General features: G+C 39.1%; 3 protein-coding genes and 1 pseudogene across 14 annotated transcripts; 3 read left to right on the top strand and 1 right to left on the bottom strand.

Moving 5' to 3' along the window:
• Positions 1–18,951: 18,951 nt before the first annotated feature.
• Positions 18,952–39,904, top strand: MOSPD1 (motile sperm domain containing 1). The gene is made up of 6 exons (XM_010968468.3): positions 18,952–19,109; positions 29,595–29,848; positions 29,965–30,040; positions 31,469–31,686; positions 36,110–36,271; positions 38,337–39,904. Exons 2-6 carry the CDS (start codon positions 29,695–29,697, stop codon positions 38,366–38,368), a joined length of 642 nt encoding a protein of 213 aa, XP_010966770.1. The 5' UTR covers positions 18,952–19,109; positions 29,595–29,694; the 3' UTR covers positions 38,369–39,904.
• LOC105079696 (P2R1A-PPP2R2A-interacting phosphatase regulator 1) lies at positions 39,728–100,564 on the bottom strand. Of its 5 annotated transcripts, XM_045505492.2 has the most exons (10): positions 100,424–100,564; positions 100,012–100,189; positions 94,872–94,950; positions 77,899–77,942; positions 77,747–77,801; positions 76,201–76,293; positions 75,724–75,812; positions 75,071–75,129; positions 72,094–72,190; positions 39,728–52,030 (listed from the first exon to the last, which is right to left on the bottom strand). In XM_045505492.2, the coding sequence occupies exons 2-10, from the start codon at positions 100,119–100,121 to the stop codon at positions 51,949–51,951; spliced, it is 708 nt and encodes a 235-aa protein (XP_045361448.1). In that variant the 5' UTR covers positions 100,122–100,189; positions 100,424–100,564; the 3' UTR covers positions 39,728–51,948. The 5 variants fall into 5 exon arrangements, with proteins under 5 accessions (XP_045361448.1, XP_074214887.1, XP_045361450.1 ...); XM_074358786.1 differs by having other exon boundaries at positions 100,012–100,558; XM_045505494.2 differs by having other exon boundaries at positions 39,728–46,360; positions 100,012–100,558.
• On the top strand, positions 84,858–86,497 carry LOC123612319 (annexin A2-like; annotated as a pseudogene).
• Positions 100,565–104,403: 3,839 nt separating the features above from the next.
• On the top strand, positions 104,404–124,777 carry PABIR2 (PABIR family member 2). Of its 8 annotated transcripts, none has more exons than XM_010968467.3 (10): positions 104,404–105,460; positions 107,605–107,683; positions 111,750–111,806; positions 112,109–112,152; positions 112,237–112,291; positions 112,559–112,660; positions 112,948–113,030; positions 113,606–113,667; positions 115,764–115,860; positions 122,858–124,777. In XM_010968467.3, exons 1-10 carry the CDS (start codon positions 105,363–105,365, stop codon positions 122,925–122,927), a joined length of 747 nt encoding a protein of 248 aa, XP_010966769.1. In that variant the 5' UTR covers positions 104,404–105,362; the 3' UTR covers positions 122,928–124,777. The 8 variants fall into 8 exon arrangements, with proteins under 8 accessions (XP_010966769.1, XP_010966768.1, XP_010966766.2 ...); XM_010968466.3 differs by having other exon boundaries at positions 112,945–113,030; XM_010968464.3 differs by having other exon boundaries at positions 104,405–105,460; positions 121,918–124,777.
• Positions 124,778–134,090: the final 9,313 nt, after the last annotated feature.

Below are 134,090 nucleotides of genomic sequence, written 5' to 3'. Positions count from 1 at the left end.
TGTGGGTTCCTCTCTTGCCACACGGTAGTCTGTGACACTGGCTGGGTGGCCTACACTTTAATTCAATTCTGACACTATCTACCTAGAGAGAGCGTCAGATCCCACAGGTTAAGGGCTCACTCCTACAAGACTGCCCCCACCCAAGCCCACTTTGGCAATAAATCTGAGTCTGCCATGACCTCCTCCTCCAGTTTGATTAATTTACTAGAGCAGCTCACTGAACTCAGAGAAACACTCACTTCTGCTTACCAGTTTATAAAAGGTATGACAGAGGCTACAGATGAACAATCAGATGAAGAAATCCACAGGGCCAGGTCTGCGAGAGTCCTGAGCGCAGGAGCTTCTGTCCCTGGGGAGTTGGAATGTGTCACCTTCCCAGAAAAAGCAATCAGAACAGTGGGAGACTGGGGCGGGGGGATGTAGCTCCGTGGTAGAGCACATGCTCAGCATGCATGTGGTCCTGGGTTCCATCTCCAGTACTTTCATCAAAAATAAATAAATAAATAAGCAAACCTAATTACCTCCCCCTCCAAAAAAAGACAAAACAATAAACAAACAGAAAGAAAAGTGGGAAACTCAGATTTATAGATTTAGAGCCGTTTGGTCAGAAGCACAAGTGACAACCCGGACTTGGGGCTGGCATCTGAAGTGGGGTGGGAACAGTCTTGTGGGACTGAGTCCTTCACCTGTGGGATCTGACACTACCTCCAGGTAAATAGTGTCAGAATTGAGTTAAATTGTAGGACACCCAGCTGGTGTCAGAAAATTGCTTGGTGAGGAGGACCCCGCCCCAATCTGGTATCAGAGTGATTAGAGTATTGTAAGTGTTCTAGCGTGAGAGTAAAGACCTCTCTCTCTCTCTCTCTCTCTCTCATTGTGATTTATAATACAAAATATCTATTTGGTCTTTGTCCCCAGGCTCTGACACAGGGTTCCTAAAACCTTTATAAATCCCTAAGTGATAGGAGCACTCTGAGCATCTTTTTTTTTGTAATGGGGGACTCTGGGTGGGCTCCTGGATGGAGGGGGCTGGTCACTGGAAAGACCAAGCCATGATTAGAAGCTTGGAATTTTCAGCCCTAACCTCCACTCTCCGGAGAGGGGAGAGGGGCTAGAAGTCAAGTTAATAATTGATGGTGCCTACTCGACAAAGCCTCCACAAAACCCCAGTAGTAGGGGGTTCAGGGAGCTTCAAGGTTGGTAAACGCATCAGAAAGTTCTTGGATAAATAAAGATATGATTAGAAAGTACAAGGACTATGAAGTACACAGCCCAAGAGCTGACTTAGATTCTCAGAAAGACAAAGTCCAAACTAGATCTCATCTTTAACATCAAGCTTGTAAAAGAGAAAAATCTTTTCAAAATGGTTTCCACAATTGTTCAGAATATCCCTGCTTCTGCCCTCGGTGTTGATGGGATCTCGCAGGTAGTCTTTAGGTCAAGAACTTGTTTCCATATTTGATGGCACAAATGTCACTATGAAAGACAGCATCCCTCAAATGTGGAAGATCTTTTTGAACGTTTTGCTCTTCATATTATAGGCAATACTTAGACTTAGTAACTGATAAAGATTAGCCATTTATGAGGACTAGAATTATCCAGATATTTAAGAGAATCCAGGGCTGTTTCAATTCATACAATGAAAGCTGGACAGACTCTGAAGAGAGCATCTCAATTTTAGGAAAAGAAAGCTGCGTAGGTGGTCTTTCAAGGTCACCCAGAACCTTAGCGTGGAAACTGGCTCCCAAATTTCTAACCCATTGCAAAATGGAAACCAGTTTAAATAAAGCTCATAAACAAACTCTTCTCAGAGTTTCTAGAGATACATGATTTTTGAAACTTTAGGCATTGCTTTCACTAATAGCAAAAACAATAGCTGCCTTACAAGATAACTTTTAAAAATAACCCATTCAAAAAGTTGTATAGAAACATAAATAATTCGGTTCAGCTGCTCTCAGGGTGACAGAGAAGCCATTCTGGTCTTGACCAGGGTTTGAATTCCTGTTTTCAAATAAATAAATGTGCCCATTCCAAATGACATTCTAGGGCTTTTATACACAAGTTTCCGTAGAGAGGATTGTTCTGTGAGTGATGTCTGCAACCTCACCAAAGTGGGTTCAGCCTCTGGATCTGATACTTGAGAGCTATTAAGACTTTGGACAAGTGACCTCTTTGAATTGTTAGACATTCAAGAAGTTGTAGCTATTATTATTATTATTATTATTATTACTATTATTATAAATTCCCACTTCAATGGGGATAATTAAGTACCTACTTCATAGGATTGATACAGTAATTAAGTGAAATAATACCCTTCGCACTCTGGCATAGAGTAATTGCTCAGCAAATGATAGTAGCTATTAGTAGCAGTAGCAGTGTGACATCTAATATGACAGGTACGTTACAAAGTCAGCATGTCACGTCAAAGTCACATTAAAATTATTCTTGAAAAATGCTACGAATATCCTGAAGTGCAATCTGCACCTTTGCGTATATCCTGTCCGGCTGATTTCCTTCTGTCTCATGCTCGTCCCGTGGCATGTCCTCACTGAATGCAGTGGCAAATGACTCACGCTTTGTCTTTCTTTTAATTTTCCTGTATTGGGTCGGGGGCAGGCAGCATGAGCACACAGCTGAATTTGCGTAAGTTAAATGCAGTGGATGGGGCAACTGGTTTATTAGCCTTAGGAAGCTGGCTCCCTTCAGTGTCATCATCTCCTGTGAGCCCTCCCCTTTGCTACTTTCTTGTTCTCTGAGACAAAAGAGATTAAAAATCTTTTGAAGGCTGACTATGAGATCTTTTTCTATAGAAACTACAGAATTTTAGATTTGGAAAGGATCTTGAAAGTGTTGACCAACGCATTGGGCAGCAGGATGGGCCACCAGATGTGGTCGTGCTATTTACAAGTCAGATGTATTTATGCCCATAAAGATATTCATAACATCTAACACTTACTCCAGGCTAACTTATCTCATTAATTCTTACAATGCCCTTGAATGAGGAGTGCCCAAGATTATGCTCCACTTACCCATGTAGCGCCTGAGACACCAGAAGGTGTGTCAGGACACTGAAAACTGCAGGGCTGTGCAAGTGTAGGGGCTGACTAGGAAGAAGAGGAGGATGTTGAGGGATAGAAGTATAAATGTGACCTTGGCAAGTCCCATCCCCAAACCGGGCCAAGTTTTCTTATCTCTAAAATGAGAAGGCTGAACTCTTCCAAGGTACGTCCAAAACTTTGAGCCTAAGTACAAAAGCTCGGAGCAGGGTCCATTGTCTAGACACTAAAAGCAAAGTCAATTATTTCAAGAACAAATTCTAATAAATTCACTTGTCACGTTCTCCATAGCAGCTCCATTCAGTTCACATGTTGAAGCATGCATGACATTTCGCCCACTGCCAAATCGCCCCTTTCTTTTATGTTTATTTGACAAGCATGAATGCTTCGAAATGTTCTAAATATTTCCTCCTTAGAGCACAATTAAAGGACCAAAGAACATTCCCAGTAAAGCCTGCTTAGTGCTGGATTATAATTTAATAATACATTCGTGGTTCCTTTGGTGTGCCTTACCGAAATAGCAACTGTGGCATTTTTCTGTAAGGTCGACAGAAAGCATTTATTTTACCATGTTTTTGTTGGAAATATAACATTAAAAATTTTCAGAGACACACAGAGAGAGCCTCTGCTCTAACCCAATCCCAATATTTTTTTATTCCCAGATGCTTCCTTCAGTCCTTGCTCACCTTTTCCCATGGTTTATCTGTTCATTGCACAGGTATTTACTGGGCTGTCCTGTGTATCAGGCACTCACTGTTCTGGGGACTGAGTATGCAGCAAAGACAAAGTCCCAGCCCTGTTTGCAAGCCTTGTGTACACGCACTTTGTCCTTTTATTCCCCCTCACCTTTTTTTTTTTTTTTTTTGGCTTACCATTATATCTTAAGCATTTTTCCATGTGTCTGTTCTGAAAGAATGAGGGCAGAGAGGATAAAATAGGCTCTGGAGGACAGAGGGAATTTAAGTTAGTGAAACATTTGTGCAGTGATGCTAGGAAAGAGACTCGAAGATGTTTTGGAGGCACTCTCTAGATGATCCTCACACACGATCTCATTTGCTTTCATCTTTACTACAGCTCCGAGGGGTGAGAAATACCATTATCGTATTCCCATTTTACATAAGCAGAAACTGAGGCTCAGCGAGGTTACTGCTGGCTCCAGATCACATAGCTGACCCGTCGCCAAGCTAGAAGTGGATTCCCCGTCTGCGTCACCCCAAACATCTCCCCTTACTCTTGGGATGGGATGGGGCCTGCCAGTTCTTCCTTAAGGACCTTTGATTTGCTTCCATTTCTTTCTTTTTGAGGGAGGTAGGGAGTGGCAAATCATTCTGTACCACCTGTTGCTTCCAGGTTTGAGAGGAGATAGAAGTAGAGCGACAGGAAGCAACGTGCAATTCAGAGGAAGTGAAAGAAAACAGGAACCCTTCCTTTCTTTTTCTCTTTTCTTCCCTCAAGCCCTGGCACTGCATCATTTTTGTTTAGAGAAACAACTGAGAGAATAGCACAAATAATCGACTGGCAATGGCCTAAAACACAAATGACTAAGATACAGTAGCTGGACCGAAAAGTCAAGGAATGTCAAAGACCCACAGCTTTATTGCATCCATGCACAAGCGGTTAAAGGGAGGCCAGGGTCACCCTGAACCCTTGAGATATCTCCAAGGTAATAACAGCAACAAAAACAAAATTCCAATAACAGGAATCCCTGGACAGCCACGCAGCTCTTCACAGTCTTCAACTCCCTGTGCAGCGCTTTCCCCAGTATGAGCAACGTGCGGACACTTTCTACGGGAAAAAAAAATTCCTTCAGACCCTCAGTGTTGGTCTTTTATTATAATATTACTTAAATATAGGGTAACACAAAAGGAGACATAAGCTCCTTATGCTTATAGTAGTTAAAAACTATAAAACCAGAATGATTTTACATATAAAGTGCGAACAAAACTACAAAATCAAATTCAAATCACGAACATGACTTTGATATGATGGATGATGTTGTTTTGCTGAAACTAAATCACTTTCCCCAAAATAAATACTGGTATGTGCATTATTACAACACTCCCTCTGAATGAACTATGATATTATCTGCCTTTGTTTGGAACAAATACATCATTTATTCATTAGGTCCACCTCTGTTCTTTCCTTTTGGATCCAAAATAATTAAAGCAGTTCTCTTTGTACTATTACGGTTGTAAATAGAAATGCAAATTCTGAAGCTGAAATGGCATGACAGTACTTGGTTAGAAGGTGGTCACCAACTTAATACAACGCTGGGAGACATCTTAGGCCCACACTTTTGGAAACACTAGCAATTAAGAGTATAAGCTTTGGAATCCAATGGATCTGGGTTTGTATCCTGGCTCTGGCTTTGCCAGTTTCTATTGGGTAAGTTATTTAACCTCTCTGTTCCTCAGGTTTCCTCGTCTATAAAACGAGGATAATAATAATAGTACTTGAATGTTGCCAGCAGGAACAGGCACCATGCGTGACCCACTTTCTAGACATGCATGTTTAAGCCTTAAACCATTGAGAAACTTCAGAGCGCCTCTGTAACTTATTTCAGAGCTCCTCTGTAACTCGAGAACAACATGGACTTGGACAAGTTGGGAAAAAAACATTTCTCTGGCCTCCCACCCTCCCCTCCCCATATCTGCGTGTGCTGTCCCAGGTTCATGTTTTAGAGTGCAAATGGAAAATATGATTGAGCCTAAAAACGGAAACAGCTGGCAATGCCAGACAATTGAGAATCAGTTGAACTCATGCCACAAGACAGCTGTTTTTATCTGAAGCCCACCAATAAGGACTTGCTTTTTTGCTTCCTGGCCTGGCATGAATCCTTTGATTCCTGAGGCCCCCAAGGTTGAAAATAGCCTAGCCACCTGCCAATGGTTGGTATATTTTTAGGACCAGCAGGATTGGAAACAGGGCTCTGTATGCCTGGAACTTGAGCCAGGCTGCTGGGTGGGTCTCTCACCTCCACTGGGTTGCTAGGTCCTGAGCTGCTGGATCAAATCCAGAGCCAGTCGTGGAAGAGGAGAGAGAGCTCTGAGAGGCACAGATTGGAACAGGGGAAGGGGTGAGGGTTGTTTGTCTTAGGGAGAGAAGACAGGGAGAATGAGGTGAGTAGAAGGGCTTAGCTAGTGGATATTTGGATAAAGAATATAGGAAAGTTGTATAAATGCTGGGACACTATAATAAGCAGAAATCACAGCACTAGACCCTTTCTTTGTTAAAAAAATGGAAATCAATTTTAAATTGATCAGATTGTCTCTTACTAATCTCTCAAGCAAAAAGTGTAATACACTTGAAATTGTCCAAAAAGCACATGTTTGTCAAATGGGAACAGACAAAACCAAAGACTTTTTTTCTCTCTCCCCTCCTTATCCCCATCCCACTCAAGAGAAAAGTTAGTTCTTCTTGTCTCACTGTGGGTCTCACTCTCTCTCCTGAGCGATTTATCAACATCATTCTTCCAAACCAACAAGACATTTCTCCTAAGCAAATACACACTTACATAGAAAGAGGAGATGAATAGACGGAGAGCAGAACAGGAAGGCCTAACTTAATCTGGGAGGTGGAAAACATTTCCCCGAGTGAATAATAGGAATACTGCTGATTGTATATAAGTACTCATAGCAGCTTTATTTGTAATACCTGCTAACTATATAAACAGCACAAATGTCTGTCGACTGCTAAATGGAGAAACAAACTGTGGTATATACAGACTATGGACTACTGCTCAGTAATAAAAGGGAATGAACTATTGATACACATAACAATGTAGATGACTCTCAAAATAATTATGCCAAGTCAAAAAAGCCAGATCAGAATAAAAAGGACATACTCTATGATTCCATTTATATAGAACTCTAAACGTGCCAACTCTTGACGTTAAATGTGCACAGCTTTTTGTCTGTCAATCATGCCTCCGTAAAATGGTTTAAAAATGCAAATGAATCTGTAGTGACAAAAAGCAGATCAGTGGTTGGTGGGAGAAGAGGATAAGGCGAGGAGGCAGGAATTAAACAGGGCCATGAGAAAACTTTAGGGGGCGGTATACATGTTCGCTATCTTGATTGTGGTGATGGTTTCATGGGTATATATATACATATGTAAAAACTCATCAAATTGTACATTTTCACTTTTTTTCATCTTTTGGTGGGGATAATTAGGTTTATTTATTTATTTATTTTTTAGTGGAGGTGCTGGGGATTGGAGCCAGGACCTCGTGCATGACAAGCATGTGCTCTATCCCTAAGCTATTATCCTGCTCCAAACTGTACATTTTAAATATGTGCATTTTGTTGTATAACCATTAGATTTTAGTAAATCTATTTGAAAAATATTTTTAAAATTGGATTTCAGACCTGAAGCATGAAGAGTGTAAAATTGTGGTGCTGACCTGGAGGGAGGGGTGGTGGGCTGGGGAAGAGAGAACCCCAGGCGGAGAAGACAGTGTGCAGAGTTCCTGAGCGGGGACGATAGGGCATGTTTCAGGCAGTCAGAAAAGTCCCACTTGGAAGGAGTGGAGAGATCCTAGGGAAACATGGCAGGAGACGAGGGCAAAGAGGGCAGCAGAGGCCAGATCACACGGGGCCTCATGTTCATCTGTTCTTTCAGCAAATATTAGCTGAGGGCTTGCTACGTGCTCGCTGCTGTTCTAGGTCTTTGGGGTTATTTTAGTTCGCTAGGGTGGCCATGACAAAGTACCGCAGACGGGGTGGTGGGGAGGCTTAAACAGCAGAAATTTAATTTCTCACATTTCTGGAGGCTAGAAATTGGGAGGCAAGGCATCAGCAGGGTTGGTTTCTTCTGAGGCCTCTCTCCTCGGCTTGGAGATGGCTGTCTTCTCCCTGTGTCTTCACATCCTCTGACCTCTGTGCGTGTCTGTGTCCTAATTTCCTCTTCTTCCGAGGGCACCAGTCATATTGGATTAGGGTCCACCCACATAACCTCATTTTACCTTAATTACCTCTTTAAGGGTTCTCCCTCCAAATACAGCCACAGTCGGTGGTACTGGGGGTTAGGACTTCAACACGTGAATTTTGGGGATGACACAGTTAGCCCATAAGATACAGCTGTGCACAAAACAAAGATGCATGGTCTCATGAGGGGGTCTCATTCTAGAGGAGGAGACAGAGAAATAAACAATAGTCATAATAAAGTATATCAACAGTTAGAAGGTGATACGTGCTATGGGGAAAAAAGGGGGCAGGATGAGGGGACTGCGAACATGAACTGTATGGAGAAGGTGGAGGTGGGGGTGGAAGAAGGAGAGTCACAAGTTTTGTTCTTTACCCTGGGGGCACTGAAAAGCAACTGAAGGGTCTTAAACAGAGGGTGACATGATATTTGCTTTTGATAAAGATCACTCTGCTTATGGAAAATAGAATAAAGGGTGGGGGAAGCAGGTAGGAGGATTTGGCAATAGTGCAGATACAAGATCATCCTGGCCTGAACTAGAGAGCTGGTAGGGGGCTGGGATGCTGTGGATAGATTTAAGGTATGTAAGGAAATTGAATCAATAGCATTTGGTGATTGAATGTAGAGCATGAGGCAAACGAACAAAACAAGGATGACTCCTAGGATCCTGTCTTGCATAACAAGATGGATGATGGCTAAGAAAGACTAAAAGAGGGCCTGGTATGGGAGAGAAGATCATGAATTTGATTTTGGATGCAGTGAGTGAAATGCCTGTGTGATACCCTAGTGAAGTTATCCAATGGTCAGATATGTGGGCCTGGAGGTCAGAGGAAATGCATGGGCTGGAGGTACAGATTTGGGAACCAGCAACGCATAAATGGTAGAAGAAATGGGGGTAGATGAGATCAACAATGCCTGCAAGTGGGGCAGGGTAGAGCTCAAGTGGCAGAGTGCATGCTTCGTATACACAAGGTCCTGGGTTCAATCCCCAGTACCTCCCCTAAAAACAAATAAATAAATAAGTTAACTTAATTACCTCCCTCCCCCCAAATTAAAAAAAAAAAGCAACAAACAATGCCTGCAAGACTACTTTCTTTCAGTGGTCTCCCACTGTTTGCAATGATGGTTTCACACTTTCTACACCCTCTTCAAAACTTCTGTCTCTCCGCCTCAAACAACACACAGACATACACCACCATCATCTTCATCTGAGCCTCAGATCCCAATCTCTTCTCCTGAATCTTGCTCACTACTCCCTCTCCTGTTTCTTCAGTTACTTCCTCTTTATTTTCTCCATCCCATCATCTCTCAGACATGCTCAAGCCTTTCACAGCTTTCGAACAGTTTTCCTTGACCCCACCCCTCCCTCCAGCTATCATTCTCTTTCCTCTTCACTGCTAAACTTCTCCCAAGGGTTGTCTATTCTCACTGCCTCCATTTCTTTTCTTACTTCTCACTCACAGATAATACCTTAATCTGTATTCCACCCTCACCATCCACTGAAATCTTTTGAGAAGGTTGGCAGGACTTTCCTTTTCTTAAACCTAATGGGCAGTTTTTGATTCGCATCTTCCCTGATATCGCAGGAGCATTTGTTACAGTTGACCACAGTTGAAAACAAAGGTTATTCTCTTAAAGTGCCAGGCTCACTTCATTCATCTATAAAAAAAAAATCTGCCAAATACTGAGTTTAAATAACCATAGTGTGTCTGTCATTCTTTCAAATCAAAACGGACTTCCATGAAAAAAGCAGCTAGTTCAGTTTGTAACTCAACTGAGCACGTTAATTTTTTTGGGACGACCCTCATACTTTTTTTCTGCAGAAGTACTTTCTGCATACTTCCTATTTTGTCACGCAGAATATTAAAAAGACCTGTATTCGAGGGTGGAGATTTAATAAAATTAATACCGCTTTCTGATTCCTCAAGTAAAATTGAATTTTGCTTTGCTTTCTTCAAGTGTGTGTTGATGAAAAGTACGACGACTCTGAGAACGGTCTGATACCGCTGGCTTGATGGTACCAGCGCACCAGTAGTTTTACCCACCATTGCTTTTGCGCGATCAGTGAAAACGTCCACACAGGTTTTTAAAAGGGAAATAATGATTATCATTATTTTTATGCAAACAGTTTTGACCTTGGGGGAACTTGTTGGAAAGGGAACTCCAGGGATCCCAATTTGAGAACCATCCTTTTAGGTTAATCAGGATTTACCCCTAAACTGGTGAGTAGAATCACATTCCCTGAGGGGTGGATAGTGGAACAAAGTGGGGTTCTGCTAATATGGAAAGGGAACAGAAGCAGTGCTGATAGCCAATCATATGTCTCTTCACTGAACAAAGATACATAGGTACAATAAAATAATTAAGGGGAAATGGCATAATGAGTGGTTTGATCAGAAAGTAGAATTTTGGATTAGGTTAAGTTTCTGCTGATTACAAGGGTAATCTGGAGTGTAACTGTTGGAGTTGGTGGCTGAGTGGAAGAGAGGGTCATTGGAAACGAGGAGGTCAAGGGATAAAACAGCCAGGGTAATGGGTGGGTTGGCCATGTGGACACTGAAATCCCCCAGGATGATGGCAGCAGGGCTTGGGGTGGAAAGGAAGAGCCAGTTGCTAAAGTCTCCAGTGGCTACAGAAGAGTGGCCAGAAGTTCAGGTGATAACAGGGACCAAGATGGGGACATGGTGGCACAGCCGAACAGTATGGGCCTCAAAGGAGGCAATGAGGACTGGAAAGTGGCATTCCATAATGTGGAGGCCACCAACCCTGCGTCCTAGACTGCAGAGTGGTGGGGTGTTGAGAGATGAAGTAGCACCATTTAAGGGGGCTGCAAAGGAAATGGTGTCCTGAGAGGAAAATCAGATTTCCATTAAGGTAAGGAGGTGGGGAAAAAATGCTCAGAAAAGGTGTTGAGGCTATAAAGGAGTATGATAGTAATGTAACAGCTATTCCAGAAAAGGCATGATAGAAGTGTTTGGTTGTTGACAGAAGAGTGGAACTTGGGGTAAGAAGAGAAGAAACAGAGTGTTCTGGTGAGAAGTACACTTAGGAGATGGGGGGTGGGGGGAGATCTGACCAGAGGGACTTAGAGCTGGTAAAACACCTCTGAACACAAACCTGGAAGCGACCCTAGATTTTGTCCTGCTGGCCTCTGGGAGCACCAGACTTAGACTTCCAGAATTCACTTAAGGTTTGTGAGGGGAAAAAAGGCCATGGAGGTTATCAAGTCCTGAGGATGGGATGGGTAGGACCTGATGGTCTTGGATTTTGTTAGATTAAAGTCACTTTAGGGAGTTTTTTCAGAACAAATTGACATCTGCCTCAAAGAAGTCTGCAAATGCATTCCTCTTAAGGGATAGAAAATGCTTGTAACTTTGAAATAAACTTTTCCCATTTCTATTTAAAATTGGAGGGGCTTCTACCAGAGCACCTATTCAGTTACAGTCAGTATCAAGCGCTATAAACAGAACACAAATTTCATTTAAAAAAAGACTATAGGGGGTGGGAAGGGACAGACTGGGATTTCAAAATGCATAGTAGATAAACAAGATTATACTGTATAGCACAGGGAAATATATACAAGATCTTGTGGTAGCTCATAGCGAAAAAAATGTGACAATGAATATATATATGACATGTATAACTGAAAAATTTTGCTTTACACTAGAATTTGACACAACATTGTAAAATGACTATTACTCAATAAAAAAATGGAGCAGTAAAAAAAATAAAGTAATTTAGTAAAAAAAAAAAAAAAAAAAAGACTATGGGATTACTATTATCAGTGGGACCAGAGAGAGCGAGCATTGTTCTTGGTGTAAATATTTACAGATACTGCTCCAAACAAAATAAAGGGACTTGCTACCTATAGCTAAATAATCTCTACAGTTTTAATCTGAATAAAGTCTCTTGGTTTGTCGTGGTGTATTAAGGCAATGTGACTGTAACTAGTCACTTCCACTGTGGTCAATTTTACCTAAAAGTCTGCAGCACTGGTAGATGGCTAAAGGCAAGGAAGTGGTTTGACTTGCTGATGGGAAAATTGCCAGAGCAGGTTTTTCTTGCCTATTTTCAGAGGCTGGCTAATGTGGCCACAGAAGAGTACCACTGGACACAAAACTCCTTGGTTCTTAGCAATAATGGGCTCTCCATCCCTGCTGAGAATTTACAGTTATGCAAGCTCTAGTATACCAGCTTAAAAGTACCACTGGCCAATCACAGTGTATTTTGATGACATAATCATTTGTAACTTAGTTTTTATTGGTTAAATATGGTTTTATTTGGGGGAGATGTTGCTTCAAAGACTGGTTGCTTGTTTGGGTGTATGTAACTAAACTAGAATTGGCTTCTTAAACATGGAGCCTGGGTGTTTTAAGTGTTGAATTGCACTTACTGAGTCAAGTTACTGATTCTAAATGTATATCTGGACTCTGATTTTACTCCAAATGTCAAAATTAAAAATGCATTTTGTATAGTTCTGTCGAGAATCTCAACGTTTATATAATCACTCCCATTTTACAGAATAGAAAACTGAAACTACAAGAGACAAACTTGCCTGAGGTCACACACAGCTGGTAAGGGTCAAAGATTAGGTTTTAACTTGATCTGAATGCTTCTTCTCCATGTTCTTAAACCACAGCCCTGCAGTACAGTATACCTGTCTTCTGCCGTGAACTTTTAGAAAATACTTAAAACTGGATTATAGAGCTGGTCACTTTTGAAGTACAAAATCACATGGGCTGAAGTGAAGTATAATTATATACAAGCGGCATCTTAAGTATGTGTTATTGCAGGCTCTCCCTGCCATGGCTGACTCATCCAGTCATTGAAACCATCTGTGCTTCCATGATGACGCGTTCTCAGATGCGCTGTGGCGTGCGTGCTCACCTTAAAATTGTTTTCAGGTCTAATAGCTCAGTCTGCCTTCTAAGTTTGCCCATGAAGTGAGTAAATAAGTAGGTGAGTGTGACAAATTATACATGTTGGATGCTTAATAAAATTTTAGTGCTGCACTTTGGCATGTTCCCTCAACAGGGTGTCCCAAAAGTCTTAGTGCAATCTTAAGCTTTCAATATCAATAACATTTGTATTGAGCACCTACCAGATTACCAGAAAGAAAATCCAAGATTGCTCTGCTATTTATAAGAGAAGCCCAGGAGCTAAGCATGAATGGTTGGGTCACGGGGAGTACAGGCTTTGGAAAGGACGGGAATGAAAGGTTGGAGACCAGACAGCAGACACCTGCTCAGGGCACGATGTAGGACCTCCTCGTCAACCTTGAACATTTTCAGTCAAGTTACCAAAGTTAGAAAATGCTAAGTATCTGGATTTCTTGTGGGAAATGGCAAAACTTCTCTGGGTTGGATGGAAGATGAGCAAAATGGCGTGCACAAGTGTCTGAGAGCATGGAGGCATTGAAGTATGAGGACTGAAAAAGCAAGGAAATCTTCTGGAGAGTGCAGAGACATGGGCTGGAATTGGGGGGGAGGGACCCAAACCACTCTCTGGGCTATGCCATCATTAGATGGCATGGACTCTCATTGAATTTTATAACAAAGTTGACTAGTCTCAGTGTCTCATGGCCTTTCTTTCTTTTTCGGGTCTCAGATCCTTTGTAATACCAACTAACATGTACTGAGTGCCTCCCTCCTATGTTCTAGTCGCTTTACAAACATGCATTATTTCCTCTATTCAGGCCATGATCTGAAAGAAAGTTTTATAGCTGCAGGATCTGAGCTCAGAGAAGTTAAGTAACTTACCCCAGTTTCCACAGCTCATGACTCCACGCTTCTTCTAGTAAAGCACTCTGCCTCCCACATCTCACTCCACAGTTGTCTTCTCTTTTCAAAAGGAATTCCTGACTTTTGTTTCTTTGCCCTTAATACCATGCCTAAGACTATCTCCTTATCTTGGTCAATTTATTTTCTAGCATTGTGAATAGGGAGTCTTGTGTAACAGTCTTGTAACCTGACGGTGCAAAGAGAACAGGTCCCCTGGTTGCCACAACAGAAGGTCAAAACCATCGTTAGCTCTGCCCACAGGCTCACTAAGTCATAGGTTCCTCGTGGTGTCACTGAAGCCACCTCAAGCTCCTGAAGCATGGAAAATGCTCCTACTATTTAAAGACTGAAACAAAATCATTCATACATAGTGTTGATGTCTAGCAGGTAATTCAGTAAATGCTCTTGACTAATTGGTCTTTTAGTAATTTTTATTTTTATAATGTGGGTCGTGGGGTGGAGGAAGAGAAATACAGGACAGTTTTTCTGTGGTTGATTCTATAAGTTTGGCTGAGGAATTAGGGCTGGAGAAGGTCAATTTCCTGGACCTTGAGCAGAAATTTCTGGCCAGGCCTGCCACAGACTCGTTGTAGTCCAGCAACCTCAATGTACCAATGGGCAAGTTTTGAGGCCCAGGCTGGAGAAAGGATTTGCCTGAGGTCATTTAGCTAGTTAGTGGGACAATGGAAGTCAGTTCCTACTTTTGCAAGGAGCACTCTAGGCAATTAAAACTCTGTGCTCTGCTACCAAATGCCTGCAATTATGATCCTTATTACTTCATTTTTTCCAAAATGAGCTGTGGCAAGAATGAACAGGGGAGGAGCTTTGGGCAAAGGCTTCCAAAATGGAACAGCAGTGCGATCTATCTGAATATGTCTGCACAATCTAGGATTATCAGTGTGGCCTTTAAAATCTTTGGATCTGCCAGGTGTCTGGACTGTCAGCAGATGAGAATGCAGCTGAAACCCCGTTTTAGCCACACCTTTCAGTCCCAGTGCTTGCCTCCAGGGATTGGGAGAACGAGGCAATATTCCCACTCCTCTCAAAAGGCCCTTCTCAAACTCGGCTCAGGTCAAAAGGAGCACATGTATATAAGGGCTGTGACAACAGACTCCCTGAATCCTAACCCCAAGAGCACCAGTGCCAGTGCCTAGCAGGCGGCACCTCTCCCACAGTAGCTAACGTGGGCTCTGCCAAAAGGAAGATCAGTCACTCTTCAACAGACATTTGCTGACTGATGACTGTGCGTGGCACCAAGCGAGGCCATGAGGATAGAGAGTTGAACTGAGGCTGCCCTCAGTGCGCTCTCAGTCAAGCAGGTGAAGCAGACGGTAAACAGACAACTTCATAGGTCAGCTCACCAGAGTCACCTACAATACGTCACGCACCGTGCCACACCCTGGGGGTGCGAAGATGGGTAAGACCCGGTTCAACTCTCACCACCTCAGAAACAGACAGGAAAACATGGCCAATACAGTGTTTAACTGCTACAAAGGAGGTCTGTTTGGGAAGTTGGGGGAGCTCTGAAGAGAGGGGTCTAGAGGGAGTGTGGGTCACAAAGCATCAAGAAGTATCTGGGAAACCACCAATTGAATGGAGGCCATAAAGGCCCCTGTTTTTGGCTTCCACTGGGAAATCGGGCTAGCTGTCAGCCACATAACCTGGCCAGTTTCTGAGCATTTGGTGGAAGGATGAGGAAACCCAGGGGAAGATTTTGCAGGCACACATGTGACACAAACCGAAGTTTGTCTGCCCGTCTGGAGCCTCCTCCCAGGTTCTGTTCCACTTTGATTTCTCCTTATCTGAAAGGCCTTTCCCAGAAAGAATTCTTTCCCAGAAAGAATTCTAAGCTAATTCATCCTGATAGGTGCATGACTAGTAAAAGCAGTGTTTCCCAGGCTTGTCTGAGGATAAGGATCCCCTGGTGGCATTCCTAATTGTACTGTCGACCTTGTTTCTCCCCTGATGTGATAGTGTGATTTTATAATAAGAAATATATTTTGTCTTCCTCCCCATTTCTGGCACAGAGCTCCTAAAACTCTTGAAATATTCTAAATGATGAGAGTGATAAAAGTGTCTAGATGTCCATAACAGACCCCTTTCAACCATACCTGAGTTTGTGTTAATGTGGTGACTTTTGGAAAGCCCCTAAGGATGCAGAGATCCAGAGGGGAGAGAGGCTGGAGGTTGAATCAATCACCAGTGGCCAATAATTTAGTCAATCAGGTCTATGTCATGAAGCCTCCAAAAAGACCCCAAAGGACGGGGTTCAGAGGGCTTTCGGGTTGGTGAACCAGACTGCTCCCACGTGCCACCATGCTGGGTCCCAAACTCCAGGAGGACAGAAGCTCCTTTGTTCAGGACTTTGCCCTATGTATCTCTTCCTCTGGCTATTGATTCAGATTCTTTAATATCCTTTGTAATAAATCACTAAGCTAGTGAGTAAACTCATTTCCAGTGTTCTGTGAACCACTCTCACAAATTAATTGAACCCAGAGGAGGAGATCGTGGGAATCTCTGATTCATAGCCAGTTGATCAGAAGTAGAGATGATAACCTGGACTTGTGCTTGATATCTGAAATGGAGAGCAGTCTTGTGGGACTGAGCCCTTAACCTGTGGGATCTGACGCTGTCTCTGGTGGATAGCATCAGAGTGGAGTTGAATTATAGGACACCCAGCTGGTGTCAGAGAATTGGTCAGTGGTGTGGAAAAGCCCACACTTTAGAACTGTTTTAGTAGAACCTTACTTGTAAATTTTTATTCAATAAGTCTGGGTAGCTTCTGGAAATCTGTTTTTAACAAGGGGTCTATGAACAAAGAAGAACAAAACATTGCTCACCACCCAGCTCTACAAGGGTTAAGCCATAACCCACTATCGTTATCCACTGACAGTGCACCCTGAGAGGAATTCAGGATGAAAAACAGGATGAGGCAATCTGTGCTTTGGATAAACAGGCCCCTTAGATAGGTACATACCTAAAGAGGAATTTCAATGACCACATACATAGGAAAGCACTAAAATCATTAACTTGAGAGATCTGGTCTTTGTGATTAGCAGTAATCTTTTACCAAGATGTATGCTCAACTACAGATATTTCCTGGCCAAAAGTCATAGATAACCTGATTTCTCCTCTGCCTCTTTGGAGCAGTGTCCTCAGAGCTAACTGAGTGGCCATCTCCTGGGCTCTAGTCCTCAGCAAGACCCTGAAGAAAACTGAAACCCACAACTCTTATGTTGTGTATCTTTCTTTAAGTCAACGGCTTCAGGTGATTCTTCAGGCAAATTTGGGAAACCATGAATTAAAGCATTATCCCCAGGAATTCTCAATAAAGGCTTTGATTCCTAATGTGGAATCTCAAACACACATACCTAAGTAGTAGAGCGTAAAGGTTTTCAAACAGGTAATAATAAGACAGACCTTACACTTGAAGAGCATCCTATAGCTACATTATCACATGTGACTATAAATATTACCACATGGGAACCACCTAACAACCTCGTAAACTTGTCCCCATTTTAGGGATGAGGAAACTGTGCCAGAGTGTAAATGATGCAAGAGCAACACAAAGAAAGATGCCTACTTTTGTAAAAGAATACCTTATAACACAATTTACAAGGTCTGAAGGGATGTGAAGCCCAAGGGGAGCCTGAAGCAAATAGGAGTCTGCAGCCTCCCAGAGGTAGGAGATACGGCTACATTTGGAAACTTAGTTATTTTCCATGGCACCATGAAGCCTTTCTATACTTGACTGTCATGTCGACTATACCAGTTGCATTTTCCACAACCACATATTGTACCACAAACCAGTCTGACCTGCAAGGGAAGTACAAGCTTTGGTCCTTTTGCAATGTTCTGCTGCCTAACCAGTTTGTGTCTGCAAAATGACATATGGCTGGATCAAGATGGAGAAGTCCTCGTGAAGGGAGGGTGGTGGTTATATGAGGCCTGGCCTAGGATCCTTTCCTGGCCTCCTGAGGGCTTCAGGAGGTGAAGCTGAAGGATTTCATTCCTTTCATCCAATCGTGTGATGTTTCTTTTAGATCAGGCATTCTGCTGCCAGCCACGGATGCGCTTTGAGGAATTCTTAGTCTAGGCAAGAGAGAAAGGAAGACATACACAGGACTAGCGATTACCTAAGTCAGGAAGAATTGCAAAGCAGAATAAGTAGCATTCTATGGTGATGGAGCAGGAGTTAATAGTTCTCATGAAAGATCCTGGAGGTTTACTGAAGGAAGTAACATTTCCCCTGGGCCTTGAAAGATAGGTAGGTATTCCAAAGACAGAAGGGCATTATAAACTGAAGGAATCTATGAGCCAAGGCATCTGAACCCCAAGACCAGGGGAGATCTACTGGAAGCCCACTGCTTGTCTGGGGCAACTGGGGGAGATTCTTTGGGTCTTACACTTGTGGGGAAGGGACCTGGGGTGGCTGTACCCTACTCTTCCTTTATGGACAACATTAAAATTTAATTTTGAAAGTCCTATCTTTAATGATACTCCATGGGACCTATGAGCATTACTGACAGTGTAGTAGCCTTCTTTCAAGGGGGAGTATTTAGGGCAGCCAGCACTGGTTGAGTTGTCCCAGGCCCCACTGTCTTCCACCGATCGTCATTTCATGGGCTCGAATATTGGGTTATCAGAAACGGATGGCAGAAGACCTTATATAAATGCTAAGGAGTTGTCGATACTGCTGAGACATTGAAAGGTTTTAAGCAGAAAAGTAATTTGTCACATATACATCTTCAGTCTCTCATTGCTGTCTGGTTGCTGACTGGGAGATACTTTAGACAAAGACAAGAATGGAAGGAGAGAGTTCAATCAGGAGGCTACCGCAGTCGTCTAAGCAAAAAGTCATGGGGCCTAAAGAGAATGTGTAGTGATGAGGTTGGCATGGAGAAAGAGGTGATTGATGGGTTGAATCAACTAGCCTCTGTACTCACTGGGGGGTGTGTGTGTGTGTGTGTGTGTGTGTGTGTAGGGGAATAAGACGGGAGGAGTCAAGGGTGACTGCCTAACAAGTGCAATGAGAGATGGACCTCTGTAAGAATCTCTAGTCTTCTCAAAGGACGGCAGGAAGGGAGGGGAGGCGCAGGTCAGGGACTGAGAAGGGAGAAACCGAGAGGCCAGGTGGCAGAAAGGAAGCCCCGCCCCCAGCTTCTGCCCCGCCCCCGACTCCACCTCTTCTCTCTCTTCCCACCCACCCCCCAACCGCGGCTCATCCTGGAGGGCGGAGACAGGTGGCATTTGAGTCCTCCGGTATCCCAGCAGGCAGTGCAGCCTAGAGATGCTGACAAAGGACCGGAGGAGCAGTCGCAGCTGCTTTCCAGGAGCTGGTGTTGCCGAGGTGAGAGTCCCCCACCTTCCCGTCACCCACTTCCTCCGACTTCGGGAAGACGTGGAAGTTACGTTGCCGAGAGATCCCGCGGAAAGAATGAGCCATACCTAAACCCCGAGCTTGGCTCTGTGACTGACAGCAGGGCTCCGTGGCGCCAGGATGCGGGTGGGAGGTGGGGGGAAGGCAGGTGGAGTCCTTTCTGCCCCTTCTCTGACTGTCAGTTGCCCCGCCGCCCGCGGATCCCCGCCCCGGGGTCTGGCCGGCCCGGGTGTGTTTCGCTTTTGCCCTGGCGGAGGCAGCCGGCTGGAGATCCTCCCGGTGCCTGCCCAGCAGAGTTCGGTTGCCGGGGGATGCGACTCCAGGGACAACTCTTTGGCGGATGTTTCGAGGAGGGCTGGGGGAGGGAGCTCGACTCCCTGTTCGGGGTGACACCGTCCTCGCCCTTCCTCCTCCTTCCTCCAGCCCAGCCGGTCCCCGCGGCGCAACTGGAAGGAAATCGGTGGGGCTGGAGCGAGGCGTCCCGGGATGGCTGGAGGGCCAGGAAAGTGGGGTGGAGAGGCAGGGAGTGAGAGCAAATGCCTTCTTGAAATAATTGGGCGAGGGGTAAGGGGTACGTGGCCTGTATCCTTCCCTTTCCTGGACCTCCTCACGGATCCTGACGGTTGCACCAGCTGCTCGGCTGTAAACAGGCTCACATGACCGGTTTCACATGGAGCCGGCCGGTGTGGAGACGGGGGCTGGAAAGGCTCCAGTCAGGTGGAGCTGAAGTCCTAGTGTGGACCGTCTGATACTCCCTCCTCAGCCCTCCAGCCCTTCATCAGTGGTCTGTGGTTTCCCCTCTGGGTCCAGTAACTGACATCTGTCCTCTCCGGACTGAAGTAGCATTTCTGCCCCAGTAGAATCGAAGAGAGCTCACTTCGGGGAGCGAGAGGGCAAGTGTTAAGTGACAAAGGTCCTGGATTTATTTTTTTAACCTTTGAGGGAGATAAGAAGAGGACAGAAATCTGAAAAATTAAGTCCTTCGGATCTTGCCTAAAAAGCAGTGCTGTACTTTCGGAATGCATTGCGTTCCTAATGTGAATTCCAAGACAGAAGGGGAAAAGTCTACTTTTCCAGGCACCCATGGGATTTAATATATTCTTGACGATGAAAATCTTGTCCACTTGTTTTCTCTAAGTGCCGGGAAATCTCTGCCTGCAAAATATCATATACAGGATATTGTATAGGGACTGGACACCAACTTTCACATTACACATATATTTGGTATAAAGTAGTGGGACGTTTGGAAAACAGGAAACCAGGCCAAATATCCCTTTCAGATTGTTCACCTCTACATATCCAAACTGGATTCAAGATTAAATGCGTTTCTGAAGCATTTCTAGAACCCTCAAGATAAGATGTTTACTCAAATACCGGGATATTTGAAAATCGAAAATTTTCAAACCTGTTATGATAGATTCCCTTTACATATAAAATATAATTAAATGGGGGGAGGGTATAGCTCAAGTGGTAGAGCACATGGCTTGGCATGCACAAGGTCCTGGGTTCAATCCCCAGTACCTCCTCCAAAAAAATGAATAATAAAACTAATTACCCTCATATATATATATATATATATATATATATATATATATATATATATAAAATTAAACGGAATGGACAGTGTTCAGTACAAAGTCATGTTATAGGCAATGATAGAAAATAGAACAAATAGCTTATAAAATAATGCCTGTTTCTCCTCTTAAATTGTCCATGCACATTTTCTTCCCCAATTTTTTATTAAATTTTTTTCTCATGGACCTTTTACATTTAACTAAAATTTCTGAAAAACAGGAAACAATCAAACTGCAAGAAAATCTTCCCAAGCCTCTAATAGCCCAATAAAAAAATTTGCCACTCTTCTTTTATTGTTTTTAAAAAGTTGAAGATGGAAAATAGGAATTTTAAATCTTGTCTAAAACTTAGATTATTAGTGATCTGAATCTTGTTTTACCACCTTGTAGCATTCTGGAGAATCCTGCCCTACGATAAATAGATTAAGTGATTGACTCTCTGAGGCCCTCCATTTCCTCATCTGTATAAGAAAATTTTGTTTTAATCTCTAGAGTCCCTTAAAGCTCTCAGATTCCATAAAATAGTGCAGTTTTTGATTGGGAACAATTCTTGAACAAAATAAGTTGGTCAAATAAGCCAAGATATTGATAGCAACTAAAAGAACATGCAGCAAGTAACAAGAAGTACCCAGAGTCCTAACAGAAATGAGAAGTGCACTCTGCAAAATCCTCATTAGGTAAATTAACCGTATAGAGTGACCTGTTCCTCTCTCTCTGTCCTCTGTATCAGGAAATTGAAGACTGCCTCCACTCAATCCTGCCTCCAAAATTAGAAATAACAATTCCACCTGACTTTCTTGACCTTCAGGGCAAAGTACGAAGTCTGATTCTTTCACTCATTCCAGCTTCTTCCTGAATTAAATGGGCTTTGTGACCAGTGATGAAGTTAGAATAAAAAGAAGGCCCTAGCAGGCTCTCTCCCTGGCAGTCCCTTGGCTAGATGACCAGAACCAATGTCTGGTTTTCAGCTTTTCAGGGTTCAAAATTACATTTTGCCAGCACATCCAGAAATGATCAGTCAGTCTCAGGGATTGAGTCATCCTAACCAAACTCACAAAAGATTTCTGTTAGAATGAAAGCCGGTTCACTCACTGGAAGTGAGAGGTAGATGTGCCAGGCAGACCAGAAGATTCAGGTGCACGCCAGGGCACTCTTTGGTCTTGACACTGGGAACACACAGAGACTGCTCTCGACCTCCCCATTTTCTAGGGTCTGTGTGGACCACTTCTCCTTAAAACACTTAGTGGTTGATACATTTGACAGAATTACAGCTTGCTTTTATAGAAGAACCATTTGGGTCATACCTTTGTGTGGCTGTATCTTAGTCACCTGATTGAACTTGGGCCACCTGCAAAACATCTCTGCAATCTGTTTCCTTCTCCATTCCCACTTCCTTAGTGTTGGCCCTCATCTCTCCATGCCATGTTCATCCAATATTTAATTACTTTTTACTGCAAGTGCTTTGGAGTTGGGTGCTGTGCTTGAATGGTCAGTGGCAACCGGTTTCCTCCTTCAGGTCATATCCCGTCAGAACCCTGCTTCCAGCCGTGTGGATGTTTCCTGCTGCCTGCGGCAGCGGCAAAGCAGCATGTGCATCAGAATCACCTGGAGGGCTTATTACAACACGGATGGCTGGGCCCCAACCCCAGAATTTCTGATTCAGTAGGTCCAGGGTGGGACCCAAGAATTTGCATTTCTAGCAAGTTTCCAGGTGAAGCTGCTGCTGGTGGTCTGGTACCACATCTTGAGAAACAGTGGCATCCAGAATCAAGTCTAAACCCCGCAAACTTGCCTTACAGGACTTTTCACCATCTGCCTCTAGCTTACCTTTCCAGCCTTATCTCTTGCCACCGCCTCCCATACTGCTGTTTTTAAACCATATGCAGTGCCAAAGCTCATTTTAAGAGTCTTTCGTGTCTCCACTCATCCTCTTCCTTGGAATTCGGCCCCTCTCCCTCCACTCCTACTGCAAACCCCCATTTAAGGCAGATTGTCACTTTCTTTATGCTCCCAGAGCTGTTTTGCAGCTACCAGCATTTTAACACATGTCACGTCACATCCTAATTACTGTCTATATCCGTTTTTCCTGCCAGACTGAGTTTTTGGAGGGCTGAAGCCATGGTGTTATCTTTTCTCCATATTCCTTAGCACAGTGGCTGGTATATAATAAGTGCCCAGTAAATGTTGAAGTAATTTGTGATTCTAACACTTCTGAGAGTGCTGTATATAGCAAATTAATATAACGAATTAATATGGACTTGGCTTTGAGAATTGCACATACATCTTGAAATAACTGGAGACAGATTGGGATATTGTAAAACAAAGGTTAGAAATAACTAGTTTGAAAGAGATTTTTAAAAAGACATGACTGGAGGGCACCCTTATTTCTTTTAAATCTTAAAACGTACACTGCTCAACTTTTACATCTTAAATATGTAATAGCCTGTCACTACATATCATGGAAAGCAGCCAGTCCCATTATTAAGATATCAAATTATACAAAAAAATCTTAGAAACCGTATAAAAACAAAATTGCCTAATACTGAGCAGTGAACTACTTAAAAATATAAAGTGAAGATTACAACATCACTTGTGAAAGAGTTGACTTTAGGAACATACCAGCCGTTAAAAATCCTAATAGATGAAACTGGAAACTCAGAGATGAAGAGAGCTGAGTTTATGAAATGGGAAGGAAAGAGAAGTTTTAATACTAGTGAGAGTAAAGCAAAAGAACATAATTGCTCTTAACTGTTTAGTATTCAACTGTTAGGCCATTGGCAAGGGCTGCACCAAGTATGGAGGAAAGAGATAGCCCCTGTGCCCAGATAAAAGGGAGCTGGCCTGCTAGTGGAGCTGGGAACCCTAATCAGTGAATGCAAGAGCCAGGAACAGAGGGTTAGTAGCTGGTGCGCTGTGGCCAAGCAGATGGGTCACTGGTTTCCTGGGAAGTCTGTACTTTGAATCATCCTTAACTATTTCAAACTTTGAGCCACTTCGGTACAGGAGTCCACAAGGATCACTTATTTCATTTGATTTTTCTTGCAGCCTCCTCTTCCCCAAAAAAGGCAGTGGGGAGGGCGAGTGACTGTAGGCTTTGAAAGTGGTTTCTGTGCTCTTTGTCTCCAAGGTTTGAATTTATGAGGGTAAAAGGTATTGAAACTCCCCCGTTTATCTCAGACTCTTCTCTTCCCCTTCCCTTGGTCCATCCAAAGTGAGGGAGACAGAGAAAATGATCCCACTTTGGGGTACTGGTCTCCCTAGACTGAGGGTGGAAAGTGTGGGTGAGGGTTTCAGTGTGTTGAGGTTTTTTTTCTGGTGGGAGAGAAGTTTGCAAACTGGTCACAAGGTGGTGTGCACACATAAGGTTTTCTTTCAGATTGCACTCGTTGCATTGCTGGGCTCGGGGGACGGAGGAAAAGGATGAGGCGGTTTCCTTTTCCTCTGTCCACCGGCTCCCAGCTCTACTGTCAGATTTCTAAACACCGCTGGCCCAGTTGGGCACTGAGGGGGCAGGAAGATGATGAGAGGGGAGTGGGGGGGGGGGCGAGAGGAGGGGAGAAGCAGCTGGGGGTGCTGATTCCCTCTGTTCTCCTCTTACCCCACCCACGGCAAGCAGCCACCATAGATTTACTGTTCCCTAAGTGATAAAACCATTGCTTGCCTGTCTTGTGGATGAAGGGTGTTCAGCTCTGGGGAAGGGGCTGTCCCTCAGTGGAGGAGACAGTTAGTAGTGGACACCTGTAGGGTAACTGCTTAAGTTCAGCATCTTCTCTAAGTGCCTAACACCGAGCTTGAGTCTATTCAGATGCAAAAAAAAAAAAACAAAAAACCCCACAGAAAAACAATATGGCATTATGCCTGAAATCTGGGGAGTCCCTATGAAATCCCTATGAAACGAACATCAGAATATTCACTCTATCCGGCAAGCACATTAAAAAATAATGTAATAAAATTTGTAAAATCTACGTAGATCAGAGTAATAGAAGGCCACAAAGAGGGGACATTTGAACTAGGCTTTGAAGGATGAGTAAAATTTGGGCATGCAGCGAGGAAGAATACAATAAAGCTTGGTTATTGTTGCCCTAATGAATAGTTACTGGCAGCCATTGCTGTTCTTTCATAATCAGGAATAGAAAGTGTGTGCAACTCAGCCAGTGAAATCATCTCTCATTTTTTTCCTTGATGAAACTGAAAAGGAAACACAGGCTTCAAGACTTGAATTTTGGATAACCCTTTGAGAACTCTTCTCTTCTGGAAAAGCGGGGGACTTTTCTAGAGACGAGGCCACGTGTGGCCATCACCATCAGGGAGGCAGGACTTCTGAACTAGACACAGGGGAGATGATTACTATCTAGGGAAATGAATCTGGAGACCAGCGTGCTGCCTCCAGTACCCTGTGCAGCCTTGGGTAAGACCCTTACCCACCCTGGGCCTGCTTTCCTCGTTGGTAAAAGGATGAGGGTTAGGAGCTGACTTCCTCTGTGTGTGCTTTGACTTTTGGAAAGTGACCTCATTAACTGATTTGCAGTAAGGTTTTACCAGCTTAGTACACAATCTCTCCCCAGAATTTTTGCACTTTATCATTTTGCAATATTGACCAGAGCAAAGAGAAAGTGTTAGTCTCTGAAAACTATCAATTAAAGGCAGGTGTCGCGCTTCATTATGTTTGCTGGCAGAGTCTCTAATATTGCACTGGTGTCCTGGTGGTAATTCCTCCCCAGTTTCCACTGGTTGGAGTTTAGGAGGCCATTTATATCTCAGTCAAGGTAAGTGAGAAATGGGAACAGAGATCTGAAAAGAAATAATAAACTGCTCAAAAATGATTAAATATTTTTTTAACTGTGACCAGGGATAGATAGCCTATTCACAAATCATGGGAAAATATTCAGCTCGTAAAGAGAAAGCTTCAAAATTAAAAGAATTTCTACTAAGCCATTATTTAAAGCTAGTAAAAATTCTACTCTGACCTGTGCCAACTAACTTCTTGAGGTTAGAACCAAGAGTTTAGCATTTGTTCTGTATGTTTGATTTTGACTCCCCAGCCAGATTTACAAACCATTTCATATTCCTTTATAACAAAATTTTACATTTTCCCAAGTCTGCAAGTCATCTTAAGTAAATCTTGGTTTTTCTCCTTGTAATGAGTTTATGTGGCGTGTAAAGTTATTTTAAATAATTAAAATCATTTTATTTAACACATAGTTTAAAGTTTTCAATGTTATTAAAAGATTATAAATTGGAAAATGCAATTAACATTTTTTCCACACGTTGTTTCTAAATTCCTTCTTATGTTTCAAAATAGGGACCTTTTTCAAATTAGGCTCTAGTAGAGATGTTGTTTGATTCAACTTTTTTTGTTTTTTACTTTTGAATTAGGTATTCATGGGGTTCAGAATTCAAAAGAGATAAAAGGGTATCCAGAGGAAACTTCCCTCCCACCCCTGTCCCCAACCATTCAGTTTGTCTCTTCAGGGGCAGCCCAGGCTGTCCTTCCAAAGATATTTTAGCCATACTCAGGAAAATAGGTTTACATATTCTTTGATCTCCCTTTTCCATGCAAATGGGAGCATTCACTACACTCTGAATTGCACCTCGCTTTTCTCACCTATCACTTCATTTGAAGGTCAGTCCATATCCACCCCATACAGAGAGCGTCCTCTTTCTTCGTGATAGACAGCAGGTATCCCAATGAATGGCTGTCTCATACTTTATGTACTGAATCCCCTATTAATGGCCAGTTGGGCTGTTTCCAATCTTTTGCAATTGACAACGACAACAACTAGCTCGCACTGCGTGCCAAGCTTCATTCTGTGTGCTTCACATAAATTATTTTATTTAATCCCCAGTGCTGCAAAAAAAAAAAAAAAAAAAACCAACCCTTTCACATACATGATTTCACACAAGGGAATATTTATGCCTGAAAAATTCTTAGAAGTAGAATCTCTTGATCTGAGGGTTACGTGCATTTAATTTTGGCAGGTAGAGCGGATTTACATTTACATGCCCGCCAGCAATATAAGAACATGCCTGATGGCTCCCACCGTGTGCTATCAAACTTTTTGATTTTTGCCAACCTGACAGGTAGAAACATGTATTTCAGTATAGCTTTAGTTTGTATCTCTTGAGTGAGTTACACATCCTTTTGTAAGTTTGAAAACAGGTTGTATGTCCTTTTCTGTAAAATATTATAGTGTTTGCTCATTTGTATATTGAGCTGTCTTTTTTAAATGATTTGCAGGTCCTCTCTATATATAGTAGGATGATTAGACATTGCCTATGATATGAATTGAAAATGTTCTTTTGGCTTTACTTTAAACTTTAAAGTTTTTTTTTTTGCCATGCAGAATTTTAAACGTTTTTACATAGCTGAATTTATTAATATTTTTTAGTTTCTAGTTGTTAGGAAGCCTAAGATTATTTTTTAAAAAATTTCCTGTGGTTTCTAATGTTTTTATGGTTTTTTTTTTTACATTTAAACTTTGATCCATTTGGAATTTAATATAATAAAATTTTGGAATTTTATACAGAGTGAGGGATAAATTCAACTTTTTTTTCTAGATGGATATCTAGTTTTACCAATATTTATTGACTAAACTATCTTCCACAAATGAGAGATGCCACCTTTTATCATAAGCTAAGTTCTCACCCTAACAGAGTTCCAGAGGAAGATGTGTTGAGTGTTATTTAATCAGATGCTTTTCAGGATAATCTTAGTTTTATTTTATTGAAATAGACAGGTAGGTAGGGTAGAAAGAATACTGGATTAGGAGAGGCTGCTGGCAATTCCTCTCCGTCTGTTCTCTTCCTAATTTAATGATAACAACAAACATGTAGAACATTGCCTAGCCTATAATAAGTGCTAAAGGCTTTCCATATGGCAATTCATTCAGTACATGTAATCAAAAAGTTCATAGTCGGTTATGAATTTAAAAATGTAAAATATTATTACTAATAAAAATGTTGGTCGGCTCTTTCAGCTTAGTCAAAAACAAAACAAAACAAAACAAAACCCAACCAACCAACTTGCTCTAAGGTATATGAATAGAAAGTGCCATCTGGGACAGCCCGGGGACCACGACCTTAACCTTCATATTTCTGTGTCCTCACTAATGCTGATCCCTAGGGCTGAACGCCCCCCCTTCTCCCCCCAACACAGAAGCGTGTGCCCTTCTTTTCTTTAGGGACCACCCAAGTGTTCTCTCCGGGCCTCTCTTCCGGGTGGAATTATTCATGCAGTCATCTAATTCCCTGGCACTTCATACACAATGGTATGCATTATAATAAATATTTATTTTGTCTCCTCAATTAGACTTGAATTTCTTGAGGGCAGAGTTTCTTGAGAACAGGGCCTGTGCATTATTCATTTTTGTATATTGGTACAGCTCCTGGCCTAGTTCCTGGCCTGTGAAGAGGTGTTCAGCTGAGGGAAAAGAATAAAAATTTGCACACATGATTATACATTATCCTATTTGATAAAAGTTGGAAAGGCCTCCATCAGAATCCGAGCCCCAACAGCTGGTAAACCCAAACAATTTAATCATTTGTTCCATTTTTCTTTGCTGATATGAGAACCTGAGTGCAAGTGGTGTATGGCTGATTTGAAAGGTGTGATCTACACGGTGAAAATTAAACATTTTCTGTGACTGTATATTTTAGCTTTCACATTTTATTTTAAAAAGCCACAGTTGGGGTGCTAGTTAAATAAGAATGTTGTTGATCAAAATTAGATTAGGAAATAAATCCAGAAACATTACTTATCAGACAGTCAGACTTCTGCCAGCTACAACTTTCTGGAACATATTCAAGAACCTAGAAGGAATCCAAAAAGGCCTCTGAAACTGGAAGAAAATAGCTCTCACAAAGCCTGTGTACTTGACGTAGGAGGGGAGTCACGGTGGCACTCACATGCCAAGGCCTGCTTACTGGCTTTGAATTTTCACAGAAAACTCTAAGGACTGCTTAGAAAGTTTGGATGTTCAGCTTCTTTTCAAGACATTTTTGCTTGTCTTTAGGTTTCAGTACAAAGAAGATTAAAAGAATTCTCCCACCCGTGCTGCCAAAAGGCACTAACTAAAGCATTGTTGAAATGAGTGTAAAAGTGAATCTCAGGTTTTTCCTTGGAAATCACAGAAGCTTACTTTGTTTTATATTTTTTCATCTTTAAGAATTCTGATTGACTCATATCAAATCCATTGTGGCCATACTTAATTTATTTTTTAATTTTTTTATAAATACATACGTTCACATTCTATTTGCCTGCTACCAATCAACCTTGATATTTTAATGGTCTGGAATGGGTTTCCTGGAGCAGAATGTTCAGATGCAGCACGGGGCCTGTAGAGAAATCATCGCTCAGACAACCACCGATCTTCACTTTTGTCCTGGAGCCCCTGTGCTGTGAGTTGCGGGGCGGGTGGGCTCCCATCTCTGGGACTATCCTGCCTCCCCCGCTAGCTGTCCACTCCTGAAGGGCAAAGGCCCCTTTGGCACCCACTGTGTCCCCCCACAATGCCTGGCCAGGCCATGCTACACAAGTCTATTTTTTTTTTTAACCTGAGGTTTTAAAAGAATGATAATCCCTTTGATCTCAGCTCTTTGAAGGTGATTACTTTTGAGTAGAAAAACTTTATTCCTGTATTCAGGTATTTATGTAATTTATCATAGGTTGATATCCTGAATGTGAAAGGAACAGGTGCAGATTTCTTTGCAGAGTTTGGTAAAAGCTGTGTAAGGAAGCCAAGAGGAAGAGTCAAAAGGCATGTTTAAATGATTTGGGGACTATTTTGATGCATGCTGATCATGCCTTTCGTGGCGGGATGATAGCTCGCTCATGTCATAAAAACAGGTATCACTCAGCTTTCTTTCTCTCTTCTCTTTCTAGTTGCCAAAATGCTTTGGAGTTTTTAACTGACTTTAAGAAAAGTCCGAAATAGATTTGAAACTGTCAAAACAGAAGCTGCAGCAAGGGGGATTCAGTGCCAATGCATCAACAAAAAAGACAGCCAGAGTTAGTGGAAGGAAATCTTCCGGTGTTTGTATTTCCCACGGAGCTAATATTTTATGCAGATGACCAGTCAACACATAAGCAAGTGTTGACTCTGTATAATCCCTATGAGTTTGCCTTAAAGTTCAAAGGTGAGTCTCCTAGGTCTCTTTTATGGATTTTAAGCACTCCCTACTAATTTTTTACTTGTAGAAACTAATTTAAAAAAAAAAAACCCACTAATGGCCATTGTGACTTTTTCTTTCAGTTTTGTGTACTACTCCAAATAAGTATGTTGTCGTTGATGCTGCAGGTGCAGTAAAGCCTCAGTGTTGTGTGGATATGTAAGTCAAAATCAATTCCTGGTAACATGTTTTAAGTGTGTTAATATTTATGTGTTTAACTTGAAAAAACATCTTTTCTGGAACCTGCTCCCACGTAGGCATTAATTATATTGTGCATTTTGGCTGGAAGTTTAAGTCTATCAACATTCTTTTTAAGAAGTTTCTAAGAAATTCTAAACAGGTTGGCCAAATAATAATTTGGAGCTGATGTGTATGATATAATTTCCACGAACATTTCCTCATTGTTGTGCTTTTAGTCATAGCAGGGACATTTATGGAGGTAAAGTTCTAACACTCCTTTAAATTTCTCTAGCTATATATAATAGGGAATTAGCCTTCTTTGGAACATCCTGGTGTTAGAGTGACATTTGGGAAGCTAATACTATGCTCTCAGAACATTGGTAATATAAATTCATCTAAAATGATTCAGCTAATAAGCCCGGAAGTTAACCTGTACAAACAGGAAGCAAGTGTGTAACTACTCATCTGTGAAAGGTTATCTGAGCTCTTCCAGATAATTTTGTCTTAGAGTGTCAGATAAATGTTTGTTCAAGCTGTTCATATTTAATTTTCACTTTAGAACTAGTGGTGACCAGATGGATCCACTGACTAGCCCTTAATTTAAGCTACCAAGTAAACTGTGTTTGTTTAAATCTTCCATGAGGATGAGAGCAGAAGTCTTTTCTTTTGCGTACGTTTTCATCATCTCAAAGCTATAAAACAATGTATCTTTGAGGACGTGGTTTTGCACATTTCTTTTGACTTTCATTCAGTACACAATAAGCGAGGACTATGCCAAAGAAATACAGTCTCTTGCCAAATAAGTGTGCTACCTTTGACCTGTTTTGTGTTCTCTGTTAAGAACGAAGTAAAATAAATGGCATTGCAGATAACTTTCATAAAAATTAAAGTGCTTTATACTCTTCAGAGAAATACAGAAATGTATTGTTAGCTTTCTGTTGCATTACTCTTACTGGGTCAACTACTTACTCAATTGTTTATTTTTACCTGTGTGCATAGATTTCAATTTTAAGTCTAGGGTGAGGTTTGTTACTTAAACAATAAAGAAGTGGCAATAGAAATGTATAACACTTTTGTGGGGAAGAAACAATGTCATATATCCTATTTAGTGACTATTACTGCACACAGATATCCAGGAAAAAATGTCATTGCTAAAAGGAATTTTCCTTACCTGTCAGTCTTTTAATTAAGACTTTTATTCATCAAATATTTCAGAATTACCCCATTTCTTTTCGGGTTATACTGTGAGTTTTTAAAAAGCATCATCAGCAAATTTCTGTATTTGAGTATTTGCTTATAGTCAGTTCATACATACGAAATCTCTTACTGTTTAAAATCTCTTGCTGAATTCTGTTTGACAGGCCTCCAGAAACCTAAACAGCATTTGTTATTTTTTAATGTTTTCAGTGTGATTCGCCATAGAGATGTTCGATCCTGTCACTATGGTGTAATAGACAAATTCCGCCTCCAAGTTTCCGAGCAAAGCCAAAGGAAGGCTTTAGGAAGGAAAGAGGTTGTGGCTACTCTTCTCCCATCGGCAAAAGAACAACAAAAGGAAGAAGAGGAAAAAAGAATAAAGGAACACTTAACTGAAAGTTTATTTTTTGAGCAGTCATTTCAACCAGGTAGTTTGGATTGTTTTTAAAGCTCTTTTGAGGTCTTACACATTTCTTAACTTTAAAGTAAACAGGGAGCAAAGAATTACTTGAACAATCATCTGCCACTTTAAACCTAGTCAACTACTTCAAAAGTGGACCTAGAGATCGGGCACCTAAACTCGAACAAGAAGCCTAGAACTGGCCTTTCAGAGAAAAGAATGCCTCTCCCCAGATGAGGCTGTAAGGAGAGGGCAACTGTTACCATCGCCTTTTAAGTCTATAAAACCTGAGAAAGCAAGCACTGTACTTTATAATGCTAGCGCAACCTGGCAATTCTACACTTTTGTTTCTGTGACTTTCCTATATCCTTTCTCATTTAATTAATTCAAAGAAGGAGAGAGATTGTGTTTGGCAATAGGCCAAGCTTGGTGCACTGTTCATATTATTTTGAAAAAAAAATCTCATTAAAGTTGAAGTTAATTAAACTAAGTAGATTATAATATCCCCTGTGGGCTATTAATTGAATCCCTCTCCATTCCTCATTTCCTTCCAGCTTAGATATTCAGGAGTGTTATGATATATTCTTTCAACATTGACACTATCCTCATATTCAACTCTTTGGACGTCATTCCCCTCCCTCTTCACTTCTCATTATCTCCCTCCAACCCTATTATAAGGGGAGGAAGATAAAATTTTCCAGAGAAAAGCATGGAAACTTTTTGATAGTGATATATGAATGCGATAGCAGCTGTCCTTGAAATTGCAACATTATATGTGAGGGATTAAAAACCACCTACTTGTCATTACATTAACTCAATAGATCCGTATCAGTTTGTTCAACTTAGAATGTTTATTTCGACAAGACAGGGAGTGATGCCTCTTTGATTTACTATAGCCGAGTGGCTCCTCAGTTCATGTAGGGGAGGGAGTGCCCAGATTTTCTGGCGATACCAAGACTAGGAACTAGGTAGTAGCTAGTAGATTGTTTTCTTCTCGGCAACTATTATTAACTGACAGGACCAGTTTTTCATGTTTTCAAGCTGAAAGAGAATCTCTGTCAAATGTCACTTTGATGTCCAATCAATATTGTGAAGTTGACTTATAAATAGCTGTGAAATGCCAGATTCCTGTTTTAAAATGACTCCTGTCAAACAAGAAAGGCCATTTGAGTATTTGGTTTTTGGTGTTAACTTTGTAATTTAAAGTAAAGTGGTCATTGGAGACCGTGTTTGTATTTAACGGACTGGTTTAATGGCCAAGAATAATAAGGGTTAAAAGTTTAGTGTTTTATATTATATATTTTCTTTTATTTTTAAATTGTTTAGCATTCAAGTGAAAATCATCCTAAAAGGCTAAATAATTACAAATGTATATTAATTGAGCATTTTATTCTTATTTTCTTTTTATAATGAACCCTTGTATCTGAAGTACATTAGGGAATTCTTCTAATTGTAAAATTGGAGTAGGTAGACGAATAAGGATAGGTGATTTGGGGATAGCCCATGGTGGTCTCTGTTTTGAAAAGAAAACCCACCTCTCTAAGCCATCCTCGTCAGGAAGTTCAGTGGAGGCAGGCACCTGATTTGTCTTGTTCATCATTACATCCTCGGCACCCAGCAGTGTGCCTGGCATGGAGCAGTTACCCAGGAAACGTGTGCCCCAGCCTCCCTAGGAAGGCTGGGCTTCTCACCTGGTAGGGGCTGTTGGATTGGTTGTGCCTTACAGGGTTTCCACGGCTACTTCTGCTCTCTAGAGCGAGGGCGATACCACAGTCTCTGCCAGTAAGTCCCATTTGTGGGTAGTTACCCCACTGCTTCTGACAATATGGCAGGAAATTGAGTAAAGGAATAAGGTCTAACAGTCTATGCTGACAAAGTGATATGTTTAGTGAATTAGCAGTAACTCATGTGTAGTCCCCAGTATGTAGGAGTCTAAGGCTTTTCATTAAGTTTCTCTGAAATAAAACGTTGAAGCAAATCGAGAGTGTTCTCAGGGAGGTTTTGAAATGTCATTATTAAAAAAAAAGAAAAGAAATGTCATTATTTTTGCACGTCTTCAGCTTTAGAAAATGTTTTTTAGATATGTTACAGACACAGCGTTGTGAGGCTCCCTCTGTGAGTTTAGCTGGAAAATGGTTGGAGCTGTATCGTGAGAGATTCGGATTTTAAAATGTGGTGAAAGGCAGTAAAAATGAGAAATTTCTTCTCAAGTTTATGTATTGTATAAAAGACATGTAGCAGTAACTGCACCTATATTCCCCCACACTTAACAAATCTGCTTCTATGTGTTCGATGTTACTTTCTAGACCTTGTCTATGCACATAAATGCAATTTTATATATACATTTTAAGAGACAGCCACAAAGCATCCTTGCACAAAATACCAAAGCCCAGGTTATGAAAAAGGTGTTTTAAAAAGATGCAGCTGAATCTTAGTGGGTTTGTGTTAATTACATTACTAATGAATGGCTCTGTCTGTGCCAGGTTTGAGCCACTGCCCTCTGGCTGAAGAAAATTATGCTCTTTATTATTGTTTATAATAATAAAGAATTGAAAATGATCTGAAAGCCCATCAATGGGGATTGATTAAATTATGAATATTCATCAGATGGAATGTCAGGCAGACATTTACAAGGATTTGATAGAATGGTAATTATAAATTGACATAGAAAGAGGTTCAAATATATTTCCAAGTGAGAAGAAAAAGGTTACAGAACAGTATGTATAATATGGTCTCATTTATGTAAAAAATTATTTTACATGTTTATGTGGGTATTTATAAAATATAGACCAAGGATCTATGCCAAAGGTTTATACCAAGCTGTAAACAGTGTTATCTCTAGAAGGATGAGATTACGTAGGAACCTTTATGTTTTCTACATCTCTAAAATTTTTACAACCCTGTAGTATCAGAAAAACTTTCCACTTTGAAAAATGTCAAGCATTTATGTGAATGTTTTGGGGATTTCTGTAAATAGTAAAAAAAAAATAGTAAAAATTCCTTAAAATTATCTTTACTGTGGGTTTGCATCGAAGAGTGTAGTTGTCCTAAATATTTGCCTTCAAAACTTACCTTTGCACCAAATATAAAAGTACTACATTCATTAACAAAAGTAAGACTTCTTTTTAGGTGTTTATGCCATTGTTTCATCTCAAGCAATAATCACTATAGAATTTGGATTTGTTTTCACCTATCTGGCTTTGGTGAGGCTCAATTAAATTTCACACAACAGCTAAGTTATTAATAGTTGAGAAAAGCTGCATTTAATAATAAAATGAACAGCGTTATTTCATCAATAAAACACCAAGATTGTGTTGCTGTTGGCTGTTCCTTTTAATGAAAGGAAGGGTAGTGGGAAAAGCCCACCAGATGACAGAAAATGCTGTTGGGTTTCTTAAAAATATGGGTATGAGTATTGTACACTTACAGCCAGAACTGTAGAAGAGCAGGCCTGGTAATAAATGTTTCGTAAATTGTATTTTATTGTGGTAAGAACACAACATGAGATCTACTCTTTTAACAAATTTTTTTAATGTAAAATAGAGTATCATTGAGTTGCACACTGTTGGACAGCTGAGCTCTAGAATGTATGCATCTTGCATAATAGAGATTTTATGCCCATCAGTTAGCAACGCAGCCTCTGGCAACCACGATTCTGCTTTCTGATTCTATGAGTTTGACGATTTTAGGTTCCCCATAGAAGCGGCATCATGTAGTGTTTGTCCTTCTGCAGCTGATTTATTTCATTTAGCATAATATTTGCCAGATATTGTTTCTGCTGCTTTTTTACTTTTATGCTGGAACTAGGGGTAGAGCAGAGGGCAAGAATTTTCTGAGGCACCTCTAGTAATATTAAAGTAGTCCCTTTTTGGTGCCTTAGTTTCAAAAATGGTAGCATCATGGTGCACCTATTAGGACCAAACCTGTCTCAACACCTACATAGGATACTCCCAGAAGGTAGTGGGGCTTTACTGCAAGTGGGCTCCAAAATGGACCACACACGAGCAGTGAACTGAGGTATGGGCAGAAAATGCCAGAAGTTCCATTTCTAGCTATTTTTAGCTCATTCTCTTAAAATTCTATTTGTCTGTTTTATACTAAACCTAATCGTACCATTCTTAGGCTTGTAACTGATAAACATACCCAGATGAGTCAAGCTGGAACATCCCACGGGTTCCAGTGGGGAAGGGGGGAAAGGATGATGGCCGCTTTCTCCTCTGTGGGGACTCACGACCTCACAGTGCCGCTTCAACACTCCATCTTGTAACGACTCAGAAGTGATGGGCTTCCAGATAAGTCCAGCAGATAAGGCCCCATGGAATGGAAATGAGGGGGAAAGGGGCAGAGAAATTAGACAAAACCAAGACCCTGGCGAGTGGTGGCCAGACTGAAGGAACTTTTGTTTGAAGTTGTTTTTAGGAACAGGCTCAGGGATTTTTGTCTTTTGACAGAAAACAGAACTGCCTCCTCAGGACCTAGTTTACTGACTGTCTTCCTGGGAGTGGTGTGCATTGCGGCTCTGATGCTTCCCACGCTGGGGGATGTGGAATCGCTGGTGCCTCTCTACCTCCACTTAAGTGTGAATCAAAAATTAGTAGCTGCTTATATCTTAGGTAAGTGTTTAAAAGGTGCATCTGGGGCATACGTGTAGGCAGGTTCTTTTTCTTGAAAAGAACAATACATTGTTCCTTTATTTCATGATTTCTTCAAAAAATCTCTTCTGGACAAAATTGTGTCCTAAATACTTGCAATATACATCTGTAAAAACATGGAAGTTGTGGAAACAGCAACATTAAACTCAGTAAGCCAAGGATTCCTAACATGAATCAAGGCCCAGAATCTTTAAATGGCTTGCCCAAAGACTATTGATTACAATTAACTTTCTTTTTAAAATTTAAAAAAAAATTTAATACAATCTTTAAAGGTTACTTTCCACCTAGAGTTATTACAAAATACTGGCTCTATTCCCCGTGTTGTACAATACATCCTTGTAGCCTGCCTTATACCCAATAGTTTGTACCTCCCCTCCCCTGCCCCTACGCTGCCTCTCCCTGTGTGGGCAGTTTTTATGGTCTGGAGATGGTAGTGGTGGTCTTATGTGGGTATGAGGTGATGGTGGTGGCTTGATTTTTTTTTATCTAAAAGATTGCTTCAAAAGCATGTTGATGTAAAGTGCATTTTAAGATTTAATTTTTGGCTCACATTTAGTTCTTTTCAGCTTATTTATCTAGTACCTAATACTATATTTATTCAATTATTTTCCTTTTGCTGATTTACAATGGCGTAAAACATGTATAACATGTAAAATCCATATATTCCATGGTACAGCACTTCTCCTTCTAGGAACTGATCCTAGAGAAACAGACAAAGTGCATACAGTGATAAACATGGACAGTGCAGCCTTGTTTAATATTGTGACCCTTTCTCTTTAAATCAGTTCCCTCGTTTTCCTGTTAAATCATTCTTTCAGTCATCCTGGCTTGGCATCTTACAGTTAATTAGTTCAACTGAGCAAACATGTATTCAGTACCTATCACATGTCAAGTAGGAGGGTTCTTTCCTCATCGTCTCCTCTCACCTCTTCTGAGATGCCAGCTCTTTTTTATATTCTCTCAGAATTCCTTGGTATGCTCTCTTTTTTAAATTATAAAATTGTCTTCTAAATTGTCTCCCTGACTTCTGTTTGTGTCCCTTCTCTTCCTATTCTCCCCCTTTACCACCCCCCATTATTCCTCCCCCAAACCATCCATCACAGTGCCGACAGGTTGATTTCCATCCTGTGTCAGTTTCACCACCAGTACTCCCTACTTAAAAACCTTCAGTAATTCCCCATAATCCACAGAATGAAGTATAACTCCATAGTTCGGCATTTAAGACTCTGAGTCCTCCTTGAGCTCATCTTGTCTAGCTGCTTCCCTGGAGAAATCCCTGATTAGAGCCCATTATTTATTGAGCCCCAAAAAGCTCATCTGGAGCCCTGGTCCTAACTTTATGCCCTGGCTCTTGCCATTCCCTCACCTGAAATGCCTGCCCATCTCATCGTTCTATATCTCTCCTGTCTATCTTTTAGGCTTATTCTAGCTTTACCATTTGGGGCATCTTCTCTGACTGCCCCAGTCCTATGTGATTATTTTCCTTCTCTACTTTATTTCACTCACTTTTTTTTTTACCACTCATTTAGGACTGAGTACGTTCTTATATTATAAATTTTTTATGGTATGTGTGGAGTCTCTTCAGAAGACACCAGCCAAGCAAGAATACTATGCTTCTGTCTCTTTGTGGCCCTAGGACCCTGCGATACGAGTAGGCTCACATTGTTTTTGTTGATGAAGTTTCCTGACACTGGCTGGCTTTCCTGACACTTTAAAATGACATGTCTGTTGTTATTATTACAGCTGATGCAACTGGATAAAGTGGGAGGTATATTTAATGGTTAAAAAATTAGCTATGGCCAGACATTAGTGATTTCATTAAATCTATCCAGTGACTGCCTATTGCTGTAAATTGGATTTCTTCTGTATCGTATCAACTAAATTCAAATTGACTCTGAGTTCTTGGTTGAGTGCCTGCCTATGTGCTGTATTTTATTTGCTCATTGAGGTCTAAACAATTATTTATTGAATGGAGGATTTTGTAAAATGCATGTTTTTAACCGTTCTCCCTTTTTTTTACTTTCAGGTCTTATCACAATGGCTATACTTAGAACATGAGCAAGGAATTCAGTTGGCTTCTGAAGTAAATTTATCTTGAAAATATGAATGTAGACTGCCTTTTATCTCTATTTCACTCCATTAACGTGGTACAAACTATTGAATGATTTACAATAATTGTAAATGTATAATATATATTTAAAATTACTCTATAATTTTATTCCAAGGACTCCAACACATTATGGTACAGACAGCAAGGATGCTTCTGAGTGACACTTAGGAAATTATTTGAAGAAATTCTTTTTATATCTAAGTCCACTGTGCAAAGGACTTTAATTAAGACATTTGTTATTTTCTCATCTTTTTTCTAATTCACTTTGATTGTTGAGGTCATGTGTCCCTCAAAGTTAAAGGCCTAAAAGAGCAAACTGACCAGCCTAAAAATAAAATTACATTTCCTAGCTGTGAACATCAATGTTACGATGTAAATTATATCTTGTCCTCTATCATTATAAACAGTTGCCATGGTGTTTCTAAAATAAGAGTTTTACAGTTAACATGTAGAAGGCAAAAAAAAAAAAAAGCCTAAAGTACTGACAGCTCATGCTTATCTGAGGGTCTCACAGAAGACAAGACATGTTTAATTTATCTGGTGAATTACAGAATAGGTTGTAGTCCAACCACCAAGAAGTAGGGTGACCATTCAGTTTGGTCTAAGAATTCTAAAGGAAGGTAGGCGTTTGTTTAGTTGGTTGGCACACCCTGGCTTTATCTCTGGATAACGCTTTATGTTAATAGGAGGAAAGAATCACTTTACCTTTTCTCATCAGTCCTTTACCTGACTGTGACGAGACCAGATTGGGACTACCAGTGCCAGGTGGTTTATGTGAAGATGATTTTTCACCTTTAAACTCTAAGCCAAGTATAAAAACTCCTCAATATCTATGTCGATTTTATATCAGCCACTAAGACATTTTTTAAGTTTGTATTTATTACTAAAATAACTTTACCAAAAAAAGTCCCTGAAGCACAACTATTTACATTTCTTTATAGCCTCTTCTGATCTCTAACGTATATATGCAGTTTTAACTATTATTGTTATAGTAACTGATCTTTTGACTTAGGATTTTTATCTGAGAGCACAATGCATTAAGAGTCTCTTGAAAATCATCTTTCAGATCTTTTTACAGAATGAACTTATGCACTGCTACTGTAGTATTCTCCAGGAATATACGTAAACACAAGATGTATGTCTGAGGTTGGTTTTTGTAGGAAATAGTACTTTGCTTCTAAAGTGAAAGCTTTTACGTATACTCTTTCATAGAAAATCCTTATTGTTTAACCATTTGGGGAGCATAAATCATTAAATGGATCATTGTGTAATGACTGAAAAGCACATAAATGTAATCTATTTTGAACTTTGTAAAAAAAAAAAAACCTTGTGTTTGGAGGCTATCCTTTTTGTTTCTCTGTCCTTCTCAAGTCCTCTGTGTGTGTGTGTGTGTGTGCGTGCGTGCGTGCGTGTGTGTGTGTGTGAAATAACACATTGTAAAGAACAGAAATTACTTTAAAAAATAAAAAGAAAATGGAGACCTACGTTTCACATTGATTTACATATTTCCTTTGGGTATACCTCTGAGGAACTCCAAGTTTTAGTCCCCTGTTTCCTACAGCTGTCTCCTATTCCTGTGAGTTAAAGAGCAAAACTAAGATGTGAAATATGTGAGCTAAAATGTCCTACGTTTCTTAATTTACCAAGGGAGTTCATTTGGTTTTTAAATTTTTGAATAGATAAGTTACATGCTTCAAAAATCAAAAACTGTTAAAAGGTATACAGTAAAAAAAAATCACTCCTCACCATCCCTGTCCCCCCATTCCCTGTCCACTCAGCCCCTTACCAGTGACCCCTTATTAGTTTAAATATACTTCGTTTCTTTATCCAAACATACGTACTTATTTTTATGCTTTTATATATAAATGGTAACATGTTCTCTATACTATAATGCACCTAGCTTTTTTTCTCCTTAACGCTATATCCAGGAAGAACTTTCCATATCAGTAATTTAAAGAGTATCCTTATTTTCCTTATTACAGCTGCACACTGTTTTGTATGGCTTATAGCATACTTCATTTTACCAGTTCCTTCCTGACTAGTTCTACCGATAACGCATGAGAGTGCATTTCACAATCTCATTGCCATGTGTTTTGCCAACCTGATAGATGAGAAATGGTGTGTCAGTGTAGTTCTGATTTTTGTTAACCTAAAAATGAAGTTGACCATCTTTCATAGCGCTATTTATTCACATCTTTTGTCCCCCATCCCCTGCTTTCTGGTGAGTGGGTGGTTTCTTCTTTATTGGCTTATAGGAGCTCTTGGTGATGTGAGTTGCAAATATTTCCTTTCGGTTTATCATTTTTCTTTGACTTTGCTTATGGTGTCTTTACCATGGAAAACTTATTCTGGAGTAGTTGAATTTATGAATCTTTTCTGGCTTCTGGTTTTTGAATCACAGTTAGAAAACCCTACCCCACTGCAAGGTAACAAATTATAGATTCATATCTACACACAAACACCAGTTAGAAGATATAATACAGAGACTAGTCCATTTACAATAGCAAACAAGTAAATTACCAAAAAACCCACTAGCTTTAAACTTAAAGTCCAAAAACCTTTACAAGGGAAACTAAAACACTCCTGGGAAACACAAAACTAGACTAGAACAAATGTGAAGACATCTGGGATGTTCTTGGGTTGGTACTCTTAACATCAGAAAGATTTCCTATCTTTCTAAGTTATGTAAATTTAACATGATCCCAAAAAGAATATGACAAGGTTTTGGTATTTTTTTTTTACCTAGACAAGTTGATTTCCAGAGTTCAAATGAAGAAATAGGCATAGCTAAAAAAAATTGAGAGTAAAGGGAGAAGTTTTTCCAGAAATTAAAACTTTGACATAACCCCAAGAACTCCAACAGTGTGGCACTGGCCCATGAATAGACCAATGGAAAGGAAATGGAAGTACAGAAATCGACCCAAATACATCCAGGAATTTAGATAAAGGTGTCATCTCCAAACAATGGAGAAAAATATCCCGGTCGATAAATGGCACGAAAACTGGATAGCAATCTAAAAAAAAAAAAAAAAGAAGTTGGATTGATGCCTTCCACCAGGATAAACTCCAAAATGGATCAAAAATGTAAAAGGACGAAACCATAAAGGTGCTAAAGAACAAAACGGGAGAATTAACTCCTTTATAATCGTAGAAGGGGTTAATGCTTGATGACTCAGAAACAGTATTTCAGAGCAAAGACTCAGTCTAACCCATGTCTCATCTTGGCCTGGTTGTCCTCCCTTCTTCAGTGTAATTTCCCAGTTTTGTAAAAGGACTCCCCTAAATGAGTTTCCAAAGTAGAGTCCCCAGAATCATAAAACAGTTGGATTTCTCCCTATTAGGGATTACTTGACTCAACTCCCTTAAGTCCTCCCCTTGAATTCAGACCTACCGCATACTGACTGGGTGACCGGCAGGTGATCACACACTGTGCGTCTGCATGGTCTGGATTCACCGTCTGTACTTGAGTGTGGGGGCACAAAGAGCATCCACCTCAAATAGCCTTTGATCCAACTTGGTGCTGAAGTGCATGGCACACCCCAAAACGCTGCCAGGGTTGGAGGGGCCTGAGCTGGTCTTAAACTGGTGGGCTTGATTCATACAGAGAAAGGAGTTGGGTTCACAAGAGAGAAGGCAGGTGAGTGTGCCATGAGACGAGGAGAGTTGTTTTGAAACAATTTCCAGGGAGCTGTCTGACATGGTGATGTGCGTGCCATTATTTCCTGTCTGCCACCAAGACAACTTCTTTTCTGCCATGATTAAGGGGGCTGAACACAGGCTAGTGAGGAAAGAACCAAGCTTGCCAAGGGGCCACGGGCATTACGCAGTTTAATCAGGGACGGGGTGAAGAAGTGGTTGTCATCGTGCAAATGAATATGATTCACCCTGAAGGCAGCCAGCAAACGGGAAAGGCACAGCAAGAGGCACGGCAGTAGCTGTAATTTTCTGTCCCTGTACGTGTCTCTGCCACCTCGAAATCATTAGGCCTGCACCATTCTGCCCCCCACCCCCACCCCAGCTCACTTCAGAAGGAGTTCTACAAAGTCAGCATGTTAAGCTTCAGGTTGCTAGTAGGGATTCTGGAACCCAGTGTCTCCTTGATATTTTCATTCACAGAACAATTAATTGGAAAGACTGTAGAGCAGCTGCCCAGGAGACACCCAGTGGGTTTCAACAGGAACATGGAAACCAAGCTCTGAGGTTTCAAGACTTTGCTATTGGGAAAGAGAGTGAAGATTTCAAGGAGCACCTCAAGCCCTGACATTTTGAGAGAACATGCTCAAAAGGAACAACTTAAAATAGACCGAAAGGACACTGGAGGTGGGGGTGGCCTGGGACCACATAGTTCCACTAGAAGATCCAAACAGAGGGCCCTGCAGAGCCTCGCTGTCATACCCCGGCAGCAGAATGTGAAGTTAGTGATTATTTCATTAGGAAAATATTTGCTACACCTATAATCTTGAAGTGATAAACAACATACCAGAGCAGAACATTACTCTCCAGGATTAAATACCAAACAAAATAACACAGAGTTGACCCAGCTACAGCCATTGGGATGAGACATTGTCCAGTTAGCATATCAAACACCCTGTAAGTAAGCTACAGGCAGAAAAAGGCATAATCAGTCAGGACACTGGGTTGGAGAGGCTTTATATGACCAAGAGAACAAAGAAAGGCAGATAGACTAAACCCAAGCTGGCTGTTCCCTTTATTTTGTTCATTTAGTTTCTAATTTGCCCCTGTCATTTGGTTAATCAAAATCTGTCCAAAAAAATTAAAGTGACACTTACCCTGGGCAATGTCAGCTCATTACCTAATACAAATTGGGCCCAGTTCGATGAAGATGAGGATGGGGAACGTCCAGCTCACTAAATGCATTTTTCCAATTAGCTGGGTGATTGCTTTGTGAATCAGTGACTTAATGGACACATAAGCCGGGCAGTTCAGGATGTGATCCAGGTAGGTGGGGGAAAGCCCTAACTTAATCAAATGAAAAGAATAAATGAAATGATTGCATGAGGATGTAGACAGATTTTAGTCCACCAAGGTAGAGAAAAACAATGCAAAACCCATTTTGACAAAATGAAGTGTGAACTGTGCTAATGTTAAGGGAAAAAATGTGTTAAGCCCTAGGATGGCTGGGTAAATTACTTTTGCACAATCATAAGTCATGGGAGGCAAGGTTAGGAATGGATTTATTTGGGGGAATTGATATAAAAGCTCTGTCTCTCCTATGAACATATTTTTGGTATTAGTCACTGTACTAGGTAACCTGTATCTTCTGTTCGCAGGCTGTTAGGAAACAGGTGTTCTCTGTTTGTATGTGGGGTTTCCTTAATAGACTTATCATTTAGAACAGTTTTGGGTTCACAGCAAAACTGAGCAGAAAGTACAGAGAGTTCTCATACACCCCTGTCCTCACCCCCAACACATGCATAGCCTGCCCCACCATCCACATCCCAAAGAGGTGCATTTGTTATAATGAATGAACCTACACTGACACATTATCAACCAAAGTCCAAAGTTTACAATGGGATGCACTCTTGGTGTTGTATAGTCTATGGGTTTGGACAAATGTATCATGCCATGTATCCACCGTTACTGTATCATATAGAATAGTTTCACTGCCCTAAAAATCCTCTGTTAGAGTTTCCCTTTTCGACTTAAAAATCTTATTATGGAAAATGTTAGACATGTACAGAAGCAGAGCGAATACTATAATGACCCCCTCCCATATACCCATCACCTGCCTTCAGAAATTTCCAGTGATGGCCAATCTAAATGAGGCATTCTGAAAAGGCTACGAGAACATAGCTATAGGCAGACTGGTATTATTTTTGTGGAAAAAAGGTTTCTTTGCAGTAATTTTTAAGTGAGTACTTGAATTCTTTCAGAGAGACCATCTAGGAAGCAGTAACTGTGCTAGGCACTTGGCAAGTGATGCCCTTGCTACTCCAAGTGTGGTCCGTGGACCAGCGGACATCACCTGAAGCCTACTGGCAATGAAGACTCTCCAGCCCCACCTCAGACCTCCTGAGTCAGGGTCAGCAGTTTAGCAAGGTGATCTGTATGTGATTTAGAAGTTAAGAAGCACCGACTCTCTGGTCCAGGGTAGACACTTAAAACGGCCTCCTAACAATCCTGCAAGAACACCTCAAGGCAGATATTATCATGCCCAATTTACAGATGAGATAACTGAAGCTCAGAGAGATTATCTGGCCTTTTCAAGGTCTCCACAGCTGAGCTGAGATCTGTCTGACTTCAGAGTTTATGATTTTACCACTTAGAGCGTGCTGCCCCCCAGCTTGGGGGTTTAATTTTGGGTCAAGTCAGTGAAAATGTAAAAAGAGACAGTATGTGTTTACACAACACAGGAACAATCAGTCACCTTGGCAGATGATGGACAACGACAACAACTACAACAACAACAACAACAGAAAACCAAATGGTACGCTATCTTACAAGCAATCACTTGCTCTACTGAAAGACCTTTTCACTTTTCAACCAGTTATTATGGTATCATGTAGACAGTGAAATATTTGGTCAAAAAAACAACTGGAGCAATTATCAAAGTTACACCCCCTTGGCAGTACCTGTTGCCCCACGTACAAACCAAACTGCAAACCACAAGCTCTCCCAGAACTGAGAGAAGATTTGCTATAGATCCAAATAACTGGTAAATGCATTTTTAAAAATCCGTCAGACCAGTTTGACATCATATAGGCAGGAAAGGCAGGTAGTTGACTGGCTGTTATTTCACTTTCTAACCCGGTGGGTGGTTTTAGCCTATAGCTCTGCTGACACTGAGAAGGGAGCCTTAGGTGGCTGAGCACTGCTGGGCAATGCAGTAGGCCCCTTTGTTTTCTGGGTAGCCTTTTGAAAGAAATACTACAGGAAAAGGTAGGAAAAAAAAGCAAATTCCTGGAGCACACCCCCAGTTTAGCAGAAACTCATTAGATCTTAGGAACTTCTCGCCTCTAATCCTGGGAGAAGAGCAGGCCATTTCCTTCTCTTTCTGCTGCCTTAATGACTCAAGGGATCAGCATGGCTACTTGCTTTTGCAGTGAGCTGATCTGATGATTAATTAGCCTCTAGCAGGAACCTGATGAAGTGCTCAGTTCAAAGCCCTAGGGATCCAGTTCAGAGCAATCTGTCCTCATAAAAAAAAAAAAAAAAAAAAAAAAAGACTAGGTGAAGAGGCACACAAACTTGCCTGGTGAGAGGGTGCCACAGGGGTTATGATTGACTTTCTACTTTACAACCCAATGACCTGGACGCAAGTTGCTGTTGTGAAACAGTATTCCTCCTGAAAAACAGTAAACCCAATGGTTCAACAAAGCTAGCTGCCTTCATGCATGAAGTCAAATTCCTAGGGTAGCTTCTCTGCCTTGTAAATACCTGTTTGGTTCACTTTATCTCACATTCTTTTTTAAAATCCCACATTCTGATGGATTTCATAACATTTTATGGCCAACCTTGCCCTCATGCTAAAAAATATAATGAGCCATACTAAGAATTGAGTCAAAGTAGGGCAAAAAAAAAGCCACTGAAGGAAAAATAGGTAAGTCTTGTAAAAGTTTTTTTAAGAATGCTTTTCTAAACATTGGAGAACATTTTAAAATAGTATTTTTAATACTGTATTTGAAGGCTTTGATCACTATATTTTCCCGCTGAAACTTTCACAAAGACATTTCTAAGATCTGTGTATCTAAATGAGCACCTTTGTAAGGTTGGGAGGGCAGTTATTATTTATCCTTCTTTTGTAGGTGACGAAACTGAGGCTCTGACATTTGAAGTTAACTGCCCTCCATGAGAAGCCTCCTAGCCAGGAAGGTGCAGAGCCAAGATCAGCAGCCTGATGGTGAGCGGGCCGGCCCTGTCTTCTTTCCACGCACAGGTTGAAGAAAAAGACCGCACAAGAGTAGGCACAAAATTACCCCCTAAAAAAAGAGAAAACAAACAAGGTAGCTGAGAACATGTCAGGATTATTCAGTTAGTTGGAAATACCTTTTCACTTTGGAAATTACGAAGTATACCCATGAGTTATTTGCTGAGGGGGGAAAACATTGAGACGAGTATAGAAGGCCTTTGGGTTGTAAGCTGTGATGTGGACCCAGAGGAATGGCATGTGGGGTGGGGCACACAGCTGGGTGCATTCTCTCCTTCCCTTCTCCACTGCTCATACTCTCCCCACCTGAAGAGATGTGAGGAGTGTTCTGGAAGGCAGGGGCCCCTTCAGGGAGCTGGGGCACTTTTGCCTCAACTTCAGGAAGAGGGCATTCACTAGACCACCTCTGGGGCTGGCTATGGAGGGAACCATTAGTTTGAACTCATTTCTTCTAAAGGGCATGTCCTAATGGGGTCTGAGTCTGGATCTGTCTACATGCTGCTGTCCAGCTGAGGAGAGCACGGAGCTCTTTGTGAAGTGAAGAGCAAGTTAAGTTCACGAAAAGATTTCAAAACAGTCCGGGGTAGAGGAGGTGGGGGATCCAAATTAATCCTAGCTCTGGAACCCCCATGGCTTCATTTCTGCTAGCCCCTTCCAAGGCTTAGCATGACTTTGAGTCATTATTTTCTGATGTTCTTACAACAGGCTGTAGGGTGCCCCGTAAAAGCTCTCTTACCTACAAGGGAGTCCTGGGGAGTTGGGCTCCAGGGGAGTTGGACTCCAGTTCAGATTATCTCACAGAATGATCCTTGTAGATATCATGTAGATAACACATAATCAGCCCCAAAAATAAATTCCACACATGAACTGCATACATTTGAAAGGCCCCGACTGCTGGGAGCAAGACTAATCTGTAGTTAAGGAAGAGATTTCTGGAATTTTCTGTGAGCCTCCCAGGCTTCCCGCATCTCATTCCTCCCATTACGTAAGAAGAATGGAAAAAGGAGATGTTTGTTTGGGACAGGGCAGTGTGTGATGGGAAAATCAGCAGGTGAGAGGGCATTCTGTAATATTTAATCTAAAGGTAAGACTTTTGCTAATTATTGAATAAACTTATGGAAAGAAACAATGTCTTTTCTCTAAATATTTGTGTCGAATGCCTTACCACACCTAAAATCCTGGGGAAATTTCTAGTTTGCATGTCATGGGGGCTGGCTGGACACTTGGAAGAGATGTTGTAGAGGGAATTTGGGCCTGGGATGGGAGACTCGGCTGGAGAAGGCACTCCTTCAAGTCTGACATTCTGTGAAAACCAGAGGTACCAATCCATTTTCTTAAGGAAACTGTACTTTCTAAAGAACAAAATTATAGAGCTAGAGAACAAATGAATGGTTACCAGCAGTTAGGGATGGTGGAAGGGGGTGGGGTGGGTGTGACTAAAGGGGTCACACCACACCATACCAGGGAGATCTCTGTGGTGACGGAACAGTTTTGTGTCCTGATTGCGGTAGTGGTTCCATGAATCTATACATGTAACAAAACAGCTTAGAACTACACACACACAGTACCTATGTCAGTTTTCTGGCCTTTATAGGGTACTATAATTATGTGCAGTGTAATCACTGGGGGAGACGGGGTGAAGGGCAACTACCTATAAGTCTATAATAATTTCAAAATAAAAAGTTAAAAACCATCAAGCACAATCCTGCATTTCTTTTAAGTGCCCTCCAAAACCCTTCATTTATCCAATTTTTCTTTTAAGAGGACCCCACCCCCACACACCATAAACTCCTTGCCTCTGAGGATTAGAACTACAGACTTAGGAACAAACTTTTCCATCTTGATTTCTTCACTAGGGAAAAAATGTCAGAGAATGCATGTGTCCTTTTTTAATTTTAATCTGAAGAGCTGATGTTTAAGATGGAGCTATTCTATTGGTAATGCTTGAGCAGACTGGGAAGTTCTACATCTGACTAGGCCAGCTCTTCTCCCTGTCATGGAAAAAAAGCAGAAACACGTTAAATTCCTGTCATGCTTTCCATGTGAATAGAAGCAGAAGGGTAGGCGAGAGGGAGAGGACAGGTCAAGAGGGTGTGGGGTCTTGTGGTAAAGCAGAGAGGCTCCTGTCAGCTCAGAGGGAGCTGTGCTTTTGGCATTGAGAAGCATGGAGACACTGCCCCAGGAGGTCAGGCACTTGAAAGATTAACTGTTCAGCTAGTCTCAGAGAGGGGGCCCTTGGAGCTGAATGTAGAAATGTGAACCAGCTTCCTCTCCCCACTGCCCCAAGTCCACCAGAAGAGGAGATGGACAGAGCCTGAGCCCTTCAGTGGGAACAGGTGGTTGTGACGGGCAGGTTATAAAGGGGTCTGGGACAGGAGCACCTGCTGCAGGCTGTCAGTCTCCTGACACACTCTGTCTCCCAGAGGCTCCCCCCATCTTGGCCTTCATAGATTCCATGCATCTCACTGAAACATCTTCAGTACATCTCATTCTGGCCGAGAGGACATGACTCTAAGTTGACACATTTTATTCTCTTGAGTAATTGGGTCCTGGGTTCCAATCAGAGTTCTACTGCCTACTAATTGTGTGATCTTGGGCAAGTTGTCTTAATCTCTCCGCCCCTCAGCGTGCCCATCTGGTAAATGGGGTTTTGTAATGGTGCCTTACGGGGCTTGTGAAGTGTCTGGCACCTAACAGATGCTTGGCAAATGCTAGCCTTCTCTTTGCTCATTGTTTCCTGTGTGGATACCCCATTACTTACTAGACTGGAAGCTCCCTGAGAGAGCTTCTTTCTGTTCTTTCTCCCCCAGTACCTGGCATAGGGCTGGCATGCTGTTAATGAATCCGTATTGGCTAGGCTAAATGGTGCTTTCCTGGCTGCTTCAGTGATACTGATGGAGACCCAGAAATGGGCACAAGGACACACCAACATTCTATTTCTGTTTTGTTTTGTTTTTCTTTCACTTTATTTTTAAAATTTATTTTTTAAATTGAGGTATATAGTTCATTTACAGTATTAATGTTTCAGGTGTCTCAACATTTCATTTTAAAGATATGAAAGTAACATGCTGAATTCTTTACATCCTTGACATGCTGTTATAGTAAAACTGTCCATGTGACAAGGCCCACCTCAGTGCAAATTATAGTTTTAGACAAATATTACGTAGCGCAATTAAAGTCAGTGGCTTAAGTATCTTGACAAAATAGCTTTTTGATCAGTTTGTCAGGTGTGAAGCAGGAAAAAAAATCAATTACAGACTGACATGCTTATCCACCACAGAATCAGATTATGCAATACAGCAAAAGTCTCTGAAATGGACCACTCACATCTACAGTCCAGTCACTGCCTTGGGACCACACCTCAGTCTCCAGTGTTTTTTGAGGCACAGCGGGGAAAAGTCATGGATCAGGAAATGAGGACCAGAGCTATAGGCCCAGATTCAGTCATTCATTCACTCATCCAGCCCACAAATACTGACTGAGTGCCTACCATGGGGCTGGCTCTGTGCTCCATAGACACGATCCTGGCTTGCATGGCATTTACTAGCAGTAGCTGTGTGACCTGTGGGAAGTTACTTCACCTCTCTGGGTCTCATGCTTGTCACCTGACAGATGGCGACAAATCTATTTATATGCTAATTATGAGAATTCTATGAGGGAATGCAGGGGCCAGAAAGCCTTGCAGACTGGGACTGTTCTCTATTATTGTACTCTATGTCATGGTGACATGAATAGCTTGTGATCACTTGAAAATGATGTCTGAAGTCTATTTCCAGGGGGCTGAGCATGTTCTGCCTGTCTCATTTTCTTCCTTACATGTCAGCAAGCCAACCAAGACCAGAGCGAGTAGACAGGACAGAGAGCTGTCATGCTGGGCTGAGGCATTATTGGGACTAGCACTCTACTCTGTTCTCAAAAGGATTGGATTTCAGACTTGGTTCCTGTTCTGGACTGAACTGCACCCCCCCCCCCCGCCAAAAGATATGTTGAAGTCCTAGCCCTGAGTAGCTGTGAATGTGACTTTCTTTGGAAATAATGGTCTTGGCAGATGTAACCAAGTTGAGGCCATTAGGGTGGGTCCTAATCCACTATGACTGGTGTCCTTATAAGAAGAGGGAAATTTGGACATAGATACATGCAAAGAGAGAATGTTACGTGAGGACAGCAACACAGAGGGAAGAAGGCCGTGTGAAGATGGCGGCAGAGATCTGAGTGATGCAGCCACGAGCCCAGGCAGGCCTGGGGCTACCCGAAGCTGGAACTGGCAAGGAAGGATCCTCTCCTAGAGGGTTTGGAGGGAGTGTGGCTGTGCCGTGCTTTGATTTTAAACTCCTAGCTTCTGGGACTGTGAGAGAATAAATTTCTGCTGTTTTAATCCAGCCAGTTTATAGTAATTTGTTATGGCAGCCCACAGGAAACTAATACAGTCCCCAAACAGAAAGAGCTCCAACACATCCTTCCCCCTGTCCTCCATGCCATCATGGTGTCCTTTCCTTTTCTCTACATGAATCCATAGAAAAATGGTGCTTTGATCCCAGCGCCTACAAATGTGGGCAGAATGACAGAAGAGCCTGCGTTTTTCAAGCAAGTCAAAATAGAAGGCAAAAGTACCCCCGTTACCTTCTCTGCTCTCAAGTGTGATGGGAGGTAGTTAAGAGCAGCAGGCATGGGACCCACAAGACCCAGGGCGTCAAATAGCTGCTGCTGCTAGCCCTCGGTGTGCAGACTACCTTGGGAAAGCCACTGGGAGTCCATTTTGGGCCCTGATGAAGGTCAAGTGGGACTTGCAGGAGAACCGACCTCACCTAAAGTTTCCAAGCACTGCAAAGCATCACCGTGCTTTACAGCCAAGCTGCCAACCAGAGGCTGCTGTCTTGGCAAAGGAGGCATCCCTTCTGGGGGACAAATGAGTGATTCATTTATTCAATACATATGTATTATTTGAAATTACTATTCAGCAACCACCTGTCAAAGGGTGGCTGTAGACCATACAGCCAAACAGATGCACTCCTCCTTGTTAAAAAAAAAAAGGCCAAACAAAATAGGACAAATACTATATGATTTCACTTATATGAAGTACCTAGAATAGTCAAAAATTCTAGAAGCAAGAGGGAGAACAGTGGTTTCCAGAGTCTGAGGGAAGGAGGGAATGGGGCATTACTGCTTAATGGGTACAGAGTTTCACTTTGGGAAGATGAAAAATGCTGGAGGTAGATGGTGGTGATGGCTGCACCACAACACGAATATACTTAAGTGCCACAAAACTGTGCACTGATAATTGGTTAACATGGCAAATTTTATGTATATTTTACCACAATAAAAAGTAACAAAATAAAACAATCATCAAAAGAAATTTAAAAAAACAACAATTTGGCAACCACCATAGTAATAACTGATTTAGGGGAGAGTCACCAATGAATCCTAAAACTGGAGAATGAAAGTTGTATGAGAAAAATGGGATTCATGGAGTCTCAAAGCACCTCACCATACATTAGTTATTAAGTATGAAAAGGAAAATAGTATCTGTACAGTGGAAAACCCAGCAGACATCACCTCAACCAAGTAATCAAAGTTGACATCACCAACAATCGTCGTGGGCCTTTTAATGTTTTACTCCCGCCAAAAAGGTACAGCTTCTTATCAGGAGAACGCATGAGGCAAACCCAAACTGAGGGACATTCTACAAAATAACTGGCCCATACTCTTCCCAAATGCTGATGTCCTGAAAGACAAAGATAGGTCGAGGGCTGTTTCAGATTTTAGGAGATTTAAGAGAATCAACAGACACGATGACTAAATAAAATGTGTGATCCTATAGACTGGAACAAGGACTATGGAAAAAAAAAACAGCTATGAAGGATGCAATTGGGACAACTAACAGAATTTGTATGTGATATTTAGATCATATAATAGTATACTGTATCAATGTTATGTTTGTTGACTTTGCTAACTTTACTGTGTCAATATAACAGAATGTTCTTAGGAAACACACACTGAAGTGTTAAGGGGCAATGGGACATGATGTCTGCAACTTATTTGCAAGTGTTTCAGAAAAAAAATGTACACGCACGTGCGTGTGTGTGTGTGTGTGTGTGTGTGTGTATGTGTGTGCAGGGAGAGAGAATGGTAAATGTAACAAGATGCTAAACATATATGAATCTTCATCAAGGGCATGTGGAATTTCTTATTATTTTTGCATACAATTTTTCTGTAAGTTGAAAGTATTTCAAATTAAAATTTTAAAAATTTATTATTTTGAGCATTTAACCATGTGCCCCATGCTGTGTTAGGTGTGAGATATTCAAGGGAGAATAAACCACGGTCTCTATCCTTAACCCAAAAGCTCACAGTCTGGGGTGGGCAGGACAGAAAAAGAGGCCAGCACAATTCAGTGTGATAAATTCAGTTGTGACAGCACAGAAGAGGTATGCTAAAACCAGACTTCCCAGGGAGAAGGGGTCAGAGGAGGCTGTTTACAGATAAGGTAAAGGAGAAGCTTAGAGTTGGGGGAACTCATGAAGTTTGGGGTCCAATGGGACAGGCCAGCAGAGCTGACCAACAGGCTGTGAGTCACAGAGAAGGTGCCTGGGCCTGTAGGCAGCAAGAGGAAGCCACCTGCCTCCTGAGGACAGACAATAAGGCCTGAATTAGCAGGTGTCAGGGCCCAGGCCCAAATCACCATAGCCTCTGAGGTAACATAAGAAGTGCAGCCAGAAGCAAAACCGCATGAAGCTGAAAGGCTGAACACAAGTGTGCTAACTGATGGCTTCGGGTGAGCCGTGCAGTGCTGTATGCTGAACGTCCTACAGACATCAGCCCCTAGACTGATAAATATAAGGAGCCTGGCTAAGGGCATGGCCTGGAATTAGTTAGGATTGCTAATAATAGACTGTGTGAGGCAGGAAGAGGACGTCAAGTGATCATAGGAAACTAAAGAAGTGATTTTTTGAGAACAGGATGAGCTTTACCAGCAATAAGGATAAGGTAGTACCCAATTAACACACAACAGGATGGGGAGAGACTGTCGTTAATAGGACAAATCCTGAGAACAGTACCGGGTTCCATAATAAAGGGAAATTAGCAAGGCAGCACTGCTGTTTCAGAAGTCTATGGGGGAATGGGAATTTCCACTCAATTATGAGATATAAGAGCCAGGATGAAAAAGTACATGAATGTTCCTAGCAAGGGCCTGGTGGGGGCTCATTTTTTCCCTTTGTTTGAAAACTTTTACATTATGGAAAGTTTATTAAAAAAATAATGAGAACAGCATTGGCTTAAGCCACACAAAGTTGCCAAAATGTGACAATTTTTGACCTACAAAAATGGCAATTTCATGTTTCAAGTGAAAATGAACCCCCTATATCCCTCACCAAGCTTCAGCAACTATTGACACATAGTTCATTTCATTCAAATCCCCACCCATTACCCTGGCAAACCAACTGGTTTGAAACGAATCTTTGGTGGGAGTTTTTGGTGTACTTATATATATATACACACATATTATAATGTTTTAGTTAATTATTTAATTTTCTCAGTACGTAATATATTCACGTGGCTCAAAATTCAAAACGTACATCATTGTCGTACACCTTTAATATACACAATTTTTATTTTGTAACTATACTTCCATAAAGCAAAAAAAAAAATGGTATAAAACAAAAGGGCAATTGAAAAGTTGCCTTCCAAACCCTGTTAACTATCCAACAAATCTCCCTTCTCACAGGTAACCAACAGTACCAGATTTTTTTATGTATCCTTCCAGAGATGTTTTATACACCTGTTGGCAAAAAGATTGCAAACAACTCCCACTGATCTGTACCTTGCTTCTTTCAATTAACAAAATATTTTAGAGATCATTCCATATGAGCACATAAAGAGCTTCCTCCTTTTTCCAGCTACCTAGCATTCCATTTAAGGATCATAATTTAACTAATCAAATCACTACTGATGAACTTCTAGGCTGTTTCCAATCTGTTCCTGTTACTGTATTGCAACGACTCACCTTACATATCCTTCTGGCACCAAAGCAAGTAGGTATGTTTGTAAGAGAAACGCCTCAAAGCCCAATCGCTGGGTGAAAAGGAACATGCACTTGCAATTTTGATAGATATTGCCAAGTTGCCCTCCATCAGGTAGGAGTTATTTTAATGCTGCCTTCGCCCTTTTATCATGCACAGTTGTCTTGCTGCTCCTTTCCATTTACCCCAAGGGTCCTATAGGGGACCATTTCAATGTGTCAAACTCAGAAACAACCCTCTGACCTCAGCCTCCTATGGGTCTCCTTCTACCACACTGCCCCCACGGCCACCAGCCTGTCCTTCCTCCCTTCTCCCTTCCCAGAGGTCATCAGTGGCCTCTTGGCTTCCTTTCATCCTTCCAAACTGGCCCCATGATCCGCCATTTTAGCCGTGTTTGTATTGATCCCTGGCCTCACTCTCCTGCGACCTTCTGTAGCACCTGCTCTGCCGGTCTCCAGCCCTGTGAAAACCCTACCATCCATTCTCCCCTCCCCCACTCCCAGCCTACCAACTATTGCTGGAGAAGGTCATGAGACTGGCTCTGCTACAAAGCCCAGCCAGCCAGCCTCAGCAGGGCCCCAAGGGCTGCGAGGCAGTCCTTTTATATATCCGTATCAAATTTCTCTCCGTGATTGTTCCACATCCTCTCCCTCTCCTCAGATCCCTTACCCATCCTCCTCCTGACCCCTCAGTTGAGGGCCTAGCTTTGGGTTTCAATGACAGTCCACAGGTCATCCAGCAAGAACTCCGTCAATTCTCCCCTCTTTACCTTGCCCTTCCCCGTTCTCTGCATTTTCCCCTAGTCCTGCTCATCCCCCACCCTATGGCCTCAAGGGAACGAGGGAGTTCCTCCTTAAGGTTGCCTCTTCCACCTGCGCCCTGGATGCTAGGTTTCTTGCCATCTCCTGCACTTGGCCCCAAGGGCCATCCCCTTTCCCTTTGGGCAAGCTCTCCCTTCCTGCTAGTTTTTCCTTCTCAGCGGTATCACTGTCTCACACTACCAACACACTTCTAAAATTTAGTCATCTTTAAAATTACACAAGTAATTCATGCCTCCTGGCTTCACTACTTCCTTCCAAGTCAGCCCCAAAATTTAACAGAAAACTCAGAAAATGATTATAAGGAAAAAGAAGAAAATAAAAACCACCCACAATCCCGCGATGTAACTGTTAACACTTTGATGTATTTCTTTCCAATCGTTTTATATGCACACAGATACATTTACATATCTGTATGTATTTTTTTCTAACAAAAGTGTATCATAGTTCACAATGTGTTGTCATAATATATTTCAGACATCTCAGCTTTGCTACTTATTAGTTGTCTGATTCTGGTTAAGTAAATTAACATCCCTGAGTCCATTTCCTCCTGGATAAAATAAGGACTATTATAGTAACTACCTCGCAGAGGTGTTATGAGGATTAAATGAGATAAAAATATATAAAAACACTTGTCAGAGTGTCTGACACATAGCAAGTTGAATTAATGTTAGCTATTATGATCTTCCCACGTCAATAAATATAGCTCTACATGATAATTTAATGAGTTCTGTCAGTGCTCTGTCTAATAGGAGTGACTAAAGCACTATACTGACTCATCGACACATATTTATTTGGCACACGAATAAGTATATGTGGGGGATGAACTCCTAAAAGCACAACTGCAGGTCCAAAGGCTCTGCATGTTCATAATTTTGATGGATATTGCCAAATTGCCCTCCATCAAGTGGGAGTTACCATGATTTCTCTAACTTATCCCTTATTGATGAATATTGATGCTGTCTTCAAAGTTTTCATAGATCCAAACCCAGACTGTGAAGAACATCCTTATAACTAAATGTTTGCACAGATCCGTGGTTATTTATTCAGGGCAAAGGAAAGCACATGAGTAAATGCACAGAGATGGGGGAGCAAATGGTATGCATGGGAAATTGCTAGTGTTGGTGACAGAGGGGAGAATGATAAGAGGTGAGGCTGTAAATAGGTTGGGAACAGATTATGAAGGACTGTGAATGCCACATGCATACAATCAGTCAGTCACCAAATATTTAGTGACTATCTAGGACAGGCCATGTACTGTTTTAGGCACTTTATTCACTTAGTGAACCAAAACAGAAAAAGATTCCTGCCCTGGGGTAGCTGACATTCTAGCAAAGAGAGACAAACAATAAAAATAATAAGTAAACTATTCAGAATGTTAGAAGGTGATAAGAAAAAAGAAAAGGTAGAGCAGCTTAAAGGGGATCAGGAGTGCTGGGAGTCCTAGGAGTTAATATATTATAATAATATATTAACTATTAATAACTAATATTAATATTGCACAGTACAATATTAAATAGAGTGGCTGCTCCATTACAGAGTTTCAACTTGTCCCTGTTATTAGAAATCACTGAGGAGGCATTCATATACATTCATCATCATCTCTACCATACCCACATACCACCTAATACCTGATACCCAATGATTTCTTTAAATCAACTCACCTTTCCCTACTTAAATTTATTTTAAAGGAATCTTTATAATACCAGTATAAATGGAAACCCAGTATTACATGCCATTAAGGTCTAGAGGGGGCACTGGATGATACCTAGGACTGGCCTCTTCCCTTCCTTATAAAGACCAGCTAATAAATAAGAACAATAACAACTAGCACTTTTAAAATTGTATGCTTATTATTTTCCAGGCAGCTTAGAGTTTTACATGAAGCAGATAATTTTATCTTCACAGTAATTCTACACTATAGGTACCATTATTGTCCCCATTTGTTTAGGAGAAAATCTGGGCAAGTTATTAACCCTCCCAAGCCTCAGTTTCTTCCTAATTAAATGGGGACACAATAATGGGGATATAGATTTAACACCTACCCTTCTCAGACTATTCCAAAAATTGAAAAGGAAGAAACATTTCTGAACTCATTCTATTGGGCCAGAGTTACCTTGATACCAAAGTGAGACAGCAACACTACAGAAAAAGAAAATTACGGGCCAATATCACTGATGAACATAGATGTAAGAATCCTCAACAAAATATTAGCAAACCAAATACAACAGCACATTAAAATGATCATATACCATGATCAAGTGGGGTTTATCCTAGGGGTGCAAAGATGATTTGATATCCACAAATCAATGTGATACACCACATTAACAAACTGAAGAACAGAAATCATATGATCATCTCAGTAGATGTAGAAAAAACTTTTGACAAAATTCAACATCCATTTGTGATAAAAATTCTCAACAAAGTGGGTATAGAGGGATCATACCTCAACATAATAAAAGCCATATACAACAAGCCCATAGCTAACATCATACTCAACGGTGAAAAGCTGAAGGCATTTCCTCTAAGATCAGGAATAAGACAAGGAAGCCCACCTTCACCACTTTTATTCAACATAGTATTGGAAGTCCCAGCTACAGCAATCAGACAAGAAATAAAAGGAATCCAATTTGGAGAGGAAGAAGTAAAACTGCCACTGTTTGCAGATGACATGATCCCATAGAAAATCCTAAAGACACCACCAAAAAACTATTAGAACTAATAAATGAATTCAGTAAAATTTCAGGATAAAAATTAACATAAAGAAATGTGTTGCATTGCCATACACTAACAATGAATTATCAGAACGAGAAATTAAGAAAACAATCCCATTTTCAATTGCATCAAAAAGAATAAAATACCTAGGAATAAATCTAACCAAGGAAGTGAAAGACTTGTACTCAAAAAACTATAACACATTTATAAAGGAATTTGAAGATGACACAAACTGATGGAAAGACATACCATGTTCATGGATTGAAAACATTAATATTGTTAAAATGATCACACTCTCCAAGGCAATCCATAGATTCAATGCAATCCCTATCAAAATACTAATGACATTTTTCACTAGGACCAATAATTCTAAAATTTGTATGGAAACACAAAAGACTCTAAAAAGCCAAAACAATCTTGAGAAAAAAGAACAAAGTTAGATGTATCACACTCCCTGCTTTCAAACTACACTACAAAGCTACAATAATAAAACCAGTATGGTGATTTTTTTTTTTAAACAAAAACAGACACACAATTCAATGGAGCAGAATAGACAGCCTAGAAATAAGCCCACACCTATATGGTCAATTAATCTGACAACAGAGAAAAGACTATATGATGGGGAAAAGACAGCCTCTTCAACAAGTGGTGCTGGAAAAGCAGGATAGCTTCATGCAAAAAATTTAGACTAGACTAACTACTTTCTTACACCATATAGAAAAATAAACTCAAAATTGGTTAAAGACTTAAATGTAAGACCCAAAAACTCTTAGAGAAAAACATAGGTAGTATGCTCCTGACATCAGCCTTAGCAATTTTTTTGGGTATGTCTCCTCATCCAAATTAAAAAATTAAAAAGTGGGAAGAGGATCTGAATTTTCCAAAAAAGACATACATATGGCCAACAGGCACATGAAAACATGCTCAACATCACCAATCATCAGAGAAATGCAAGTCAAAACCACGAGGTATCACCTCACACCTGTTAGAATAACTATTATTAAAAATGACAACAAATAACAAGTTTTGGTGAAGAGGTGGAGAAAAAAATAGATGTGCAGAAAACAGAACCCTCCTGCACTGATGGTGGGAATACAAATTGGTACAGCCACTATGTTAAACATAATGGAGGTTCCTCAAAAAATTAAAAATAGAACTACCATACAATTCAGCTATTCCAGTTTTGAGTATATTTTCCAAAGAAAACAAAAACACTAATTCAAAAAATTATGCGTCTCTATGTTCATTTTAACATTATTCACATAGCCAAGATACGGAAGCAACCTGTGTCCATTGATAAATGAATGGATAAAGAAGATGTGGTGCATATATACACAATGGAATAATACTCAACTGTTAAAGAAAATATGAAACCTTTACATTTATGACAACATGGATAGATCTAGAGCATATTATGCTATGTGAAATAAGTCAGATAAAGACAAATATCACATGATTTCACTTAGATATGGAATCTGAAAAACAAATGAATGGTGGGGAGAGTATAGCTCAGTAGTAGAGTGTGTGCTTAGCATGCACGAGGTCCTGGGTTCAATCTCCAGCATCACCATTTAATAAATAAATAAACTTAATTACCCTCCCCCCAAAAAATCAAAAACAAATGGACAAACAAAACAGAAACAGAGTCCTAGGTACAGAGGAAAACCAGGTGGTTGCTAGAAGGGAAAGTGCGTTGGGAGGATGAATGAAATAGATGAGGGAGATTAAGAGGTACAAACTTCCAGTTAAAATGAATGAGTCATGGAGAATGTAGTGAATATTATTATAATAACTTTGCATGGGGGCAAATGCTAACTAGACTTATCATGGTGTTAATTGTTAAATGCATAGAAATATCAAATCACTACATTGTGCATGTGTAACTAACATGGTGTTGTAGGTCAATTATACTTCAATTAAGAAAAAAGGAAAACAACCTAAATGCCCCTCAAATGAGGATTTAATTGAAGAAATTATGGTCAGCATAAAATAGTAAGCAAACATACACATATAGTTATAGCCTCTGGTCAGAGTTTATAATAACATAAAAACTGTTAAAATATTAAATAAATAAAACAAAATAAATAAAATTATATATATAGCATGATCACAAAAAATAGTTCAAAAATATGCAGAGAAAAAAAGACTGGATGAAAGTACATCAAAATGTTATTATTGATGATCTTTGGAAGTTGAGACTATGAGTAAATTTTAAATCTTCCAGTTCTTTGGATTTTCCAATTTTTCCATGAGTATTTATTATTCAAAAATAAACATTTTTAAAAAATAAAAAAGGGGATAAAAGACGCCCATGGCTTCTGCCTACTCAGTGTTGTGCTTGGGGGAGATTTGGAGAGGGGACAGGAGGGGAACAGAAGCTCCCAGCTACATCATTCCCTGACCACTAAACCCCCAAAATCCAATGACTGAGATCAGAACTAAATTACTGCTTTAAAATACAAACACTTCCCCCCAGAGTTAAATTTATTGGTCATTTTAATTTTCCTATGGAGAACTTTAATCAGAATGTCCAAATTGATTTCAGACTTGCTAGGATGGGAGTACTGATTAGAAGAGGGGAAGATGAACCTCTGGAGCATTGGCCCCGGCCCCTTTTGGAAGAGGGCAAACCTGGAAGATACCAGAAGAGGGAGGGGAGGCTGGCACTAGGGCAGCTGGAGGGAAAGAGGCAATAGAAAGCAAGGTGGGAGAAAACTAAAGACAATCTGTATCAACTTCAGTTGTCTCAAATTCAAGTCCTTTTGGGAAAGAAACAGAATATAAATACAAAAACCAATACATCAGCAGAGTCTCAATGCCTAGGTTCTGTTAACCTGCTTAGTCTCTCAAAACACACTACTGCTATTCAACTTCCTGAGAAGTGAGCTTTGTTTCTTTTCTTAAAACAAGCTATTTTCATTCATAGGAAATAATATGGGATGTTGTACCACTCCACCTAAGAATGTGAACCAGAGATACATCTTTCCCTGGTTTCAGTTACCTTTGAATAATGAGATTCCCATAAAGTCACACAGATGAACCCATGTTCCCTGAAAGGCTTATAACCAAGAAAAGTTCAACATAATATAGTAATGCAGTCCTTCAATATTTGATTTATAAAAGGAAGACGAACCTTTGAGTGGAATAAATAATGTTTTTAAATGGCTTAGGGAAAATTAGAGACTAAAAAAAGCGTCTCATGGAAACAAAAAGCTAGGAGCAGAAGCCATTAGATCTTGCCCAATGATTCCAAATAGCCCTCAAGTGTGATATTATGTGGGTCCTATGTCACAAAGGAAAACAGTATTGGATCTGTTTGGTGCAGACCATCCATGATGGGACAGACATCTCCAAAGGCAAGCACACTAGCCCTGATTTCACAATGTAGCTAAGGAGACAACAAAACATGAAGTGATCCCAAGGACTATATCTCGACTGCAAGCTTAAAACTGCATGCAATTTGTAGTAAGTGTAGTAAGTGTGTAAATCATATCTCAACAGAGTTGATTTTTAAAACAGTATAAATAAAAACTCTTCAAAATTTGAAGATTTAAAGTTATTTCTGCTTAGCAAGTATAAATGTGAATATCCCATGCAAATTGTATACAAGATACAATTTCTACAATTAGGAAACTACTCCCTTCCAAAAAACTAAGCACACAGAAACATATGTATGGTGGAAGGCACTGGGCCCAATGGTGTTTGGAGCTGGTATATACAGTTTACCAGGTTCTTTTAAATAGTGCCTACCATGTGGGAGGAATGACAAAAGGGATAAAAGGCAAAGGATTCATTAGGCTGGAAAGGATACCAATGTATATACTAGGTTGGCTGGGAGATCTAGGATCAGATCAAGGACAAGAAATGATACTCTGCATCTCCCTGAACCCTGGATTGTCACTGTCATCTTCTGAGGTGTTTCTTAGTAGAGAGGCCAATCAATCTGGATGCAGCTTGACCTTATCTAAAAATTGGTACCAATGACTGAGATAAAGAATAGAAAATGGTATGCGACAAGAGGTTCTTCAGATTCCTTGGCCAGACTACAGGGAATCCCTTGCCCTCCCTATCAGTGTGGAAGCTCTCTCATTCTCCTTTCAGTGTTTGGTAAAAAATTCTACTAAGGTTTTAGTAAATGCAGAAGATTGGATGAGGAGTTGATCTGGAATATTTTATTCATCTATACAGCTTCAGAAATTAAAAGATGGGGGAAATAGATAATTGAGTATCTGTCATATATAATCTTAGGATAGGATTCAGAGCACAGTCACATCAAACTGGGAAGTATTCTGAAATTACCTTTTTAATCAGAGGGATCTAATAATATCACAATTTTTAAATTACTGATAATGAAATGTGAAAAAAAATATGGAGTGTTGTGGTCATTTATGGGGGATATTGACAAACTGACAAACCTGAAGGATATTGATAAACTAGAATCCAATGGTCAGGATGGTAACAAGGCCTGTAAACCATTTCAGAGAAAAAAAGACTAGAATGGAAACCTCGAGGAGAAAAGATTTGTCTGAATATGATCACTGTTGCCAATAGCTGAAAGTCTATACCTACGGCAGAGGAGATGGACTTTGCTTATTTTGTGGCATTCCCTATGACAAATTAGGATCAAAGGATGGAAGGTAGATTTTAATTCAATATCTGGGGGAATTTTTGAGTGAGTAGAACTTTCCAATAGTTGAAAGGCTCTTTGACTCTCCATCAATGAAAATTCAAATAGAAGTGAATAATCCAATAGCAGCAAGGGAGTCCTGATCCTTTCATCCCCTCCTCACATAATTAATAACTGTATATGAGTTTCTAAAACATATTTATTTTAACTTCTATTACTTCTTGATTTCACAAGTAACAGATATTCCACGTGCAAACAATTGAAAATACACACAAACAAAAAGAAAAGCAAATGAAAACAAAATCATGCATCTTCTCACGTCCCAGAGACGTAAACATTTTGGCATATAGCCTTACAGACCTTTTTCTGTTATATATCCCTATAAAATATATACATATACGTTTTAAAAGCAAAATGAGATCCCATTAATCACATTGCTTTTTCACTTTACAATATAGTATAAACATCTTTCCATGTCAAGTGATATATGACCATGTCATCACTCTTAATGGGTGCAGAGATTTCTACAGAATGAATGTACTGTAATTTGTTGAACCCAATGTTTTCCAAAAGGTATTCTATATAACATCAATTCTACAAGATGACCCTCAAAAAAGAGAACTTAGGTTAAATAGTTTAAAAATTCTCCATACCATATTCCCTTTCTTGGGCTTTCATAATGTTAAAGAAACGAGTTAAATGAGTTTCCCAAACTTACTTGACCATAGACTCCCTGTGTCCTCCCCCTTCTTTAATTGTTCAGGACATTTACATATTAAAATTTTATAAAACACCCTGAGAAATGCTGGCTTAACTGACCCTTTAGCATTAGATACTAGGTTTTTTTTTGTTTGTTTTTTACACAAAACTTGCCATTTTAACCATTTTTAAGTATACAATTCAGTGGCATTAATTATATTCACAATGTTGTACAACCATTCCAATTATCCATTTCCAAAAGTTTTTCATCATCCCAAACAGATACTCTGCACCCATTAAGAATAAAACCCCATTCACCCTCCCACCAATCCCTGGTAACCTGTAATCTACCTCTGCCTCTATGAATTTATCTATTCTAAATATCTCATATAAGTGGAGTCATGCAATTTTTGTCCTTTTGTGTCTGGCTTATTTCACTTAGCATAATGTTTTCAAGGTTCATCCATGTTGCAGCCTGTGTCAGAACTTCATTCCTTTTCATAGCTGAATAATATTCCATTATATGGCTATATCACATTTTATCTACTCATCTGGTGATGAACACTTGAGTTGTTTCCTTTAGCTATTGTGAACAATGCTACAAAGAACACTGGCATACAAGCACCTGTTTCAGTCCTCGTTTCCAAGGAATGGAATTATTGGATCATATGATAATTCCATGTTTAATATTTTGAGAAACTGTTAAACTGTTTTCCACAGTTGCTATATCATTTTATATTCCAACCAGCAATGTGTGAAGGTCCTATTTCTCACCAATACCAGCTATTATCTTTTTTATTATAGCCATCCTCGTGTAAGAGGTGGTATCTCTTTGTGGTTTTGATGTGCATTTCCCTAATGACTAATGATACTGAACATCTTTTCATGCACTTACTGGCCATTTGTATATCTTCTCTGGAGAAATGTCTATTCATGAAGTCCTTTGCCCATATTTTAATTGTGTTGTCTTTTTGTTGCTGAGTTATAGGAATTCTTTATATATTCTGGATTAAACCCTTATCAGATATGATTTACAAATAATTTTCTTATTCTATAGGTTGTCTTTTCACTGTCTTATTAATGACTTTTGATGCACAGAAGTTTTTAATGTTTATGAAGTTCAATTTACCTATTTTTTTCTTTTGTTGCTCATATCTAAGAATTCATTGCCAAATCCAAGGTCATAAAGATTTACCCCTGTTTTTTCCTAAGAGTTTAATGGTTTTAGCTCTTAATATTTAGGTCACTGATCTGTTTTGAATTAATTTTTATATGGTATAAGGTAAGGGGTCCAACTTCATTCTTTTGCACGTGGATATTCAGTTGCCCCAGCACTGTTTGTTAAAAACATTATGTTTTTTCACAGTGACAAATAACATTATAGTAGACATTCATTGCAACCTGTCCCAGATTTTTCCCTAAGAAAAATTCCTAGAAATGTTGCTATATCAAAAGACATAAATGTTTTGAAGGCTTTTGATACATACTACCAAACTTCCTCCAGAAACGACATTAGGAATCCACCATTTTCTCACACTCTCAGCAGCCTTGTATATTATAAAAATTTTTTAAAAATCTCTGCTAATCGGAATGTATTCTGAATCAAGTTTAAGGGAGTTTTAGCTGAACTTCCCTTGACAGCCCCAACATGCTAGCCTCAGCACCTTCCTCTCCAAAGACCACACACTTATGAAAAGATTATCTAAGAACAAGACGATGTAAACCACTGCAGAGTTTAATATAAGCCTAGTTAAGGAAGCAAACTAAACCCTTCCTTTTAGAAGGGCAGGGCTAGAAATGGAAAGTATAGTTAGTTCCTCTGCTGGATAATGCAGTTTCAAAATATTTCTTTCCTCAGCACAAAGTCACAGACCAGCTGTTTGTGAATTTCAAGTGTCCTTTTTCATTTGTGTTCAATGGAGAGTTACCAAGCACAAGAGCCATGCCAAGAAATCAACTTAAGTTAGAGGGGTTTTCTTATAGCCATTTAATAATTATCGAGGAAAAAGAAAAAACTATTCTGCTGGTAGTCTGCTCTTTAGCACTAGTTGAGCACTTCCAAGTGTGTATCGGGCAGGGTTTTTATAGGTGATGTAGCTTTTGGCCCTGCCTTCTTTGCTTCTCTGAAACAAATATACCAAGTATATCTTTATTTTGTTTTGTCTCTAACTATAGTCATAGTAGAAAGAAAATTTTATGATGAGTGCTTTGTCAGTGGGAACTTGTTATTAATATGGAAGTCCTGAGAGAATCATTTATCCACAGAAAACAAGAAACCAGAGGGAAATTAGCTTTCCACATTTCATCATAAAGCATGCATAATTCATAGAAGAGAGGAAACTATTGATGAGGCTGAACAAAATGAGTTTCTTGTTGCCAGAAAGAATAAAAATATTAGGTATAAAGCTCTCTAATTTCCTAAATATTTTCTTAAAGCCTTTGGAAGCTTAATGTCATCATGACTTTCACTGTCATGCTAGCAAAGATTAAGGCAATGTTTTTACTGAATCAGTACAAATTTTAAGAGGCAGAAGGGACCTTATAAGTATCTAATTCAACTCTACTCTACAGATTGGACATCTGAAGCCAAGAGAGGTGAAGTGACCCACCCAAAGTTGTACAGAGCTAGTGTCAGAGCTGGAGCAACAAGTCTGGCTTCCTGACTCCTGAACTCACTAACAGTGTAGTCTGGTCAGTCACCTAAAAAGTTGACATGAACCAATGTTACCATTTCCTTTGCTGTCAGTAATGCCACAGAAATCTCCAATGCCATCTTATTGGCAAATTTTTAGGATTCAGTTAATTTAACACATTTCTTCTGAGAGCCCAGGGTCATTAAGTATCCCACCATTAAGAAAGTTGAGCAAGTTTCCAAGATTCCTATCTGATGTATGGCTCTCCACGTATACATTATGGACATTTGTAAAAATCAGTCTTACTTACTCTTGGGTTATGAACCACATTTTAAGAAATTTGTGACATATCATGGAATTTAAGGGAAACAAAGCTATCTTTATGCCAGAGCAACTTATTGGTCTCTGGCCTTTTTAAATGCACAGTTTCAACTATCTGAGAGTGAAGTCTACCTACATGATAGATTTTTCAAGCTCAACTTTTAAGATCTAAAATATTTAAAAACACTTCAGGCAAATTGTAATTAGTTTTCTCCATAGATATCCCAAGTACCATACATGCATTTTCATCATGGATATTTATATATAGTTGCTTCTAGGTGAATTTTAAAAATTCATTTAGGAGATAAGATTAAATATCCTGTAGTGGGAGTACTAATAATTCAGGGAGCAGGGACAAGGATTAATGCAGAATAAGAATCTTAACTCATGTGCTTTTAATAGCACATTTGATTTGCCTCAATTCTAAAGAGCCAGTGAAACAGGACACCCAGATACACATTCTAACCCCATCCCCTTTTTAATGTCAGAACTTTCTAACAGTGAGAGTTGTCCAACAAGAGAATGAGCTGTCATATGAGGGAGTTCAGTCAGTCATTTTGAAATCACAAAATTTCAAACTAAGGCTAAAAGATAATTTGTCTTGAATTCTTAAAAGGATTACTACACTGAGGGGTATATTAAAAGACTTCTAAAATCTTTTAAGTTGTAACATTCCGTGATTCCAGTATTGTCTTTCTCTCCTACTTTTATAGTGCAGAGGTCCTTTCATATGTGTAACTATAGTCATATTAGCTTAGACTGTCATGTACTGTTATGATTTTTGCACTTATCCTGCTTGAAGATGGCAATGGTATCTCACTCATCTTTATATAACCTACAGTTTTAAGTACAGTTTATGTACACAGAAAGCATTCATTAGCTACTTATTGAATATACTACAAAATTACAAGCTTGATTAGTTGATTTAGTCATTATAAATTGTAAGATTTTTTTTCATGATCCGAGAATCTAACCTATTACTTTTTTTTTTGCCGAATCTAACCTATTACTGCACTGAGTTTTCATGTTAGGATGAATTTGGAGTGCTGTTCTTTTATAAGGTTGTAAGTAAAATAGAAATACTCGATTGAACATGAACACATATTTAAGACAAAAATGATGCTTTCAAAATATTTGAAAAACATATTTCCGCTCTTGTGTATCCTCTCATTGACAATGTGAAAACTAGCATATATGTACACATATATACATTTATAATATATATTTATATACTTATAATGTATAAGAAGAAGACATGCAAATGCTTATGTACATTGTCCTTTTGATTTGCATTTCTCTGATAATTAGTGATATTAAGCATTTTTTCATGTGCCTATTGATCATTTGTATTTCTTCCTTGGAGAATTGCTTGTTTAGGTCTTTTGCCCATTTTTGGATTGGGTTGTTTGTTTTTTTCTTAAGTCATATGAGCTGCTTATATATTCTGGAGATCAAGCCTCTGTCGGTTTCATCGTTTGCAAAAATTTTCTCCCATTCCGTAGGTTGTCGTTTTGTTTTACTTATGGTTTCATTTGCTGTGCAGAAGCTTGTAAGTTTAATTAGGTCCCATTTGTTTATTCTTGTCAGAATGGCCATCATTCAAAAGTACACAAATGACAAATGCTGGATAGGCTGTGGAGAAAAGGGAACGCTCCTACGCTGCTGGTGGGAATGCAGTTTGGTACAGCCACTGTGGAAAACAGTATGGAGATTCCTCAAAAGACTAGGAATAGACTTACCATATGATCCAGTCATCCTGCTCCTGGGCATATATCCAGAAGGAACCCTACTTCAAAAAGACACCTGCACCCCAATGTTCATAGCAGCCCTATTTACAATAGCCAAGACATGGAAAGAGCCTAAATGGCCATCAACAGATGACTAGATAAAGAAGAAGTGGTATATTTATACAATGGAATATTGTTCAGCCATAAAAATGACAACATAATGCCATTTGCAGCTACATGGATGTCCCTGGAGAATGTCATTCTAAGTGAAGTAAGCTAAAAAGAGAAAGAAAAATACCATATGAGATTGCTCATATGTGGAATCTAAAAAAAAAACATAAATACAAAACAGAAACAGACTCATAGACATAGAATACAAACTTGTGGTTGCCAAGGGGGAGTGGGGTGGGAAGGGAAAGACTGGGAATTCAAAATTTGTAGATACTGACAGGCATATGCAGAATAGACAAACAAGATTATACTGTATAGCACAGGGAAATATATACAAGATCTTGTGATAGCTCACAGCGAAAAAAATGTGACAATGAATATAAGTATGTTCATGTATAACTGAAAAATTGTGCTCTACACTGGAATTTGACACAACATTGTAAAATGACTATAACTCAATAAAAAATGTTAAAAAATGCTTATGTACAATATGGTCACCTCTTGTTCTCATATTTTTAAAAGATGAGTTAGAAAATAAATGATTTTAAAAATGAATTTAAGGAAAATGAAACAATCAAAAATTGCAAAATTATCCTGTTGTGAGTTGAAATGAGTCCCCCAAAAGACCATGTGGAAGTTCTTACCTCTAGCACCTGTGAAAGTGACCTTATTCGAATAGGATAAGATAAGTAGGATATTTACAGATGCAATCAAGTTGAGGTCACAACTGGATTAGGGTGAGCCCTAACTACAATGACTGGTAGCTTTTAAGGCCATGGGAAGACACAGGGTCACAGGGAGAACCCCAGGTGATGACGGAGACAGAGACTGGAGTGATATGTCTGCAAAGCAAGGATTTCTGGCAACTACCAGAAGCTAGCAGAAAGATATTAACAGATTCTCCCTTAAAGCCTCCAGAAGGAACCAACTCTGCTGATACCTTGTTCTCAGACTTGTGGCCTCCAGATCTATGAGATAATCCATTTCTATTGTTTTGGACTACCCAGTTTGTGGCACTCTGTTATGGCAGTCCTAGGAAATGAATACATGTCCTTCCCTATGGAAAACTGACATGACAATTCCTTGGCACGTTTAGGATAACAAAACATAGTCTTACCATAATGTTAAAAAATCAACCACAAAATATCTCATGTAAAAGTTAGAACTGCTTTGGCCTGAAAATTAAATGTAAAATCATTTAAGAAATGGATCCTCTGAATACAAAAGCTCAAAAGGTAACAGTATGGAAAACCAACCACAAAATGCTCCATTCTGAGCATATTATAGTGAGTTGTAGCATTCTAGGAGTCAACTAAAACAATAAAAACTAACCAAGTGGAGTGAAAGAAATTTTATGAATTGTAGCATCCTAGAATTCAACTAAAACAATAAGAAACTAACCAAATACAGTGAAAGAAATTTCCTGAGTTGAGAAGTATATTGAGATGAGATAGTAGAGATTACCAAGATTTACTGATGAAAGTTCCTCACACAACTGAGTAGTAGTCTCACTCCCATTATTCACTTTCTCCATCCTTAGTCTTCACACTTGGTCATTCTGAAAATTTTTTTTTTTTTCCTGAAGGGTCAATAGTGCATGAGGACCTTTTTGTCTGTCAATGATCTATAATTTCAGTAAAACCTTCTCTCTCCTCTCTCCAGTGACAGACATCACTGCAATCCCACCCCATTCCATAAGGGCCCCTTTATAAGTTCAAAACTGGTCCACTAAAGTCTGGCAAATAAAGAAGCTAAGTAACAAGGGCAATACTGATAGTTCACTTAACCTAAGCCAATCTATAGGAATCCTATCCAAGTCTCAGGAGACCATCATGAACCCAGTCCTCTCATAAATATTAAGTTTCATTTATTCATAGGTCAATAGAGTCTTCATACACACACACACACACACACACACACACACACACACAGACACACACACACACACATCTCCATTCTAATCAATTCCATTAGGGCCATTGTCAAAAAATTCTTGGTGCCAGGCTTTTTCCCATGTGGGGTATACCTACATCAAATTTCCATCATTCTGATTCTTTTCAATGCCAAGGAAAAACTTTTAATCAGCATTTTAGATTACCATTCCTACCTTCATTAGCTGAGGAAATTTAAACCATCTCTCCATTTCATGAGGATACATTTCTATTTTTCAAAAGGCTAATACTTCTCCCACTTACATAAAGCACTTACTTTCGATTTAAAATTTTTAACACATGATATTTCCTATTTAAAAAATCCTTAAGACTTTTGAATAGAAAATTGGGTTTTAAACAAACATTTATAGCCTTTAGGGAACAACTGGAAGCACATGATTCTTGCAGAAAAGCCCTAACATATTAAGCCTGTATTTAATCAAATCAGTAGTCATGATGATGAATAAAAGGTAATTCATAGAAATGTAAAAGACCACAATTTATCCACATTGTCTTTCTTCCACACTTAATTAGAATGCAAAATTGATCAGGGATAATCAGGTTAAGTACAAATTGAGTGAAGCCCCAATTACATATTATTTTCTTGCTATTCAATTAGCTTTCATTCATCTTGCTTCCCCTATCTATTCCTTCCCAACAAATTAAACAATCCAAAGATTCATGTGAAAAATTGGCAATCCTTGGATCAGTATGGTATAACTAGCTTAGTTTTAAAATCTGCTTTTGATAGGTGATTTTTCGTTACCAAATGGAAACTAGTAATTACTGAAAATATTAAAAACTAGCATAGATTTTTAGTATATAATTTAAAAAATTATTTTACCTATTGATTAATGGAACAATTATATTTCATTAGAAGGTATAACTTTATTTATTAACTTTTATTCACATTAATAGAGCTCTGAAGTATTTTTTTAAAAAGTCAAGGTACAGCATGATTCTATACATTAGCATCTTGAAGATGTATGGTTGTACTTTCAACATAGTTCTTATTTGGAAAACATCTTTGAAAAGTATTACTACATTGCTTTTAAGAGCATATGTAGGAATTAGACATTCAAGTTCCATAGATAAATAGAATTTTAGGAAATTGATAAAAAAGACAAATAAGAAATAGTCTACATTATACCACATACAATTCTGTTAATGCTCCAATGTGTGTGTGTGTGTGTGTGTGATCAAGCAAGCAAGTGCATGTGTGTTTCTCCATTGGTGACAAATTCTTGGCATGGGAGTGAATCACTTAGGTGGAAATTCATCTGCTAGAGTAAAGAGAGAACTAGAATCAGATGGCAGCACATGAGAGTTTGCGACAGTGCTGATTTTAGATGGTGAATTATGAGAAAATCCTGCACTTCTGTTGTTTCCATCAAGAGTGTCTGCAGATAGACTAGGAAAAGAAAATGCCACTCATTGATAACAGAATTCAAGAGATCTCTGTGCACTCTGCTTTGTCTACAAATGAATGCAAAATATGCGAAGCAAAGAACTGGCACTGGTTGTAAGAGCAGTTTCATAAGAGCAGTAAAACAAACCCAACAGTAACAATAAATAAAAATCCATTTACTGTATCTCCCATTTTGATTATTAAAACATGCTTTCTTAGCACACTTTTCCATAATGTGCTCAGCCTAACAAAGCACACAAAAATCCAAGGTAGAAAAGATGAGCAGAAAATGACTTTTTTCCCCCAAGTTTGCATTTTTATGTATATCTCTAATATCGCTTAATCTAATGCCAAAACCCCACTTTTAAAAATGTGTTTGGTGGCTCACAGCGAAAGAGAATGTGACAATGAATGTATGTACGTTCATGTATAACTGAAAAATTGTGCTCTAAACTGGAATTTGACACAACATTGTAAAGTGACTATAACTCAATAAAAAAATGTTTTAAAAAATGTGTCTACCATATATTAATGTCACACATAAGTGTTAGGGAGAAGAACTAAAGTTAATAGTATCCATTTGGGATGTTAGTTTTATAACTTCTAAAAATATTTAATAATATACCATCTTTCTGAATATATACAATAGCCAAAGTAGACTTAAAAACCAAGTAAAAAGTGGCCAATGAATGCTTAAAATCTCATGTTAATACTCACCACGTATTACTATCAGACATGTGAGTAGTACCAGAAGAAACCACGTTGGTTGTGTCTTGGAAAAATCTCTTTGGCTGATGTTCAAGTACCATTTCACCTATGACAAAAATGCAGATCAAGGTAGATATATTTTATCTAATGTGCTTATTACACTTTTAATTGCAAAAGTAAAACTTGTTCATTGCAAATAATTTATAAAATACAGAAAAACAAAAAGGAAAAAATTTTACATCACCATGACCCAGAGATAACCACTTTCAGTAATTCCTGAATATGCATGTGTACATGTGATTGGTTTTTATACAAAATTGGGTTTGTACTGTATCTAATAACAGTATGTCGTCTACTTTTTGTTTTGAATGATTTTTTTCTCATGTTATTAACTAAATTCTACATCATGAGTTTATATAGATAGCTATGCAGCAAGGATGTACCAGAATTTAATCTCATTTCTTATATTATTTTTGTTTGATTTAAAAAAATTTGGGGGCGGGGAAGAGGTAATTATGTTTATTTATTTTTTAAGTGGAGGTACTGGGGATTGAACCCAGGACCTCCTGCATGCTAAGCACACACTGTATCACTGAGCTACACCCTCTCCCCTCATTCTTTATTTTAAAACTTTAAGTTATTGCTATCCTCACTTTGCTAAATACACACAATGAACTAAATAGATAGATTCCTTTATAGTATATAATTAACAAAATATTTTAAAGATTAGGGAAAAGCATTTAATCTCAAAAAATGGCATTTGTTTGAAGTAAATGTTACACATTCATGCGATAACCACGTCTGGATGTGAGAAAAACTTCCATTCAAGCCCATAACTTCTAGGGTGGAATATATTTGAGTGATAACATGCTAAGGCTACCTACTCATTAAAAATATCACTAGGAGTGGAGATTTCACAGACCTTCCTTAGGAGTATAACCATGGCTTATAAAGCTCAAAAGAGGTCTGAGTATTCTGCCCCATGACAGAGACACTTACACCATCATGGCAAAAGTACTCCTCTCTCCTCTTTGATTTGAATTAAAAACAAGACAAATCAAAACAAATTCCTCAGTGAAGAAAATAAACTTTCTTTGCTAAAATCATGATTACTTATAAAACAATATTTATAGCTGCCCAATTTCTATAGATTTCTCAGAATTCCCACTTGAAGCTTTACTTGTTCTTGCTTATTCCTAATGGAAGTAACTGCTACTTAGCACCGTAAGCTATGCCTTCAAATGCTTGGAGACTCTAACCTTTATCTCACACTCTCTCTACTTTACAGAGTCTGCGTTCATTTTTGTTTTTCCTCCTCAGGATCTCTTTTTGATTTTTTAATACTGTCTGTCCCCACCTTTCACTTGTATTAATGGGCTCCAAATAGAACGTAGTTTGTTGTATCCCAAATAAATATTCATATTCCAAAATATATAAATAAAATTAAATTTCTGTTTAATCTACTACTGCATCTGAAAAGTCAGGTGAATTTTGACCAAATTTGTATAGTCTATGTTTGGAAGGGTCTGACTTAAAATATATAGATCATGTGGTATACACAAAATTTGCTTTCGAGTTTTTAGGGACACCTCAAAGAAATGAGACAGTCAACCTCTAGAGCAGCTGAACACCAGGTCCAAGAGCTTGTGTGGGACATGCCACATCAACCAAAACACTGGACAGAAACTGAGTCTATTATGTCAAAATTGAAATACAAAAACAATTTTTAAAATGATAAATTCTAAGAAAATTCCAGGTATGTTCAATGTCATAAAACATTCTGTGTCAATGTCTTAAAAGATGAAATATCTTAATTTAGTAAAACACGCTCTTCAATTTAAGCATATTTTATATTAAATACTCAAATGACCTCCAACTTCCTAATGGCTCTCAGACAGTGAATATATTTGAATGTTTTTTCAACATTAGCCCAAACTCTACAGCACAGGAAAAAGACCCCTAAACTAGGTCACTGATCCATCATCATAAAACAATGTGCTTAATTTGCAAAAGGGTGTTTTCTAAACTGATCTAGTCTTAGTCTTGGAATATAAGTACATGCTGAATCAGGCGTGTTGTTAGGAAGACTGCTGTTAATGAATGCCAGATGCGTGGAACACTGTGGTAAATTTCAATGTCCTTCCCTACAGTTTTGCTTTCCTTCTCCTACCTCTCCCCCTCCCCCTCCCATTTCTTCTTCTTCGTTCCCATCCTAATGGTTTTATTTTTTTACAAATTTTTACATTTTTAAAGTCTAATCTCCTTTGCTATTTATCCATTTTCCCTCCCTATTATAGTTAAACTTTGTACTAAGCCTATACTTCAGTAGTGGTATTAACAAAAAAGGAAGAAGCACGTAGCTTAGTGAGGCAGGGTTGAGAAATGGGATCCAGGACTCTGGGAGTTGAAAAAAAAAAACACCTCTATTCTTTCCACTGCCCTTTTATTACTGAGTGGGTGGGTCATTTTCCATATATTGAACCAAAAGTAAGCCCCACAAACAGGTGAAACATCAAAGAACATACACCTTAGCAGATATTTTTAGGGTTGAAAGTGGGCCTAATTTGTGTCAACTGATTCATAGGATATCAACGTGTACATGTGGCGGGGGGGCAGGGCAGGGGTTGAGATTCAGCAGACAACTTGATGACTGACTCATTCTATTCATTTGTTCATTCCCTACCTTGTTTCAGAAAGTATTTAAGGCAGCCAGCTTGGTGAATTATACTTACACAATGAAAATCATAATAGTTGACTAAACTGGAATTAAATGTCTCAATTCAAATTTATATAAGGTACTTTATAGCTTTCAAAATGTCTTTACATACAGTTTCATTTAAGTAAAATGAAAGGTCTTGAGTAACTTATCAAATATATTTTAAATAAATAAATCCTTTAAAATGAATTTTTGTATAACCCTTGTTTATATGCTATTTTACAAAAATAATTCAAAGTTATATTTACTTCTGTTAGTAGATAAAAATACCTTTTCTTTTTAATGGTCCAAGGATGCTTGATCTAAGAATGTTGATGGGACTTTGACTTCTAAAATAAAATTATCACAATCATGACAAGAAAACAAGATCACCTGTAACTATTTCATTAAAATAGATTAAAGGATATACACTAAAAGAGGACTCTATGTAGTATCTCACATCACATCATTTCATTGCTTTTATCTAAATCTAGGTTAGAAACAAGAATGCCTTAGGACAGCAGACTGTCTTGTAATTTATAAGGATTCAGGATTTTCCCAGGTTGTGAGGAAAAGAAGCTAGAAGGACCTGCAGTCCTGGCAGTGACTTGCCTTGAACCATAAATGAATGAGAAGGTATGGTTGTTGAAAGTTCATTGGAGAGTTGGCTCTGATCCTTATCAACAAGCTTGGTCAAAGGAAGACTATGTTCAAACAGGGTTAGTGAATTACTGATTCTTCATATGTTCACATGTTCTCACATGTTCTTAGTCACTTGATTGTTTTCAACATGCAAAATGATAAACCAAAACAATGACATTTTAATTTAGCTAAAAAGACGTCACTTCTTTGGTTGTTACAGAACCTGGAGCTATAATTTCTTTTAAGTTTCTAAAATTCATATTGTAAAAGCAATTTGGTATTTTCAGACAACATAAACTTACATTGCAAATCGTCGCACAGGACTGGGAATAGGACTTGGAAGAAAGCCGGTGCAACTCACACAAGCTTGTAATGATGGAGAAAAACATTGCTAAAACCAAATTGGAACAGAGATTTTAAAACTGCCACTTTTCTCAGAAAGCAGATAAGTGGTTTTCTATGGTAGGTGGAGGTGGGGGATCAAGGGCAAAAAATCATGAGGAAATTGTTCAGAGTGTGGGAACTGTTCTATATCTTGATTATGGTTACTGTTATGGGATTGTACACAATGATCAAAACTGACCAAATTGTATACTTAAAAGTTGGTGGCTTTTGTAATATGTAAGTAATAGTTTAAGGAATGAAAAAAAAAGAGAAAATTGTCATTTAGAATCAGATACACTTTAGCAAAATATATCCTCCAAAAGATTCTGGTGGTGAAATATTAATGTTTGACAAATATTTCAAGGGATACAGACTTTAAGGCACTCTTTTCTTACCTTCCCTGTTCTCCCAGTCAGGAAAGTTGCTGAGGATGCTGGAGTTAAGTTAGAGCACTCTGGAGAAGGTGCTTTCTCTAAATTGTTGTTACCCTGTATAAGTAGAAAGCAGTGCACAATTGTAGCATCCATTACCCATGTATCAAATACTTGGGGAGGTAGCTGCTGCATGGGGAAGGCAATCCTTACTGAGTCAGTGCTTGTACCATGGTGAGGAGCTCTCAGCATCCTAAGGCAAGCAGGTATTCACTTCAATAAGCAAAGGCACCTTTTGCCTTTTGGAAAGAGAGCTACACGCTAGATGAGGGGCTTCCCTAGTGTCTCCCAAATACCTAGAATGAGTACTCAATATGGAGCAATACCTGCTATATACACAAATCCTAAATTAAAGTTTTTCTCTTTGGCTTTGACCTGGGCTTTATTCTAGAAAAACTACAATACTATGCCCAGGAAAGGATCATAAAAGATTTAGTTAGAAGTAAGACACAATGGTACAGCAAAAGTAACTACAACTGTGAAAAATATTTATGGATTTTATGTCGACAAAGTCAGTACCACACAATTGAGGATTTTAAAATGTGCTCTTTTCTTCTCCAAGACTCAAGTAAAGTTATATTACATGCTTCTTTCCTCCTTTTAACACACTTGCAGATTCACTCACTCACCCTTGTCAACACCTAAAGTAATTAGAATTGGGTCAGTTAAGGGAATCCAATGGTCTCTATAAATTGTATTAGCACCGAAACATGAAAAGTGACAGGCTTCAGAGGCTATCTACTCATTCTACAGGACTTACTTCTCAATCAAGGCTAGATGCCCATCTAAGGCACTCAGGGTACAAAAGAAAGTAAGATGTCATTGCTTCTGCCAATGACCCCTTTCCATATCTAGTAATTCCCAAATCTAGAAATTGACATCTAACCAGAATCTCTTCTCAAATTTCAGCTCAATTCTTATTCTGTCATTATCTGAGATGTCCATGGACAAGAACCCTAAACATCATTCAACTACAACTAAGTAATCATAATATGTACAGGGACATAAAAAAATGTTAGCAAGGAATGTAACTGAATTCCAAACATGTTTAAATGAAATGTTGTATGTTAAAATGTTCATGGGGTATATGTGTTACAAGCAGTATTTTTCCAGTAAATCTATTGTCTGTGGTTTAAAACTCTAATATATAGTTCATAAATTATGTAGAAGAAAGTGAAATCATTTATTGTTTTTTCATCTAAGCAATTTAACCAGCACAAATGAACATTTTTTGGCCCCACCAGGACAGAGAGGAAATTGGTCCATAGGAATGATGGTTTTGTATCATACAACTATTTATTTTCAACCCCACCCTCAAACTATTAGTTATTTGTTATGGGTAAATCTTAAACTGTTTCTTAAAAGCAATAAAAAATTATGCAGCAAATATAATTTTAGTTCCAAATGAGAGCTTAAATTTCTAGAAATTACAGCAAAATTAAGTAGCACCAACATTGAAAATCAGTAAAAACTTCAAATTTTCTACAAAATTGAAGTGCTAATACCATACCACGTTCAAACTTTCTTTCCAAGATTGAGTTATCTGTATTGCAGTTTGTACCTCCCTACAAAAGAAAAGACATCAACACTGAACTTTGCCCATCTCAGAAAAAAATATAAGTGAATATGATCAGAATAAGCAATTCAACATACGCTACTCACCATTCATGTATTGTTTCTCTATTCCCTAAATCCATGCCTTCTTCCTGAAAGGCAAGAACATGAGAATAAACTGAATACCCAGTTCCTATGATTTGACAAAGTTTTATTTTATTTGGCTGTATCTTGCTTATTATTCACTGGGCTATAGTAGACCTAGAGTATAAACAAATCTCTAAACAAGTGTCTGGTTCTTTATTTTTTTCATTGTTGCACCTACCACAGCAAAGATCCGTGACTTACACATTACAGTATGTTGGATATGCAGGAACTGATTAGATGAAAAACTCCGTACCTTTATTCATTCAAAAGAGAAAACTTCAAACATTCAATCAATATTATACTGTTTTTCCTACCATTAATACTATGATATTAATAAATATTACTTACAGTCCAACAAACTAAATGTCTATAGCATGGGTTTGCTTAAGTAAGTGATAGTACAAGCATGATTTAAATCTAGTCATTGACACTGAAAAACACATATTACATATTAAATAGGAAAAAACCCACAAATGCTATTTATGTAAAATTGTAAATGAGAGGTGCTCAAAGGATGTTCACTTAAAAGTTAACAGTACTTATCCATAAGTAGTGAGATTTGTGGCAATTTGTTCTTTCTCTGTACTTTACTATACTGTTTGAACTTTTTATAGTATGCAAGTGTTTTTTACATAAATAGTTACTTAAAAAAATAGGCCACATATGGAAAGGCATCCTATGTTTGTGGATTGGAAGACTTAATATTGTTAAGAAGGCAGTATTACCCAAAGTGATCTACAGAAGCAAAGCAACCCCTATCAAACTCTCAATGGCATTTTTTTTTTCAGAAATAGAAAGACAATCTTGAGAAAGAAGAATAAACTTGGAAGATTCACACTACCTGATTTCAAAACTCACTATACAAAGCTACAGTAATCAAAACAGTGTGGTACTGGCATAAAGACAGACATACAGATCAATGGAACAGAATAGACAGCCTAGAAATAAACCCTTAAATTAGCCTACAGATGGGCAAAATCATCTAATACAAAGCCTATTTTATAGTAAAGTATGGAATACCTCATGTAATTTATTGCATACCATCCTGAAAGTGAAATGGGTTGTATGGGGACATAATGGTTGTAAGGGTATTGGTTGTTACCCCTTGTGATCGTGTGGCTGACTGGTTGCTGCAGTGACCGCCATTGCCCAACATCATGAGAGTTTGGACTGCATATCACTAGCCCAGGATAATATCAAAATTCAGAATTCAAAGTAGGGTTTCTACTGAATGCATACGGTTTTTGCACCATTGTAAAGTTAAAAAAGTTATAAGCAGAACCATTGTAAATCAGGGTGTTTAAAATAAACCATGTGTATTTTAATTGAATTTTTTGTTTTATTATTGTTGTTGAATTGTAGGAGTTCTTTATAAATTCTGGATATTAAGCCTTTATCAGATACATGATTTGCAAGCATCTCAAATTCTGTGATTGTCCTTTCACTCTTTCTCTTTTTCTTCAATTGAGGTGCTGGGGATTGAACCCAGAACCTTATGCACACTGAGCACATACTCTATCACTGAGCTATACCTCCCACATTTTCACTCTCTTTTGATGCACAAAAGTTTAAAATTTTTATGAAGTTCAATTTATCTATTTTTTCTTTTGTAGTACCTGTGCTTTTGGCATCATATCCAAAAAATCATTGCCAAATCCAATATCATGAAGCTTTTGCCCCATGTTTTCTTCTCAGAGTTTTGTAGTTTTAGGTCTTATGTTTAGGTCTTTGATCCGTTTTGAGTTAATTTTTATACATGGTGTAAGGAAAGAGTTCAACTTCATTCTTTGCAAGTGCATGCTCAGTTTTCCAAGCACTATTTGATGAAAAGACTATCCTTTCCCCATTGAATGATCTTGACATCCTTGTCAAAAATCAATTGACCATATATGCAAGAGTTAAATGCCCAGGACCTCCATTGAAAAATCAAATAAATAAATAAACCTAATTACCTCCCCCTCAAAGAAAAAAATCTAAGACAGTAAGAAATGGAAGCTTGCTGATACTAGATACACACATTGACACAGGTGCCCTCACTCAGCCCAGAGGGTCAAAAGATCTTATGAGAGAAGAGGTTTTTTTGGCTTTTAGCTAATTACAATGAATTGCAGTTCATCTGTGCCAAGTTAGGTGGGCATATGGACATATTATCTAGTTTGAACTAAACCAAATTCCACAAAATGGACATGCACCTTAACGAGATTCCCACAAGAAACCTTGGGCAGATATTAGTAATGCAAGTCCACACACATAACCAAGAAACTTGTGCCTCTCACGGCATGGCTCCACATCTGACGCACGACTGAAAACACAGTGCTGAGCTCATCTGCTCTGTCAAGGAGTTAGCTGAAATAATCGTAATCATCAAGATAACTGGAATTATGAATCATATTCACTCTTTATAATGACCTGTAATGAAGTAAAATTTAAAAACTTCTAAAAACATCATTTCAGCTTCATCTCATCCTTTTTATATTTCTATTTGCATATATTCTACGATTCACACTATATTCTATATTGCATACATTCTATGATTCACACAGTAGTATATGTACATAATGTAAATACAGTATACATATATTGGAAGCATGTGCTCAGTTTTTATTGATGCAGTGTGTGATCAAAAAAGTTTATATATTATTCCTATAGTATAAACAATAAATACTATAAATAGTCTGTAATAAAAAAGTGGTGTGACTTGTGTGAGTTAAAATTTGACGTAGGCTTTAAAAGATGTTTAAAATCTGGACAAGCAGAGGGTAGGGGGGAGGGTGTGAGAGCAGAAGGAGCCATATGAACAAAAGTTTAGAAGAGAGAAGGAACATGGCAGGTTGGAGGGTAGTGAGACTAGCCTGACTGAAGGAGAATTTGCACTACAAAATGATGAGAAAAAACTGGAGAGGTAAGAAGGGCCAGATTTATAGGATCTTAAGAAATCGAAGAGATTGAATTTAAAGGGTTTGGGTAGAATAGCATAGTTGTGAGGACCACAGGCTTTGCAGCCAAACAGAACTGAGTCAAATCTTGGCTCTGTAACTTACTACCTGTGTGAACTTGGGCAAGCAACTTAACCTGAGCCTCATTTCCTCATCCTATGATGATGATAACAGTGAGGTTAATGAGGTGATTGTACAGTTCCTATCACAGTGCCTGGCACATAGTAAGTGCTCAATACAACCTAGCTTTTCTTCTTCTTGTTATTCAATAGGTAATGGGAAGCCATTGTAACTTTTTGCACAGGAGAAGAAAAGGTGAAAATAATGTTTTAATCAAGCTATCCTAGTGTTGGTTTTGGAAGTCGGATTAGACTGGCAGAGATAGGAAATCTGTTAGAATATTATTACAGTAATCTGGACCCAAGGGACAGAAGGAAGTAGTAGTGGGAACAGAGAAGATGCTGTCAAGGAAGAATTAATAGGATTAGATGCCTAATTGGATACGGTAGAAAAATACGGAAGAATTGAAGATGAACCTAGAGCTTTGAGTCTTAAAACTGTGTGACTGTGACTATTTTGACCCCATTACAGAAAATAAGGGAAATTGGGAAAGGTAGTTTAAGAAGTTAATGTCTTTTAAACCAATGGAAGTCACTGCTTTTCAGTAAATCTTAAGCAAAATGTAATTGTTAGTATAGTTTTTCCATTTAATATTTATGTATATGTTTTCCTCTAATGAGTTCAAAGTTATTTTGTAATTCACTCAATCCACAAGTAGAGAGCAAGTTTTCCCAGAAGTAGGACAGAATTTTTCCTATTGTTTCTCCCACTGAAAGTTGGAGCATTTGCCAACATCAGCTATTTTAGGGTAGTTAGTAAAAGTGGGTTGACTCTTATTATTTATATCTTGCCTATTTCCAAAATGGATGTGAGATGGTTTATAATAAAATAAGATTGTTAAAATAGGATGAAAGGTCAAGAGCCATGTAACTGTCAAGGGCAAAGAGTACTGTATGCTAGAAACCTAGGTTAAATAGAGTTGCTGCACTTGAGCACTAAACTTAGCTTTCAATCTTTTGGTCTCGAAGGTAAAAATGGAAATAGTAAGTCACCCACTCTTGCTCTCTGAAGGTATGCCTGAAAGATTTAAGTTGCCCACTGGCACATTGCTCAATAAATGCTTGTTGAAAGAACGAAACAATTTGTAAACTAAGATCAAATTTAACTTCTTTTAAAACAATCTAGGCTATTCCCTTAAAGAAGGTCTCCTCATAAGGGAGACTATACTTTGTAGGTTCTAAGGAAAACTCAAAATTCTAAGTGAAGTAAGCCAGAAAGAGAAAGAAAAATACCATATGTTATCGCCTATATGTGGAATCTAAAAAAAAGACAAACAAACTTATTTACAAAACAGAAACAGACTCACAGACATAGAAAACAAAATTATGGTTACTGGAGGGGGAAGGGATAAACTGGAAGTTTGAGATTTGGAGATACTAATTACCAAATATAAAACAGATAAACAACAAGTTTCTACTGTACAGCACAGGGAACTATGTTCAATATCTTGTAGTAACCTATCATGAAAAAGAATACGAAAAGGAATATATATGTACATATATGACTGAAACATTATGCTGTACACCAGAAATTGAAACAATATTGTAAATTGACTATACTTCATTGCAAAAAATGGCACCAAAGTAATACCAAAAAAAAAACCAACAACAACAAATCAAAGAAATCTAATGTCATTGCTTCACTAGATTACAAAAATGGTAGCAAAGTCCATAAGACAGATGAACTGTGAAACTTGGCCAGCAGAAGGAAAAGATCACAGGCACACCTTATGTAACAAATGATCAACTGTTCCTATCACAATCAGGCCTTGTACTCCAGCTAGTATAATCTGTTTTAAATGGCTTCATCTCATAAACTTCTCTTAAATTTGTGTCTAAACCAGTTTCATTTATTCAAACCAGGTAATAGAAAAAGAAAACTGTACATATACATGTGAACACAAAATGACAGCATAAGGATCATTTTATGTGTCAAAAAAAACATTCTTCATCTGAAGGTTCAAGAAAATCATGATAACTATGGCTATTATGAACCTGAAAATTAGTTTATATATATATAGCCTTCATCGTCTTCTTTGAGATCCCTGGAAGAAGCCAGATTCAAGGTAAAAGAGTATGCAGTATTTCGGGAAACTATCCATTTATTAAAATAGTTGATAACCCAAATAAACAGAGGACTCCTTGGGTGTTTTAGGTTTGGTTCTTGTTTTTTAAAGAAACCATTCCTGGAATTAAAAACTTAAGCACACGTGACCTCACTTAGGATTACTGAACCATAGCCATTTTTAAAAAGAAAAATAAAATTTCCTTTTTTTTTTAATGAACAGCTTCTTACCTGTTTGATTTGATGAAGGTGACTGACAGAAGCATGAATGGGAAAAGATGGCAGAGACTGAAATTTAAAGTATTAAAATCAAGTAGTCTCCAATGTTTCTGATTACTTCTAAATATTAATTAAGTCAATGTTGAATGACCAAAAAATATTTGAGTGCCTAATGCATGCTAGCAACCGTATTAATTAAGTTTAAAGCTTTTAAGAAATCAAAAATCCAATTGAATCTTGACTGAAAAATCATACTAATTGAAAGTCTATATACATCAGAACAGAACAAAATAACTGTTAACATATGAAATATGGGGCAGAATATTCATAGAACATTTTGCTTATCTCTACCCTTCCTTTCCCAAGGCACTAGGATCTTAAAATCACCTCATTTTTTCTTGCCAATTTTAGCCCATTATTAAAGTTTAGTGGTAGGCATTACCCAGAAAAAGTTGAAACAGTCATTAAATCAGCAGCAAACTTAAACAAGCATACAAAAGAAAGATAAACAAAATAACTGCAAATATTTTGGAATCTAGCCAGGAAATTAAACTTTCATAATCAGGGATGACTAAAGGTAATCACTTTCAAGTAGTTCGGCACATTTTACTCCTGCTACTTGTTGACTAGGCCCTATCTCTTTCGCAGGACTACTTTCTCCTTTTTGGTTTTTTCTCAAAGCTTCTGAAGACCCCATACAAAAGGGAAATGAGAGGATGGAGAGATTGAAAGCTGTGTAAAAATAAGGCTTGAGAATTATCTTTAGAATTCATTTATCCACTCTATCTGCAGCCTGGTTAATTCTTGAAATGCTTGGTAATGAATTTACCATATCTTACTTTCACATCATATCTTAAGATTACACTGAGCTGTGTGTTCAAAGATATTTAACGAACACCTACCATACATTAAAGTGAGGTGCAAGGCCCTGAGGATCCAAAGATAAATAAGATATTTTCCTGTCCTTGAGAAATTTAAAGTCTAGGTAGAGAAACCTAAGCCACAGGTAAATGCCAGAACAAGTTATGATTTGTAGCAGTACAAAGGACAAAGAATATAACTCTGCCTGGGGTCGTGGAGTCGGCTTTACAGAGGAGGGCAGGAATTCGTGAGATAGAGAAGATGGGAGCAGGGGCCATTTCAGGGAGTAGGAAGAGACACTCAGGCAGAGGAGCATGTTTGGGGAACAGAGAGGTTCAGGGTGGCTGAAACTTGGCACAGGATAGGGCATGGCAGGAAGAAAATAGGGGAAATTTGGCTGAAACCAGGCTGTGGTTTGGGGACTTTAGCCTTTGAGCCCCATAGGAAACCTAGAGCATCGGTCCCTCTCAGTTCTTAAATCTCAAAGGTATTTTAAGCAAGATCATATCTGTTTTAGAAAGGCAACCCTAGCAGCATATGCAGGACAAATTGAGGGTAGAGGGAAGAGGGATTAGAAGCAGGGTCATAGGCCAGGTAAAAAATGATGAGAGTTTGAACGAAAAAGGGAGGAATGAAGAGAAGGAGGCAGATTGGAGACATGATTAGAGAGTAAAAAGAACTAAAGATTGGCCTGAGGTTCCTAGCTGAAGCTATAGATGGATGGTGGCCAAGAAAGGCAGTAAGAGGAGTGAGTTGGTGGGTGGGAAGAAGATGTGTGTTCAAAAAATGTGTGTTGGACAAATGAATATTTTTATGAAGCAGATAGTATGAATTTTTATTAGGTTTTAAAATGTATCATATGACTTTTTAAGGAGTTGTTATCTCACTAATTATATTTTGCTTAAGAAAATGTTGAAATCAGTTTTTTCTAATCATTTGCTAGAAGGTGGAGGAAATAGCCAAGATTCAATGACATTGACACATCATCAACAAAGTTCATAGCTTACATCAGCATCCACTCTTGGTGTTATATATTCTATGGATTTAGACAAATGTATAGGACATACATGCACTGTTACAGCATCATACCAGGTAGTTTCCCTGCTCTTGAAATCCTCTGTGCCCCACCTGTTCATCCTGATCTTTTATTTTGTCAACAGAAATTGACTTATTTTTCTCATTATAAACAATACCTGCTCAGTATAAAACATAATTAATACGGGAAAAAAGCATTGTCCACCATTGAGAGATGACCACAGTAAGTATCTCTGTTTATTTTTCCAGATACTATTTTGCAGTTTTTTAAAAAAATTACTTAAAACATCCTGGGTCCGCATCTGGGGATACTCACAAGCCTCTGCTCCTGGGCCAGCTTCTATCAAACTGTCTACTGTCTACGAAAGTCTGTGCAGGCACAGTTTAGAAGGTGACCACTGTGCACCCCCAAATGCATACAGGTCAGTCAAAGTGTACTCCAGCTTTGATGCTGAGCCAGATGCTTTGAACATTGAAATGGCCATCAAGATTAAAGGTGTAGATGAGGTTACCATTGCTAATATTCTGACCAACTGTAGCAATGAGCAGAGACAGAATATTACTTTCGCCTTTCAAGGAAGGACCAATAAGGAATTTGCTTCAGCACTGAAGTCAGCCTTGTCTGGCCACCCCGAGAAGGTAATTTGGTGTGTTCTGAAAGCACCTGCTCACTGGGAGGAGTCCAAGCTGAAAGCCTGCTCCATGAAGGGGCTCTGGGGATTGATGAGGACCCTCTTATTGAAGTTACCTGCTCAAGGACCAAGCCAGACTTGCAGGAAATAAACAATCTATAAGGAAATGTACAAGACTGGTCTGGAGAAGGACATTGTTTCTGACCCATCTGGTGACTTCTGCAAGCTGATAGTTGCCCTTGCAAAGGGTAGAAGAGCAGAGGATAACTCCGTCATTGACTATGAACTGACTGACCCAAGATACCTGGGATCTCCTTAATGCTGGAACACAGAGGAAAAGAACCGATGTTTCTAAGTGGATCAACATCATGGCCAAGCAGTGTGGCTCACCTTTACAGTATTTAAAAGGTACAAGAGTTATAGCCCTTATGATCAAAAAGAAGGTCAAAGGAGACATGGAAGATGCTTTCCTGAATTTGGTCCAGTGTATTGAGAACAAGCCCCTGTATTTTACTGACTGACTACATGACTCTATAAAGGGCAAGGGGACTCACAATAAGATCCTGATTAGAATCATGGTCTCCTGCAGTGAAGGAAGGGGACACGTTGAAAATTAGGTCTGAATTCAAGAGAAAGTATGGCAGGTCCCTGTACTACCAGATCCAGGAGGACAGCAAGGGCAGCTACCTGTAAGTGCCACTGTGCCTGTGTGGCGGGCGTGAAGCCTGAGATTGTACAAGTGTCCAGAAGTGGTGCTTCTGTGCTTCCAGCTGACAGTTCTAGAAAATCAGCTTGTGATTAACAGCCCCCTTTGCCCATCCCTGTGCAGATGACGTTTGCGTTGCCTCCCCTCCCACCTTATTATAGTTGCCTAAGCATTGCCTGGAGTTCCCAGCAAATCCTTCCTTTTAGCCAAAGAAATGAACATGCCAAGGAGTTGGAAGTGATCTGTGATGTGAAACACTTTGCCTTTTGTGTACTGTGTGGTAAACAGATGAATTTTTACTTTAGAAACAAAACAAAACCAAAATACACTCCAAGTATCTTTCCATGTTAAAATTCACCGGCAATACCATTTTTAAAGGCTGAATGTTACACCATATAGAAGTACCATAATAATAAGAAGGATCTATTACATGCCAGACATGTCTTAGCTCACTCAATTCTCAACAACCTCATGACATAGATATTATTACTGTTCCTATTTTAAAGATTAGAAAATTGAGGGGTAGAGAAATTAAGCAAGGTGCTACAGTCATACAGCTAATAATTGCTAGAACTGGGACTCAGATAATGAAGGCTCATTCATTTAACCTATTCCCTGTTACTGAACATTCATACTTTTGCCAAAGTTTTTGCTTGCATTTATAAACAATGCTATTATAACAACCTCTAAGCTAATCTTTGCGCACATCCTTAAGGAATTCTTTGGGATAAATTCATAGAGTTGGAATTTCTGGGTCACAAGGCTGTTGATACTCACTGCCGAACTGCCCTCCAGAAAACTTATACAAATTTACTTTCCAGCAGTGTATGAAAATATCAATTTCCTGGTACTTCTCCAACATTAGATATTATTACTAATTTTAAAAACTTGTATGCCTATTCTTAGGGCATACTGTGAAAATATTCTATTTTCCAAAGCAAGTAGTTTGGATTTTCTCCCCCAATGGGCTCCCCTATTAGCACTGATCACTGAGAAGCTGTTGTGTGGTGACATGCAACAAATCTGAAAAGTTCAGGTTTTCTGTTAAAAAATTCATATATATATATATATCTCCACACACATGTATTTTTGAACAAGTGGAACTTTAGTAAGTTTAACTCATGATAGTGATGTTTATATCATCATCACTGAAATGCCTGGAAAGTTCACAATACAGAACATGCAACACTAAGGTTTATAAGGTTTATAACCTAATTGAAAAGACATGCCAACCTGAACTGAAGAATATACATACACCCAATGTACAGAAATTATGGTACTTTAGCTGGATTATAAAGGACAGTTATTTTAAAATGCCAAAAGAAGAGAAATATATGGTGTGGCAAAGTGTTCTAAATTAATTATGAAAGATTTCCTGGAAGAGATTATTTTTAATTGATATCTAAGGGATGGGAAGAAACCAGTTTAGTTTCAGGCAAAGGCTCAGAATTTCCTATTGGAAAACTTTATCCAGGAAATCCTGAGATTGCCTGACTGAAATTGATGACATCAACAGGGATATAGTGTGAAATGTCTGGGGAAGGTAGGATTTGAACTTGAGCTATAGAATCATAAGCCACAGTAAAGTTTTTAAATTGGCCAAAATGTGGATCAAATATTGGATTTGATTGGTTCTTTTAGTAAGAATGTGGATAATTAATTGTAAAAAAGAAGGCTTCTGGAAGAGAATTCTCCCAAAGACTAAGTACTATAGGTGGTGTATGCAAGGGAATTGCCTCAGATGATTTTTCTACGTGAAACAAAGTATTAAAATAGAAATAGTTTCCTGAGACGTCAATAAACCTCACTGGTATCTTTGGTGTAAATTTCCCATTGCACCATTCTCTCACACTTTAGGGAAGAAAAGTCCTTGGGAGGAAGCAAGAGTACCAGCACCAAGAAATGATGCCACAGGGTTGGGGGCTGGCAGGAGCCGGGGAGGTGGAGAGGGTACTGGGTTAAGCTGATTCCCAAGTGTTATCTCTAGTGAAGGAATTAAGATAGAAGGAAAGATCAAGCTGAGGTCCATTTAAAAGAGAACACAGAAAACTAATAGTGTAAAGATATTAAATTTTTTAAAAATAATTTTTAACTTTCCTAGGTTTGCTATTTTTAACCCATTTCCTATTGGAATTGAGATAAATACCTAGAAAATCCTGAACAAGGGTTGTATGTTTATACTATGTTTATGAATGTCTCTGCCTAGTTTCCAAAATGATTTAAGGTGACTTATGAAGATACTGAACATGAATTGAATGCAGGCTAGGTCAGAGCATGAAGCAGGGAGCGTATTATACGCTCACTACTGGTGGGCCAGAAATTGGGTTTAGAGTTCATAGTTGCCAATGTGTAAAGCAAAACCTAACCAGGCAAATATTGGTTGCCATAAAATTAAAATGGACAAATTGCTCAAGGAAAGCACAATTGTTTCTTATAGGAAGATGAGACGCTTTTCCTGCTTCTGGGGAAGTAGGAGGGGGTGGAGATGGAGAAAAGACAGGCTGCATCAAGTTCAACAGAGGTTCTGGGAAGAGAATTCCTAGTGGAAGGGTGGGGAACAGGCATGCCACCCTCGGGGTTCTTAGGGGATATGGCAAAGGGGTAATTTGGGGGGAAAGGCATCATTTCCACACCCAGAAAAGGGCCCTAGGGTTTCCGCTCATCAGAAGTCAGGTGGAGTGATTTCCTGACAGTGGTGAAGAAAACATTTGAGGTTAATTAAGAAAATAATTGTGAGATAGCAGATTTTTATAAGGTTTGGAAACATGCATCTCTATTTGTGTGTTAAAGGGCACCCATAGTTCTTCAATGCCCTCTATCACTGTCATTTTTTCTAAAATTCTGTTTCGCCCACATTGTAATACAGTAAAAGCACCACCAATTTTAAAAATGTTTAAATTGTGGTAAAATATACATAACATAAAATTTACCATCTTAACCATTTTTAAATGTACAGTTCAGTAGCATTATACATTCACACTGTCACGTAACCAGTCTCCAGAACTCTTTTCATCTTGCAAAACTGAAATTCTATACCCATTAAACAACTCCCTCAGTCTCCGGCAATCACCATTCCACTTTCCATCTCTGTGAATTTGAATACTCTAGGTTCCTGCAGCATCAGTTTTAAGGACAGTCTAGTATGGGATAGAATCCTTAAACTTAGGGTTCATGATCTCATTCAACAGCACTTTTCAAGTACAGTTGACTCTTGAACAACACGGGTTTGAACTGCACGAGTCTACTTATACGTGGATTTTTTTTCCAGTAAATACACAGTCAGCTCTCTGTATCCGAAGGTTCCCATCCATGGATTCAAAGCACAGATTGCAAACTTAATAAACGATCTGTGGTTGGTTGAATCCGAAGATTCAAACCCACAGATACAGAGGGCAGACTCTGGGACAGGAGCATATTTGGATTTTGATACCATCTGTGGGTCCTGGAACCAGCCCCCAGTCTCCTGCGGATACTAATGGACAACTGTATTTTCAAAACAATATTTTTCAAGAATGATGTTTCTCTTTTGCAATGTGATATATCAGCTAGAAATGAAAACACCTCTATTGTTGATGCTTTGTGAAAAACATTCAAATGGTATAGAAATGCATAAAGTGGAAGTAACATTCTTCCTATACATTCCATGCTCCAGATAACTACTAATAATAGACTGATACACATTCTTCTCGACATCTGTAAATATATAGAAGATCATGCTATATGTATGATTCTGAACCCTGGGTCTAATTACCAGGTACAAAGGTTAGTGAGGCTGCTCAGGATGTTAGAGTGGAAAGATGGAAAGAACCTGGGTCTCTGATGACATAACTGAGCCACAGAATTAACCAACTCTGGAACCTCCTTTCACAAGAATTCTTGTTATTTGAAATAATAAATGGCCCTTATTGTTTAAGTCACTTCTAATTGAATTTTGTTACTTTGGCCAAAAACATTCTAATTATCATGTTGTTCTCCTAGATAACTCAGCCTATCTATACTGAAGGCAAGTATATACCTTCATAAGTCTTATAATTATAATGAGGAGATATTTGGAACAAAATAAAAGCAGAAGCATAATGCTGTTACAGCAAGCTAAACCAATAAGCCTTGAAATTCCCATCATCAAATAAGTTAAAATGACTTCGGTTCTGCCAAGCCCAATCCATTATATAAGATGGCTAATTTTAAATATGCATGATATTAAGCTAGACCTTATGGGAATTAAAAGCCTAGAAATCCTAAGGAAAATTATGCATTAAAAAATACCCGGTACCCAGTTGCTCTTCATATGTACTATTACTAATAAAAACATATTTATTGAGCATTTAGTATGTACCAGTGCTGTGCTGAGTGCTTTACACTGATATAATCACAACAAACTTATGAGGCAGATTTTTTTAAAATTTTTTATTGATTTCTAATCATTTTACAATGTTGTGCCAAATTCCAGTGTAGAGCACAATTTTTCAGTGATACATGAACATATATATATTCATTGTCACATTTTTTTCTCTGTGAGCTACCATAAGATCTTGTGTATATTTCCCTGTGCTATACAGTATAATCTTGTTTATTATTACATTTCCATTTTCCAGATGAGGAAATTAAGGCATAGAAAGAGTAATCTGCCTCCTGCCCTCAAATAACCAAACTCATATGTATGATGCCATTTCTAGGTCCTCACCTCTCAAGTCATTCTTTACCCCAATCCAATCTGACTTCTCACCCTACCCTTTTCTCCACTGAACTTCCTTCCAAATATAAAAAAATTCATGAACAAGCTCCATTTCGGTAACTCAGAGGACAACTTTCAATCTTTTTCATGTTTGACCACTTGACAGCATATGACTTAATGGTTTTCCTTGGTTTTTCATGGTACTGCTCTGTTCTGAGTCTCTTCCAACTTCTCTGACCATTCTATCTTAGTCTTCTTTGGTGGAGTTTCTTCTGACTGATGCTGGTGATTTTTAAAGTTTTCTCCTTTAGCCTCTTCTCTTCTCCTTTTATGCTCTCTCCATAGGTCATAACATTCATTCCCATAGCTTTAAATAATGATCTATTGATGATTCTTAAATGTGTGTGTCTAGTACAAATTTCTACCCTGAGCTTCAACCAAGTATATCTAACATCTCCACTTAGAGATTGCAGAGACCCTCAAACTTAACACTACCAAAAACTAAACTCATCTTCCCTTCTAAATCTACTATTCTTCCAATGTTCTCTTCTGTGGTACCCCTATCCTATCAGTTGCCCAAGCCAGAGAGCTAGTAGTCATCTTTGCCCCTGCCGTTTCCCACTCTCCATCGAATCTATCACCAATTGATTCTACCTTTCAAATAGCTCATGGGTCTGCCACTTTTCTCCATGTCCACTGCCATCACATTAGTCTAAGTTACCATTAGCTGTATGCCAGAGTTACTGCAGTTGCCTATTTAATCTTGTATCTACTTTGTGTGTATGTGTATGTGTGTGTGTGTGTATATATATGTATAGTCAGTTTACAATGTGTCAATTTCTGGTGTACAGCATAATGCTTCAGTCATACATGAACATACATATATTTGTTTTCATATTCTTTTTCACTATAAGTTATGACCAGATATTGAATATAGTTCCTTGTGCTATACAGTATGAATTTGTTTATCTTTTATATATATATTAGTTAGATTCTGCAAATCTCGAACTCTGAATTTATCCATTCCCACCTCCTTCCCCCTCTGGTAACCATAAGTTTGTTTTCCATGTCTGTGAGTCTGTTTCTGTTTTGTAAATAAGTTTGTCTTTTTTTTTTTTAGATTCCACATATAAGTGATACTGTATGGTATTTTTTTTCTCTTTCTGGCTTACTTCACCTAGAATGGCAATCTCCAGGTCCACACATATTGCTGCAAATGGCATTTAATTCTTTTTATGGCTGAGTAGTATTCCACTGTATAAATATACCACAACTTCTTTATCCAGTCATCTGTAGATGGACATTTAGGCTGTTTCCATGTCTTGGCTATTGTAAATAGTGCTGCTATGAACATTGGGGTGCATGTATCTTTTTGAATTAAGGTTCCCTCTGGATAGTAGAATACTCTCTCACACTATACACAAAAATAAACTCAAAATGGCTTAAAGACTTAAATATAAGAGAAGACACTTGCATCTACTTTTGCCCTCTTCCAATCTGCTTTCCACTCTGTAGCCAGGGTAATTTTTTTCAAATGCAAATTTGATCAGGTCAATCACAGACTTAGAATTCTTTAGTAGCTTTCCATTGACCTTAGCATAAAGTGCAAAACCTTTAGCATGACTTGGAAGGCCCTAGAAGATTTTGCAGTTATTTACATCTCCAATCTCACTTCTCACTACTTCATCTTTATCTCCACTCTGGCTAGAATGTACTTCTTTCACATTTTCTACACACTCTATTCTCTCCACACCACACTCCAGGCCTTCTAACATGTCACCTTTTACCTGGAATATTGTCTGTTCCTGCTACCAGTATCCCAAAGTAGCTAACTCCCACACATCAGTAAGATCTCAACTAAGATGTCATTTCCTCTGTAACTCCCTCAAATTAGGTTAGATTTCCCTGGCAACTAGATAAGGGCTTAATATATAGCAGGTTCCTAAAAATATTTGTTGACTTGGCTGAGTAGAAAAGAGGACTGGATAGGTAAGCAGGGCTTTGATAGACAAGCAAATGTTCAGTAAATATTGTTGAATATCCATTCAAGTAAATGAGTGAGTGTAAAGAAGAAAGATTTGTTTTATGAACAATTCTAATTTTCCCCCAATATACTACTAGTGCATATGTGGGAATAATATTGAACATCAATCTATAAAGAGAAAAATGCCCAGTTTTAAGATTAGAAGGCAATATTTTAAAATGGGTTCCAAGCTATAACATTTCATTAAAATATGTTCTATAGTTTCCATCATATTAAACAAATCATGTAAGAGAAATCTATGAACAATTGTATATCAACAAATCAGATGATCTAGATGAAACAGACAAATTCCTTAAAAAACATACAAATTACCAAACTCACTCAAGAGGAAATATAACATCTCAACAGACCTGTAAACAAGTAAAGAGATAGAATCTGTTTCCAAAATCTCCCAAAAAAGAAAAGTCCAGGACCAGATGGCTTCACTGGTGAATTTTACCAAGCATTTAAAGAATCAACACCAGTCCTAATCAAACTCTGCCAAAAACAGAAGAGGACGAACATTTTCTAACACGTTCTATGAGATCAGCATTACCCTGGTACCAAAGCCAGCAAAGATGCTACAAGAAAGAAAAAAACTATAGACCGATATCCTTTACAAATATGAGTGGAAAAATCCTCAACAAAATAATAGCAAACCAAATCCAATAGTATATTAAAGGATTATACACTAGCACCAAGTGGGATCTATCCGAGGAATGCAAAGGTGGTTCAACATAAGAAAATCAAAGCAATAAATCATATTAAATGAATGGAGGAGAAAAAAAAAACAGGATTATCTCAATAGATGCAGAAAAAGCACTTGAAACAATTCAACACCCTTTTATGATAAAAATACTCAGCAAGTAGTAGAAAGGAAATTCCCTAACATGATAAAGGGTATTTACCAAAACCTACAGCTAATATCATACTCGATGATGAAAGACAAAGCTTTCCACCTGTGATCAGGAACAAGACAAAGATGTGTGCTTTTTGAAATGAGAGAGGTGGTGGTTGAACACTGTGAATGCACTAAATGTCCCTGAAGTGTATACTTTAAAATAGTTAACTGTATGTTATGTGGATTTCACTTCAGTAAAATGATTCATAGAGTGAATCATTTATTTACTTTGGCTTACTGATCTACAAGCATATTTCCTACGTTCACAGGATAATTAGTAGATAAAAGTTATAATTTAGAGATTGCATTATAACACCACGAAAAACAAACTGCATTTTCAATTCAAGAGAAATGTGAGATAAAAGTCGAACTAAAAGCCTGAAAACTACCCTTAGAAGAGCCTGCAAATTTTCCTCTCAAAATTAGAATATTCTTTTAAAAATTGGAAGCCAGATGGTTTGATGTAAAAATGCATCTCGATATTAAATCCATATGGGATTTAAAAGTTAATTCTGCTGCAGCTGCAGCAATCATAAGTGTACTCAAAGTGTTTATTTCTCCTTCAGTAATGTTCAGAGCAATGCTTCTCAAAGTGGGAACTTGTTTGAAATGCTAATTCTCAGGCCCTGCTTCAGACCTCCTGAATCAGAAACTCTGAGGTTGAGGGCCAGCAGTCTGTTCTAACAAGCCTTCCAGGTGTACACCCGAGTTGGGGAACCACTGGTTAAGACCAACAGCACAAGTCTATAAGCCTTTCCTTACCAGACAGGGTTGTCCCACAAATGTTGTACTGTTTCTTCTAGCTCTTAATGTGTCAGGTTGGAACACCTGTGAATCATTCCTAAGAAGAAAAAGAAAACATTTGTCACTTAAAATCCATTACCAAAATTTTTAAAAGAAGTAAGATTTCACATCCTTAAATGTCATTAATGTAAATGGCTTCTTCATGGAGATGGCTGTGCAGATGTAGAAAGTAAAACATGCATACACCCAGACACACACACAAACACACACACACACACACACACACACACACACAGCCTAAACAAGTGTCCATGCAAAGGAAGGAATTCTCAAGCATGCCACTTTACCTCTATAGTCATGAAACCAAGAAATATAATTTATTGTGGCCTTGGAGAGACATCATTTTCTGTGTAAATCTGCAACTGACTTAAATTTATGATTAAAGCTATTATGTGCTAGAACCAATTCCCTCTCAACTCTCTAACTTTCACATGAACGGGAGGGGTAGCGGTAGCAGGGGTCAACGGAGCTGAGATTTTCAAATGATATGTTTCATTTGGTCTACTCGGTGATAAAAATGTTTTTGAATTGGTTGTACACACTTGTAACAATTATGGAGATTTCACATAAAGAACCCAGATTTCTGGCTTCATTGCAGGATGTTGCCACACTGGGCCACATTTCTGCCTGGCGACAACGTACCGAACTGAGATTCAGTCTCAGTCGCTGCCCGCTGGAGGTGGTCATTTCCTTAGCTCTGATGGTGCCCACCTAGCCAGCCTCAGCCTTTTTGAGCTTGGGACCCTGAAGAAGTCACCTTTTTCTTTTTATGTTTTCTTTTTGTTATAACTTTTTATTCTGAAATTGTTTAAGACTCACAAGAAACTTCAAAAAGAAAATGGAGGGTTCTTGTGTACCTTTCATCCCAGGTTCCCCAATGATAATAAGAAATAATCTTTAACATTTTCTTTTTTGCTATGTATAGCCAATCAGGTGTCAAGTCTTTCAGGTTTTACCTCTATGACCTCTTATATCCATCTTATTCTTCCCAGGCTCCTTGCCAAAAACCTATTCAAAGCTTTTTTTTTTTTTTAACTTTTCCATAGACTCTGCAATAGTCTAATTGGTCGCCTCACCTCTGTTCTTTCCCTACTACAATCTATCTACCAACTACCAGATCACCCTCCTAAAGAATAGCTTGCTCTCCTGCTCACAACTTTCAGTGATGCTCTTCATCACCTGCTGAACTCAATTACATTCTTTACTATGACATTCAAAGCCCTCCACAATTTAGCTCCACCAACATTTGGATTTTATAGACTAGGAAAATTTCAAAACAAAATCTTGGCACAAACGTACAGTTGCTACCATTTTCTCTTGCCAAATAAGGTCATTTGAAAAAAAAAAACCCACACCAACTACCAACCCATCATTTCATTTATGAAAGTACATTTTGGTATTTAAAAAAAAGCAGGACTAAAAATCTGAGTAAAATACAGTCCTGCCCAGAAAAGAATGATATACTTAACTTTTTAAAAACCGTGCATTGGGTAAAATGTCACTGGGATCAGCACTGGTCAGCAGATGAAACTTTGGGAGCCAGTGATCCAGGCAGAGTTGACCAGCATTCTGGAATATACCTATACTTTCCTACTTTCAAGCCTGTTCCATATTGTTGGATGCTGTCCCAGCCATCTGGCCCCCTTTCTACCAGTCTGCATCCTATCAATCTATCTGTTAGGACCCATCTCAAATGCCACCTGTCCAAGAACCTTTCCTGTATCCCTCATCAATCTTGCTGTCATTTCTCACACCCTTCTTCTAATTACCTAGCACTTTCCTTCCCTCCTAAGCACAGATCTCACTCTACCAAACAGTTAAGTTCTTCGAGTATTTATTTTCCCTATTAAAAGCTTATTGAACCTTGAGATACATCTTTGGAACATAGTAATTTGCATATAACAAGCAGTAACTCAATATTTTATAAGAGGATATATGTACGGATCTAACTTTCACTTCCTTTCCCAGTCATTTTCCCTTATGAGAATGGGGATCTATTTTAGTGGTCACTACTAGAACTTGGAGGGACACTAATGGGTTACATATTTCCACTATCTTTTGTGTGTGGGGTAATTCTTAAGGCTGGCTACTATATTCTCCCCTAAATTTTTGTCTGTCAATTTTATGTAATAAGACAAAAATTGAAAAAAATCATTGAGGCAGCATATATTTCAATTGATATGAGTCACTGAACATGAATTTATCAACTCCTAGGTGATACCTAGAACTAAGTGCTACTTACAACTTGGAAAAAGTGAAGGTAATATAACAGATAATGATCAATGCTCCACATCAAATGATCAGTAAGCAGCAGTTCCATCTAAACCACAATTTATTTATATCAGCTATAGTACCAGAACAATCATTCTTCATGGACACAATTTTTCTTCCAGGTTTGTAAGCATTTAATAAATCAGATGGTTGGCAAACTTTTTCTGCAAAGGGCCAGATAGTAAATATTTTGGGCTTTGTGGACCATGTAACCTCTGTTGTAACTACTGAACCCTGCCATTGTAGTGGGAAAGTGGCCCAAGGACAACAAGTCAACAAATGGGTGTGGCTATGTTCCAATAAAATTTTATTTACAAAATCAATCAGCAGGCTCAATTTGGCCACTCAGCAGTAGTTTGCCTTTCAAACAGAATTCAGGCAGTAACAGTTTAAACGCAGAGCATTTAAAGGGCAAAGGCACTGGCAGAACTCCAAGAACTTAACCTCTAATTCTTATAAGGGCTAGAGAAGTAGAAGAAAAAAAAATACCTTTAAATAAAGTCACTGACACCAGTAGTGAAGTCACCAATTAAAGGGGCTAAAGAGCAGAGCACAAAGAACCAAGAGGTTTAAAACGTTTGATGTGTATACAAAACCATGCAGGAACTTTTTAAAAGCTAGTAATACATACTGAAGAGTTAAGACATTTAAAGAACAAATTCTGCAAATGCTGGTGCAAGAAACTGAGGATCTATATACAGGAAACACCAAGCAAAACTGGAAATGGCTTGCAAGAAATGCAACAATATTTAGTGGGCTATGAAAGAGGCAAGGCAACATCTAAGGGAAAGTGGGAAAAGTGAATGGTATACATATGCAACTGAAAAGAACTGGGGTGAAAATGAATTCGACTAAGGCTCAGTTTAACTCTACTCTAAATTTTTCTTGCTTCAGTGTAACTTCTCTGACTACACCCTAAACTTGCCACAACAGCACAAAATATGCCCTCAGGAGATCACTTGGACAAGTTCCCTGACCTCAGGAATGTTATATATCATGCCTATGTTACTTGTTTTTGATAGATGAGAATCCCTGGACTTGGTCCACTTTTCGGGTTAACTCCTACTAGATAAATACGCAATTGCCCCTCACCTTGCTGTTCAAAATTCACTTCCTGCATCAGGATTTTAAGCTACGGAATTCAACACTGTAACTATGCTCCAATATGATAAAAATAAAAATTTCGAATCCTTTGCAGAACAAAGTGTGAAGGGATAACTGTGATCACTATCTTTGTTTCCAGGACTTTTGAGGATTGGGAAAAGGGGCCTGGTCTCCCCTGCGCCAGCACTTAATACATTAAACAGGCTCCACATGTTTCTTCAAATATATATCCTCCATCATCGACATATTTTCAACTTGTTTGTTTCACAAAGCCTTTCAAGAAAATCAAGATTTTCCCCAAGTGTTTTCTTCTACTAGCAGAGTGGGTCCATCACAATTCATTTATTCACACAATGGGATGAGAGTAGAATCATGAATTTATAGAATGTTCTTGTTCTCAGTACCACATGCAGAGCCGCCCCCCACCCCTTATTTTTCTACCTGCCTGTTTAAAAAAGTAATGTGGCCTTTCTTGGGCAATCTTAGTTTGCTTTTCATTTTGTTACAACATATTTTCCTTTAACTCAAATGACCAGAAAGCTGCATTTGTTTAGAGTTAATCAGCTTAGATGTTTATCAGTAGTGGACAAAGCACTAGCTTAGGAGTCTGGAGACACAGGTTCCTAGTACTGGCTCTACTACTAACTATGTCACTTTGGAGATTCATGGGTATGTTTCCTCACACATTAAACAAGGAGTGTAGATCTGGTGTCTTGAGTTCCCCTCTAACAGTTGTGAATTACAACTCTCAATGAGCATGATACCAACAAAAGGTGAGGAGCAAAGTTAATAACATATTTGTCAGACATTTTCTACAATATTGAGAAGATCTTATGATACTGGGATGTGAGATCCAAGATCTCACTTTAAAATTCTATTTTAAGAAATAACAAGCTTGAGTCATGCCAGACCTTTGGATATGTGCAGGAAATACAGTCAACTATCAGTTAAATCTTTTAAATCTTTTTTCATCATCAGCCCTTTAAAGAGCCTTTTTAGACATTTCCTCCCCCTTAATTAGGTCCACCTCAAAAATTCCAATGAAATTTTAATAGCACAAATAAACTTCATATCTGTCATTGTGCTGTATGTGTATCTGTGCTTTTATATGAGAAAATTTTTTTCATCCACCCCAAAGAACTAAATAGGGGCAATACTGGCCACTGAGAATGCAAAATTTAGGATATCAATTTTCAGTGATACCTAAACTCTTTGTTCAAATAAAAACTAGTGTGAAAAAGGCCCAAGCTTATTTGCTTGACAACCATTTTCATTCCGTGTGTTGAGGGTGAAGGTCAGAGGTGACAAAGCAGCTGAGAGAATGACAAAATTACAGTCATCACAGAAGATCTGGAGGCGAGGGTGTGGGGTGGTGCGCAGTTTCTTCAAAGGAGCAGGTAAGAGATGGGGTGAAGTTAGAAAATGTCGTGCTCCACACCAACTGGTTGCTGCTTTCAGGTCCCGGTGAACTGTCAGAAGAGGACGTTCAGGTTCACGTGTGTCAACCTCAGGGTGGGTGTGCACTTGATCTCCGGCCAGCCTGTCCCCCCGCCCCCCCAAGCTGAGGGTGGCATCTCTGGACACCAGGGACAAGGGAGATACCTACAGAATCTCGATGAATAAAGGGATGGGAATGCTACTGGATGTCACTTTCTGCACCTCTTGACACCACTCCACCCCCCCCCCCCCCCGCTTGCCTCCTCAGTATCTCAATCCTGCTCACCTAAGCTCATTGATCAAAGGGGCGCTGCTGCATCGCCTCAGGGTGTTGTCCTCTATGGTGGTTGAACTCGGCAGCGGCTCCAAGTCTAGGTCCATTTTCTCCTGTGCCATGTCCTCGCTGAAGCTTAGTTCGGGACTCTCAAGATTTTCTGGCTCCCGCTCACGTGAGAACAAGTCGACTAAATGAGAAGATGATGTAGCGAGAGAGGGAAGGGGGAAAAGAGGAGTGAGGAGGAAGCTTTTAAACGAGTGGGTGCTCACTTTTGCAGCCCTACCATCTCTAACTCCAGTGGGCACAAAGCGGGCAGGACTGGCTCCAAACCTCCTAACTTCCAAGCTCGGGGCCCCTAACGCTGGGATCCTTCACTGCCAAGCCTGTAACAAAAATGAGGAATGTATCTTAATCCGTGAACCTTTCTCCCTTTCTCCTTTCTCTCTCCCAGACAAAGCAAGCCTGGGTAAGGCTTTCCGACCAAAATAAAAACTACAAGCTGCCGCTTTCTCGAATCACTCTGGCATCGCCCCTCTGCGCGTACTCCGGGTGTCCCGCCCGCTGACGCGTGTTTACTACGTAAGCAATAAGCGTAATCGCAGGCGCCAGTGGCAGCCTGGCTGGGGGCGCATGCGCAGTGAAGGAGCCGCTTCCCCCCAAAGCCTGGTCCTCCTTTCTCTCTTTCTAATGCGGATTCACCGTGGTTGTTCTCTCCTCCTGTGTTAACCCTGGAATGGTTTCGCTAACCATTATTTAGGAATAAAAAGGATGGAATAAGGTGTACGGGAGCGCCATCCTTTCTGTTCTAAGTCTAATACTCTGTTTTCTCAGTTTTGTTTAAGCCCATTATCCCCTTGTGACTGAGGCCAACAAGCTTGTTACCTCCCATGACGAATTTTTCCGTCCTATTACAGCAGTCACCCTACACCTTTGTGATTTTAAAAACGCTAAAGCGGGGGGAGGGGGGATAAAACACTTTTAAGTGCTTAGAGGCCACCTGCTCCCAAAGGGTGCCAGTAAGGCGTTAACAAAATTGAACCAATTGTGCAAACAAATCGTTGTTTTCCATATATTTTTTAACTATAATCATACAGTGTATATTTTTTACACTGAATAAAATCTAGCTCCTCAAAGCTATTCATCTAAGAAAAAAGATTTGGGTTAAAGCAGGGAATCTTATTTTCTTAAAATAAATATCTTATAATTTAGTACCCGTCCAAATCAGTGTTTCCATTTAACGGTGCTGTCATGGCTCAAACATTTTAAGAACTGCTCTTTTAGAATTTTTCACCACCAGTTAATGAGCCACACTGAGTACTAGAATCTTAACTTCCACACTAATAATTTTGTAAAACCACACATTTTAGGAACCATGTAGAGAACTGGCAGAGAAGGCAAGTGAAACAGCTGAAATGGAAATTATTAATTAAAACAGTCAATATGGTACAACACTTTACAGTTTAAAAATATTTTCACATACTTATCTCAGTTGGTTCAATTGTTAACACTACTCAGCTAATCAGTGATGAACTTAAAATAATGGGATTTTCTTGAAACAGTTCATGACAAGTTATGACATGAAAGAAAATCATTCTTCGTTCATTCTGAGAATAGAATAAGAAAAGCTTAATTGTATTAAGCAGAATTAGGTTACCTAAATCCCAGACATGAGGATAATTTGGAGTCTCCATTCCTGACGTAAGACAGGTTAACAATAGCTACCATTTGGGGGGCACTTCCTATGTGCAAGTATTGTCCTGAGCACTTTAAATATATGATCACATTGAATGCTTACAATAACTCTGTGAGGTAGGCACCATCACAATGCCCGTTATTCAAAGAAGGAAACCGAAGCCCAGAGGGGTTACTCAAATTACAACTACTAAATGGCAAAGCCAAGATTCCTCTGCTCTTCTATTTAAGTAAAAAGACAGATGAGGAGCCTCTGGATATATCTCTGGGCATAATTTTTGTGCTTATAAGCACTTGATAAATAATTATTAAATTATTTTATGAATAAATGCAGGTTTAAATCGCCTTTCCTTCACAACTGTCTTGTAAAGTAGGCAAATCATTTCTATTTTACAGTTTATAAAATTCCAGAGAGATTAATGGCACATAATTAGGTAGCAGTAGAATCTGGGCTAGTACCAAGATTCCTGAAAGCCACCGTTAAGGTTCCCAAGGTAACCTGGAAAGTTTATGAAAGATGGCAGCTGAAACTGAGTAAATTCAGAGTGAATGTAGAAGGAGTGGTAAAATATGAAACAGAGGGTCAAAACCAAACTGTTTGAATAGCAGAAAAATATGGAGTGCATCAGAGAACAAGTAGCTCTTACTTCCACTCTACTGCTCATTTTACTTTTCAAAGAGTTTGTTGATATTCTTGGCAGGTAATAAGGTTTAATGTATATCTTCTGAATGGCTAGACAAATCAAATCTCATCATGCCTAAACATTACAGATATCTAATTTTTAAAAATCTAATTACATAACACTAAAAATAGGCATAATAAAATGACAAGGAAAGAGCAACTAAGACATTGTTTCTAGAAAAGTGGTAATAATATGAAATGACTAAATACATGAGATGGCACTAAGTTTCCAGCTATTACCAAAGAGGAGAAATTCTCTTTAAGTGTAGGTACATGTCAGGAACCTAAAACCTGTAAAAGTAGAGACAAGACTCATAATACACACACAAGTTGAAATATCAAAAGGAACAAGTACTCCCAAAACAAAAATTCTGTATACTCTAGTGGCAAACACAACATTTAAAGAAATTATTTTTACTTCCCAATTCTACCCACTTATTATTATACGAACCTGGCTGTGTTTCATGAATAGGTCTTGGTGTTCCGGGGGTATATGCCATTATCTTGGATCGCTGGTTTGCTTAGATCTACACTTTGACCCTTATGCTACTCTTCACTTTGAACATCCCAGTCTGCTGCCATCTGCCCCAGACCTCTTACCTATAAAAGGCATCCCAGAAACATATCATAATCAGCTCTTTATTTTACCGGTTGTCATGGCAACTTCAAAGCAGCATGTTAGCTCTTAGTTATCAGAAGAACAAGATAAATCAAGTTGATCCTAAGCCCACAAACCACAAACACCCCAAACCTCCCAAAAGATTTACATGAAGGGTAAAAGAAACTAGGTAGGCAAGAATGATATGAATAAAACCTGGAAATGATGGCAAAGTAGCATCTGTCTTTTCATATGTCCTTAAGTTTCTCCTAGTTGTTAAGCCCTTGAAAGTTAGGGATTCTACTAAATTGTTTGATTTTTCAGAGTTAGGGATGGTGCAAGTGGTAAAAAATGATTGTTCGGTAGCTGTTGTGAACAGCAGAATGTACTATATTTTTTGAGAAGATTGGGGGGGAGTGGGGTGTTGCTGAGAACTTGGGATAAAAAGAGATACATAAATTAATCAAAAACGGAGCTTGGGTTTCTAATCCAGATGGTGGGAAAATATAGGCAATTTAAAGGAAACGAAAAGTGGTTTAAAAACTCTCATGTTACAAGTAGAACACATAAACATTGAGGAATAAAATGAAGATTGGACTTGGCAAGTTTAATATGCTACAACTAATTGAAGAGGCAGGTAAAACTATTTTTGCAAAAGTTTGAAACCAATTTTCTAATTATTCAAAAGTTTCCTGTGCTTTCTATGTATGTATGATTAACCCAGTACAGTGGCCATCTCTCTCCCAGGGTCATTCAAGTGGTGAGGATTAAATGAATTAATATTTTTAAAGCTCTTAAGAATACTGCCTAGCACACAGTAACTGCTATGTAGGTGTTTGTTCAATAAAGTAAGTAATTCCAGGTCTCACATGCACTGAATCGTAATTGTTAGTGCCTCTGCAAATCCTAGGAAGAAAAAAAATCTGGTTCTGCTACTTGTTCTTCAGGACTTCTCGTAATATCACTGAAGCTAACAGTGCTAGTTTAATGGAGATGAGTGCTTCTCACTATCTATATGAACTCTCATTAGATTCTCTTTATTTTTACACCATTGCTTTTTTCACTTCCCTTTGGTCTAGTGCATCCAAATGGATCATCTGAAAAAGAATTCTGCCCCTCCCAGAGACCAACAAAGTCGAGGGATTTAAGAAATGAGCAGGAATCACAGAAGTCAGAGCATACAAATTGGGAACGAATAAACGTGTAAAACACGTGTTTCTTAGTCCCTTGAATACTAGCCCAAACTCCTCCTGGAAGATGATGCTCCACTGTCTCCAAACGATTGGTTCTTTTCAAAATCGGGCGCCAGGACCCTCGAGCCAATGCCGTGGAGAAAGGCGCCGGGCTCCCTGGAAACGCTCCTCCCCTTTGGAGGAGGTTTGCGGGGCGGGGCTCCCACGCATGCTCCGTGTCCGCCGGCCCATTGGCGCGGCCGCCGGGCGCGTGCGCAAGACCCGATGGGTGCCCGGACGCGGAAGACTTGGCCGCGCGGAGGTTCTCGCTTCTGAAGCGTGGGAGGCAGGTTGTAGATTTTGGTCTTGGCCCCAAGGGGTTCCCCCGGGCCACTGGAATCCAAGAGAGAAAGAGGAGGCACCGAGTCGGCGGCTGGCCGAACCCCCCACCTGTCCTCTAGGCAGGGAGGGGGGTCAAGGAGGGGAGAAGCACCGATTACCGGGCTGAGGAGCCTCCGGGACCGGGTCCCTGAGCATGGGGGGCTGGACCAGTTCCCCGAGCATGGGGAGCTGGAGCCACCGAGGCCGCCCGGCCGGGCCCTGCCCGACTGTCAGCTCCTCGGTGCTAGTGCTGCCCCGGCAGCCGGGTGTCTGTAGCCCGGCCCCGCTTGAGGTCGTCGGCCGAAAGATAGCAGCATGAGTTCCGCCGCTGCCTAGTTTCCTCCCCATCTTCTCTTCCCCCTCTGTCCTCCTCCTTCCTCTCCTTCCTTTCTCCTCTTCCCCGTACCTCGTCCTTCTTTCCCTCCACCCTGCCCTCCTCCTTTCATCCTGTCTTTTGCTTCCTTTCCCCCTCTTCATCATTTACCCCTTTGTCCTCCTGCTTTTCCATCTATCCCTTTTCCCTGCCTCTTGCTGTTACCTCCTTCCATCCATCTCTCTCCTCCTTCCTCTTCCTTCTGTCACCCTCCACAACCTCTCCATCCCCTTCCCCTCCCTCACTGTCATCCTCCCTTCCTCATCCTCACCCTCCTTCCCTCCTCCTCCTCTCCTGCTTTTCTCCGCCCTAGCCCCCGCCCCCAAGCCTCCGCCCCTTAAGCCCCCGCCTCCAGCTCACAGTCCCCAGCAGCTCAGTCCTGCAGCGAGAGAGTCTTGGGAGTCCATAGCTAAGCACCAGGAGCTGAGCACTGTCCGTTGTGCCTGCCTGCAAGTCGCCGACATGGCTCAGGAGAAAATGGAGCTGGACTTTGAGCCTGACACATCTGATGGGGGCACCCTGAGGAGATCCAACAGCGCTCCCCTGATCCATGGGCTCAGGTGAGCAGGGTTGGGGATGATGGAGTGCCGGGTTCAGGGGCTCCTCGACCCCCTGCCATTAGTCTCCTTCCCTCAGGTGAGAGTTGGAGCTCATTTGGGTTCTCCAAACTGAGGGGTTGGGGACTTCTTTGCCTGACAGTGACTTGGGTCTCAAGGTGGAGTGAAAGTTTGACCCCAAACTCTGGGCTGCGCGGGGAAAATGGGGCCCTCTCTACCTGGGGCTCTGTTGGCCCACTCTAAAGGGAATCACAGGAAGCTTATGGCTCTTCTAACAGGTTGCTGCCCTGCCTAACTTACACTACTGAATGTCAGACTGAAGCCCCTGGAACTAGGGTTGCAACTTGACACCTGTCTCTAAGAGCTGCTATTTCTAAGCTTAGTTTAGGAACCCTGGCATTAACAGAGGTTTACTTCAATAAATCACAATTTATCTAATAACTTGTAATTAAATGGCGTGTTCATGTCCTATTAAGTGATTTTGGATTCGTCATAATATTTTCAGATCCTAAAACTGCCTGAAATGCATTCCAGTGAGTGAAAAAAGAAGGGTGGCATGTAGCTTAGGTCAGTGAAAACACAGGTTTTCGAAAAACGAGGGACAAAATTGACCCTTGCATTATAGTAGTAGGGGCTTGTGTTTTCATGTGTGTAAGTCACCAGAGGGTCTATTTTAAGGTCAAATCTTGTGATAGTGGAGGTTAGATTGGCAGACCTCCTGAGCCTATTACATTTCACTTTTGTAGGTAGACAATTCATCTTAGCTAGAGAGCCAATTTGTAGAGACCCTGTAGAAATGGAGTGACTCCAAAAAGGGGGATGGGAATAGAATTAGCCAAAAACATGAATCAAGCACAGCGAAGGCAAAGAAAGAGGTAATCCTTGTCCATCACACTGATTATAGTATACTTATCTTGAGGAAAAAACAGATTTACTCTTTTCTTCTTTTATTATATTTCAAAACTGAGGGCATGGTGGAGTGACTCTTTGCTTTCCTAATGCTGTCCTCGGCGCTACAGTTATTTTTGATACTATAGGAATAAACTGGGCTTTTTGGGTTGTTTTGGATCACGTAAGCAAGCAATTGCTGAGGACTGGGGTGATCCCTGTTGACCTGCATTCAGACAGTGGTAGAAATTACATGCTGTTTTTTGAATCATGATTTAAGTAATTACTTGAAAGGTAGCATGATGCGACAAGAGTGACGCGACCAGGCCTAGTCCCAATTTTCTCCCTAACTGGCTGTGATCAGGATGAGTCACTTAGCCTTTCGGGGTCTCTGTTTTTCATTTAAAATTTCAGAGAGCTGGATTAGGTGATCTCCAGGGTCCCATGATGTCCAATCCAGTTCAGTCCTGAAAATCCTCCTTGACCTCTTGCCTTGGGCACGGCACTCTGCTGGGGACTGCAGGGGTGACCCAAACACCTCTCCCAAGGACTTTAACATACATGCACACTTTTCTTTAATAAAAGGTCGAGTCAGTGTCTCAGGAAGCATCTGATTTACCAGGGTGCCAAGGAGGGGTTTGTGGGATGAAGAGAGGCTTTGGGGAGGGCATGGCATTTGAGATGGGCGTCAAAGGAGAAGAAGGGTTCTGCCAGATGGTGGGGGGAGGGAGGGAATTTGAGGCAGCATGAGCAAAACTCCAGGTATGTTGGTTTAGTTGATGAGCGGGGTTCCAAGGTAGAGCACATGTTTAGGGCGATATGGGAGATGAGCTGATAGGACTCATACTGGAGCACAGGGCTCTGCGGCCCCACTCACGTCACCGCACACATAGAGAGCAGTAAGGTTGCATGTAGGTCCTCTGGGGCAAACAGATGAGGCTGCTGGTGTCTGGTGGTAACCGGTTTTGGGGGCGTGAGTTCTGACCAGAAGCAGCTGGAGGCAACCAGTCTGGAGCTCCGCCCCATACCTTTCCTGACTGTCCCCCAACCCGGAGGAGATCAGTATCTCGGCCAACCTATAATCCACAGCGCACCACTCGGCACCACTCGGGGGGATGCTCTGAAGAGGACGGTGAGGAGTTCGTTGTCCGAAATGAGGAGCCATCAAAGATTTCATTGTTAACTGGAGAACTGGCATTCATAGAGTTGAAGGACATTTTAAACAAAAAGACACTAATCATTTTATTTTTATTTTTCAGTGACCTTTCACAGGTTTTTCAACCTTACACATTTAGAGCTCGGAGGAACAGTACAACGATCATGAGCCGTCACAGCTTGGTAAGTAGAGGAGTAAGTATCCTTGGTGGTTGGGATTGGGGGAAACACTTTCCAATGTAGTGCTTTCTGAAGATGACGTGCTATACCCAGTTGTTTACAAAAGGAAAAAAAAAAGTGCTTTTTATCTATCTTGTGTACTGCTTGTGCTGTTTTCAGCTTTCGGTGCAAAAAGGAAATTGGTTAACATTTTTTCCTGGCTGTGGGACTTGGTATTTTTAAACATTGTTCATTATTTTTTGTCAGTACTGGCATCGTGGTGAGGTAAGTCAGGATTAACTTCTAATTACAGCTGAGCCCAGTGGTCTTTATTTGTCTGAGGATGCCAAAATCACACAAACGGTAGCAGAGCGCTTATTCCTGTTGGACAGGGCTAGCTATCCAAAGTCAAGTCTCCTTGAAAATGCCCGTATTTATATTCTCAGTAGAGGTGCTGATGGTGACTGGTCTATAGAGCCAGAGTTCCTGAGGGTCACCTCTTCTCGTTGGTCGTGTGCAGGAAGTTTTGATACAGTAGCACTTCATGTGCGGGGCCCGCTTGTCCAGCAGCTGCACTGCTCTGGAAGGTCCCATCAGGGACCTGAGATGTAAGCAAATAGATCTCTAGATGGCTGAACCAGATTTCCATAGTCTGTGCACAAAGGTTCATCAGTTTATTTACAGGAGAGGCTCTCTGACCTCTGAATCATCTAAAATTTATGCACAGTTGTAATCTTCCAACTTAGTAGTGTGTGTGAAGCAGCAAATCAGAAGAGGGACATTTGGGTTAAAGTTATTCTAGAAGCTGCTAACGAGGGAAGAGAGGGAGAAACTGAAAAGCGGACAGTGGTTTTGAAAAAATTAGTCTGGCTCGGGATTAGGGCTAAGAGCCTGTTAATAGACCCTGAGGGTGTCACTGGCATCGAACTGTAAAATAATTGACGTTCTTATGGACACCTGGATGATTAACCTTTTCTCAAGTTATGGTACCACCGACACTCAGAGGCTATTTCACATGTTACAGAGTGCTTTCACACACATTTCATTCTCTTAGCAACCCCTGTGAAGTTGGCAGGGCAAATGATGTTTTTCCCAATTAAAAGAGGCAACAGCTAAGACTCAGCCGATCTAAATGACTTGCTCAGAATCACACAATTAGTAAGTGGCAGAGCTGGGATTAGAATGGAGATCTTCCAGTGCCATTCTATTTGGTGAAATCTGTTTAAGAAAGGAGCCAAAGGTTGGGAGTGGGGAATATAACACTTTGAAGAAAGATTTTGAGCTAAAGTGTTTAAAAATACTGAAAGGGGGAAATGGTAGCTATCTGGAGGCTAAACTAATTACTTCGCCTTCTTCCCTGACAATCCTAGAAACTACAATTACTCATTTTTCCTGTATATGTGGAAAATGTCTCTATGTATTATAAAGCCATGTTCCTTATATCAGTAGCATAGCGGAGAAGGGACAATGGCTTTGCCTCTCTGCACTTGGCTCTTTTCTAAGATGTGAAGATCCGTATCAGCTCTGATGGGGCCCATGTCTCACGAATACCCTTCGCTCTGGCTGTGCTAGAATGCACGAGTTTGCTCAAGGAGCCACGTTGATCCACTGTTCTTTGTTGGTCCTTGCCCTGTCCCCATCTCCTTTCTGGCTTTCTGATTTGGGACGCCTTCCCCAGCAGCCTTTGGCTACTTTTGTCATAACCTTGATTATAGCATATGCACTATTCCACTGTGTACTCTACAAAATCTGAATACACTTCCCTATGTGCCGTATTAACCTGCATACAGCAAGGTGTTGCTGACTTAAGTGGGGAGGGGGGAAGGGGAGGGGGTGGTGGAAGAGACATGCAGAAGTGGGATCTTCATGATTTGACAACCGATTAGATAGAAGGCAGGGAGAAGGAGGGCCCAGAGTGACTGAAATTGTATGTCTTGCTGGGACAGGGGAAAAGTGTTGCCTTAATTCTGGGGAGGGAATTGAGAGGATTCAGTCATTGGAGGGAAAACAGATCCATCTTTCTGGGGTGCCAGTGGCCACTGCTGTTCTCCAAAGCAATATTCTAAATCTTTTCCAAAATGACAGTCTCCTGATCACATCACCTTTCACTTTCAGCCCTTCGCACTTTCTAGAGAAGGCAGACACCTCTCTCATATAAACGTCAGCTTTCTCAGCTTTCTTCTCTTGCAGATGCATTTACCTTCACAGGTGGTGCTTTCTCCTGATGTTTCAGAAGTTGTTGACTCCCCTGTCCCTTTGCTCGGTCTGTCGTCTCCTCTTTATCTTGTGTCTTCAGTCCCTTCCTTGCCGCCTCTCCTGCTCCCCCGTTCTCCCGTCTCACACATCTAGCATCTGGAAAACAAACATTTATTTTTTCATTGGTCTGTCTATCCCTTTTCCCCTTCCCCTCCCCGAGCTTTTTCAAAGCTTAATCTACACTCAGCTGCCTCGAATTCCTTGCCAACCATTCAGCCGGTTGATAATCTCATGACATCTACCACAACTTCATTAAAAACCCATCCTGCGTCACAGAACATTGTAAACTGACCATACTTCAATTAAAAATGAAAAAACCATCCTGCAAAAGTCACCAGCGCCCACTTGCCACCAGGGTCAGGGGCCCCTTTTCTGGTCCCACATGAGCTCTCTGCTTTACTTCACAACACGAACCAGTGCCTCCTTGAGGTTCTCAAGCCGTTTTGCTCAGCCCACGTTGTACTCTGGTTGCTGGTACTAGACACCACTCTGCCTACTTCCCACTTCTGTCTCAAACTGACAAGTTGTGCGTGATGAAGACGTACCATGTAAACTTGGGACTTTCTCCGCAGTCAGCTTCTGGCAGTCCATACTTTGGCTTTCCTGATTATTTCACTGCCTGTGGGGTTTCTTTTGTTCCCTGATGGACACACTGGTTCTCTCTGCCACAGTATCCTGATGGAGTCTTTCCTGCCTTATTTATTTTCTTTGGAGCTTAGTGTTTTTTCAAATGACCTTATTAAGAGTTCACCAGCAAAGTTGTATTACTTTCATAATGGAAAAAATTACTTGTTAAAAATTTTTCTCTTTTTAAAGCCCAGGAGAGGAAAAAGTAAAAGAAAGGGGTGGGGAACGGGGTGATCTCTTTTGAGGTAAAATCTTATTTCAGTGGATAACTTTCAAAAATTTCACCTGAATTAGCTTTTGCCTAAAAAACTTAGAGCAGTTTATCACTATTTTATACTGCTCACTACATGAGTATTTTTTAAAGTTTTAATAGGATAAGGCCTCCTGTAGCAGGATAATTGTCATATTTGGTTTTATAGTATTACAAATTCATTTGCATTGCAACAGGGAATAAGTAATAGTTGTTTACATTATGGCTATTAGAACCCTGTAAAATGGCGATGTGAATTGTACCTTACATTTTGCGATCAAATTATGATGACTTTGAAGGAACATAATTTGGTCTCCAAATCATTTCATCTTTGCATTATTAAAAAACGATCTAAGGGGAAGCAACAGTTATCTTAAAAATGCACCTTGCCTTCTACATTGATTTTTCTGAACTAGTAAGCTCTGTAGTGATAGCGTTAGTGATCAAATTTTAGAATTGACTTAGACCATGTGAATACAATTTCCTTATTGCAGTTTTGAAATGTTCTCGATAAACATTAATCATAGACAAATGATACTGGGCTTATTTGCCCATCTTCCTCCACTGGTGCACTGGTAATAAAAATGAATAGAAATCAGTGTTTTTGCTTTCCCCTCATATAGAGTTCCTTATTTTAGATAAGTGGGGTAATGGCTATTTCTAAGACCTGGAGTCTTTTTTTTATATATAAATGTACACAGCTCTGCATTCATTTAGGAAAAATGTTAAAGTCAGTGCCTGTCTAGCGACAGATGGTGCCTTGAGGTTGGACACCTGGTGTACTTTCTAAAGACTGAATGTACTGCCTCTCTAGTGCATTAACGTTTGGTGATTTAAAGAGCTAGATTTCTAAGAAGAATATGAAAAATAATCTAAGAAGAGGTTGGAGACTGGCACTGACAGCAACCTGCTGCTCTGTGATTCAGAAAATAGTAAATGTTTACTTTTTCTTTCCAGTTGCTGTCATCCTCACCTAATCGTGTTCCTAGCAGCAGACTGCATCAAATCAGAAGGGTAAATTTTACTTACTGGCTGAAGTCTATAACTTTCTGAATTTTACATTTTGATTTGATTTTCATTGTGCAGATTTAGATATCACACATGAATCAGGCTGCCACTCTGGGTAGTTGTGGACAGATTAAAGTTCTTCTGAGTGGGCAGATAAAATACAGAGGTGGCATGGGTGACAGTCTTAGCCTGTTAGTTCTGCTCTACTGTGCTGATGTCAAATGAGGTAGAGAAGTCCTTTTTTTTTTCCTTTGAAATAGAGAACTGTGTGGATAAATACTATGTTTTCAACACGTTTGCCTTTGCAGGAGGAAGGCATGGATATAATGAACAGAGAAACTGCACATGAAAGGTTAGTGCTTCACCAGAGCAGGGCGGAGCCTAAGGTGTATCTGGTTTATAAGCACTGATGGCTGTTCATTTTTGTTGGTTTTAGAGAAGTGCAAACCGCAATGCAGATAAGCCAATCGTGGGATGAGAGCTTGAGCCTGGTAAAGTTTTCACATGTCTGCTTGGTTCTATTTTCTCGAACCTGTTACATTGTCCCTTGTCTTCGTTCATTTTTTCATACACCTCTGGCCCTTCCATTCCCAAATTTGAATGCAGTGTTTGATTTCTGCTTTTCCACCAGAATATGAGGTTGCAACTTTAGAGTCTGTATATTTCTACTCTAAAAATATAGACATGTTTGAGTAGTATAGAAGAGCTGTGATGTGTTGAGGTGTGAATTACAAGGAAATAACACTTTATGTTTACAGAGTGATAGTGATTTTGACAAGGCGGAGAAATTATATTCTCCAAAAAGGATTGACTTCACTCCGGTTTCTCCTGCACCATCACCCACCAGAGGATTTGGAAAGGTAGGTTCATTGAATAGGATACTACCTCTCACACACTGAGCTGTTTACTCTCTAAAATACACACACAAATCACTTTATTTTTAAAGAACTGAGTAACTGGAAGGAAAATTAATGAAACTCTATGATAGTAATTTGAAAAAAATCTAGCTATTTATCTATATTCTCTCATAAATATATATGAGAGACAGACAGCTAAGCAATTCTAAGGATGTTGTTTTTGTCATTTTGAGAAGAACCTTTTGATAACTGGAGCACTAGAACTATTTTAATATGTTTTTTTCTAGCAGTGTTTTTCACCATCCTTACAAATGTTTGTGAGCAGCAGTGGGCTGCCACCAAGTCCCATTCCTAGTCCAAGACGCTTTTCCAGGTAAGTAAACCTGCTGTTTAAATGCAGTTTAAATTTATCTCTCTGGTGAACGTTTCCCCCAACATTTTATTATGGCAATTTTCAAACAGCAAAACTGAAGGAATTTCACAGTGAATATCCATATACCTACCACCAATATTCTATCATTAATATTTTACCATATTTATTTTTTTGAGACTCAGTGCCAGTTCATGTTTAGAGGGGACACACACACACACACACATACACACACACACACGATGATATATCCTTTATTAGGATAAGGGAAAAAATTTTTAAGATTGTAGACCAGTCAGAATCCCAAATAACTTATTATAAGGTTTATCTTTTTTAAACTGTATTTTGATTTATAACACAATTTTTTTAAATCGCTTAAAATGCCATTTTATTCCAGATTGTCATATGCCATGTCGGATCATGTATTGGCATTTCAGTTACTCAACCAACAGCACAGACATTGTCCATTTCTCCCTACATGGCTATCAGTTTTATTGATTTATTTGGTGGGCCTCAGTGTTTTATCTTGCATCTTTGAAGTACTTCATGTCATCCTGTTTGTTTATTCTTTAAAGCAGGAGAAGTCAGAGTCCAGTCAAGTGCATTAGGCCCAGTGTTCTTGGTCCTCTTAAAAGAAAAGGTACGCACCCCCGTTCTGCTATTAAACCTTGTCAAGTTTGAATTACAAGTTAGAATTTCTCTGAAATTAGTTCAAGGCATGGCTCCTTTTTTCTCAAGAAATAGTGAAATACTCCTTCCAATGTATGCTTTACTGATTTGAAATTCTGTGAATTAGTTATTTGATACTGTCTATATTTTTTATCCTTCATATTCATATCTTATTCATATATTCATATTATTAATATGTATTCCAAAAATTTTGCCTCTTGGTGATTTGAATATAAAAGAGATGCAAGTTGATACATTGCAGAAGTATCTGCTAATGTCATAGCATATAAGTCCATAAACATGCTGTATGCTCTCACCTCTGCCACCACCAAATGATACTTTGGCAGACAGAGAACTGCCTTGTATTTGAATCTCTATAGGTGCTCTGTTAATTACCTTATTTTAAACCCCAAAGTTCTAAACTAAAATGATCTCACTCAATGCTAGCTTTAGATGCTTACAGAGAGCACCCAATGAGTCTTTTTTTTTTTAAAAAAAAAAAAAGCAAAGAAATTTAACACAGGTTTACTCATTATTCCTGGGGATGTGACTGCACGATTGCCAGTATTGGATGCTATTTTAAATGAGAGTTTTAATAATCTGAAAAAAAAAACCAATTCAGTAAGTGTTTTTTTTGTGCAGATCCCCTCTGGGGCCAGTAAACAAATCAACAATTCTAATGTTAGGTAAACGGATACCAGTGGCTTTGGCAAAAACGTTCCAGTGATTGAATCACACAGAGATTTGAGAAGTGCTATATTTCAGAAAACTTAAAATTAAAGATGGTGTCCTCTGGAAATAGGTGCTGATACAATGACAGTATTTGTATTTAGTGAATAAATTTTAGTTTATAAACCAGTAGTCTTTTTCCTTCATGCTGCAAGGAATTATTTACAATCCTAAGAATCTTCTCAGGAGCTATTATGTGAAAATAAAACTTGGAAATTAAAGCTAGTATTGTTATTATTATTAATTTTAAATATGTTGTAGGAAGTTGGTGGAATTTAATATGGTTGTTGCGTTTCAAAGCTATTCCAAAGTATACCAGCAGATGGAGAGGTTCTTTGCTAAAAAGGGCTAAAGTCTTTTGCTAATGAGGTGTTGAAAGCCCGGCAACAAATAAAAATGTAACCTTTCTTGAATTACAGTAATTTTCAGAATAGCTCCAGAGGAAAGATAATACGAATCGATTAATAATATGGAAAAAGTGAATGTTGCATTTGTTCTTGCTTGAGCTTTTTCCATCATAAGAATCTTGTACAGGTTTAAGTTCATGATGACTAATTTCCTACTGGAGTATAGATAGGCCCAAGAATTAAATTGTCTTTATGTTCAATTTTAAAGCTGAGATAAAGAGCTTCAAAACCAAAGTGTGCACATGTTTTAAATCATTGCTTATTTGGAAAGGGGCTTTTTCTCTCTAATTCATGGTTGTTCGTCTTTTCAGTGACAAAATGTTAAGCATTATTCCTATTGATGCAAAGCTTTCTATTCCCAGTTCTGAGAAAATCTATAGGATTGAAGCAGCCAGTGCAACATCAATTTTGTGAATTGATGAATAAATTGCTTTCAATTACAGTTGTGCTTTCACACTTATATTTTTAAATATAAGCATAGAAAGCTCTTTATCAGACTGCATACTTTTTAATCCATTTGACTTCAACTCAGGAAATGTTCCAATATTAAAATGTATAAAATCAATAGTCTTTACTAATCATCTGGCATAAATTACTATTCACTGTGAGCTTCGGCTGTCGGGGGAACACTTGATTTCTGCTCTGGTTAGTCTTGATTCATTTTGCCTAATGCCATCAGTGTTCTACCCTTCTATTAAAGAACATGACTAATGGGTGACGTGCTACATACAATAAATGAGAAGGTATTTTTAGGCCTGCTGACTTTTTGGTCGAGGTTATATGGAAGTATAGTTCTTCTACTTGCTTTAATACATAGAAAAACAGCTTTCAAGTAGCAGCTTGATGTATTCTGATCTTTGGTTGAACAGAAATCACCCCATTTTAGCAGTAAGCCTGTATCTGTAAAATACATCATCTCTTTCTGTTTTAGGTGAAATGGAGACTGAAAGCCAGCCCAAGAGGCTCTTCCAGGGCACTACCAATATGCTGTCTCCGGAGGCTGCACAATTATCTGACCTCAGTTCATGGTAAAAAATGAAATAAAATCAAAAGAATATTAGGGTATGATGCATTAGAAAGAACCACATCAAAAGTATATTGGGATCATTTAAAATACATTCAGCTTGTTATTCATGGTCCCTAGAGGTGACATCTCTGTGGAGGTATAGACAAGTGTGAGAAACCAGATTGTTTGAAAGTCCTCAGTACTTCCTTGGGTAATTGCATGTGTCTTTTTGGCACCTCCACCTTCATGCCTAGCTCCTGTCAGGTCAGCCTCTCTCAGTAGGTGCTGATGGTCTAGGAGAGCATCAGCTGGAGGGCGTGAGAGTCTCTGGGTTTCCTGGGTAACATGCATTAATCGTGGCTGCCCTGCCTGCATCTTGTGTTACATCCTTTTGACTTAGCGGAGAACCCCAGCTTTCTCTGAAGCATGGCATTTTCTAAATAGCATTATCTGTTGTTGTAAAATCTTTTTGAAATTTTGGGTGTAGTCCACAGTGTCAACTAAGGTTTCGTTTTAATAGTAGTACTTCCAGGTGCCTATGGTCTGTTCACATACATTTATTTTTTTTCAGTCTTGCTCATCCAAGTTGAGGTGTGTAACTTAAGGACCTTCAGTGTTTTTGAGAGAAACTTAACTTCTTTTCCTGCACCTGAAGTTGAGTACTTGAATGTCAACATACACATTGGAAGGAAGGGGAAAGGCTAGTAGGAGTGGCCAGGTGCTATTATGAAATCTTTCAGTACGTTTTAATCAACTTACTGAGCACCCATGTTCTAGAGGCAATTGTGTAGTGCCTTTCAGAACTTTTTGTTCCCTAAGTTTTATGGCTAAGGATTTTTTTTCTAAGAGCCCCAGAGGGCATTCACTTTAAAAAGATGGTGCCCTCTAAATGGAAGAATCATGTATGCCACTTATAAGTTATACGCATTGACAATCCCTTCTTTCCAAATCACTTATCATTGTTTTGTCCAAAATAACCTCTACTTCTGGTTGACCAAGAAGTCATAGATTATTCTAGCTTATTAGACTCATTGATCAGTACTGTTCTAACCTTGGAACAGATGCCTTTTAGATTGTTCCAGCTATTTTCAGCCCCACCATCTCCCTTCTCTCTCATCTCTGTCTGTCCTTGGTAGCTCAGTGTGCTAATTTTGGTAGAGTGCCTTTCCAGGTATGTAGATGATTGCAAAGAGAAAACTTCTAAAGCTTGTCAAGAGGACTAGTGGATGAAACTCTATACTTAGTGGAAACTGCATATCACTTCTATGGTAAAGTGTATTTTAATATAGGCACATGACATTATAAATAGATTTGCTTACCCAGTTACTAACCAAGTACCCAAGTTCATATTAAAAGATATGGAAGCTTTTTGCCACACTAAAAACATACAGGGTGAGGTGATTTTTTTAAAATATTGTTGTAGGCTGTGCATGATGCCGTGAAACAGGTTCACACAAATAAGTAAGACAGGAAAGAGAACGTATAGTATCTACCAAGGGTCCTCTCCCCTCGTCCAGACGTTTATTCCTCTGAGCAGCACAACCTAAGCTGTCTATGGTGGTGGTTGTTGTGACACTTCTAGTTCTGTTGCCACTGCTCCCATTCTCCACAGACCTGTGAGTGGCTGTGGGAGCCCCGGGAACATCCACATTGGTGATGAAGGGTAGGTTTGGTCTGTAAATGCAAGAAGTGTTGCCTCACACTAGAGAGATTTGCTTTATTCATGGCTGCTCATAGAGTGCTAACAAGCCAACATATGGCTCGAGTAATATGTTAAAAAAGAAATTTATTACTTAGAATTCAGAAAACTAAGTGTCAAAGATATTTAGGTGATTAGACTTTCAAGTGATGTTTATAGTAAGTTTGTAGCATCTGGAATTCTGAGGATATTAAAGCTGAAAATTGCACTAAGACTTTTGGAACACCTTGCATACTAATATTGCTGACATTTACATCTACAATTAAGATAATTTAAATATGAGTTATTCATGATGTAAAAATTGGATTCTGCTTTTGCAGAAACTTTTCCCCCTGTGTCTTTAAAGCAGTTTCATTGACCAGACGTCCATATTCTTAGAAATGGGGACAAAGATGGGAACTAGCTGTGTTCTGGTTTCTATTGCCAAGGATAACAATCTATTTGATAACTAAGGAAACCATCTTTATACATGGGAGAGAAAAGGCCGATCATTAGTAGGCATTATCTCATCATTTAAATCGTTATAGTTTGTTTCCTGCCCCACCCTACAAAGAAAATATTTTTTTTAATGGAGGTACTGGGGAGTGAACCCAGGACCTCATGCATGCTAAGCATGCCCTCTACCACTGAGCTGTACCCCCACCCCCAGAAAAGACAAACTTTAAAACTTTAGTTTATATACTAGATAATGATCTTTAAAATCTTCATCTTTGAAGTATAAATTAAATGTGAAATTTGAGTGTGGACCCATTTGGAGTTTGTGTCCGGTGCTCCAGCTGCTATCCAAACAAATAGTGGGCCTACTTTTTTGTAACATTTTTTACTAAAAATTCTAAAATCTTTGCCAACCAAATCTGGGGGATGTTGCTAATCACAAGGCAGGAATTCTGTCATTCTGCATTTAGTCCTTACGAACATCAGGAATTTGACCATAACTCAGAAGTATACTTGGAAGTGTGATTTTAAAAAGTTAGAGGTGGGGAGGGTATAGCTCAGTGGTAGAGCACATGCTTAGCAGGTACAAGGTCCTGGGTTCGATCCCCAGTACCGCCATTAAAAAAATTTCTTAAAAAGTTTAGCAGTTATACAGCAAAATGATGCTGGGTGTTCATAAGGTAAGATAGTAGAGACCAGAGAACATACCCTGTGGACCAGTTTAATCCACACCAAGGGGTCGAGGGATGCCCCATAGTCTTACCTTACATGACAATCTGTGCTGGAGTTGATAGGGCTGGGGGTAATTCTTAGTGCATTTCCCTGCCTGCCGTTAATCTGATCGAACCCAGTTTATTGACCGGATGAGGCACAGGGTGGCTCAACCAGCTGGGTGACAGATAGCGTGAGTCACACTGGACAACCTAGTTGTGTTGTTACTTTATCATTGAATGTTTTAATGATTCCCTTATACTTTCACCCTTAGTTTTTTAGACAGAGGGCACCACTTGAATCTGAAGTATTTTTGGTAGGGTGGCTCATATATTGCGTCAGTATGTATAGTCAGTGGCTGGAGTGAATTAGTTCACTTTTGTTTTGTGTACGCCTGTGTCCAATTTGAATTGTCTACGTCCTTTGCTTTCCTGCCATTGTCTGGCTTTGGGCCATTAGTCTAAAGCTCATTAGCACCTCCATCAGAGCTTCAACTAGGAGAGAAAAAAAAAAGAGAGAAACTCAAATTGGACTATACTTTGTTGCTTTTAGAAGCCGTGGTAGAAGGTTTAATAGCAGACACTGTGAAAATCACTTTTGTCCAGTGATCCCTCCCTGGATTAAAAAATCACATGTCTTGCTTGTGGATATATTAACAGGGGGAATTTGTGACCTGTAGTCGCTGCTTCATGATTAATTAGAACAGAAACTAGATTTTAGTTTAGCGAAAATATCTGGTTAAACGTTTGCCAGGCTCTGAATCTAAATTGCAGTGGGGACTAAATGTAAGTATGCTATTTTTCAGTTAATGAATAAAATTATATTTGTTTATACCTAATAATAGAGAGGAAATTCTTTAAAAAATTCTTGAAAAATACATGAAGTGAAATGTTCAGATTTGTATATTTTTTCCTTGGTAACTTCCCCATTAGCTTACTTCTTTAAGGTAATCAACAGTGTTAGAAGACAGATTTCACAGTGTGCATCCTGTTCTGTGTTTTTGAATGAATGCAAGATTCACCTAAGCAAGCAGGTTTTATTGCAAATGGAATCTTTTAACCCAGGGCTCACCATAAGTCTGGTTGGAATAAGAAAGTATTTATATTCAGATTATCTGCTTGGTGGCCAAATTTTAATCTAAGCCTGTTTCTTCCTGCCAAGTAGCATAGAGCGTGTCCATTGGCTTCCCAGCCAATATGTGCTTTAGGAAAGTAAATTCATTTTAATATTAGTCTAGGCAGAATGCTTCAGGAGGAAAAATCACATATGTTCCAGAGGCAAATATAAAGGTCTTTTGATTTTCCGATGCCTTAGATTATCTGTGCAACTTTCTTTCAGTACTTTGAATAATTCATGTTTTAGACCCATTTTGCCATTTGGTTGAAGACATACCGGAGCCAGCTAAAGTTTCCAAACTTCTTACTTGAAAGTGGGATTATTAATGATGCATTTGACAGAAGTAAGCATAGAGTAGGAGTCTTGTGGAATATACTGTTTCCATTTTTATTTTTACTTTTCCAAAGCCTATTTGTATTCTGTTTCCACCTAAAAACAATCCACGGGCAGTAGAAAGCAATGACATTTTGAAGAAAAATGAAAGAGTAGAGAAGCTGGGGCGGGGAAAGTTACATTTCCCCGAGGGTGGTATAGAGCCCAGCAACGTACCATTGGTCGCTTAACACTGGAAATACATTAACTTGGAAATTTATAAAAATGGTACTATTAAAGACATAATGTTTAGTCTTAGTGCAGTTTAGACCAGGATGAACTTTTGCAAAGGGGCTAGTGAGCAAACTTAAACCAGAACCTGTATTTGCTGATTCATAATTCCTTCTCTAATTCTAGGCTTTGTTTCCTTTTCAGAAATAAAAAGTATGTCTGTGTAGATCTTAAAACTGCCTGATTCCTTCTTTAGCTTTCTCTCACCGTGTTCTCCTGGCTCTCTGTACTATAGCCAGGCTAGCCTGCTTTTGGCTTCTAGAAATCCCCTTGCTTCCTCCCAAACCTTACCCAGTTCACACCTACTCATCTTTCAGATGACTGGTCAGATCTCACTTTTGGGGAGCCTTGTTCCTGCATATTCCTCCAAATTAGTTCAAGTCACCCATGTTATACACTCTCGGAGCCCCTTATATCTTTGCTGCTTTGATCACAAGTTATGATACAGTTACTAGCATGATTATTTAAATATCTGTCTCCTGCACGATACTCTTAAGTTAGATGAGGGCAGGGATATGTCTGTCTTATATACCATTTTACGTCTAATATCTAGCATACATCTTGCACTTGGCAGATACTCAAGAAATATTAGCATAAATGAATTTACAAGTGAATGAATGAATTTGGGCCAAATATAGAACATAGAGCTTATATATTGGATTGATGGGTATGGCTGAGCTAGGTTATAGAGGTTGCTGATGCCCAGGTGAGGAGTTTTGGTGGAAGGCTAGGAGCAGAAGCCAAGTGTCAGGATTAAAGAGGCAAGTGGACAGTGAGGATATTGGGCCCGTGGATAGAGAACATTCCTCTTAGAAGCTGAACTGGATAGTAACTGAAGGGACCAAAGAAAGGAGTCTTTTAGAAATAGGAAGGAAACCTTTGAGTTGTCAAAGAGGAAAGGAAATAGTCTAAGAAATTCATAAAATGAGAAAATTATAAAAGGCAAATAATGGAGGGAACTAGAAAAATATGCATATTTCAAAATAAAAACACCTATTTTGAATTGGAGATTTCTTGGGAGTGGGGAAGTGATAAAATCTAGGATTGAAAGACTGTTCCGGAATGGAAGAGCCATGACACAGTATACTTGGTAGAATTACTGCCAACAGTCCAGGTACCTCGAAAAGTAAATGTTCCTCTTACTCTAAGGCTGATGGGAAGGTAAGAAGATAAATATAAGTAAAAATCTCTTGAGTTGGAGGTAGGGGATCTCCCTCACGGGAACCATGACATATGACAAGGAGCACTTACTATGTGTTGGACACTCTGGTGCCCCTAGGAGAGCACTCAAATGACACAAAACCTCAAATGTCTTACTTTGGATTTTTGTGACTTTGTCCTTTCGTGGGTATCTGAATAGAGTACATTATGTAGTTTTGCTGTTGCTTTTATGCTTCTTATTGTTTACAAATGCTGTACTGATGTGTGAGTTCTTGAAACTGTGTTGTTGCATGTTATGTTTACCTTGACCCTGATAGATGCATCTGCTTATAATTCTTTTTGCTTTGTCCTCAGTTCAGATATTTTGGATGGCAGTAGTAGCAGCAGTGGCTTGTCCTCAGACTCACTGGCTAAAGGCAGCACAACCGCCGAGCCTCCAGTAGCATGCTCCAATTCATGCTCTCCGTTCATCTTGATGGATGATCTCTCACCCAAGTGACTTACCCATTTCTGATTCTAACTGCTGTTTCCTACATAAAACATTCAGTGAGGAACGCAGAGAACTTTGATCCATAATGAGGATTAAAGTGTTAACCGATCTAAATCAGTTTGATGCCATTCTTTTTTGGCACCTCCCTTCTCTAAAGTTCGATTTTATGACTGTAGTGACCTTACTTATGTCTCCTTTTGCTGATCTCATTTTGAAACAAGTGACTAAATCTCAAATACTCATTTTTGATTGCTTAGAGTATATGTATAAAAATATTTTTTCTCAGTGCCTGAAAGAGCACCTATTTTAGTCTACACATTTAAGGAAAGCACTGATATGTATTTTCAATAATGATATGTGATTTCCCAGCAGTCACATGACAGCTCGAGTTGATCAGAAATTCTCTTGCTTGAGAGATTTTTTTTTTGTTCTCTTAACTACATAGTTTCAAATCTCTTTATTTCACGATAATAGATGGATTGCTTTTGATTATATTAAATTTTTATTTCCCTGCATCAGCTTAAAGTACATTATTTTGTTTCCCTTTCCTGTTTGAGCTGCTTCCTTGCCATTTCTCACCGAGGGGAAAAGACATGTCGTGGCTTTCATTACTGTCCATACCGCTTCTTTGCTGTTGGAGTGTGTGACGCGAGGATCGATTTTAGTGCTGAGACTGTAAATGGACTTACAAGACGCCTGAATTAGTCACCACAGCTTCTTCCGACTTAGCTACCACAGTTGATATTTTTCTCTCCTCAAGCCTGTTGCCCTAAGGAATATATAAAATATTGTTAATGTTTCCAGGTGGTGTTATCAAGGAGAAGAAATTCCCGCCTTGACCAGATGTGTGGAGCATCTACAAATGAATGAATAATGTTATTTACACACAAACCACTGTGTAGAAAAGTGTACATGGAGCTTGACAGCTTGTCTCGGGTGGTTGTAATGAGGCCTGAGGTGCCTTGGGGCACAGATAGATCACAGACAGATAGATCACAAGGTGGGGTAGACAAGGGGCTTTATGTATCTTACTGCCACATACTGTTTCAATTGCTGCTTTTTTCTGATTCCTTTTTTTGTCATCGGGGTCGTTTGTTTTGTCGTGTGATGAGTGGTGTGGCCGATCTTGTTTTGGTTATTGTGTTGCTACCAGAATCCAAATCCAGTTCTTGCACCTGCTGCCTTATGGTAAAGGCAGTTTAATCTCTACGAGGAAGCTTTTAGGAGCTGCAAGAGTCAATGTCATTGTGCATCCTGCTTTTAAGAAGCTGTTTGAGCTGTCAGCAGTGTCCATGATAGTAAGTCTGCAGTACCCTACGTATTTAACGTTTAAAAGAGGAAAATCCTGGTAGAGCTGTTTCAAAAACCTGAGTGTAATTTACTGCTGTGTTATTTATTATTTAAAACTGTGTAAACATGTCTGTTGTGATAGATTACTTTTAATGTTCGGACATCGTGGTTGAATTGACTGTATTTAATATGCAAATTTGCCTACTAGGCCCATAATATTCCATTTTAAAGTGAATGTAAGAAATGAAAACTACTGCATTTGTGTCTTTTGAAGGCAGAGATCCTTGACTTTTGAGGGAAGATGATGCGCTTTGAGGGTACTCACAGACTGGCAATCCTGTAGGGCTTGAAGGGAACCCTATTCTCTTTGAATTATAAGAGAGCTTCACTTAGCTTGCAGGAAGTAGTTCTGTGACAGCATCAGCTGTGTTGTTTATTTTAAATCATGATAACGTCCACCATAGCCATTAATGACTTTATTTCTCATATTGACTTTCACCTGTGCAATGTCCACAATCCTTCCAACCTAACATGAATAAATATTATGAAGATTGTTCTCTAGTATGCCATTTTAAAGAAGAATCACTTTGATGGTATTCAGTGTATTTATTCTGGTTGTGAAAGACCCATGTTCAGAGTGTCTGCCTGTATAAAACTGAGAAATGGTCTTCTCTTATAGGATATTTATCCACCTGCTCTCTACTGTCTTCTTTGCCTTAAAGGGACACTTTTGGCCATCATTTTTTGGCTCTAATTTACGGCTCTTAAGAAATAACCTTTGGAATGTGATGATGTTTAAATTTATTTTTGAAATTCACTGGTGGGGTAGAATTGGGTTAGGAAAATGAAATTGTTCCAATAGTATGAGAACTAGGAGGCAAGATGATTCACTTTACTGTTTAAACCAAGGTTCATTTTTATTGGTTAAAGTGACTAGAAAGTTAAGTTTGTGCAGGGATTGTTTTGAATAAATAAAAGATAGAGATGCTAACCTTCAGATGAGCTTTGTTGACAGTACTCCTTTATTTTTATATAAAGTCTAATATTTGAAAAGTGATCATTGTTATAAAGTAAAATTCTCTCTTCCTATTCTAATAATATATCATGTTCCAGGCTTCTATTTGAAAACAAGTATAAGAGATGATATGATAAGAAAATTTAATAGATGCTCTTTTTGCTTGACTGACTTATATAATCACTGTGTTTCATGATAACTGCTTTTGGAATAATAGGAAGTTTTGCGAAATGCTGGCCTTGTGTATATCTTAGAATGCAAATTTAATAAAATGTGTACACATGCATAAAATTCTATAAAATTTTGGAAGCCTCTCTCTTTTATTCTTATTAATTATTTTCTGCCTCTGTATCCCCATATTGCATTCTCTGTGTCTAATTGCACTCAAGTTCTAAATAAAAGGATATCAGGAACACAAAGGGCCTAATAGCTGTTTTGAAGTTTGGGCTGTTTCCCAAAACAAAGAGAAACCTTTCCAACATAATCTGTCAAATTTTCAAGAGCATTTTGTAGGATTTGACAATTTGGAAGGTTCTTGCCAAGGCCACACATATTTCTTACTTGTTTTGGATTTATTTTATCTTATTATGCTTTTTTTTTACATATTCATGACTCTAAATTGTTTTTGGAACAAGATGGGGGGTGGAGACAGGCAAAAAATAAAAGCCTTTCATGCATGACTCTGGTTAAAAACACTCACTATTCTTTTCAGTATTTAAAAAATATATGAGCTTTTTTATTTTATACTTACAGAAAAGTTACATGAATAACCCAAAGAACTCCCATGTTTTTCACCCACATTCCCTAATTATTAATACTTAACCACATTAGCTTTATCATCCCTCCCACTCTCTTGTATGCGTGTGTGTGTGTATGTGTGTGTCACACACATTTTTTCTGAACCATCCGAGAACAAGTTAGACATGATACCCCATTACTCTAAAGTGCTTCAGTATAAATTTCCTAAAGACAAGGGCATTCTATGTCATAACCACATTGCAGCTATCAAAATCAGGAAATTAACCTTGATACAAAACTATCCCATCTAGTGTATGGGCCCCATTCATATTTTGCCTGTGGTCCCAATAATGCTCCTTTAGCAAAAGGAAAAAAAAAATCTGGCCCAGGATTCAATCAGGATTATGTGTTACTTAGTCCTTACGTGTCTTTGGTCTCCCTCATCTGGAAGTCCCCCAGTCTTTCCTTGTCTTTTGTGATGGTCATAGTTTTAAAAAGTACTGGCCAGTTATTTTGAAAAATGCCCTTTAGTTTATTGACTGATATTTCCTTGCTATGAAATTCAAGTTATACATTTGAGGCAGAAATACCACAGAAGTGGTGTTGTGTTCTCAATACAGCATTGCAGGAGGCTCACGGTGCCAATTTGTCCTATTACTGGTGACCCTTCACACTTTGGTGTGATGGTTAGGGTGGGTGTCAGAAAGGGATATTTAAAATCAGTATTTAGAATCCTAGCCCCTTTTCCTTCCCTCCCTAGAGGCAGCCAGGGCTGGCGGGGTCAAGGGGGCATCAGGGTCGGAGCCAAGAAGAAGCCTGGGACTGAGGAGAGGGCCAGGATGGCAGGGTCAGAAATTGGTTACATACAGGAGAAATGAACAATTCTATTGAGGATAAAGGGAAACAGGACTGTCACTATCAGAGAACAGAGTTACAAATATGGATAGGGTGGACGCTGGCATGAACTCTGTGGGGCTGAAATCAGAGATACCAGTTTGAACTCATCATCTTTAATTGATGATCAGATATACATATGTGCATATATATAAATATACCTTTACATGTATTTGTATTGAGAAGGCCTTTACACCTTATTGCCCCAGTAGCAACAATAATACCAAGTGCCTATACTTTGGTAACTCTACCAAATACCATTCTCTTTTAGAAGGAATCAAGTCTCCTTCCCAGGGTTGGGGCAAGGAAAGTATGAATCTGGGACATCTTAAGCCAGAAAGTAAAACACTGCTCAAAAAAATGATACGGATTTGCCGAAAGGACAGAGAAGCCAACTTGGAGGGACTCTCATTGTTCAAATCTGAGATGTGAATATCAAAATAATCATGGTTATGAATTTAAGCCATAAATAGTGGACCATGAGGCCACAATGATCATACAAATGGTGGAGAAGGGACAGTTCTTTAACTAATACATGTAGACAAAGTAATCAAATTGGAAAGTCACAGCTGGGTAGATATCATAACACTAGCAGGCAAGAAAGATAAATGGATACTAGTGGGGGGAAGTTTGATGAGAAAACATCTCAAAGTATCTCCACATAAAATATTTTATGAATTTCAGAGGGAAAACACTAACTGTACAGCAGAGAAACGCAGTAGATAAACGCCTCCCCCCACAGTCTTTTCATTTCATTTGTATGCCTAATTACCTTTTTCTATGTATATATGAACATATTTTAATAGACACACACGCATATGTTGAAACTTTTTATTAAAGTATAACATACATACAAATAAATGTACAGCTTGATGAATTATTACAAACTGAATGTTCTGTGGAATGTTCTGGAATATTCTATGTGACCTGGGTGATGGTTATATGGGTTTATTCAATTTGTGATCATTCATTAGGGGGGTGAATCGCTAGAAGTGAGCATTAGGGGGCGCTTCAAGTGTTCTGAAATGTTCTGTGTGACCTGGGTGATGGTTACATGGGTTTATTCAGTTTGTGATCATTCATAAGGAGTGAATGGCTAGAAGTGGGCATTAGGGGTGCTTCAAGTGTTCTGGAACGTTCTGTGTGGCCTGGGTGATGGTTAATTTGCAATAACTTATGGAGGGTGAATGGCTGGATGCAGACATTAGGGAGTGCTTCAGGATTTCTGGAATGTTCTATGTCAACATGGGTGATAATTTATGGGTTTATTTTTAGCAATTGTATAATATTCCATGTATGAACATTACATAATTTAATCCTTAATTGATGATCATTAAGGTTATTTATAATTTATTAGTATACACAAGTAATACTGCACATTTATCTTTGTCTGCTTCTGTGAGTATTTCTGCAGGAGAGAGTTTTAAAAGTGTTAAATTGCTGAGTGAAAGGGTATGTGTATTTTGTTTATTATTTTCCTTTTGAAAAGGTAATACAAGTTGAACATAAAAAAATTCAAACAGAAAAAAGGGTATAAAGGGAAACACCAGTCTTCCTTCTACCCTTGACCCTCAGTGCCGTAAGATCCTTCCTCAGACGCAACCAGTGTTATCAGCTTCTGGTGGGTTCTTCAAGAGATAGTCTATGCATTGTATATGTATTTGCATATTTTATAGGCACTGCTTAAAGCCACACTTCCACTGCACCAAGATTGTACCAATTTATACCAATAGGGTATGAGAGTTCCCATTACCCACTAGAGATGATTCAAGGGTTCTGGAAAAATTTGAGTAAAAGAAACAGATTTCATTCATTCATTCACTGAACATACTTCACATGTTTCAAAATTCTACAGCTACAAAAGGGCAGACAGTGAAATGTCTCTCTCTTACCTTCATCCCCCAGCCACCAGAGCACCTCCTCCTCACAGCAGTTGTCTTTTCATTTTCTTGTGTATGCTTACAGAGAAAGTTTTCATATGCAAACAAACACATTAATATATTCTTTTCCCCCCAAATTTACACAAATGATAGCGTATTTGTATGAGCTATTACTGTGTAATCTCCACCCCCTCTAAAACCTTAGTGACTTAAAACAATAATAGTTCATTTTTTCTCATGAGTCTATGGGTAAACTGGGTGACTCTGCCATTCAGGGCCAAGCTTAGCTGAATTAGAAGGGATTATTGGGATAATTTGGGAAATTTGAATATGGACTATGAATTAAATAATATTATTTTATCAATTTTTTTCAATCAAGGATTCAAAATTCAGGATCAAAGGTCATGCAATTTAGTTGTCATGTCTCTTTAATTTTCTTTAATATAGAACAGTTTCCCACTTTTTTTCATCTTTCATGAAATACTCATTTTGAAGAGTCTGGGCCAGTTGTCTTGTATAATGTCCTGTAATTTGGACTTGTCAGATTGTTTCCTCATGATTAGATTCAGTTAAACATTAGATTAGTTAAACTTTTTTGGCAAGAATACCACATAAGTAATTCCCATTGCACCACATCAGGGGGTACCTAATGTCAGTTGTCCCATGGGAGATGCCAAGATCTATCACTCAGTCAAGGTAGTATTCTTCAGACTTCTCCACTGTAAAGGTACTTTCCCCCTTGTAATTAATATTAAATTGGTATTTAAAAAGTAGATGTGACCTTGTAAATGTCTGGTTCCCCAACAACTTCCACCAAATAGTTTTAGCATCCATTGGTGATGCCTACCTGAGTCAGTTTCTAAGATGGCAGCTGCAAATGGATGTTTTCCTAATTCTGTCATTCTTGGCACATTTACTAGCTCGCATTCTTCTGTAAAGAAAGCTGCTCCCCTTTTGCATATCAATATGGTATAACCTGTTACCTATACTGGTGCATGACAGACAGATCAATGAAACAAAGCAGAAAGTCCAGAAATAGACCCAAGTATGTGTGAAAATGTAATCCATAGTAGAGGTGGTATACCCAAGTCACTGGGGGCAAAGATGAACTTTTAAGTAAATGATGTTGGGGCAACTGGATAGCAGTAAAAATAGATAATTTGGTTCCATACCTCACACTGTACACTAGAAGAAACTCCAAATGGATGTAAACGTAAAAAAATGAAACCATGCAAGTACTATCAAAAAAAAGGATGAATTACTTTATAACCTGGGTGTGGGGAAAGCCTCTGTAAGTATGACCCCAAATCCAGATACAATGTGAAAAAGTTGGATACATTTTTATGTATTCAACTACATAAAAATGAAAGCTACATAAAAATAAAAACCTCTTGCATGGAAAAAAAGTCCCACATAAGTCAAAAGAATGACAACAAAACTGGGAGAAATCTCTCTGTCTCTCCCTCACTTGCGCGCGCACTCTCCAATTTCAGTGGAGGGGGGAGGCTAAAAATCCCAAGACGGAAATGGGCAAAAATATGAAAGCACAGTTTACAGAAGAAAATATACAAATGACCCTTAAATATCTGAAAAGATACTTAACTTTACACACACAAACATGTATTTTAAAATGCACAGTCGACTATCTGGATCACCTGAGAAGGAGGATGAATGGTGGAATGAATGAGGGAATGAATAATGAACGAATGAACTACTGGGTCCTTATACTTAACAATGAGGTCTGCCACTTAATAGATGAAAGGATGAGTGAATGAAGTGGAGGCAGCACCCACGTTTTCTTTAGTTCCCTCTCCCCACTTCTGTTTCAATTCTTGCTCAGTTTCCATTTCCAAAGCTCTCTCCTAATTTTTCTCCCTAATTTCCATCATGTGTCCATTTGTTAACTAAAGTAGAACTGTAAGTATGGCCAGTAAGCAGAAAATTACAAATAGAAAAAGTTGCAAGTTTTAAAGGGAAGTTAAATGTTAACACCTAAAGTGCTTGAAAATGTTCTGCTTTCTTATCTTTCTATAATTATTCTCTCATGTACCCAAACAAGAAAACTGAAAAATAACTTATCATTTAAATCATCCCAACATTTGTTTGATATTATTACTAAAACTGCTTCCTGCCATTTCGTTGCAAACCTACAGTGTTTTTGCTTTACTTTTGTGAATTAACTTAGGACTCTAACCACCATAACTTTGTTTCTTTAAGAAAATGCATTCCAGGCACCAAAAAATAAATATATCAATAAACGTTTGAAATGTAACACACTTGTAAGTTGAGGGTCTGCGTGTTTATGAGTGCCTATTGATTGAATTTGTTAATAAGCCCTTAAGCAGTTGTCCTTCTTTCCTACCACTAGAAACCTGGATAGATTTTTCTATTACACTTAATTTTCAACGTGTATAATAAAGCTTTCTTCAAATGTTGATTTTTTTAACCTCAGAACTTTAATGAGTCACTTGATTTCACAAGCCCCGAAAAACAGCCCCCCCCCCCAGTTACTGTAAAAGGAGCCTCTTGGTAATAGATTGTGTTTTCTCTTAATACTGTACTTATAGGTTGATCCAATAAGCGCAACTTTGAAATTTCACTCAGTTGAAATGTACTATAGAAAAATTACATGTGTTAGACTGAGCAGCTTGAGTCTGCTACAAACCTGCTTTCTCCTTCCCATTGTGCGTCTTCAGGAGTTTTGACAGCCTATATAAATAAGCATGCTGTTTAGCAGCAGTTTACCACAGTAAAACATTTTGCAGGTTTGTTTTTTTTTTTAAGATTTTAATGAATACAAATTGAACTGAGATAACTAAGAGTTTGAAGTTAAAATTTAGGTAGCAACCTTTGAATAGCTTATTGCAAAAGTACTATCCACACATTGGAGAATACATGAAAAGTAATGGAAAATAGAAGAAAAAGTTTAAAGTGAAAATAAAAATCAGCATAATTATATCAGGTGGAAATAGCCATATGTTTGTGGGTTTTTTCTAGATCATTGAGTTCATACTCTCTGTATAATATTTTAGTCTATGAAAGCACTTAAACATTGAGAGTATTTTTTTTTAAAGAAACAGTCATCCAGGATATTGAGGTTTTACAGATTCGCACACTACTGGGATGAATGGCTTGAGAATCAGCGTCTAGAAATCAATTCACAGAAGCCCTGTTTTGATTACCTGCAGATGTCAGTGTGGATCTGAGTGTGGTTCAACAGTTTGTTCCAGGATGTGGTGGGACCGTTGCAGTCCAGTTGCGAACCAGTTGCTTATTAAACAAACACTAGTTTAGTTTGGATGAGAAAAAGGAGCTGCAAGGGCTTGAACTTGCAGAAATTTCTTTTGACAAAATTTTAATAAGCATGGCTATATTCTATTTGCAGAGGTTTGCAGAAGATTATACCCTCTTGTTCCTGCTCCTGATTGTTTGACCAGACTTTCTTAAATTTGTTCTAGTGCTAGAGAAGCAGAGCTGATGTACTTGGGCTTCTTAAATTTGACTTCAGCCCAGATGGCAAGTCTGAGGGATAGATTACAAGCTGTGTTGGTTTACTTTCTATCGTTATTGCATCTTTAAATACAAAGTTTAAAATCCATAATTCCTACTCTCAAAGAGCATCATCCTTGCCATTCCTTCCAACTCTTCCGTTCTTTTCTGCATGATTCCACTCTCATCCAACTTCACAACATAAAAGTTAAAGTGTTTATTAGGCTGAGAAATTGTCAGACAGACTTGCAGTGGCTCCTCATGGCCAAAACCCTGTTCTTTCTTGAGCCACAACAAATCTACCATCTGTTTCATGAGCTAGCAAACTTCCTTTCAGCTATAATTTGCTATATATATTGGTACATAAATTGTTGGTAGCTTCTGTTTACCTAGCAACAGAATCTGTTTGGCAGAAGGCTGTGGGAAAGGAGGCTTTTTTTTTAAGTTTCTTCATCTACAAATTTTCTTCAAGCGCAAGAAAGGCAGATGTACTGGCCCAAACAATCTACCTTTTATATCATTTTAACCCACATTAAAGCCTAGTAAATGCCCACCCTGGAGATTCTTTTTGCTACTTTGATGACCTTGAATATAACTGAGCGCCCTCTTAAATTTTTTTTCTTTTATAAACAAGCTTCATACAGATCACTTTGAAATCAAACTGTCTTGACCTTGTAGCTGTCAAAGATCACTGAGTTTGGGGGCTACCCACATCTGTCCAGTATAAATTTCTCCTGTTAGCCAGTGTTTTAGTTTTACTTGTGAGTTTTGGATGTTGAATTTACATTTCAAGAACATTGGTCAGGAGACAGAAAGATAAACACTGTATGGCATCAGTTATATGTGGAATCTAACAGAGAGTAGAATAGTGATTGCCAAGGACTGAGGGTCAGGGAAATGGGGACTTGTTGGTCAAAGGGTACAAACTTCCAGTTAAAGAATAAATAGGTTCTGAGGATCTAATGTACAGCATGGTGACTCTAGTTAATAATACTGTGTTGTGTACTTAAAATCTGTCAAGAGAGTAGATCTTAAGCATTCTCACAAAAAAAAAGAAAAGAAAAGGAACTATGTGAGGTGATGGATGTGTTCATTGTTCATTAACTTGGTGGTGGTAATCATTTCACTGTGCATACATCTATCAAATCATTATGTTGTACACTTTGAATAAATTACCATTTTATTTGTCAACTATACCTCAATAAAGCCGGAGGTAAAACACATTAGTTAGGACCTGGCAGTCTTTAAATTAAGTGTAACCAAACCAAGCACTATGCACTGTGTTTTCTGCATTAATTCAATTTTCCTTTAGCTGAATAAGCTATGTATTTCTACCTACTCACTTTCTTAGCTTTCTCATCAGCACAGCAATGTGTCACTGAAAGAAAAGAAAAAGTCAAAGGGAGAAAAAAAGTTCTGACTTCCCTTCATGTTAGTTATAGACATCATATGCTGCTAAAGGTTAGAGTGGACTTTATGCATTCATTTTTGAGAAGGGCAGGAGGTGTTGTCCTGTCAACTTTCTTCACAAAACACCAGGGTGTAATTTGCTGTAGGTTTATTGCATGCTAGTACCTTTGTGCAAGTGACAGGTCTTCTATTTTGATCTACAACTGTTGTGGCGTTTGCTATGAAGAGGCGATGTGAAAGTTACTAGCCTACTCCTCCCTCCAAAAAAAAAAAAAAAAAGAAGAAGAAGAAGAAGCAGCAGAAGGACCCAAAAGGTAGAAGAACTTATCCTGAGATTTTGACATTGGCCGTAAGAAAAGACTACAGCAGAATTATATAGACAAAGTTCCTTCGGCCAGAGCCTTCCCATATCTTCCTCTTGCAGTCTTTGTTTTTGCCCCCTTCACTTCCTGACTCTTCACATGCCCACAGCGTTGTGAGGGACACGGGAATTAACTGGGATGAGAAGAGAGATTTCTCTTCATTCACTGATAACTGGGTCATTCGTTAATAATATAAACACTTATTCTTGGTGCTCTCCCAGTAATGCCAAGCATGTAGGTGAGAAATTAGCATCTTGAGCCGTGAGATTGAGACCCATTTTCATAGAGCAAATAGTGAAAAGCAAACAAGGGAAGACGAGCTCATCAGAGAAGGAGAGCAGAGGACCGGCCTTTCAGGATGGGAGGGAGATGTGGGGAGGGTCGTGGAGTGACTGATCAAGGAGGAAAGCTCATTATCTCATCTAAGCAACACTTCAGCAATGGTGATGAGCCAAGGGCAAGAGGTGGGAGGAACAGGTTAGAGAGGAGAAACTTCAGGAGGAAACTTGGGGAAAAAATGGTAGAGCATGCCCTGAAAGTCTTTGGTGGCTTCACACCTGTAAAGAAGGTACAGAAGTCAGATTGCAGAGGACCGAGAAGGGAATGCAGGCATGCAAGCAAATTTTTATTCTAAAAGTTTGGCAGCATTTAGATACGGGTAGCACTAAGGCTAGAAGGGTCACTTGCAGGGCAGTTGTCACTGTTGTTGTTGATGAGAGTGCCCATGGGACAGGTAAGAAATCAGAGGGTGCTACTGAGCACGGCTCTCCAGTAGAACTTCCCACAATGATGGAAATGTCCTATATCGGCCGGCCCCACATGGTAATCACTAGCCACCTGTGGCTACAGAGCACTTGAAATGCAGCCAGTGCCATCTGGGAACTGAAGTTTTAATTTTATTTGATTTTAATTCATTTACATTTAAATAGCCCCACGTGGCTAGTGGCTACGAAGTAGGA

The sequence above is a fragment of the Camelus bactrianus genome, chromosome X (genome assembly GCF_048773025.1).
Source record: "Camelus bactrianus isolate YW-2024 breed Bactrian camel chromosome X, ASM4877302v1, whole genome shotgun sequence".
NCBI classification, from domain to species: domain Eukaryota; kingdom Metazoa; phylum Chordata; class Mammalia; order Artiodactyla; family Camelidae; genus Camelus; species Camelus bactrianus.
Note: the sequence above shows the minus strand (reverse complement) of the source record. Positions and strands in the feature narration are given on the sequence as shown.

Excerpts from the sequence above, each read along its gene's own strand:
- PABIR2 (XM_010968462.3), top strand. The coding sequence starts at position 105,363 with ATGGCTCAGGAGAAAATGGAGCTGGACTTTGAGCCTGACACATCTGAT. Across the intron at positions 112,292-112,558 it reads GGGATGAGAGCTTGAGCCTG|AGTGATAGTGATTTTGACAA; the intron begins GTAAAGTTTTCA and ends TTATGTTTACAG. Across the intron at positions 113,668-115,763 it reads TGGTCCTCTTAAAAGAAAAG|GTGAAATGGAGACTGAAAGC; the intron begins GTACGCACCCCC and ends TTTCTGTTTTAG.
- LOC105079696 (XM_045505492.2), bottom strand. The coding sequence starts at position 100,121 with ATGGCACAGGAGAAAATGGACCTAGACTTGGAGCCGCTGCCGAGTTCA. Across the intron at positions 94,951-100,011 it reads CCTTTGATCAATGAGCTTAG|GAATGATTCACAGGTGTTCC; the intron begins GTGAGCAGGATT and ends TTTTCTTCTTAG. Across the intron at positions 52,031-72,093 it reads ATGTCTGATAGTAATACGTG|GACATCAGCATTTGGGAAGA; the intron begins GTGAGTATTAAC and ends TTTGTCTTTCAG.
- MOSPD1 (XM_010968468.3), top strand. The coding sequence starts at position 29,695 with ATGCATCAACAAAAAAGACAGCCAGAGTTAGTGGAAGGAAATCTTCCG. Across the intron at positions 29,849-29,964 it reads GTTTGCCTTAAAGTTCAAAG|TTTTGTGTACTACTCCAAAT; the intron begins GTGAGTCTCCTA and ends TTTTTCTTTCAG. Across the intron at positions 30,041-31,468 it reads CCTCAGTGTTGTGTGGATAT|TGTGATTCGCCATAGAGATG; the intron begins GTAAGTCAAAAT and ends TAATGTTTTCAG.